The 136,879-nt window shown below is 62.9% G+C and overlaps 3 protein-coding genes across 13 annotated transcripts in view; 1 reads left to right on the plus strand and 2 right to left on the minus strand.

Annotated features, from left to right (window-relative positions):
• Positions 1 to 1,928: 1,928 nt before the first annotated feature.
• On the plus strand, positions 1,929 to 66,446 carry BRSK2 (BR serine/threonine kinase 2). 9 transcript variants are annotated; one of them, XR_013829569.1, is made up of 22 exons: positions 1,929 to 2,276; positions 42,836 to 42,930; positions 43,905 to 43,990; positions 46,465 to 46,605; positions 47,105 to 47,221; positions 47,976 to 48,009; positions 48,225 to 48,293; positions 48,378 to 48,524; positions 49,335 to 49,366; positions 49,692 to 49,856; positions 49,965 to 50,062; positions 50,138 to 50,288; positions 51,989 to 52,054; positions 54,001 to 54,061; positions 54,783 to 54,990; positions 55,718 to 55,766; positions 59,172 to 59,295; positions 60,608 to 60,788; positions 60,882 to 60,971; positions 61,141 to 61,235; positions 63,225 to 63,272; positions 64,969 to 66,446. XR_013829569.1 is itself a non-coding variant. In XM_079930516.1 (21 exons), exons 1-21 carry the CDS (start codon positions 2,183 to 2,185, stop codon positions 64,702 to 64,704), a joined length of 2,280 nt encoding a protein of 759 aa, XP_079786642.1. In that variant the 5' UTR covers positions 1,929 to 2,182; the 3' UTR covers positions 64,705 to 66,446. The 9 variants fall into 9 exon arrangements, 6 of the variants coding, with proteins under 6 accessions (XP_079786642.1, XP_079786638.1, XP_079786640.1 ...); XR_013829571.1 differs by lacking the exon at positions 64,969 to 66,446 and adding an exon at positions 64,529 to 64,590; XR_013829570.1 differs by lacking the exon at positions 51,989 to 52,054.
• Positions 66,447 to 67,855: 1,409 nt separating this feature from the next.
• On the minus strand, positions 67,856 to 120,694 carry MOB2 (MOB kinase activator 2). Of its 2 annotated transcripts, none has more exons than XM_079930522.1 (5): positions 120,566 to 120,694; positions 80,271 to 80,431; positions 79,432 to 79,525; positions 71,719 to 71,843; positions 67,856 to 71,245 (listed from the first exon to the last, which is right to left on the minus strand). In XM_079930522.1, the coding sequence occupies exons 1-5, from the start codon at positions 120,580 to 120,582 to the stop codon at positions 70,935 to 70,937; spliced, it is 708 nt and encodes a 235-aa protein (XP_079786648.1). In that variant the 5' UTR covers positions 120,583 to 120,694; the 3' UTR covers positions 67,856 to 70,934. The 2 variants fall into 2 exon arrangements, with proteins under 2 accessions (XP_079786648.1, XP_079786647.1); XM_079930521.1 differs by lacking the exon at positions 120,566 to 120,694 and adding an exon at positions 87,077 to 87,250.
• A 12,926-nt stretch (positions 120,695 to 133,620) lies between these two features.
• DUSP8 (dual specificity phosphatase 8) overlaps positions 133,621 to 136,879 on the minus strand; it is a 17,414-nt gene continuing 14,155 nt past the window's right edge. For both annotated transcript variants that reach the window (XM_079930518.1, XM_079930519.1), the window contains one exon: positions 133,621 to 136,879. This exon is cut by the window's right edge and continues 417 nt beyond it. In XM_079930518.1, coding sequence (XP_079786644.1) covers positions 136,252 to 136,879 — 628 coding nt within the window. In that variant the 3' untranslated portion in view covers positions 133,621 to 136,251.

Below are 136,879 nucleotides of genomic sequence, written 5' to 3' on the forward strand. Positions count from 1 at the left end.
CGTGAGCCACAACTACTGAAGCCCTCATGCTTAGAGCCCATACTCCACAACAAAGAGAAGCCACTGCAATGAGAAGCCTGAGCACCACAACAAAGAGTAGCCCCCGCTCGCCACAACTAAAGAAAGCCTGTGCGCAGCAATGAAGACCCAATGCAGCCAAAAATAAATAAATAAATAAATTTATTTAAAAAAAAAAAAAAAAAAGAATGGTCAGCTGGGCCAGTGCTGCTGAGGGCACAAGAATGATGCGTCTGGTAAGTCCTGCAGGCTGGGGAGGCCCAGGTGACTGTGGCAGGCACAGCTCCAGCAGAGGAAGATGAGGAGGCCAGGGGCATGTTCCTTCCCTGGCAGGTGCCCCTCCTCCAGGTACCGGGATGCCATCCCTCCTCTGCTTGCCCACGGCCCTAGCCCATCTCTTGCCCACCCTTGACCTGACGACTCCCAGTCTGCCTTTAGACCCTGGAAAATTTCTCTAGTCCAAGGTCCCAAACTCTTCTTATATCCAGTTTAAACTGCACCACCCCCCTGAAGCCTGGCGCTGTCTGCGGCAGTGTTCCCGACTTGCACTGCACACCTTTGGAGGCACCTAAAGACTCTTGATCTGCAACCTTTTAAGAAACGCGTGGGAAGCAAGGGGGGACCTGCAAGGGCCGCGTGGAGCAGACAGGTGTTCTGAGTTCAGACAGGGGAGAAAGAAATGCAAACAGGCCCTTCCAGGAGGGGTGCTGGGAAGACCTGCGAGTTTCCAGAGTTCTCTCAGCCCTCCCCCCAGGGCGGGCAGGAGCAGAGGATTAGCCTGACGGGAGTGAGGGCTAGCTGTGGAGCCCTGGGAGCCGCAGAAAAACTTCAGGTGAAACTCGGCCACCCAGGACTTGGTGGCAGATCCGAGCCAGGGCAGGGCACCCAGCGGCTCAAAGGGCGTGGGACCCTCACGTGCAGGGCTCGGGGCGCCCTGCTCCCGGCCCTCACATCTCTTCTCCCACCACCTCTGCGTCACTGGCTTAGGCAGCACGTGTTTTCCGCAAGGAACAGGGGCCCTCCAGGTCTGGCTCCGCTGCAGACGCCTCTCCCGAGCCCTCGAGGCGTCGAGCCCTCGAGGCGTCGGTGCCGGTGCACCCTCGGCCCAACCGAGGAAGAAGGTGGGCTGGCACAAAGGCCTGCTGTGTGGCCTGGGTTGAGTTCCTGACCCCGCTGTGCTGGTCACAGTGGTGTACCCGGGAAAACAGAGCGGAGGAGGGCAGCAACCCGGGCACGGCCTTGGGACGCACAAGGTCACGTCTGGGCCAAGAGCCACGCAGCGCCGCCGCCCCCGGATGGGGGTGGGGAGGGGCTCGTAACTCCTTTCCACCCCGGTGGTCGCGGACAAGAGGGACGGCGCCGGGAGCCGGGGCAGCTGACTGCCCACCCCCACGGCCCGCCGCCTGCACCATCCCGGGAGGCACTTTAAGAGAGGGCCGCCGCAGCTCGGCATCCGGGCGGGGTCGGGGGACTAAGGGCGGTGGGTGGCGGGCGAGGGGCTCGAGACGCCCAGGCCCCAGCCCAGCCCGGGCCTCGCCCGGACCCCACCCCGGCCTCGCCTCCCGGAGACCAGCTCCCAGGAGCGCTCTCCGCGGCGGGGCGGAGCGAGGCGGGGAGCGGGGCCTGCAGAAGGCGCCGGTGATTGGCCAGTGCCGCTGATTGGCAGGCGCGAGAGCCACTCGCTGCCGCCGCTGCATCCGGCTGCGCTCGTACGGGTTCGGCTCGGCAGCTCGGCTGGGCTCGGCGGATCAGCTCGGCTCGGCTCGGCTCGGCTCGGCAGCTCGGCTCAGCTCGGCGGCTCGGCTCAGCTCGGCTGCGCGACCGCTGACGGACTGACGGGCGTGCGCGGGGGGCGCGAGGCGCGGGGCGCGGGGCGCGGGGCGCGGGCCTCGGCGGCGGCGGCGGCGGCGGCGGCGGCGGAAGCCTTGTGTCCCCGCCCGCCCGGTCGTCTCGGAGAGGCGGAGGCAGCGCGGGCCGGCCGCAGCAGAGCGGGCGCAGGCGCGGGGGGCGGCGGCGCGGGGGAGGCGCGTGGGGCGCTGAGCGAGCGCGGCCCGCCGGGCGCCGCCGACCCGGCCCAGCGGACTGACGGACGCGCACGGACGCGGCCCCTCCCTGCCGCCGCCCGCCCGGGGCGCCCACCTCGCCGGCGCCGGGCCCGGGAGCGATGACATCGACGGGGAAGGACGGCAGCGGGGCGCAGCACGCGCAGTATGTGGGGCCCTACCGGCTGGAGAAGACGCTGGGCAAGGGGCAGACAGGTGCGTGCGGGCCGGCGGGGGCCGGGGCCGGGGAGACAGTGCACACGGAAGGCCCAGAGGGCCGGGAACACCGATGCGGGCCGGGGGCGCCGGGGGACCGGGAGGGCCGGGGGCGCACAGGCCCGCCGCCGGGGAGGCTGGCGCCGGCGCGCCGAGTTGGGGCCCGGGAAGGAGGCCGCCCGGAGCGGGGTGCTGCAGGCCCGGCCCACGTCTCCGGCCCGCGGCCGCGAACAATGGGAGGCCGGGCGCCCGGTCTCGCCGCGGAGCCCCGCAGGCCGCGCGGCTGCGGTCGGCCGGGCGCGGCCCAAGGACACTCGGCGCGGACGGCGGCGCACTGGCCCGGCCAGCGCCCCTCGGCCCGGCTGCAGGCTGCAGGTGCGCGGCCCCCGCCGCATTGTGCGCCCGAGCGACCGGGCCCATTGTGCCGCGGGAGGAGGGGGCCGAGCGGGCGCCCATCTGCCGTCTGCCGCGGCCGCGCTAATAGGCGTGCTGCCCGAGCAGCTGCGCCCCGGGCCGCGCGACCCCGGCCGCGACCCCCAACTCCCGCGGCCGGCGAGCAGCGAGGCCGCCATGCGCGTCCTGCAGGGACCGGGCCACTTTGGCCAGGCCGGGACCTCCCTCCACGGTGGGAGTGGGAGAGTGCCCGGGCCACTCAGAGGGCTGGACAGCGCCTCTCTTCTCCCAACCTGTCAGGATGTCTGCGACACTGCACTCCTCCAGGGGCGGGAGAGGGAGACCGGTACTGGGCCCGACCGCGGATCCTGGGCCACGGATCCCACACCGGCGGTGGAACAGACCCCAGCCTATGGGAGGAGGGGGCTGGTGCTGGGCAGCCGTCTTCTGGCGATTGGGTTAGATCGCAGCCCCAAGGCCAGTGCCCTCATCTGGCTGGCCGGGCGTTCGCAGAGTCGCTTTGTGGGACACTGGGCTCAGCCATTTTCTTTCTTCTCCCTGGATGGGCCTCTCCTGGTGGCCCAGAGGTCCGATGGGCACTGCCTCCTTCTCCCTGCCTCTCTGGGACGTTCCTTAGACCTAGGGCAGGCAGGCAAGCGGAGCAAGGGAGGAGGAGGGTGCGGCAGGGCTGGGCCCACCCCACTGGTGCAGGGCTGGGGCCCAGGAGGGAGCGCTCTAGCCAGGCTTGCTGCAGGCCCTCCCTGAGCCCCCCAGGGTGGCCCAGAGGCGGAGCCTGGAGGTGGAAGGAAAGTGGGCCAAGCCCCGGGCTGGGGTGGGGGGCAGGGGCTGTGATGTAACTAAGGCAGAACGCGTGAAGGCGTCTGGGCTAGAGGCAGTGGGAGCCCCCCCGCCCCCTGCTGGGCGGGCAGCCCTTGCACCGTGGGGCCCGGGGCAGTAGTGCAGTGCTGTTGGAAGTCGGGGTGGCAGGCCAGGTTCGAAGAGGAGGTGGCAGACAGCCCGTGATCAGCTGAGTTCAAAATGTGCATGTTTCCTGGGAGGAACAACTGTAGTTGGTGAAATTCTCAGTGGGGGAGGGGCTTGGGGCAGCAGAATGCAGGAGGCAGTGAAATAATCTAATTATCTTACCACTAGAATGTTATTATAAGGAAACATCGGCGCGCGAGCGATGACAGCCGTGAATTATACGCAGGTCTCCCAGGGTAGGGGCTGGTCTCCGTACTCTTCATTGAGCTATTCTGTCGTACAGTTAATTACAGGAGGGTTCCACTGTAATTAACAGTAACGAACACAAAAGGATGTACAGTGTGTGAACAGGCTGTGTGATGTTTAGAAGCAGCTCTGAGTGGCCCCTGCATCCAGCGGCCTCTCTCCTCAGGCCCTTCTCTCGTGAGTGGGATCAGGTCTCTAGCTGAGGCCCCCTCTCTGGGGGTCTGTCCGTCCTCTGTTCCTTCTGGCCTCCCTGAGTGCTTGGAGCTGCCACTCGGGGTCCTGACGGTTGGAGCACCTGCTTCCCAGGAAGGCTGGGGAGGAGGCTGTCCTGTTGGCGCCTGTCTCTCCGTCCTCTCTGGGGCAGGGTCGTCTGGAGTCTGGTGGACGTAGGGCCTCGCGGTGTGTGTGCCGGGCCCGGCTGCTCCGCTTGCTGGCTGCTCTTTGGCACCAAAAGCCAGGAAAGCTTGATTTCCCAGGCCTGTCCTTTCGCTCCCGAGATAAACCTGACCTTCTCTGGGGGCCAGGCTTCTTGCCAGGACAGCTCGGTGGAAGTGTGCCGCCTCCCTCGCCAGCCATCGGTGCTGCTGGGAGCTGCTTCCCGGAGCCGTGCAGCCCCCAGGCCCAGGGTGCGGTGGGGCCCGTGCTTTGTCCCTCGACTCCAGCCCAGCCCTTCTCGTCTCACGGACACCTCCGTTCTCCCTGCTCTTTGCCCGCCCTCTGCCCAAGTCCTGTAAAGGGGGAGCTGAGGAGGGTAGACGTCGGCGGCTGTGGGCCGCGTGGGGCAGCTGGGCCTCTCAACCCAGCTGATCCGGGCACTCTGGCTGCGTGTCCCGAGTGGGGGCCTGTTGGGAGGCGGGCCCGCTGCTCTCCCCCAAAACGCCGCCTCTGGGGAGTCAGATGCGGGATGGGGGTGCGCCAGGTGCAGAGTGCAGGTGTGGGCAGAGCCGCCTCTTCCGCCCGGCTGGGGCTGGCAGGGTCCAGCTCACACTTTGTTGCACCTTTTTAGCCCCTGGTTGGTTCCGTCTTGCTTGTTTGGCGTTGGGCTCAGGGAGCGGGTCCGTCACTCCTGCTGGGTTGGGCCTCCCCGTCAGGGCTGGCGAGGCCGTGGTTGAGAAGTCATCTGCTCTGCCCAGCTCTCCTTGACGGCCTGGCGCCACCTCTGCAAGCAGCCCGGGAAGGGTGCCTCCGCCTCGGCCGCGACTTGGTTTCTGGTCGAGCGACGGGGCCTTCCGGGCCTGCTGGGGTGGGTGTCGCTGTGCCCTGTGGCGTTCACTGAGGAGGCTCTGCCTGGCCCCTCCCTCATCCAGGAGAGGCTTCTTCAGCTGGGGGGTGGGGAGGACACCCCCAGAGGGTCCAGCGGGGACCAAGTAGGCCCAGAAGGTGAGTGGTGTGGGCTGTGCCGTCTTCACCCCTCCAGCCCCATCAGGCTCCCCATCAGGAGCCCTGCCCAAGCCAGGGCTCAGCAAGCCCAAGTGGGGCTCGGCGCCCATAGGCCGGGAGGACCCCGGGCTCGATGGGGAGGACGGTGGGCTCTGGGAGCCTTTCCTGGAGCCAAGGTCCACGGTAAGATGTGGAGCCCGCCCTCGGAAACCCTTCTCCAGTGGGCAGGAGATGGGGGCGGGGGGCAGCACTGAGACAGGGCTTTCAGGCAAGGGGTTGATCCAGCTAAAGAGAGAAAGGGGCGGTGAGGGGTCCCTGCTGTTCATCTGGCTGAGCTCACAGGTTGGTGGGTGGGCAGGGGGAGAGCCCCCTCCAGGCTCTCGAGGGACCCTCAGGAGAATTAATGTGGGTGCTGGTGGCAGGCAGGCTGGAGAGGACTCCTTGGGTGGGATGGGGCAGGTGAGCGAGGGAGACACAGGTGAGCTGGGAGGAGAGACAGGTGAGCTGGAGGGAGACAGGTGAGCTGGGAGGAGAGACAGGTGTGAGCAGGAGAGACGGGTGAGCTGGGAGGAGAGACAGGTGTGAGAGGGAGACAGGTGAGCTGGCGGGAGAGTCTGGCAGACCCTGCGGTGACCCATGGCCCAGAGATGGAGGGAGCCCAGCTCGGAGCCGGAGGCCGAGGCGGGCGGGGTGGCACCTGGGGCGCGGGGGCCGCATCAGCTTTACAAGGTGGAGCATAAAGAGGCAGCTTTTTTTTTTTTTTTTTAATTTTTAAAAATATTTATTTATTTTTGGCCGCATTGGGTCCTCGTTGCTGCACGCGGGCTTTTCTCTAGTTGTGGCGAGCGGGGGCTACTCTTTGTTGCGGTGTGTGGGCTTCTCATTGTGGTGGCTTCTCTTGTGGTGGACTGTGGGCTCTAGGTACGTGGGCTTCAGTAGTTGTGGCACGCAGGCTCAGTAGTTGTGGCTCGTGGGCTCTAGAGCAAAGGCTCAGTAGTTGTGGCGCGCAGGCTTAGTTGCTCCGCGGCATGTGGGATCTTCCCGGACCAGGGCTCGAACCCGTGTCCCCTGCATTGGCAGGCGGATTCTTAACCACTGCACCACCAGGGAAGTCCGGAGGCAGCTTTGAGCCTGCGAGAGGCTGCAGTGCGTCGGCTCTGGGGATGGGGCAGGCAGGGGCTGGCCCAGGATCCGGCCTGGGGTGCCATGGAGGGCTGAGGCTTGGAGAAGGAGTGGGCCTCCCCATGTGGCTGGAGGCACTGGACATGGGGTGCACAGTGAACGTGGTCAGAGCAGAGTGAGGGGATGGCCTCCAGTGGTCGCGTGTGGACCGCCTTTTGTGCCTCATGGTCCGAATGGTCGCAGGCCACATTGCCCTTTGCTGAGTCCAGAGCCCCCCGCTCTGTGCCTCAGGCTGGTCTCAGTCCATCTAACCTGTTTTATAAGTGAGGGAATGGGCTCAGAACCTGAACTGGGTCCAGGGCAGTGGCTCCCGGGGGACGGCAGGAAAGCCCACAGATGCTCACTGCACGAGCCTGGTTAAACGTTACGACCATATTCTCAAATAGTTGTGGGCAGACCTTGGGGGGCAGTGGGGATCCCCCACCTGTCTCCCTGCCCCACTGGAGTGGTTAGAAAGGCTCAGCAGCCCATCAGTGACTTTGGTGGGACAGAGGCTGCTCAGCCATCCTCCCGAGGCACAGACCCGCCCCCAGGGAAGCCCCTCCCCGAGCCGAGAGCTGGCCCTGGGTGGGCTGTCCTTGTTGATGGAGGGCAGCTCTGCACCGGGCTTCCTGGGGCGATGGGGGTCTCGCCTCAAAGGATAGGCATTTTCCTGAAGGTAGGGATGGGAGGGTCCTGGGGTGGACAGAGCCCTAGGACCCTGGTCCCAGAGTGTCCCCTACCCACCGTGGTCCCCTGTGGCTCTGAGCACCTCTGAGTTTTCACGTGTCCCGCCTGCCTCACCACTGGCTGTGGCTCTGCAGGGATGGGGGGGAGGGGTGTTCGTACCAGGAAGGGCGTGCGGGGCAGAGGGCACGGCCCGGGCGAGGGGGCAGAGGTGAGACAAGCTCTTTGCAGAGCCGGCTGCTGCCCAGTGCAGCTCTGGCCGTGGGTTCCTCCGTGCTGGGGGTTTTCCACAGGGGGCATCGAGGCCTGCAGTCCCCCGCCCGCAGGGCCCCCAGCATGATGCAGAAAGAGTGCGTCACCTGTGGCCACAGCCTCTGTCCACCACGTGCCGGCTGTTGTCCCCAGAGCCGTCTGTCCGGAGCGGGTTTGGGGGGCAAGGCCAGGCCTGGCTCTTTCTGGAAGAAGCCAGGCCGGTGCTGGCCACGGCTCCGAGGTCCAAGCAGAGCCTGTCTCCGCAGGTCCTCGTGCGGGACTCACGGGGGGACCCTGCTGGATATACAGCCATCTGCGCCGTGCTCGGGGCAGAGGAGCAGAGGGGTCTCAGCCTCCGGGGTCTGCTGGAGGGTGGCCAGGGGTGCCCGAGCCTTGCTGGTGACCGGCAGGCTTGGCTGTGCATGCTGGGGGCGCGTGTGGACTGGGGCCTCCAGGGCTTGCTCCCCCTGCCTCCTGGCCCGTCCCAACCAGCCTCGAGGGCGGTGTGGGGCCGCCGAGGGCTCTGCCACAGGAGGCAGGGTCCCCTGCTGCCCACGGCAGCGGCTGACCGGCACTGCCCTGGGCCTGCGCCTGGACGGGGGCCCAAGCGAGCGTGCGCTTCCTCTGCCCACACGCGCCTTTTTCTGGCTACTTCCTCCCCTGGTGTTCATCACCGGGGCTTATCTGTGGGGCGACCACTGGGCCTGAAAACGTCAGGGGAGGGAGAGGAGGCCGGCATCTGAGAGGCAGGTGGGCTTGGCAGCAGCACTGACTGCATCCTCTCTGCCTGCGCATGAGCCCTGCTCGGTGCCTGGCACCTTCCGTGTGCCCGGAGCAGACAGGTCCTGCCAGGTCAGAGGCCCGCGCTGAGGATGGCCCGCGTCAGCCGGGCTCCCGAGTCAGCGGTGCAGTGGGAGGGTGCGTGGCTGGTGCTACGAGGAGCGTTAGGGCGACTTCCTGGGCACCTAGCGCTCTGGTTTGGGGAGCACCTGTGCCTTTGAGGCCAGTGGACACAGAACCGGTGTCTGTGGGGGCCTGGCTGGGTGGCGGTGCCCACAGAGGAGGCTGTGTCCTCGATCTGCCCGCGCCCACAGGCTATGCCTGGAGCTCCCCGGGCCCGGGGCGCTTCCTGCCTGTGTCCCCCCGCACAGTCTGGGCTCCTTGGAGCGGGGCACGCTGGTGCTCCCCAGGGCCTGCTGCCACGCAGAGAGGGAGCACGGTGGCGGCCGCACGCGTGGCAGGGCGTTTGAGGTGGTTGAGAGGCCTTGCCGCCTGCCTGTGGCCCTGTGTGCTGCCCACGTGGCCTGGCTTCCCCAGCGGTACAGCCAGGGCCCCCAGGCCCCCGAGGCCACCTTGGACCCTCATGGGGTGGTTCTGTGCCTCTGGTCCCGGAGGTACAGCCAGGGACGGCCCCCGAGGCTCTGGTGCTCCGTAGCTGAGGGGCTTTGAGCCTCAGGCCCCCCGACGGCAGGGGTGCTTCTGTGAGGCCATGATGGACGGGAGCAACGTCGGGGGCACGTCTGCTGTGCTTGGTGTCCAGCAGGAGGCCAGCATCTGTCAGGGCCCAGCTAGGGTCTCAGGGGAGGGGAAGGATCCCCTTCCCTGTGGGTGGTACCTTGCATTGCCCTGGATTCTGCAGGAAGTCCTCTCAGACATGGGGCAAGCTGGTGCCTTCAGACAACTGCTCCAACGGAGCTCTCCCCGGTGCCAGGCCCGGCCAGCCCCACTGTCTCCTGTGGGCTGGCTGACGTGTCCACCACACACCACTGGGTGGTGGGCCCCGGGTGGGCCTCCATGAACCTGCCCAGAGCCCTGGGTCCTGGCCAGGGATGGCCGAGCTGCCCGCCCGCCTGCCCGAGGTTTCACCCCAGACAGGGGTGCCGGCTGCCAAGCGGGGCTGCCCCGAGCTAGCTGCCTCAGACTCCGGATGGGATGGAGGCTGGGTTGGGGCAGAGGCCGCAGGGACAAAGCAGGGATTGTGCGGGCTGGGCCCTGAGAGGCGGCCCAGGCCTTGTTCTGCAGCCTCTGAGGGCCCAGTGTTCTGGAGCTGGGCAGCTGGGAGCACCGCCCCCCAACCCCAGGAGGAGAAAACGGCCCTTCTCTTCTGGTGGTTTTCTTCCTGTTCGTTCTGCTTTCGTCCCTCAGGGCCCAGGGAGGCTGCTGCTGGGCCTTGGTTTCTTCCCTGTGCCCTGGGGTGACAGCGCCTCCGGGTGGATTTCAGGGGTCACCGAGGTCGATGCCTGTTGAGCGCTGCCACGGCATCCCGGGAACACACACCCTGGCTGGGGGCGCTGACCTGTGAGGACAGAGGCACTTCTGCAGGTGCTGTCACACCCTTGTCCACACAGGGCCCCAGGGCTGGCCGCCCCGACTTGGGCCTCCCGCAGACCGTGCCCACAGGCCTGGCCGAGGGTGGGTGGAAGATTCTGGGGCCTTGTGGTTCTGGGCTGGGGGGTGGGGGAGCACCGCGGGGCATTTCGCCATTGCTGCCCACTCTGGGCTCAGACTGGGTCCCAGGGCTGGCCTTCCTGGCCCCAGGGCGGAGGCGGGAGGGCAGCCTGCGTGGCCGCCTGCATGGCCCAAGTGGTGTAGCTGAGGCTGGGGGCGTGGCTGGGGACGTGGCGGGCTCCTGCTCCGTCTCAGGGCCGTGGGTGCTTTTCGGGGGCGGCAGGAGGCTGCCATGCCAGGAATGTGGCATCTGTGGGGGGCCTTGGCTGTGGTGCCCCGGGCGACTCTAGAGTTGCTGGTAGCCGCTGGCCTGGGTGGAGGAGCAGGGTAAGTGGGGGGCCTACGTGTTGGGGGGTGGCCGCCTGGGAACCTGACGGGTCCCTACCCGTGGCCGACTTCGGCCTGGATCACAGGCCACGAGGCCAGAGCAGCCCCAGGGAAGGGCAGGGCGGGGGCCCTGAGGCCGGGTGCTTCCTGAGTCGGGTCCAGCGTGTATGAGGCGCGCGGGTCCAGCTTCCTCAGGTGTTGACGCTGGGCCCGAGCTGGAGTCCGGGGCTCGGGCCGGCAGGGCGGTGGGGAGCCCGGGGCTGCAGAGGCTCGGCCGTCTGGCAGGGGCCTGCGGTGGAGCCCAGGCAGCCTCGTGGGCCGGTTTCTTCCCTGAAGGGTGAGGGGCAGGTGCTCGGCGGGCAGCTGCGGGGACGCGGGGATCCCTGATGCCTGTGGAGAGGGGTGCGCCTGGAGCGTGTGTGAGGGGCTCAGGGTCCTCCGAGACCATTCAGAGAAAGTCCCTTGGCTGGCCCATGGAGCCAGGAAGGAGCTGGATGGGCCGCTCCGTCCCGGGCTCACTCTGGCCGCCCCCAGGAGTCAGCCAGGGGGCGCAGAGCATTTGGGGTCATCCGGGGTCTCGGGGGTCAGCCTGCGTGCAGAGCCCCCGGGGCAGGGCCTCCAGCCCAGACTGGGTGGGAAAGCCAGCGTCTGCAGGCCTCCGCGTCCCTGTTGTGACTCAGGTGTGAGGGTGAGCGACACCGCGAGGGAATGTGTTTGCTTGGGACCAGGCAGGGGGCTGGCAGCCTGTGTCACCCTCGGGCCGTGGGCCTGAGAGTGGGCTCAGCCTTCACGTCCGGCCCAGGCCCAGGGGCCGAGGAGGAAACAGGACGAGGGAGGACAGATGGGCATCGTGTTTGCTTATCCCCGCGGATGTGGTATCTTCGTGCATCGCTTGTTCACGGGGCAGTGAGTGGGGAGAGTGGATGCGGACTGTGGCAGAGCTGGGCCGCCAGCTCTGCGCGGCTGAGGGACCCGGGGGTGGGGGCACAGTCTGGGCTGGGGAGGGGCTTGCCTCGTCCCTTCCCTCTGCCACATGGTGCCCTGCGACGCGGCCTGCCCTGCCTGTGGCCCCCCCCGCTGACCTCTTGTGCCCGACCTGCGGTGTTCTGGCTGGAAGATGCCTCTGTTCTGGGGGCCCACCTGGGGTGGAGGCCCCATGTTCCTGGGCCGCCGTGGGAGCCGGCTTCTCGTTTCCCTCTGCAAACGGGCATTTCCAGAGGCAGAGGTAGAGAAAAGAGCACCCTGGACCCCGCGAGCCCACCCCAGCCCAGCGACACAGACACGGGGTCAGTTTGCTTCACCCCCCACCCCCAGACTTCCCTGAAATGTAAAGATTTCGGGCTGGGTCTAAAAGACAGAGACTCTTTAAAAGAAGCACCATTAGTACCTTGAGAAGTTAACCCTGCTTTCCCAGCCTGGCAGAAATACAGTCAGACGCTGCATTTTTAGCGGGTAAGGGCTGTTTCCTGGAACCCGAGTCCCCGTGGCCCCCCGCGTGCGGCGTCTGGAGGCCTTGGGGCCTCGGCGCCGGGGCTGCCCCCAGGGGTCCTCAACCTCAGGATCTGCGCGTTTCTGACTTCCCAGGGGTGCTGATGCTGGCGGGGCCCCGCTTGGACAGGAAACCGTGTGTGCTTGTGGCCTGTCCCGCCCTCACTCCCGCCCCGACCCTGATGTGATGGTCATTGGTGCCGGCGTGCAGTGAGCAGCGAAATCCAGGCCTGGCCTTGCCTGGGAGCGGTGGGTCCACTGAGCCCAGAAGCTTCACTGCCGTCACGCACACAGAGGTTCAGGCCCAGTGGGGGTCACGGCATGTGAGGAGTGCCCCGTTTGGGTTCTGTCCTGCGGGGGTGGACGTAAGGCAGGTGAGGACGGCCGGCCGGTCACTCTCTGGTCCCTCGGTCCCAAGCCGCTGCAGCCCTGGGCGGGGCGTGTAGGTGAGGGAACAGGCTCGGTGGGGGAGGCCCTCCTGGGGAGCTTGGACCAGCTTCCGCCAGGCGCCTGGTCTCCTTACATCCCGCTGGGCCCCTCTCCGTGTGCAGCCTCACCCTCTTGGCTGCAGTGGCCCTGTCACGGAGGCCCACTTGGAGCACCCACTGCCTAGGGTGGACAGTCAGCCTGCCCACGCCCGGCCCACGCCTCCAGCTTTTGCCCCAGGCCCTCTGCCACCACGCCTGGCCTGTGGCTCCACGTGACCTCACACAGGAGCCGCTGAGCTCGAACCCCTTGTGCTCTCTGGGGTTTGTTTGGGGTTTTCCGCTTGGTGTCAAGGCTGCTTGAGGCTGGGGCACACGCTCCTGCAGCGGGGCTCACGCTGGGGGCACCGCGCCTTCCCCAAACGCGCCTGCTTCTGTGCGAAGCCGTGGGCCCTGGTGACCTGGGAGAATTGCTCTTCTAGGCCAGCGTGTTCGTACACGGCGTGGGCTGCCAGGAGACCCTGCGTCCAGGGGCCAGCTACCCGTGAGCAGTGTGCAGGCAGCCTAGGACCCCTGCACTGTGCAGGGTGGCCCCTGCCCTCCCCTCCATAAGTCTCCAAGGAGAGCAGCGGCAAGCCCTCAGGTGGTGCCCCATCTCTGCTGCGCTCTGCCAGGGCAGCTTGTGGGGACGAGGCTGGGGCCACTCACTGGCTGCCCCCTGTTCCTGAGGGGGCGCCGAGGGGCCTGGGTTGGCCCTGCAGCCTGGGGCCAGGCCCTCTCCCTGGGCCCGCCTGTGGGAGCTGTCCAGCGCGGCAGTGCTGAAGTCTGCAGCTTCCGCGGCCCAGGAGGGAGGCTGCGGTTAGCAGTTTGTCCTCAGCCCTCCTTTGCAGCTGGGCAGACCTGTGGGAGGGTCTGTAAGTCTTTGGTGAGCTCCTGCACCTGTCTCCCCGGTGTGGGACTTGGGCTCTGTGCTGAGGAGGTGGGAAGGGGGAAGCTGCCTGGTGTGCTCCCAGGGGAGACCCCGGCCTCCACTCCCCTCCTCAGTCAGGAGGAACTGGTGGTCAGTTCTCCTGGGGCTGCTGCTGACCTGCCAGGGCAGGGGGCAGGCCAGGACCCCACAGAGTGTGAACACGAGTACTGCTTGCCCTCCAAGGCTGCCGGCACCTTCTCTGGCCCTGGGGTTGATTCAAGGTGACTCTGCAGGGCAGTCCCTGGCGTCCCTGATGTGCGCTTGGTGTCTCCGAGGTGGCAGGAGCTGCTGCAGTGAACCCTCCCATCCAGAAGCCCTTGGAGACCCCCGTCGCCCGCGTGTGGGTGCCGTTGGGGGCACAGAGCAGCCAGGGAGGCCTTGGCCACCCGGCCCCGTGCTCTGTAGGCTGTGGGTGCCCCGCGTCGCCTGGGCTCCCCAGGGAGGGGCAGGCACACCGTGAGAGGCTCTGGTGCACACCAGCCAGTTGTATCTCCTGGCTCCCTCCTGCGTCCCCTTATTTCAAGGGTCTTGTGGCCCAAGGGTGGATGAAACGCAGGAGTTTCTGCAGCACGCTGGGACATCAGTGGTGGCCTTGGGGCAGCCGAGAGGGGAGACCTGCTGGGGCCCGGGCTGTGCACCGACCCTCTGAGTCAGGGGTCTGCCCACCTGAGCCCCTACCCATGGGGACAGAGATGTGGTGGGTGTGAAGGCACGGGTGTTGCCCTCCCGCTGGTTCTGCCGTGCGCTGATCTGTGGAGCTCCCCGTGCACACAAGGAGGGTCCTCTGACCTCAAAGTCCATGCCTGCAGCCCCCTCCCCAGGCCTGGGCACTGGGGGGAATTGAGCCCGGACTCAGGAAGGCAGGCCCCCAGCTCCAACCCCCACTAACCCCCCGCATCCAGACCAGCCTCCTGGGCTGGCTCGGCGGGGAGACCGGAGACAGGAGACGTTTGGGAAGGCCCGAGGCCTTGGAGGTGGAGGGACTGTTTCCTGTGGGGGGGGTGGGGCTGGACTGGGCAGATGGGAAGGGTTAGATGCTGGCTTAGCTCTAGGGGCAAGAGCTCGTCTCTGATTGGAGGTTTGCTGACTCTAAACCCCAAATCCCAAGGGATTTATAACTAATCATAAAGTGGCACAGATAGGGCACCCTCCAGCAGACGCTGCGGGGCGACTGAGGGCATCTGTGGGCGGCCGTGGGCTGCGTCGGCCTGGGCATCAGGGCAGCCGTGTCGGGGGCTTGGTGGGGGCTACAGGGGCCCCTCTGGGTGATGCCCAGTGGCCCAGGGTCTACGGGCCGGGTTCCCAGATTCACTTCCAGCTTCGCTGCCGGCCCTGGCAGGGCACACGGTGTCCTCGGCCTCCTCAGAGAGCTGGCTGCTGCCCTCAGTGCCACCCACGTCCGTACCTCCCCCTCCTGGGTCCCTCTGCCTGAGGGGTGCTCAGACCCCTGTCCCACAGCCCGTCTTTGGCGTCAGCTGGCCGTAGGGCCTCTGACCTCGGGGGCCCTGCTTCCCGCCACCCTGTGTGCAGTGCACACCCTCCTGTGGGCATCTGTGCGCGGCCCTGGTGTCTGCAGAAGGGGACATGGGAACCGGCTCTCTGTCGGTGGTGCTGGTGATGCCCCCGTCGGAATCCAGGCTCGTGGGGCAGGAGAGTTGGATCTGAGGGGGCCAGGCTGGGCTGGTCAGTGCTGTGGGCCTCCAGAGGTGCTCAGGGCCTGGCAGGGGCTGGGGGGCCAGCCAGGGCCTCTGACCTCACAGGCTTACTCTGCCCCTTCTGTCCAGGGGGCTGTGGCATCCCGAGTCACCCTGGGTGGGTGGCCTCTGGGTGCCAGTCCCACCATGCCAGGTGGTGTGCGTGGGGTCCCGCGCTGACCAGAGCCTGGTTGGCAGCCCTCTTGGTGCTGCTGGGAAGGTGCTGGTCTCTGGCCAGTGGACACCTGGGGGCACCTCTGGGAAGCTGGCCGGGCTCTGTGCTGGGGACAGTCCTGTCCTGGGCAGAGCGACTGGGCAGCCAGGGTTTGGGGGAGGCCGGCTCCTGGGCCTGTCCATGCCAGTCCATGCTGGGTCTGGGGCCCAGGCTGCCTCCCCCCGCCTGCTGCAGTGGGCCTTGGGGAGAAAAGATGGCCCCTGGGGAGCCTCTCTGGCTCTGCACAGGACCTCGGGCATGGTGGCCGTGGGCACGTGCCCCAGGCAGCGTCTTGGGGGCTCTGCGGTCCCTTGCTGGGCCTCAGGAGCTCACCACTTGGGTGAGTCCTGCTGAGCCTGGGGGGCTGCAGGCCAGCACCCATCCCCATGGGGGTGCCTCTTCTCTTGGACACCAAGTGGCCTGTACCCTGGGGGAGCGGCCCCCAGAAACAGCGTGGGCGTGCGGGGGGCCGTCAGCTCCGGGAGGCTCACAGTGGGTGTTGATGGAGTGATTGGCGGGGGGCGCCCGTGCTCCTCCGCTTCCCGTTGCTCAAGGAGCTGGGGCATGTGGGGACAGGTCAGTCAGCAGGGTCAGCAGAGTGAGAGCCTGGGGATCCTGTGCTGGCAGGACCATGTGGGGTTCTCTGGTGTGTGCACCTCAGGACAGGCGGTCTCCTGGAGGTGTTGGGTTGGGGACTTCATAAACCAGGCCTGCGCTCCGTGGCCAGCGCTGAGGCCAACCTCAAGTTTGCAGGTGCAAAGATGTACACGTAATGGAGCGCCTTGCCTGCCCGTCCCTGGGGGGATGTGCCAGGGGGAGGTGTGCGGGACAGTCTCTGCTGCCTGGGTCGGGGGGTCAGGGCAGAGGCCCAGGGGACCCTGAGCAGGGGCCTGTGGGTGGCGCACCAGGGCAGGGTTGCTCTGCACCCGCTCTGGGCTGGGCTCCTCTCCTGAGACCTCGTGCCCATTTGCGCCTTTGAGTGGCAGGTCCCACTGCCCGACCCTTCCGGCCGCTCCGCAGGTGCCAGCCCCGGGGGCGGGGAGGAGGTGGCAAAGGTGGGCGTCCTGCCCGGGCTCCGTGACCGTGGACAGCTCCGGGCAGGTGGGCCTCCTGGAAACAGTCAGAGGCGCTCAGGGACCGGGCTGATGTTTGGGAGGACGAGGGGGCAGCTGCGGGCAGGCGGGTCTCTGCCTCTCTCCTCCTCTCTGTCCTTCGGAGAAGCTGCCCGCTGACCGCCAAGCAGCTTCTATTATTACCCGCGCTGGAGGTTACATCTGCCGGCGCCCTTCTGGGGATGGGCAGACTCTCCTGGCACCTGATCCCGCTGGGCGGGGGCGGAGCTCGGGCCACAGGCGTGTTTCCCACTTCCTGCTGGTACCGCAGGCAGGGTGTGCGTCTGTCTGACCATCCTTCCGTCCATCCGTCCGTCCGTCCCAGGGACCTGGGCAGGGAACTTGTCTGGCTCAGGTGGGAGCAGTCTGCACACGGCCTGCCTGGCCCAGCGCCTTGGTGTCCATCTGGTGCCCAGCACTGGCCGGGCCCCTGGGCAGCCAGCAGCTGCCTCAGCCCCCGGCTCCCCCAGGTCAGGCACCCGCCATGAGCGGTCTTGAAGCTCCACGGTCGGGGCAGGTGCCGCGGTGCCAGCGCCTTCCCCTCCCGCCCGGGCGCCCTGACCCAGGGGCATCGGACGGCTGGCTTCTGAGACGAGTCTAGGGTGGGGCCTGCAGCTCCCCGACCCGCGAGCAGGGTGGGGGACACAGGCTTCTTGGCCCGGGGGAGGGTGGGACACCAGACCTACCTCGTGGCTGGGGAAACCAACTAACTCAGCAGATAGTTTGTAAAACGTGGATTGGGGTTTTTTTTTTAATGATAAATGCAGACTTGACACTGCAGAGTGGTGCTCTGGCCCCCAGCCCCTCCCAGGTGGGGACACGGGATCCCAGCCACAGACCGGAGAGGGCTTGTCTGCCCCGCCGCCGGCCCCCGCCCCACCCTCCTGTTCCTTCTTCCCCTGCCCGCTGCACCGCGGGTGCCCGTGTGGCTTCCGAGGCCAACCCTGGCAGCCCTCCCGGGTGTGCCAGGCCAGGGGGCTGCCGGGGGTGCCTGGTGGCCACAGGCCGGCCCGCAGATGAGGGGCACCTTCCCTGCACAGGGCTTCGCTGGGGCCTGTGTCGGGGCCTGGAGGCGCGACCAGGGGGCCGGTGGGAGCTGGGAAGCGGGCAGGGGCGGAGCGCGGCCAGCCTCTGGCGTCTGGTCACCTGCAGCTCCTGCCCCTCGGGGTGGGGGCTGAGGGGAGGCCCAGGGGCTTCTGGGAGGTATTTCCACACCTGGCTTAGCTGTGAGCGGCTCTGGGCCTGGCTCCACCCCGAGGGCCCCCCACGCCTGGCAGGTGTGAGTGGGGTTGTGTGGCGTTGCATCTGCTGCCAGAGAGGCTGTTGGTGTGTGTGCCTGGGCCTCCCGGGGCAGGCATCCCAGCCTCGTCACCAAGGCAACCCCATCGCCATCCCTGGGGCCTGGAGGGGGTGGAGCAGGAAGGAGGGAAGGCCTGGTGCGGGGGTGGGGGGGGCGGGGGCGGTCCGTGTCCGCTGCTGAAGCCCCCTGGGGCCTGGCCTGTAGGCAGCCTTCCTGTCCTGGCGACCCCTTCTCTTCCCCCCCGCCAGGCGCTGGGTCACTGACCTTGAAGCACTCCTGCCGGTCACCATGGCTCTGTGCCTCCACTGCCCCCCCACGTCCCTGGAGGGCTGGAGAGCTGCTGGTGGTGCATGCTCACGTCGCAGCATGGCGTCCACGCTGCACGTGTGACCTTGGTCCCCTGGAGTCCAGCCCCCTCGTGCAGCTGGCTGCTCGCGTGCGGGACCCGGCACCCTTGTCTTCACAGCAGCTGCGCCCCCTGCCACCTGCTCCCCACAAGCCTCCGACCCCTCCCCTTCCTGGGTCCCTTGGGCCAGTCACCCTCCTTCCTGCAGGCCCTTGGCAGGCGACCCCAGCATCAGTCCCCAGTCCTAAGGCTTCTGAAACTAGGGCACCAGCTTAAAACAACAACAACAATTTACCAGATTGAATTACTGAATAGTTACTGAATTCAATCAAAATGTTTCATTGGGCTAATTTTACAGCGTTGAACTGATAAAGCAGTTAATAAAAAGCTCACGTGGTCATCTGCCACCATGGGAAGCGGAGATGCGGGGCCCGCTCGCTGGCCTCTGGGAAGCCCTGCTCCTCCCAGAGGCTCTCAGAGCGAGAGCAGGCAGAAGTATGGGCAGGCAGGGCAGGAAGGGGGCCCGGCCGGCTGCTGGCTGGAGCTTCCCCCAGCGCACCCCAGAACTGATGGTTTCCCAGCACTCGTGCCCCCCAGACAAGGCCGCCGGGTCCCCCTGGCCATCCCGCCCCGAGGCTGCAGTCAGAGGGCCGAGGGGCCCAGGTGCTGGCCTCTCCCTCCACCTCTCCCCGCAGAGGGGGCTCGGGGCGCACAGGTCAGGCCTCCGAGTATCTGGGGCTCTCAGGACGTGCTGCTGAGTACACAGTAGGTGGACGCCCCTTGGGGACACTGGCTGCGTGGGTGGACTTTCCGTGGTGTGGCTGAGGGATGTCCTGGGGGACCCTGCTGCATCTGGGGGAGACCCGGCCTGGAGGTAGGGGCGATGATTTCCATGCTCTGGGTGTTGGCCAGGGTACCTCGGCTGAAGGAGAAGCGTCCACCCTTGTGCCCCGGCTTCTGCGGGTGGGACTGTGGAGGGGGTCCTGGCGGGGGTGGGGAGTTGGCACTGGGGTTGGGGGGGGAGGGGAGCCCTGTTGTGGTCACCATGGCAACCACCGGGCTGCTGAGGTTGGGGCAGTGACTCTGCGGAGAGGGTGCCCTGCTGGCTGGGCCCTTGGTCCAGGAAGGAAGCCATGGCCCCCCTGCCCTCTCCCACCAGCCCGGGGGTGTGGGGACCTGGGGTGGCCCTCAGCGCACGGCCGGGGCCTCCCTGGTTCTGTCCCTGCAGCCCTGTGTGCGGCCCACACCCCGCCCTCCTTGACCGCGTTCCTTCCACAGCCGCAAGCAAGTCCCCGCTGTGGTGGGAAGGAGCCCCGTCCTGGCCACACCACGGTGGGCGGGTGCCAGGGCAGCTGCCCTTGGAAGGAGCCGGGGTGTGCGTGGTATCACGGGGCAGGGGGGCTTCACACTGCAGCCTCGGGCTGTCCCCGCTCCCTCCCGCCCCCGCCTCCCAGGCCCACGGGGGCCGCTGGGCAGAAAGAGCAGGACGGACTGGGGAGGGCCGGGGCCCTCCTGCTCCTGTGGCCCCCGTGACTCTGCCTCGAGCCCGGCCTGGCTGCCCCGTTGCCGGGGCCTGTGCCTGAGCCTGGGGGCTGTGACTGCACTGGGAGCGTCTCAGCCCGCCCCGCGCCTGTTCAAGGGTGCGTCCGGCTCAGGCCTGGCCAGCCTGGCTGAAGCCCCTGTTCTGGTGTGTTGGGCGTTTGTGTTTCTCTTGGGAATCACCGGTCTCATCCTTGGCTCCTTTGAAGCAGCCGCGTTGGCGGGTTTCTGAAGGAGCTCTTCATATCCGAGGGCCGGGTTCACTGGGCCTTTCCCTCCGTCTGGGGGTGGGATGCTCTGAGTCACTCTGGCTGTGGCTGGACCAGTGGTTCCGTTGACACGAAATCCCAGGGAAGGTGGGCTGTGGACAGTGACCAGGCTGCTGCGGAGGGCGGGGTGACGGGGCACTGGGACGCCCTTTCGCAGGGCCCAGGGAGAAACACTCCGGCACTTTAAGTGTGCCCGTCGCTGACACCTCCATGGAGCTGCTGAGAAGGGGAGACTGCTGGGGAAGCAGGTTTTAAGGAGCAAACCAGGGCTCAACAAACACAAGGAAAAGGAAAACCCTGAACTCCGCCTGGTCTCGGGCTGGGTGCTTCCGGGAAAGTCACTGAACCTCTCTGAGCCTGGGGCCCTTGTGAGAGGGGCAGTCATGGTGTCCGCCTGGCAGAGGTGTGGTGTGACATGGCTGCAGCCGTGTGCCTTCTTGTCACCGCGATGGCCGTGCCCTGGCCGCAGAACGAGTGCGGTGCTTTCCTTCTCGGTGGTCTCCTTGGTCTACCTGGAGTTTATCTGGGCAGCATGTGTAGGCGGGGCTGCCTGCTGTACTTCCCTGGCTTGGTCATCTGCTGGGCACCGCCCGCTGGGCAGCCAGGACTCCCGGAGCCCACGCCTGTCTCATGATGGGGTGGGGGGAGGCTGGCCTCCTGGGGATGCTCCTTGGGTTGGGCCTGCAGCAGGCCAGGGCCCTGCTGGTGGGGGCGCAGCATGGGAGACGGGTCAGGGACCAGACAGGGCACCAGCCATTCCCTAGTGCGAGACAGGTCCTGCCCTGGGCAGGGCTGGCACCATGGCGGGGCAGGGGGCGGGGGTGGGGGTGGGGGGAGCTGGAGTGGGGGCCCTTCGCCTGGCCTTTTGTGCAGGAGGCGGCTGAGGCCATGCCCGGTAGCTGGGGGCAAGGGTCTCTGAGGCCGGTGAGGGCTGCAGCCAGTGGCTTGCTCTGAGTCCAGGGCCCAGCTGAAGGGAGCAGGAAGGAAGGGGGTGGGGGAGAGCGCTCGGTGCCCCTGCCTTTCCTGCTCCCGTTGTCATGGCAACAGATGGTGGTTTGGCAGGAGAGAGGAGGGGGAGGGCTTTGTATGAGGAGGGCGCAGGATTTGGAGACCAGCTGGGCTCCTTCAGGGACAGGGCGGGGCTCTGGCGACGCGGCTGAGCAAGCTCCTCCCCTGGGCCCCCAGCGCAGCCCCCGTTCACAGGGCAGGTTTTAGACAGAAACCCAAGTCTGAGCTTCCTTTCTCTGGAGTGCCGGCCCCGCCCCGGCTCCCAGTGGCCGCCTGGCCCCCCTTGCTCGCCCCTCCCTCTCTCTCTCCCCTGGCTCCTGGACCAGGGCTGCAAATCAGAAAGAGACCAGTGCCCCCACCTGGACACCCCGCGAGCCTGGGGATGGGGAGAAGACCCGGCGGGAGCACAGGAGCCTCAACCCTGTACTGCCACCGGCTGCAGGGACGACCGTCACGGGGCGCCATCCCAGGATGACCGAGTCCCAGCCAGCCCTGCGCTGCGACCCCTCTGCTTGGCCAGCCTCCCTCTGCCTGTGGAGAGGGGGGAGGGAAGGGGCCCAGGCTTTCCGGGGTGATCACCTGAGCAGGGCCCTTACCGCCACCCCTGCACCTGCCTCCCTCCCTGCCACTGCACCTGCCGCTTCTCCCCAAGGCCAGGCAGGCGCTTCCTGCAGACAGCCTCCCTGCAGACAGCCTCCCGACCTGCAGGCCCAGTCCGGGCTCGGCCCTGATTGTTCCCCAGGAGCGTGAGCGTGAGCCCGTGTGTGAGCGTGAGAGGGGGGAAGGGCCCTGTGCACGTCCATCAGGCCCAGCTGAGCCCCAGCTGCGGGTTCCCAGGGCAGAGTGCACGCCTGAGCTGAGTCTTTGGCCTGGTGCCGCCCACCCCGTGGGTGAGGAAGCTGCCGGTCACCTGCTGAGGTTTGGAGACCCCTGCCTGGGCCACTGCAGGGCGGGCTCCCCAACCCAGTCTGGCATCGGAGGCCCTGCATCGGCCCTGAGCCCCAGCACAGCACAGCTCGGGTGGAATGGGGGGCGGGGACAGGGCCCCTCCTCCTACCCCGCCCACCGGGCTCCGGCTGCTTTTGCAGGCTTGTGGCCCCGCCCAGGACCAGCCGCCGCACACAGCCTCCTCGCGAAGATTGGCCGGAGGGCTCTGGGGCCCCTTTCTCTGAGACCTCTCGTGGCTCCCGGGGCTCAGGCCTAGGCCAGGGTCTCCGGCCGAGCAGGTCGGCACGCCAGGTGTGCCCCAGCGCCCTGCGAGCACCCGTGGGGCCCCGACCCATCACCAGCATCCGGCCACGTCCCCCTGCAGTCTCAGCTCAGTGCCTCCACAGAGCTTGCCCTGGCTCTGCCCTGACCCCACCACCCACTCTCAACAGGCCGGGGGACCCCACCTCTGGAGCCCCAGGCCCCAGCGCTGATCCCCGGAGACCCTCCAGGGACCCTTTCTCAGGACTTGTCAAGGGCCTGGGTTGGCACTCGGGTGAGACTGACCACCACCACCCCCCACCCCCCACCACCCCCCACCCCGCCCCCCCCCCCGCCTTGGGAGGCCTGGGGCTCCTTCAGGGCCTGGACAGCAGGAGGCCTGGGGCCTGGGTCGAGGTCCCCTCACTGCAGAGGGTCGGGGGGCCCAGGCTGCAGGCTGGCTCCTGACCTTTCTGGGGGAATGAGGTGTGTGGTGATGGGTGGGGATGTCAAAGCCACACGTGTGTGTGTGTGTGTGTGTGTGTGTGTGTGTGTGTGTGTGTGTGTGTCTTTCCATGACGGTGGGCTCTCGGGCAGCTCCCGACTCCTGCCTGGCACTAGCCAGAAGGGGGAGGGGTGGAGGGTGGGCTGGGCAGGGGGGGAGGGGCAGTGTAGCCCAGGCAGCTTCCAGGGCAGACACAGTGACCTGTCCCCAGGGTGGGGAGTGGCTCAGAGAGCCGGCTGGTGGGGGCCCCTCTTCTCTCTGCCCTGTGCCCGCCCCCGCCCCCCGCCCCGGGGAGACTGTGCTGGAGTCCCAGGGCAGCAAGGCCTGGGGTGAGAGTGGTCGTGCTGCCCCTCTGTGCGGGGTAAGCTTGGCCCCTGGCACTGCCTCCTGCAGGCCCCTGGGGGGGAGGGGGGGAAAGGACCCCTGGGTCAGCCCAGGCCCCGGTGTGGGCGCAGCTCACCAGCCCTTTCCCCGGGGCTGTTTCCAGAGTCAGGGCAGCATCCGCACGCCCCCACCCTTGGGGAAGTGACTGGAGACCAAGGGCAGCTGCCTGCCAGCAGGGAAGCCAGAGAATTTTGTGGCTGGTTTGGTAAAATGCCCGCCTTTTCTGGGGGGACTTAATTGGACTGTTTTCAGTTTAAGAAAACTGTTCCTGGAAGGTGGGGGAGGGGCAGGCCAGAGCCAGCCCAAGTTTGGGGTGAGGCCGCTGAATGACGTGACGTGGGGCAGCCAGGCTGGGCGGGGTGCCCAGGCAGATGCCAGGGGACTGCGGTGCAGCTGCAGGAGGCGTGAGACACGGGGCCCTGTGGCCGTCCTGCCCCGCCAGCGGCACCCTCAGCCCCGTCCCTCACTTCCAGGTGTGCTGCTGTCTGCCCCCGGCCCAGCCCCCAGCTCCCCGACAGAGCCCCCCGTCAGGAAGGGAGTGGGCGCAGGGCGTCTGGGGCCTGCGGTGCGGAAGCTGAGCCCTGTCTTGGGGGATCCCCACACTGTTCCCCTGTCTGCCACGAGTCCAGGTGGTGCCTTCCTGGGTGGAGCTGGTGGGAGCCAGGAGGAGGGGTCCTGACCTGAGCCCCGGGGTGAGCGGAACCTGCCTTACCCCTTCCTCCACCTCACACTGTCTTTGGGGTGCTCGAGGGGCAGGGCAGCTGTGACTCCCGGGCAGGTGCCCTGGCCACTGGTCCCAGCTTTGGCTGCAGGCAGAGAGAAGGAGGTGACCCCCTGGGGTGGGCTTAGGGACACCAAGGCCAAGGGCAGCCCTAGCCAGTGGCCAGCACTGCAGGGCAGGGGACTAGGGCCGCCCTCGGGGGCCACAGGCTCATCCGCGGGGCCTGGATGTGAGTGGGGCTGCCCGTGCCCGTGGCACCTCCTGGTGACCTGTGGGGACACGTGGCAGCCTGCCCCAGCCCTGCCGGACCCCCGTGGAGAGCGGCCCCTCCCTGGGGGCTCGGTGCCCCCTCGCATCCTGACATCCAGAACAGGCCGTAGCTGAACGGTTCTTAGGACAAGTGTGTTTGGTGATAATCGGTGACAGTCGGTGATAACCGCTTTCCTGATTCGTTCTTTGGATCTAAAACTATCCTCATTAACTAATTTGATTCATTTAAAAAGAAGACTTTACTTTCAGACTCCAAGATACTAAAGTATTTCGCGTATGAACCAAGGTTTGCACCTTCCAAAGACATCACAGCCCGAGGTTCACCCTGTGTCATTGCTTTGAGCCGTGAGCGCAGGGGAGGCTCTGGGGCGGTGGGAGCCTCCGAGTGGCAGCCAGAACTTTCTTCCTGCAGAAGGTGGCGTGTGTCGGGATTCGAGGACTCGTCCTCCATGTAGATGCAGCATCTGTCGCCGCCTCCACACACGGGACAGAGACCCACCTGTGGGCAGCGACTGTCTGGAACTGGGAGGGTGACGGACTGCGTTTGGGGGAGATGGGTGTTTATTTTATCTCTGACGTTTGGCATCGGTGTGTGGTGGCAAAAAGTAGACCCGTGTCTTTCTTTTTTAAAAAGTTGAGGTGAAATTCACGTGACATAAAAGGGACCATTTTAAAACGTACAGCTCTGCAGCGCTCAGCGTGTTCCGTGTGGTGCGGTCACCGCCCCGCTTCCAGGACAGTCTCATCGCGCAGAGGAACCCGGAGCCCGTAGGGAGAGGCTCCTGATGCCCCTCCCCCAGCCCTGGCAGCCGCTAATCCGCTTCCTGTTTCTGTGGGTTTATGTATTATTGTAGATGCTTCACAGAAACGGAATCACGCATACGTGGCCTTTTGTGTCTCCCTGCTTTCCCGGAGCAGAAAATCCTCAAGGTTCGTCCAGGTTGTAGCTGTGTCAACCTGTGTCCCCCTTTAAGGCTGAACGATATTCCTTTGTGCGGATGGACCACATGGGCCAGGCCGCGCAGCTCGCGGGATCTTCGTTCCCTCACCAGGGATTGAACTCGGGCCCCGGCGGTGGAAGCGCCGAATCCTCACCCCCGGAGCACATTGTTTTATCCGTTCATCTGTCGATGGGCACTTGGGTTGTTTGCCCCTTTGGCTGCTGTGGGTGTTTGAGTCCCTGCTTTCGGTTCTTTTGGGGACACACCTGGGAATGGTGACCCTTAGGTTTAATTGTTTGAAGAACGGCCACGCTGCTTTCTGATGGACCCAATTTTAGTCAGTTTATTTTTGCCGTTAACGTCTCCACAGACAGGGCCCCCCCATTGCCTACCCCCACCCGTTGGGTGGCCCCCACTGCCCACCCTACCACCGTCCGCTCTTCCTTTGCAGAATGTATTGGCTCAGAGGGAGGGTGTGACTCGCCGACATCTGTGTGCTGCTCGCAGGTGGTCCTGGTCCTGGTGGGGGCTCCCTGGGCTGCTGCCTGCCTGTTGTCCTGGGCTCCCCTCGGCCACTGTCGCTTGGGAAGGCAGCTGTGGGAGCCCTGGGCGCCCAGCCTGGGGCTCTCAGCGCTTCTGTTCTGTGTCTCAGTTTTTATAGATTTGGACAAGTCGAGAGTTTGAAGTCTGTTGCCAGCGGGGACCCAGAACAACACGGTGGACAGAGTTTACCACTGGTTCCCGTGGTAGCCCTGGGCTTCGTCCAGTGCATGGGGCACCTCCCAGTAGACAGGGCAGTGTGGCCTCCGAGGGGCTGGGGAGGGGCCGCGGCTGGGAAGCCAGGCTGCAGGGGAGGGAGAGAGGCCACACTGTCGAGGGCTGTGTTCTGACTGGGGTGGGGCCCAGCGGTGCCTCGACGTGTCCGTGGGAGTGAAATGCAATAAAACAAAGTGAGGAAAAAACCCCAAACCTTGTGCAGCACAAGCCCGTATAATTTACCATTTACTAGGTTCACCAGACGTAAGATCATTTGGTCCAGTTGCTGCGACGTTGTGGCGGGAACGAGAGTGCACCCTGGTCCACTGGCCGCTCGGAGGGGCCGGGCGCAGATGGCTTGCTGAGCGCTGCCCCCAAGGCTACCTCTTTGAACCGTTTCCAGTTGCACTGCTTTGGGGGTGAACTCACACCTCAGGGTCTTGACGGGCCAAGTTAGGCAATCCCCAGTGACCCCTGCATCTCCCCCCAAGCCCCCGAGGTGGATACCTGTGGCTCTTCCCGGGGCGTCCTTGGGTTTGTCTGTACTTGCAGATACCGCAGTAAACGCCTGTCTTGTCCATTAGCTGCAGCAGATGAGCGTGCTGCCGTCCTCGCCTCTCTTTCCCTCCCATCCTCCTTTCTAGCAGCTACTTTTACCTGTTTTTTTAAGAACAGTATCTCTGTCCTTCAGCCCCACCCATGCCTTGTGGGATTGACTGTTGGTTGACTCTCAAAAGGGAAAAATCATAAAGAGGGTTTTCCTAGATGTCACTCGGGAATCGTTGGTCAGTGCTGGGCTAGGTAGTGTGCCGGGATCACCCGTCCTGGTCATGTGACGCGCTTGAAGGAAGCTGTGCCTGTGCGCCAGCCTGGTCTTTAAGGAGTTGGGAGAATCAGGGGTTTGGAGTCCATCAGCGGAATCTCTTTTCTGAGACCCCATGAATGTTTATGTTCTTGACACATTCCATTTGCATCACCATGACTTTCTTGAAGAGTCCTTTGATTTTCCTGGAGTTCCCAGTCGCCTTTCTTTTTCATTGCACTATTTGTTTTTTTTTTTTTTTTTTTTGCGGTACACGGGCCTCTCACTGTTGTGGCCTCTACCGTTGTGGAGCACAGACTCCGGACGTGCAGGTTCAGGGGCCATGGCTCACGGGCCCAGCCGCTCCGCGGCATGTGGGATCTTCCCGGACCGGGGCACGCACCCGTGTCCCCTGCATCGGCAGGTGGACTCTCAACCACTGCGCCACCAGGGAAGCCGCTTCATTGCACTATTATTATAAAACTCATTACACGTATTTATGGGCAGGCCATCCGATCTGTCAAGTTCCCTTTTTCTCGTGGTAGCCTCTTTCCCGGAGCCTTCCGTCCTGCTCTAGTCGGCCATGTTTCTCTAAGAGGCCTCCTTTGGGGAGTTCCCAGGACTCCTCTCCGGATGGGATCTTAACTTCCTTCTGGTCTACCACCTCCTTTTGTCAGGTGACTTCCCAGGAAAAGCGACACGGGAGGCACCTTCTCTGCGAACTCATGCTCCTCCCATTAGCTCCCGACCTCAAGTGCCGATGGGAGATTAGATGCCAGTCTGACCTACCTGCCTTTTTCTTTGCCCCCATTTACATCAGAGCTCCTCGAAAGTGTTATTCCCGTTGAACCCACATCTTTTCCCTCTACCTCTTGACCCGGCCACCCTGCTGCATGCATGACCCTTACAGTGCCAAGTCAGTGGTCACTTGGCAGTCCCTGCCCCGTCAGCAGCATCAGACGCAGTTGGACATCCTCCTTCACTTAACTTATGAAGCCCCACGTTTGCCCTTTTCTTCCCCCTCCTCCCCACTCCGCTTCTCTGGACCGTCCTCATCTTGCCAGCTTGCGAGCTGGGGTGCCCCCGGTCAGCTTGGCCTTCCTCTGCTGATGGTCACCCGGGTGACCTTGTCCATTCCTGCATCTTAGGGTTTGCATGGCCCATTTTTATCATCCTCTTACTTTCAACCTGTGTGTGTCCTTACAGTTGAAGTGTCACTTGTAAACCACACGTACTTGGGTTTGAGTTTCCTTTTTCCCCTGTCTGAGTCTCTTTTAGTTGGAGTGTTTAGATCCATTACATTTTGTGTAATTACTGACACGCTTTGGTTTAAGCCTGCTGTCTTTCTATTTGTTTTCTATTTGTCCGTCTGTTCTTTGTACATTTTCCTCCCTTTCCTGGCTTTTTTGGTGTCAACCAGGTATTGTTTTAGTCATTCCACTTTCTTTCCTCTTTTAGTGTTTTCGCTGCACCTCTTTTATTATTTCTTTAGCGGTTACTGTAGAGTAGTTGTTCGCAAAGTCTTAGACCAGGGACCCCTTGGGGAGATCCTTGTGGGGGGTGGTCCATGAGGCCCAGACCGTTTACATACGTTATAGGATATCATTATATGATGGTATTCGCCTCAACACAGGGAAATTTCCGGAGGTTCCCCACGTGTCTTCTTTGAAGGCAGATGTTAAAGAGATCTGCCAGGATGTAGAACAGTGCCGCTCTTCCCACTAGCTCTTTAGAGCTTTGAAAAAAATGGCTATTTTTGATAAAAATTATTTATGTTTGTGTATACTGGATTTATTATATATACATATTAAAAATATTTATTTGTTTGTTTATGTATTTGCCCCGGGTCTCAGTTGCGACAGGCGGGCTCCTTAGTTGTGGCATGCGAACTCTCAGTTGCAGCATGTGTGTGAGATCTAGTTCCCTGCGCAGGGATCGAACCCAGGCCCCCTGCACTGGGAGCGTGGAGTCGTAACCACTGCACCACCAGGGAAATCCTGGGTTTATTATATTTAACGAGTTAATAAATATTTGTAAAATTTCTCAGTTTTCATTTCTAATCCAATAAATATCAGTAGATATAGCCACATACATAAAAGCTCTTTGGTGTCCTCGGTAACTTTTATGAGTGTAAGGGGACCACGAGGCCACAGAGGCTGAGACCTTCTGACTTAGGGGCTGCAGCGTGCCTGCCTGCCACAGCCCCACAGTCCTCATGGAGTTGGCGCTGCCCCACGTTGCAGAGGGGAGGGGCCTCCTGACGCAGCCCTTCATTTCTGGGCCCCTGTTGTGTCTGGCTTCTGCCTGGTGGTAACCCCACAGTACTTTGCTGCTGCATCTGCAGAGTCGCTTCTTTAAAGAGATGCTCTTTCCGGGGAGGGTGTTCCCGTTTCGTCCTGTGTCCCCTCCTTGGGGCGCCCTTTCCTGCCTGTGGGTTGGGGCTCCCTCAACCTGAAGAGTTTCCTTTAGTGCTGTTACAGCGCTCACAGCACATCCGCTCAGCGTTTGCCTAGCTGCAGATGTCTTTATTTTGCCTTATTTTTGAAGGATATTTTTGCTGGTTATAGAACTTTAGGTTTTCTTTCAGCACCAAGGATGTGTTAAGCCATTGCCTCCTGGTCACACTGTTTCTGGGGAGAAGTCAGGCACCACTGGTGCTCCCGTGATGTGATGTGCGTTTTTTGTCTTGGCTGCTTTTAAGATTTTCTCTTCCTCTCAGTTTTATCGGTTTGGCAGTGATATGCCTTGGTGTGGTTTTCTGTGTTTCTGTCATACTTTTGGTTCAGTGGGCCTCATGGACCTGTGGGCTGAAATAGCTAATAATTTAGGGAAATGTGTGGCTGTTCTCTCTTAAAATATGTCCTCCACCCTGTCCCCCGACCCCCCCTTCTCTTTTTCTGGGACTCCAATTACAAGTATGTTGGACTGTCGGGTGCTGCCCCCAGGTCTCTCGTGCTGTTTGGTTTTCTGTTTGTTCTTTTCCTCCATACTTCAGCTTGGATGCTGTATATTGGCCTGTCTTAGAGTTCACTAGTCCTTTCTTCTGTTGTGTCCAGTCTGCTGTTAAGTCCATTCAGTGAATTCTTCTTGTGCATCTTTTCGTCTAATTAAAAAATATATAGATAGATAGATATAGATATATACATATCACTGCGAAATCCTTTCCGGAAACTTCTGCGTTTTGGGTCAGCTGCAGCCTGCTCCTGCTGTGGCTCCTTTTCCTCTTTTCCTGCTTCTTTGTGTATGTCGTCATCTTTATTGTGTGCCAGGCGTTCTTTATTGAAAAGAGCAGCGCAGTGGGTAAGGCTTCCCCAGAAAGGGCTTGCCTTTCCCTCTGCCAGGCCTGTAGGGTGGTAGGACTTTCTCTGGGTCAGGACTAAGTGGTACTTCAGCGAGTTTCTGTTCAGCTCTAGCCAGGTGTCTCAAGGGCGTAAGCGCCACGGTGTGGACCCTCTTTTCGTTGCTGTTGTTTTGAATCCCTGGAGAAGCCCAGTGAATACTTGTCAGCGAATGAAGGAATGAGGCAGGCTCCCGGGATCTCACCTTCGAGAGGCCGTGCCTGGGCGTGGGCCAGCTTGCAGCCAGGGCGTGGGCCGACCAAGGGCCTCTTGCTCTGGCACGCCCATCTGCTCCAGGGCATTGTTTCTGCTCACTCTTAGCTGCTCCCTTTGGACAAACATCGGGCATCCCGGACTGATCCTCTCTTACTGTTTCACCTTTGCTTTTTGCTTTTTGCTCCGCCTCATTGGGCGTTTTCTCAGCTTTTAGCCCTTATCTCAGCAGTTCCTTTCTCTAGCCATTACTATTATATCTTAGAGCTCTCTCTTGCTTTCTCATCCTTTCTGTAGATTTCTTGTTTTATAGGTGTAGCAGCTGATTAAATCCTGGCAAGTCAATGCAATAAACAGTAACATAATTTTAAAATGTCTGTTTCTACCGAGTCAGCGCTGTTTCTCTCTCGGGCTCCCTCGAGTGGCGTGGTTGGCTGTTTGCCTTCTGTGTGAGAAGCAGGAATATTTTCTTGCCTGGGTCTCTCCTCAGGGGGTCTCCTGCCTGGAGTTCAGAGCGTGGGGTGTCTGGTGGGGGCACGCTGATGGCAGGGGCTGAGCACTCAGCGTGTGACAACAGGGACGAGCAGGGCAGCCTCCTGGCCCCTGTGGTCCTGGGCTTTGTCCCTGGTTGTGTCTCAGTCTTGGCCTGGAGGGAGGGGATGCTGACCCGGGCTGTCCCCACATCTGTGCCCTTGATACGTGCCCATCTGTTTCTGCAGCCCCGTCCCAGGCCTGCCCTCTGCTCCTGGCTGACGCTGGCACCTGGAGTCTCTCTAGGGCACCCTGGAGGCCGGCAGGCCCGGCCCCTGCCCTGTCCCCCATCACCAGCCCCCTGTCTTCCTTCTTCAAGAGGTTTCTGGAATGTTTTGAGATCTCCTTTCCACCACCAGGCTCCCTCTTTTTTAATCCAGAGGGTGGGGTCAGAAGGAGGCAACTGCAAGGGACCTGGGTCTGTCTGGCCAGCAGGGCCCTGGCAGCTTCTCCAGGTACTGGCTCCCAGCCCAGACTCCTCCTAGGGTCTCCCTGCAAGCATCTCTCCTGGCCCCTCCTCCCCAGAACTCCACCCAGCTCTGCCGTCTCCTCCATCACCTGGGCCAGCAGAGTCCTCTGGGCTCAGCCCTCCTCCGTCCAGCTCCGTCTTCTGACTCCCAGTCTGTCTCCACTGGAGATGCTTCTGAGCACACGCCTCTGTGTGGCCTGCTTAGGAAGCGCCTCTGGGCACCTCCGGGCCACAGGGCATGTTCCCGTTCCTAGCTGCTTCCAGAGCCCCTTTACTGGGCCTAGAGGCCTCTATGTTTGGCATCCCCTTCACGACCAGCAGGTGCCCAGCATCTCGCCCCTTCTCAGCTTTGACCTTGGGAGCCTGGCCTGAGTGTCTCTTCGGGAAGGAGGGGCTGTGTCCCCAGGATCACTGCGGCACCCACCCGCAACCCTCCAACTGTGTCCTGGCCAATGAAGTTCTTCATCCCAGGGCTTCCATTGGTGGTTCCTATCAGCAGTTTCCCACCGGGCACAGAGCTGAGAGGGAGCTGCTTGGTGGTGGTGTTGGGGGGAGGGGGGTGTGGGCAGGCTTGGGTGATCATCTTTTTTCAGCGGTTCTGGGCCTGAAAGCATTCCAAGGCCCTGAGGGCTGCGTTGGGCTGTGGGGCGAGGGTGGCTGGCCCCACCCTGGAGACCCCCTGGCTGTGCTGAGGGTTAGAACCCTCAGCTGTACGTTTTCGTGGGTGCAATCCCAGATGCCTCTGGGAGGGGGAGGGAGGAAGTGTAGGATGCTTAGGACTGAGATGTGTGTGTGTGAGAGAGGGGGATGGGGTGTTTTCTCATTTAATCTTTACTGGCATCAGGAGAGGGTGTTAGTACACCCCTGTGGCTGGAGGGGCCACCCAAGTCCCCACCCCAGGCAGAGATGGGGAACCAGGCTTCAAAGCCTCGGCCCTGACCACGGCCATTGTGCCCACCGCTGTCCAAATATGGCTGGCTCAGCGGGGGAAGGGCCTTCAGGTACCAGAATAGCGCCCCGAGGCTTCGTCAGGGGCGCAGAATGGCCGTGCAGGTGGGAAGGGCTCTTGGGGATGGGTGGGGAGCGGCCCCCATGTCCCTTTCCTCCCGTGGGTCAAGGGCTGCCCTGGGGCTTCCGGCCTGTCCCACGGAGGGGGCAGCAGTCCCCTTGTGTTTGGGTGCTGTGGGCGGGGCAGGCAGGGAGCCCAGCGGAGGCGGCTGAGTGGCTTCAGTGCGTGTGAAATATGTCAGGGCTTAATTAATTTAATTTGAGAGGTTCCTTTTCGGAGCGTGAACAGTTGTCTCCCAAGAGACGCCGCCACCGCCTCCCCCTCCCTCCTGCCTGGCGCTGGTGGGCGAAGGAAATAGCGGAATCTATATTGAGAGCGCGCCCCCCCCGTCCCCCCGGGAGCGCGGTGAGGGGTGTCGGGGTGTCACCGGGAGCCCGGAAGCGTGGGCGCACCGGGGGCGGATGCAGCGCAAAGCTGGGGCGCACGATCGGGGCATCCCCGCCAACCGGAAGGGGGGAGGAGGAGGTTGGGGAGCTCCGACCCCAGGAGGAGAGGCTGAGAGAACCGGGGCGCCTTATCAGCCCACCGAGAGCTAGGGCTGAGTGCGCGCGGGCGGGCGGAGAAAGGAGGGAGGCGCGGGGTGGAGGGGCGCGGGATGAACCAGGCGGGACCACTAATGAGGGAACGCGCGCGCTTTGATGTCGGACGGCAACTTCAAAGAGGCCGCCCCCTCCCGCGCGGGTCTGAGTCCGCGGAGGCCCGCGGCGCGCAGGCAGCGCGTGTTTGAAGTGGACCCCCTGGGCGTGGGCGCCCCTGGGCAGGGACCCGGGGGGCCGGGGCAGGTCGTTGTGCTGTGCTCCCTCCCCGCGCTGCGCCTGGAGGAGCAGACGTGAGGGAGGAAGAGGGGGCGGCTGCGGAGAGCGCCCCCAGACGTCCTCCAAGGCCCGCTCTCCCGTCCAGTAGGAGGGATTACTGGGGCGCGGCCGCGGACGCAGGTGGAGCCCCGCCGCGCTGCTGGCCTCTCTGTGGCCATTCTTCGTTTATTCATCAGGCCCACTGTAGGCCGAGCCTGCAGTCCCCGAACTTCCCCAGCCCAGCCATGGGGCCCCTGGTCGTCGGGTGTGAACGGAAGTCAGGCAGGATGGAGAGGGCGCTGGCAGCTGGGTGCCCGGGCCGCTGGGGGGGCGGGGGGGCTGCAGGTGTGGGGGGGCTTCGCCTCAGCGCGATCCCCCCACCTCCCACCCTCGCTGGCCCAGAGCAACGTGAACCCTCTCCCAGCACGGTCTCCCCCTCGGGCCTTGGAGGTGGCGAAGGCAGTCCCCCCAGCCCCTGCTGGGGGGGGGGGCGCTTTGGACCTCCCTGAGCACCGGCTTCAGAGACTTGGAGGGGGCGAGGGTCCCTCCCCGGGTGGAGCCGCCTGGGCCCTGCCTCCGACTCTCCCAGGGCTCCACCTGGGTCCTGGGCCACCAAGCTCCATCCTCTGCCCGGCCCAACTCCGGGCCCTGCCTTGGTGCACTCCCTCCGAGGGGTGGGAGCTCCTGTAGCACCTCCCACCCCACGGTTGGAGGGGGGTGTTCTCCTGCACTCCGAGGGCCCTTCTGTGGGCCCGAGCCGTGGGAGACCCTGTGGGGGGCCTGGGTGGGGCTGCGCGTCCAGGCGCTGGAACCTGGGGGGGCCGGCGGCATCTCCTGAGGTGGGGGCTGATGCACGAGGGGCCGTGCAGAAGGGTGTGCGTGCCCCTGGTGTCCTGAGTTTACAGGCCAGAACAGTGCCACGTCCCCAGGGTGTGGCGCAGGCAGGCCTCCTGCTCCGCACAGGGAAGAGCCAGGGCTGTGGCCGGGGGAGGTGCCCCAGGATCGCCAACTGTCTTCCAAGGGCATCCTGGCTCTGGCGTCCACCAGCTGCAGTGTGGTCCGGAGTAAGTCGCCTGCTGTCCCTGGGCCGCGCCGGCTCCTGTCCGTGGTGCTGAAAGGGACTTCACGTGCCACCGCCTGCCCCTCCTGCAGCCCCGGGCAGCTGCAGGCATTCTTTCCAGCATCTGTTTTTCCTCCACCTCTTTGTCCAGCACACCTTCGACTCCCCAAGCCTGTAATGAGGGGGTGATGGGGATGGAACTTGTGTCTACACCAGCTGGGGAAGCCCCGGCTCCGGGGCTGTTTCACCCTGACTCCCTGGGCAGTGGCAGTGAATGGACCTTGGGGTCCTAAAGGCCTCACCTGGCCTTGTGTCCCCTTCGGAGAAAGGGAGGAGCCATTGCAAGGATCAGGGTTCAAGTGGAACATAGCCGGGAACCTTCGTCCTGACCAGACAGTGGCGTGGCTGGAGCAGGGGCCACATCCAGGCCTGACCACTGCCCAGAGCCCGCCCGCCCGAGGGTCTCAGCCATGGCGCCAGGCTGACCAGGTCTGCGGCCCCCAGGGCCTGTGCCCCAGATGTCGCCGGTGCAGGCAGGGCGAGGGGGGTGCCAGCCAGGCTTGCCGTGAGAGCTGCTCAGCGCTCACAGAGGCAGCGGAAGCCGACAGCCCACCCCAGTCCCGTCCTTAACCTCTCCAGGGCCCCTGGGTGCTCCAGCACTGTAGGCAGCCGCCCGTTGCGGCGGGCACAGAGGCCTTTGCCGCGTGTATGTGGGCCTGGGGAGGGGCTCCCGTTACACTGAGTGACGTGAAGGTCTGTGCTTACATAGAGGCCTCTGGAGTGAACGGAAACCCTTCTGAAACGTACCGGGAGGTTTGGGGTGAGAGGAGACTCAGCTAAATACCATGTGAGCTGAAGGGACCCTGCACAGTTCCCTGGGGCCCCACACGACTGCCACAACCCTGGTCCCTAGAACAACAGAATCTTACCTTCAACTCCAGGAGCCGGAAGTCTGCGGTGGTTCTCCTGAGGCTCTGAGGGAGGCTGGTTCCAGGCCCCTCCCCCGGCTTCCGGTGGCTTGCTGGCTCTTCTAGAAGCGTCCCCACGGCTTCTTCCTCCGTCTTCACGTGCGCCTGTGTCTAATCTCCCTCTGTCTTTCTCTTATAAGAACTTTGTCATTGGACTTAGGGCCCACCCGCCCTCCATGCAGGGTGATCTCCTCTTGAGATCTGTAACGTAAGTACCTCTGGAAAAGCCTTTTTCCCAGACAGGCTCACGCTCACGGGTTCTGGGCGTTAGGACGTGGACACATCTTCCTGGGGCCACCATTCAGCCCCTGCACACTGGGCTTGGGGCCCCAAGCGGATCCCCGTTTTGCACTGTCGCTCTTGCCCGTGGGCTCAAGAGCTGCTCCGCTGCGGCCGGGAGCCTTGGCCGTCGCCTGGCTGTCACCTAGCCGTCCCTGGTCCTGCAGGATGAGGGAGGGGGTGCTCTTCCTGGAAGCCTGGACCCGGGTGCCCCCAGGGCTCCTCCCCCACAGCTGGGTACCCCGAGTGGGGGGTGATGGCAGAAGAGCCAGGTGGGGTTAACCGTCACCCTAGTGGGGTGGCCTCCTGCCCCCCGTCAGGATCCCCCACCCACGCAGGCAGACAGTGGAGGGGGCTGTGCCGGGGAAGAGACGGGGTCAGTGTAGGAGACAGAGGACGGGCCGAGGAGTCCCCTTTTCTCAGCGGCCTCCCGGTGGCAGAAGTTTCCCCAAGGTTTAAAAGACAAGGATACAGCCCCCTCCACCCACCCCCCCGGGAGTGGGGAGGGCCGTGCGTCATCCTCAACCCACCACCAGCATCCGTGCGCCTTGCTGTCCGTAGGGCTCCCAACCTGGCCGGGCCTGGGAGGGTTTAGTCCCGGGAGCCGGGCAGGCCCTTGCTCTCCCCCAGCGATGGCGGGAGCCGGCCAGCTGGCTGGGGGTCGAGACAGACCAGGGTTGAGGCTCTGGCCCTGGGACGCCCTCTGGGTGGGCTGCCTAGGGGGAGAGGCCGCCCCTCTTCCGGTCCCAGGGTTTCACAGGCACCTCCTGCCGTCCTATGGGGCTGGGCCGGGCCGGCCAGGGGCCTGTTGGGGGATTAGTTTTCCTGCTTCCTCAGGTGAGGAAACTCAGGCCTGGGGCGGTTCGGGGTCTCATCTGAGAGCACTGGCTGGGACCACCAGGCTCGACTGCCGCTGAGGCCACGTGTCCTGTCTGTGAGGCTGTCCCCCACGTGTGTTCAGCTCACACTGGACACCGTCCCAGGCGTTCCTCTGAGGCCTGGCGGTTGTAGGGCTGAGTGTATTTCTTTGATCTCTGTTGCTGTGTAACAAGCTGCCCCCAAAACCTAGCGTCTTGAGACAGCAAACGTTCTCTCACCACCCCTGAGGGGCAGGCGTCCAGGGCAACCGAGCTGGGTGCGTGGGGCTCAGGGGTCTCACGAGGTTCCAGCTGTGGGCTGGACTGGAGGCTCCCCCTGCCCTTGCTGTCACCTGGAGGCCATGTGGCCGTCTCCAAGGGGCACTGCCTAGAGACAAGGCAGCCGTCTCCACCCGAGCAAGACCCCAGGGACCCCAAAGGAAGCTGTGCTCTTGTTAGCACCTGACCTTGGAGACAGGAAGCCGTCTGTTCTGCCACGTTCCGTTGGCCACACAGACCAGCTCTGGTGCAGCGTGGGGGCGACCACACTGCCCGGGGTCCGGTTTCCAGGAGGCACGAGTCACCGGGGGTCCTCGTGGGGCTGCAGTCCACCGAGGCGGGCGGAGCAGCCAGTGCCTAGGTGGCAGGAAGGACCTGCACCGGGAGGCCAGGCGCCACTGCACTGATGCCAGAAGACGCGTCCCCTCCCAGGCTGGGGACTCAGCCCCATTCCTTCTCTTGCCCCGTCTCAGTGAGGGCAGCCGAGCCCGTCTCGCCCCGATCGCTCTCTAAGCCTCCCCTGGTGCCAGCCGCGGGCAGCAGGGCCGGGCAGCAGGGCTGGGCAGCAGGCCGGGCAGCAGAGTGACCAGGTTTGCTGACTCTTCCCAAGAGCCGGTGTGGAGCCGCCTCCCCCATCGTCCAACGAAAGCCTGGGCGGGAGGGTGACAGGGCTGCTCCATCCTCTCCACCCCAGGAAAACAGCATCCCCCGACGCCCCTACAGTGGGCGGGAAGTGGGTCGCCGTTAGCTGTGCTTGTGGCCCTGGCACCACGTTAGCTGGCCACGTGGTCCAGAGGCACAGTGGGGAGTGATGCGCGAGGAGGGCCGGTCACCGCCCCGGGCGTTAGTGGTGCTCGGTGGTCCTGTGCTAGCGGCTGGATGCTGCTGCCTCCCGGGGTGCTCAGAGGGGCTCTGGGGGGCCCAGGCAGGCTGCCCTGCCCTCCTCCGGGCTCAGCAGAAGCCTGACGGGGGACTGGAGCTGCCAGGTGACCCGAGCTGGGCTGTGGCGCATCCTGCCCTCCACCCCGTCTGGTCACCCATGCCCGCGTCCCCAGCGCGAGGAGGCCGGTGTGGGCACACGGACGGGGGCTTCGCAGGAGCGAGTGTGTCCCGTGCCTTCCCCCCAGGGTCTGTTTCCTGTCCCCCGAAGGCCTGGCCTCGTCGGAGGCCGCGGCCCGGCTCTGTCAGCACCACGGACAGCAGCTGGCGCTGCGCTGCGGCAGAGCGGGCTCTGGTGTCCAGACCGCCTCCCGCTGGCTCCCGCGGAAGTAACAGAGAAACGTGCCGACTCCCCTCCCCCTCCGCCAGAGCCTCGGGGCCCGCTTCCGGGGAGACAGGCTGACCCCCACCCTTTATCTGAACCTTCGCCCTCTTCTGGGGGGCGCGAGGCAGAAGCCACAGGAGGGGGTCTCGGGGTTGGCCCCTGAGGCAGGGGACTCCCCCGTGGGGTCGGGCGGGCAGGAGGGACCCCGGAACCCGTGAAGCTGCGGCTCGGTGTGTCAGGCGGTATGGAGACGGCGGGGCGGCGGGGAGAAGGGCGTTTTAGGCAAAAACTCCAGGGCCCTGCAGAGCTGACGCCACCGAGGGAGGGGCCCACGCAGGGGACAGCCCGGCCCGGGGGTGGAGGGGCCTTCTCTCTTCCTTCAGCTGGGTCCATGCCCCAGGGATGGTGCTCACGGTGGCAGCATGGTCTAGATCCGGTGATTTAAACGAGAAATGGCAAAACCAGCCTTTACTCTCTTTGCTTTCCCATCTGTGTGGGCGCCGCATGCGCCCTGCACGTGTCACTTTGCAGGACTCTGCCAGCAGGGCCCGGGGCAGACCCGGCCGCTGTGCAGAGCCCGTGGGATTTGTGTCGCCGAGGTCACACGGCCAGTCGGCGGTGTGGAGGCGCGGGTGGGGGCAGCCACGCACGGGACCCACGTGCGTGTGTGTGCGCTAGCTTTGCGCGCACCCCTCTCGTGCCCTGGTTCCTGTGTGCAGAGGACTCCCAGGCTGGCACGTGGTGGATGTGCAGAGGACACGGCCGGTGAGCGCTGGCTGGCAGCGTGGAGCTCAAGCCAGGGTAGGCTCGAGGTCACACTCCTGTGTTGTCACGCGGTGTGTGAGACACAGGTCATCCGCGGGGGAGAAGGTCACGAAGCTCTCCTGCCACAGACCACGGCTGAGCGTGGCCCCCAGGCCCTGAGAACCTCCCTCCCGGCCTGTTAAAGAGGGTGCTGGGAAGGCCCTGGGTGATGGGAACCCACAGGCCATCTTCAGGGGCCATAAGTGTAGGAAAGGCACCCCAATCCTGGGAGGGAGGCTCCCACCCATGGGACGCCGCCCCTCCGGAAGGGTGGTCACAGTGCCGTGTGGTGGGGGCTGACAGACCGAGCCACGGTGCCCCCGTCGCCATCGGGCGTTCAGATGAGGTGGGCAGCGCGTGGGCTGGGTGGGTGGGGGGATGGTAATCAGAGGTGGAACCTGACAGAGGAATGTTGCTGACAGAAGTGGGACCTCCCTCTGGTCCTGACCCCCCTGCAGCTGCCACTTGGGGGTGGCCAGGAAAGCCATGGGTGCAGGACGCTCACTGGGCCCCCAAGGGGTGGGGTGGGGCCAGCTGGGGTCTCAGGACCTGGTGGCCACAGGCAGAGGAGCGAGGGGCCCTGGGGCGGGGAGAAGGGCCCTCCAGGAGGTGCTCCAAGCATGCCCTGAGGGAGGCCGTGCAGTGGCCTGGCACCTGGAGAGGAGACGGACAGGGACAGCCGAGAGCCTGGGGCGGCTCTGAGCTCAGGACGAAGGGCGGAGGGGCAGGCTCCTGGGAGCCGCACTGTCTGCCCACAGGGACTGCAGGACTGGGGGCTGCAGGGCTGGGGCAGCAGGGCTGGGGCCTGCGGGGCTGGGGCAGTGGGGCTGGGGGCTGTCGGGCTGGGGCTGCAGGGCTGGGGGCTGCGAGGCTGGGGCCTGCGGGGCTGGGGGCAGTGGGGCTGCAGGGCTGGAGCTGCAGGGCTGGGGCCTGCAGGGCTGCGGGGCTGGGGGCAGTGGGGCTGCAGGGCTGGGGGCAGCGGGGCTGGGGGCTGCGGGCAGCGGGGCTGGGGCTGCGGGGCTGGGGGCTGCAGGGCTGGGGCTACAGGGCTGGGGGCTGCAGGGTTGGGGCTGCTGGGCTGGTGGCTGCAGGGCTGGGGCTGCAGGGCTGGGGCTGCTGGGATGGGGGCTGCAGGGATGGGGCAGCAGGCCTTGGCCGGACCACCTTGAGAGGTCGAGAGGGGAGCCTGATGCCGACCGCACCAGACCAGGGCCTTCCCCTCCCAGGTGGGCCTGGGCACCCACAGAGGCTCATCACTTGGGGGTGGAAACAGCGCTGGAGGCTGGCGTGCAGTTAGAGGGAGTGACCCCCCTGTGTTTGTAGGGAGGGGAGTCTTCCGGCGGCCCCGCTGACACCCCCAGTGTTGACTGCCCTGTTGGGCTACAGGGCTGAGCCTGGGGTGCAGAGGGTCCTCTTCCCTGCCACCCCACCCCCCACAGCTGCAGCAGTGTCACCTGGCCTGGACCCCTGTCCAGCCCCAATGGCAGTCTCTGGGCAGTGGAGTCTGGGCCCCCCTCTGGGGGCTCCCCACTGGGCGGTGGTCCCTCGTGCTCTGTTCACTCCTACGAGCTGGCAGCCCCCTGGGTGCAGGGCTCTCCGGCAGGGTTCTTCCCTGAAGGTACCTGACCAAGAAGAAAAGGGAGGCCAAGGATGACCAGAGAGCCGTAGGGTGAGGCGTCTGCTCAGGACCACCCCTGCCTGACCTCTGACCCCACAGGCTTGTCCAGCCACCTCCCATGCTGGACCCCTGCAGGTCTGAGAACCCCGCGGGCTGCACCTTCTGCTCCCCACCACTCCTGGGCCGCCCGGGGCCCTGGCCTCCTTCCTCCGACCAGACTGGTGCCCTGGGTTTGACGGCTAACCAGGGGCCAGCGGGGGCTGCAGAGGGCGCTGAGCCAGGCCTGGAGAGCTCCCTGCCCCCAGCACTGTGGCCGCCTCTTGGCCCTCGAGCCATAGTAGATGAGTGGAGGGGCCGGGGTGCTCGAGAGGGCTGTCCTGCTGCCCCGTGCCCTTGGCCCAGGTGCGGGGAGGTCCCGCACACTTGGGCGCCCTGGGGCGGGGTCTGCTCTCAGTTGGCGGTTCCTGGATCCCCTTGACTCTCCCAGCCGTGCTCAGGAGCCCCGGGAGGTGGGGGCCCGTGTTCGTGCACACGCGTCCTTGTGCCTGAGCCTGGGGTGTGGTGGGGAGCTCGTGGGTGGGCCTGGGGTCCTCAGGACGCCCTTGAGGAGCCCCTTCCTGCAGACAGCGCAGCACCCTCAAGCACCCGCCGGGCGGGATTGCCTCTGTTCCTCCCGCAATTATCTGTGACGCCCTGTCCTTGCCTTCACTTGACATGCGCGGTATTTGCTGCAAAGGCAATAATTAGAGGTGAAATCACAATTGGAAAATGAGCCAGAGCTGTTGGAGGGTGGGGTAATTAGGGCGGTCTTGGGCTTCCCTAGCACGCCCTCCCGAGGGTGCACTCTGCTTCCCGCCTCCAGGGAAGTGGCAGGACTGCTTGGAACCCACACATCCCACCCCAGAGGACCCCGGGGCTGCAGGAGACCAGCACAGCCAGGGCGGCCTGGAAGCTTCACCCAGGAGGGGCACCTCCATGCTGGGCTTTGAGGGGTGTGTAGGAGTCTGTGGGCAGAGGACTTTCGGGGAAAGAGGCAGCAAGCGGAGGAAGGTGAAGGCAGGGAGATAGCCACCAGAGTTCTAGGACGCGGCCCAGGGCAGCCCCCTGCCCCCCAGCCACGCGTCCTGGCCGGGGGCCCAGCCCACAGGCCCGCTAGCGGCTGTGAGGGGTTGGCAGGCTCGCGCCCTGGCATGGGGCTCGTCCAGGGCACCTTGTCCACTGGGTCCTTTGTCCTCCTGGCCTTTCTGTGCACCAGCTGGTGATGGAGTTTCTCATCTGTGAAGTGAGGTCCCCGATGTCGCATGGCCCCAGCACTCTGTCAGCAGGCTGGCGGCTGTGATGGTCAGTGATGGGGGTGGTGTTAGAGGCCACTTAGTTTTCCACTTCCGGAGGGTCGCCTGCGTCCCTGTCCAGCTCCCTTTTGAGTTGAAGCTCACTTCCCTTTATTCCCCACGTGCCCCTGACCCCTGAGGACACGCGTGTAGGGGTGTGTGTGCACGGGTGTGAGGCTCATCTGAGGGGCGTTTCTGGGCCATCTGTCCTGGGCATTAGGGACTTGTGCCCCCGGGAAGCGGCCTGGCCGCCGTTGCTGCGGCTCCTTGAGGCCTGTGCACCTTGTCTGGGGGCCTTGCCAGGCAGAAGCCTGCTTCTCACTCAGGCCGGCTCCCCCTCCGTTTCTGTGTCTGGGCCCAGACCTGCCTGGAGTCGGGGTGGAGGGGTCAGTGCCAGGCCCGGTTCCCATCCTGGAGGCTGTGGAGAGCAGTCCTGGGCCACGGCTCTGAATTACAGATGCCGGTGGCGCTCTTCCTGCTGCCCGGGGCCTGTTCTCTGTGCTCGGCTCCTGACCTGCAATCCCAGGGCTCGGGCTCTGGATCAAAGGCAGCTGGGGAGAGCCCCCAGGAGCCCGCAGCCCTTCCCGGGTGGGAGCCGGGGCTCAGCGGGCCCCCCTGCGGGACCTCTGTCCTTCCCTGAGCCGAGGAGCTCCGGGCCCCCAGGCTCAGGGCTCAGGGGTTCCACCGGGCCTGGTCCCCCGCCCCTCGTCCAGCCCTGCCTGCTGCTGCTCCCGTGTCTGGGGGGCACAGGTCATCTCCCGGCCGCCAACGGGCTCACTGCCCACGGGGAGCAGGAAGGAGGAGGACGCGACACTGCTGGGAGGGTGTGACTGCTCGTGGCCCCGAAGGCTTGATAAAGAGATGTGCCCCTCAGGGGAACGTGTTTTCGATGCACATGGCAAAGAATTCATTTCCCGTACAAAGCAAAGGGCTTTGCAAATTGTTAGAGCCGCCCTTCAGCAGCGTAAAAAGGGGCAAGTGCAAACCCAAGTGGTTGGAACCGTGAGACTGTCAAGGTCGTAACTAAAGCAGCAGCAGCAGAGTCGGCAAAGTGTGAATGAAACCGAGGGGCGTCCAGCGCTCCACATCCCTCAAAACGCAGGCTGCAGTGCCGTGGGGAGCAGGTCGTCCTACGCTGCATCCAGGCGCCCGAATGCCAGGGGTGGCCCGAACTGTGGTGGTCACCTCCGTGCCCATCGGGGAACACAGGCCACCTGGGGGAACGTCCAGGTCGGGCCCGGGCTTGGGAGGGGAGAATGCAGGGCATCTCGGTCTGAGGCCACAGAAGGTCCAGCGGAGGCCAGGAGGCCAGGGGGCAGTGACCAGGACCGCGGCTCCCTGCAGCGTGGTGACGACAGCAGAGGTGAATCGGCAGTGTCCTGTCCAACGGGAGATGCAGGGAGGCGGGCTGCGGGGCCGCAGCTGCCGGGGGAGGGGCCTTGGGCCTGTGCTGGTGTCCTGGGGAGAGCAGGGAGCTGGACACAGGTGTCGGGGGCACCTTGTCCAGGGGTCCGAAGGCCAAGAGGAGGGTGACAGGTGGGGGAGGGGCCTGTGGGACCTGAGGGCACCCTGGCTCCCCTGCCGAGGGGCTGAGCTCCGGCTAAGGTCCGGGGGAGGGACTCCAGGTGTCGCTGGAGGGGCAGACGGCCCGTATGTGGCGTGGGTCAGAGTGACCACACTGGGGACAGCCTCTGGCCAGCGACCAGGGAGCGCGGGAGGGCAGATGTTGGTCTGGGGTTGGCCCAAGACAGGCTGGGGGGCAGGGGCACAGGATCCCGGCACTGAGTGAGGGGCCGGGCTTGGGTGCGGGAGGGGCCCTGCTGGTCGGGCCTGGGCGGTGGCCAGACGGGGTCTGAGGGCTCCCCTCGCCCCCAGGCCTCGTGAAGCTGGGGATTCACTGTGTCACGTGCCAGAAGGTGGCTGTCAAGATCGTCAACCGCGAGAAGCTCAGCGAGTCTGTACTGATGAAGGTGAGCTTGGGGGTGGCCAGGGGAGGTGGGGAGGCCCAGTGGGCGGGGTGGAGCCAGGCTGCAGGCGAGCTGCCTGGGAAGGGGGTTCCTGCTGGGTCCTGCTGCCCCATCTGTTGAGAGGGCTGGCTGGCCTCAGTTTCCCCCGTTAGAATCAGGAGGAGACCCCTGTCTCTGAGGGAGAAGAGGAAGTGCGGGGTCCCAGGAGGCCTCGCAGCCCCTCCTCCTCCCCGCTCCCCCCACCTCAGCATCCCCTCAGCCCTGGTGGAGTCCGGTCCCCTTAGGGACTGAAGCAGACCCCACGTGACTGGAGGACTCCTGGGTGGGACCAGACACTCAGCGGGGAGGGGCTGCCCAGGCTCTGTTCCCCGTCTGTCTGCTCATCTGTCCGAACGGCTGTCCTCTCAGCGGGCAGGGGTGAGGGGCAGAGGGGGGGCAGGAAAGCAGGTGGGCCGTGGTGGGCGCCGGCCAGTGACACAGTGAGGACCCCTCTGGCCGGTGGGGGCCGGGGGGACCGGGTGGGCCCAGCTGGGGAAGCCTGGGGGATGCGCCACGGGCTGGTTTTAAGGGGAGGTGGCGGTCGTTTGGATGGGGTGTGGGCGGTGCTGGTGGCGGCTTGACCGATTCCCATCCTGCCTTGGCCAGCGCCCGGCTTGGGGGCGGGTCTTACGTGTCAGTTTGGGGCGCTAAGGTCAAGATGCCACAAGATATCTGAGTGGGGAGACAGGAGCTATCTCAGTGGAAGTGGACCCGGGGGTGTAACCGGGCCCCCCCCGGAGGCCTGGCAGGGACCGAGTGCAGCTGGGGGAGGGCAGGGAGGCGGCCCACGGGGTAGAGATGCCAGTGCGAGGCTGGACCTGCCCCAGGAGCCCAGCATCCCGGGGGCTCTGTGACCCCACAACCTGGACGGGTGGGTGGGCAGCGCACGGGTGGGGGGATGAGCCCGGCCTGCCGTGACGGCGCCCCCTTCCCCGCAGGTGGAGCGGGAGATTGCCATCCTGAAGCTGATCGAGCACCCCCATGTCCTCAAGCTGCACGACGTCTATGAAAACAAAAAATATTTGTAGGTATTGCTGGGTCCGGAGAGCTGGGGGGCAGAGGGGGGCCGTCCCGGGAGGGGGTCTGCAGGACAGGCCATGGCGGTCACTGCTCCTTGACCAGGTCCAGGGCTGGCCAGCGGGGACTTGCAGAGCCACTGGCTTGAGGATGGGGCCTTGTGGGGAGCAGACTCGGGGGAGGGGGGCGTTGAGGGGCAGGAGCACCTCAGGCCCTTTCTCCCGGCCCCAGCGAGCCTCAGGACCCCGCCGCTCTGCTGGGGGCTCCCACGGACCCCGTGCCAAGCCCCTCGGAGCCCCCGCGTGCTCCCTCACGTGGGTGGGGACCCCAGGCCGGCCGACCGCACTGTCGCCACCCAGGCCCCTCCCCCAGCCTGCTGTTGGGATGCTCAGCGTGGCTGACCTGTCACCACCGAGGCCACTGAGGCTGGCGGATGTTTCCCCGCGTGGGCAGCCCCCCCCCGTCCCCCGCTGTGTGGCCTCCGCGAGCTTCCCTGGGGATGTGGGTGGCCGCTCACAGGGTCCCCTCGGGGGAGTCAGCTTTGCCGCTGCCCCGTGTGTGGCTGTAGGAAAGGCCTGGCTGCTGGGCCGCGTCCCTCGGGGAGGGGACGGGCAGCTGGGCGAGGGGGTGTGGGCAGGGGGCTGGCCTGGCACGGTCCCCGCAGGCCCCCTGCCCCAGGGGCCCTCAAGGCCTCGAGCCCAGCCCTGACTGGGCCCCTGATGCAGGCTGGCCTTAGCCGCTGCAGCGCTGTCTCGGGCAGGGGAGGTGGGGGCAGGAAGTGGCCCTGGGGGAGCAGGGGGCCCGGGTTCAGCCCCAGCCCCTCCGACAAGCAGCGCCTGCTCTCGGGCCTCCCTCTCTTCCTGTGCCAGCCGGGGACCCAGCGCTGCATGAGTGCCCAACTCTGAGTGTTTAACTGCAGATGGAATGACAAGAGCCACCCCCCATGGGGGCCCTGGGAAGAGCAGGGCCCCGGTTACCACAGGATTGGGGGTGTGAAGCAGGTGGTGGTCCTGGGCCCCCGACGCTGCTGAGCTGAAGCCGCCATCGGGACCCCGTGAGGGCCACAGGCCCACGTGGGGACCCACCTGGCAGTGTCTTGATGACATCCATGAGTTTGGGGTATGGGTGGGTGCTGGGCAGGCCTTGCCCACCTCTGCACACAGGAGACCGCTCACACTGCCTCCTTCTGTTCAGACACTTGTGGGGGTGCCAGGCAGGGGGAGAGGCCCCCAGGAGGGGCAGGAAGCAGGGAGGGGCCCAGACAGCAGGCCAGGCGGGGGCGCAGCTGAGCAGAGGCGGGGTGACAGGATGCCGGGAGCATGGTGGACAGCGGCCGGCCTTGGTGCTGGTGGGCCCAGCCCTCCCGGGGGTCCCAAGGCGGCCCAGGGAGCCTGGAGGCAGGGGAGCGGGCAGGGGACCTCTGCCACAGAGGTTGGGGCACCGCTGGGCCTGTGCTGTGGCTTCCCGCTCAGGAGCAGGGCAGGTCCCCTGGGACTGGCCCCGCCTCTGCTCGAACACCACCCAGTGTCCCCACCCTGTGTCTCCAGCCGTTTCCTCCCCCCAACCCCTCCTCTCTGCAGACAGGCTGCCCCCCCGCCCGCTCCAGCCCCTCCATTCCTGCAAGACCAGCTCCTGATACAGCCCCCCGAGGCCCACACCCTCATCCTCACCAGCCCTGGTCCCGCACGTCCCCTGTCACCCACCTCCCCTCCCCAAGCCACCGCAGCCCACCAGAACCACCCCTCCCTGGCTCCCACCAGGGGCTCCTCGGGGCCTGTGCTCAGCCCTCCAGGCCCAGCTCCCCTGAGGCCCGCAGGCATCCGTGTCCACGTGTCTTGGACCACCCCCCCGCCCACCCCTAGAAACCAGCCCCTCAGATTCCACTCCAGGGAGGCTCAGCTTGGACACAGCCCACTGCTCACCGCAGAGGGGCGTGGGGTCCCCATGGAACCCGGGGCGCCATGGGAAGCCCACGCCTCCAGCAGTTCACCCCTACCCTCCGGCATCACCCCAGCCGTGAGCCAAGCTGGGGGCGTTCACCACCTGCCTCCCGGCCACACCCACCCAGTCCCTCGTCCCACACCCGCCCCCTATCTTCCGAGACCAGCTGTGCTCTGTCCCCCACCCATGCCTTTTTGTGGTCTGCCCTGCTGGCCAGGGCTCCCTGAGGGCCTGAGTGTCTGTGTGTCCCCCCGCTCCTCTGGGAGCCCAGCCCGGGGTGGCCAGGGAGGGCCTGGAAGGGCCAAGCCTCAGGCTCGCAAGAAGGTCAGCAGCTGCAGTGCCCCTCTCGCCTTGGGGCCCAGTGTGGCCCTGCTCCTCTGGACCTGCTTCCCTGGAGGCGGGCGGGGACCCCACCCGCTGAGGGTGCCCAGTGCCGGGACGTGGTGGAGGATGGCGCCGGGATGGGGTGGTGGCCCACCGCCTCTGGGCAGCGGTGCCCTGGCTGGGTGCGCCCACCCGACGCCCACCCGTCCCCCGCAGATACCTGGTGCTAGAACACGTGTCTGGTGGGGAGCTCTTCGACTACCTTGTCAAGAAGGGGAGGCTGACCCCCAAAGAGGCTAGAAAGTTCTTCCGGCAGATCATCTCTGCGCTAGACTTCTGCCACAGTCACTCCATATGGTGCGTCCCCCGCCCCTCCAGGTGCCCTGTCCCCCACCCGCTAGCCCCCGTCCCTGCAGGTGTGCCTCCCCCCACTCTTGCACTCCCCCCGTTCCCCCTGGATCAGGCAGTGTATCCTCTACTGGCCCCCCAGCCCAGGGGCATCAGAAAGCTTTCTGCCAGGTGCCCACCCAAGTCTCCTTGGGTTTTTTCAGGGGTCCTGGGGTCAGGGCACCCTCGGTCTGGGGGCTCCAGGTTGGCCTCGGCCCAGAGTAGGTGTGGTGGTGGGAGCAGCGAAGGGGAACGCGACCTCAGGGAGCAAAGCAGAACTTGCCCCTTGCTGGCAGAGTCCCTGTCCTATCCTGCCACCTTGAAGCCGCCTGCCCCGTAGGAGACTTCCGATTGGCTGCTGGTGACATCACCAGGCAGCGCTGCCATTGGCCTCATGTTGTGAGGGCGGGGTTTCGGGAGGGGCGGCAGCTCCCACCCCTGTCAGCCTCAAGCCCGCCTTCCTTCCCAGCCACAGGGATCTGAAACCAGAAAACCTTCTGCTGGACGAGAAGAATAACATCCGGATCGCGGACTTCGGGATGGCGTCGCTGCAGGTTGGCGACAGCCTGCTGGAGACGAGCTGCGGGTGAGCTGAGCCCCGGACCGGCTGCCGCTTCTCCATAGGCCAGGGGCTGTTGCCCCGCCCACAGCCTGACCCCGCGGCTGCCCAGCCAGGTGGCCCCGCAGCCCCAGGGCCCCCCAGCACCCCACAGCCTGGGCTGGAGGCAGGGCCCCGGCTCTGCTCCTGGCACCGTCTCCCCGGTGCAGTGAGGGGCTGCAGGCGACCCGCTTGGCCCATTACATCCCTCGGCTCTGTGGCCAGGCTCGGAAAGGCCGGTCTTGCCCTGGGAGCTCCCTGTCGTGCTTGGGAGTGAGGCTGGCGTGCCAGCTTCCTGGCTGCAAGCACTCTCATGGGGGTGCCTCACGGTCCAGCCTCTGGTGACCGTCTCCTTGGGCAGGGCAGGTGGGCCCCTGGGTCCCAGGCCTGGGCCTCCCCCAGGAGCAGGCAGGGGGATTAGGTTGTGAGGGAATCGGCACCGAAGCCCTGGGGCCTCCTGGTGGGCCTGAGGGTCCCACAGTGGGGCATCCGTCCCAGGCAGAGCTTGCGGTGGGGGGGGGGGGGGAGCGGGGAGCGGGGAGGGCCCCTCCCCTCCCCCCTCCCCTCCCCCTCCCCTCCCCCTCCCCTCCCCCTCCCCCCCCCTCCCCTCCCCCTCCCCTCCCCCTCCCCTCCGTCTCCACCTGCTGCGGTCCTGGGGCCGGTCCAGAAGCGCAGGGGGCGGGACGGCTGGGTGCGCGGTGGGTACTGAGTCTCCTGCCCTGACTGCTGCCTTTGCCTCCAGGTCCCCCCACTATGCCTGCCCGGAGGTGATCCGGGTAAGTAGCCAACCCACCACGCGCCCCCACCCTGGTCCCTGTCCCGCCTAGGGGGCCTCCCTGCCCCGGAGATCGTGGACCCCCAGACCGGGGCCTGGCCTCCTGTCCTTGGCGCCGCCCACGGGGCCAGCTCCTCCCAGACGCTCCCCTTGGGCCCCTCGATCCCCGGAAAGACCCCGGCCCTGCGCCCGCACCAACCCCAGTGCTGTCCACAGGGAGAGAAGTACGATGGCCGCAAGGCAGACGTGTGGAGCTGCGGCGTGATTCTGTTCGCCCTGCTTGTGGTGAGGCTCCCCCCGCCCTCGCCCCCGCCCCCATCCCGCCCCCGCCGTCGGTCCGCCCCCGCGGTGACCCGGTCCCGCCGGCAGGGGGCGCTGCCCTTCGACGACGACAACCTGCGGCAGCTGCTGGAGAAGGTGAAGCGGGGCGTGTTCCACATGCCGCACTTCATCCCGCCCGACTGCCAGAGCCTGCTGCGCGGCATGATCGAGGTGGACGCCACGCGGCGCCTCACGGTGCGTCCCTCCTCCCCCCGAGCTCGCACCTGGGCGCACGGGCGCGGGGCGGAGGCCGCGGGCGCGCGCCCGGCGTGAACGTGCGCAGGGCCGTCCGCGCGCGAGCGCGGTCCAGGAGCGCGGAGCCACTCCGGCTGTCCGGGGCCTGCCCTGTATGCGCGAATAGTTCCTCATGACCGACGCCAGTGGCCAGGGGGTGGCCGGGGTCTGAGGGAAGCCCCAGCCAGCCGTCTCTGGCCTCCTCTGGGCTCGGTTCGTGCCAGGATGTCAGGTCCCTCGGGGAAGGGGCAGCAGGACTGCCCAAGAGGCCGCCCTCCCCAAGCAAGCCCCCCTAGTCAGGGTGGAGGGCGGGGCTAGCCCCAGCCTCCTGCTGACACCTGCACCCAGCGCCTCCCGCACGGGTGGGCTGAGCCCTGGCTGCTTCCCCCTGCTGTCCTCCCTCAGGCCTCCCGCCCTGAGCCCCGGGGGCTCCTGCTTCCCACCCCCCACCCACTCCCTCTGCCGTGCCTGCAGCCCCCACTCTCCCCAGCTCTCTGCTGTCTCTAGGGTGGCGTTTTCTCTTCCACTTGACATAGGCAGGGTCAGGGGTGCTGGCCTGGAGCCCCGTGCTCCCCCCACTCTCCATGGTCCCCCCACCCCTCCCCCGCCTCCAGGCTCTCCCTACCCCCGGGTCCTCCTCCCTCCCTCCTCCCCTCCCCCATTCTCCTGCTCTCTCCACACTCAGGCCCCCACCTCCTTGCTCCTTCATGGCCTCCTAACGTGGCCTCTGCTCCTTCCTCGTACTAACTCCCTGTTTCTCTTTCCTTGTAGCTAGAGCACATTCAGAAACACATCTGGTATATGTAAGTAGCTTTTCCTCTCCTCATCGCCTGCTTTGCCTGCGCTGTGGCCTGGAGGGCCTGCTAGGGAAGGCGGGGGGCGGGGGGGGGGCAGGGGGCCCGGGGCAGGGGGCCCAGCGCAGGCTTGCCTCCAGCCTCGGGCCACCCGGCCAGCTCTTGGGGGCCTCTGGGCCGGCCTGCGCTGGGCACATGCAGGATGCAGGAGTGTGCAGGGGCTGGGCACAGGGAAGGCAGCAGGATTCGGGGCCCCAGGAAGGGGGGGGGCGGAGGAGCCTCGGGCTGGGCCAGAGGTGAGTGACTGGTGGTGGCGGTGCCCTGTCACCCACAGAGGAGGCAAGAACGAGCCCGAGCCGGAGCAGCCCATCCCCCGCAAGGTGCAGATCCGCTCGCTGCCCAGCCTGGAGGACATCGACCCCGACGTGCTGGACAGCATGCACTCGCTGGGCTGCTTCCGGGACCGGAACAAGCTGCTGCAGGACCTGCTGTCCGAGGAGTGCGTCTGGGAGCCGCGCCGGGGCGGGGCCTGGTGGAGTCTGTGGGTGGGAACACCGCCCCCCAGGAACCCCCATCCACCCTTCCTGGCGCCTCTCGCCCGCTGCAGGGAGAACCAGGAGAAGATGATTTACTTCCTCCTCCTGGACCGGAAAGAAAGGTATCCGAGCCACGAGGACGAGGACCTGCCGCCCAGGAACGAGATAGGTATGAGGTCCCCGGGTGGCCCGGCCCACGCTGCCCCCTCCAGGCTGCCCGGCCCTGACCCCCATCTGCACGCAGACCCTCCCCGGAAGCGCGTGGACTCCCCAATGCTGAACCGGCACGGCAAGCGGCGGCCTGAGCGCAAGTCCATGGAGGTGCTGAGCGTGACGGATGGCGGCTCCCCGGTGCCTGCGCGGCGGGCCATCGAGATGGCCCAGCACGGCCAGAGGTGCGTGCCTTCTGGGAGGGCCCGGCGCTCTGCCTCCTGGAGCCCCGGCCCAGTCAGCGACGGGGCCCCTCACGGGCTGTGCTGGGCCTGGCCTGGCTCTTCTCTGCGCCCCCGGCCCTGGGGCGGGGCTGCATGGGCTGCACTGGCTGAGCTGAGCTGAGCTGGGCTAGACTGCCCCGGGCAGGGCAGATCTGGGCTGGGCTGGACTGAGCTGAAGTAGGTTGGTCTGGGCTGAACTCTGGGCTGGGCTGGGCTGGGCTGGACTGAGCTGGGCTGGGCTGGCTGAGCTGAGCTGGACTGGAGTACACTGGGCTGGGCTGGGCTGAGCTGGGCAGGGCTTTGCTTTGTTGGCCTGGGTTAAACTGGGCTGGGTCAGGCCATCCTGGACCGGACCGGGCCGGGCTGGGCTGGAGTGGATTAAACTGAGATCTAAGCTGAGCTTAGCTGAGCTGGACTTCAGGGGGCTGAGCCGGCTGCTCAGAGATGAAGCTGTGCTCAGAGCTGCAGCCCAGCAGGCATATCCCCGATGGACGCTGAGCCCACGTCTGGGTCACCTGTGGCAGTGCAGGGCCCAGGGACGTGGAATTCGGGGGCAGGGCGGTGGGTGAGGAGCAGGTCTGGGCTGTGCAAACAGAGTGCCCCCTGGAGGAAGGAAGGGCACCCAGGTCCTGCAGAGCCTCTGCCGACTTGGGGCTGGCTGGGTGAGACCAAGCTTTCCTGCCCAGGCAGGGGCTTCAGCCATCTGGGGACGGCCCCTTGGGCCAGGCCTTCGAGGACCCGCAGGGCTACTGGGCCCCACTGTCAGGATTCAACTGGCTGCCCAGCTCACAGGCCACAGCCCCGTGGTGGTGCCAGGCCCTCCCCGGGGAAGCAGGCTGGCTCGGCCTCTGACCTGGGCTCCTGGCCTCCGGGGCTTCCTTCCAGGCCTCCAGGCCGCGTGGCCCACCCGCCGCGGGCTCGTGCACTGGGTGGGGGGACGAGCAGCGGGAAGGTCTCTGCTGGCCGTGGTCCTGCCCTGATTGTGCCTTGTGTCCCGCTCGCTGGGGGTGCACCTCTCCCTCCAGCGGCCCGGGCGAGAGGTCACCTCTCCCCAGCCCACCTTTCCCGAGCCTTGTCCTGGCTTCCGGTCCAACACCTGCAGGGCAGCTTGAAGGCTCGCCAGCGCTCCCGGCACCAGCCACCCACACCCCGCACACCGCAGCCGCCTGGGCAGGCGCAGGCACAGGGGCAGGGGCTGGGCGTGGGAGGCCCCCCGTCGCGGCTTCTGCTTTGCCTTCCCGGCCTGGGCGCCTCGGGGGCTGGGGGTGCCCGGGGAGGGGTGGGGTGGGCTCAGCTGCGAGCCGTCCTTGCCCTGGCGCTTCCCCACCCGCTGCTGCTTCTCAGGCTCTGCCTCCTCTCTGGCTTGGCCACTTGTTACCACAACAGGCCACACCCGCTGGGGCTGGAGGGGTCCCGGGGCTGGCGGCAGTGCTAGGCATCCTCCAAGGCCCGGCCAGGCCACCCTGCCAGGCACGTCACCCGGGCCGGGTGTGCTGTGGCCCTGGTGCTCTCCTGCCTGACCCCGCCCCTCACGTCTGTGCGCCCTGGCCTGGGGCCAGGTGGGTGGTGCCCAGCTCGGAGCCGTGTGGAGGTCTGGCCTCCTGGACCGCCTGCTGGGGCTGCGTCAGTAACTCTCTTTTCTCGCTTTGTTCCCGCTGTAGTAAAGCAATGTTCAGTAAAAGCCTGGATATCGCTGAAGCCCACCCCCAATTCAGCAAAGAAGACAGGTATACACCCTGCCCACCCATCCCCCGCCCCCCAGTCCCAAAGACAGCGGCGGGCCTGGTGGCAGGGCTGGGCCTGAGGTGCATCTGGTCCTCTCCTCTTTGGCAAGGGAACCTTCCAGCGAGCCGGGGAAGGGCCCGGGTCAGGCTAGACTGAGGCCCAGAATGAGGAGCGGGGCTGCTGGGACGAGGCCCATGGCCGGCCCCGAGAGGGGCTGGGAGACCCAGAGACTCTGCCTGCCCTGGGCCCCTGGGCTGCAGGCTGTGAGGTCCCTTCCGGCCGGCCCTTGCCCTGTGGTCAGTGGGCCTCCGTGGCCCTCGTTAAGCTCCCCTCCCCCAGCCCACGCTGGCCCATATCCCGCAAGGGCCAGAGTAGACGTGGCAGCCCCAGGCGGCTGCAGGCTCCTTAGGAAGGGGCAGGAGGTGTGCCGGTCCCAGGGGTCTCAGCACAGGGTCTGGCCTTCCAGAGCCCCAGCCCCGCCCCTGCAGGGCCTCCTGCCCGGCGGTGACAGTGGCGGGACCTCGCTCGCCCCCGGGCCCCCTCTGCCTCCCCCTGCACCTGCCTGCGCCTCGCCCGCTCTGCTCCGCGCCCTGGCTGCTCTCGTGCTGGCGCCGTCCTTCCTCAGTTCAGTTTCCAGGGACCGCCTGGTTAGACAGGAGGGCGTGCACGCGGCTCCCGTCTCTCTCCTGCTGCTGCTGCTCCGCTCTCCTTGTGCCCAGCAGCAAGCTCACGGCTGGCTTGTGGCTGCTGGGGTGGGCACCAGCTGCCACCGACCAGCCCTCCGGCCCCGTTCTCGGCATCGGGAAGCTTCGGGCCCGGCTCTGAGTGCAGTCCTGGACTCGGGCAGGCTGGGTCGGGGGTGCTGAGAGGAGGGTCAGCGCTGCCCCCCGGCTCCGGGCTGTGTCAGCTCGCGGGGTGGGAGTCGGAGGGTCATCGCCATGGGGCCCCGGCCCACAGGTGCTGGGGGACCGGCCAGCGTGGGCTCAGCTCCGGCCCGAGGCCCAGGGGCCAGCTGCGGTGTGGGCAGTGTGGCCGGGCTGGCGGGTGGGCGGTGTGGACGCCCTTCACTCTTTTCTGTCCTCTTCTCTCCCGTGGCTGCCTCGACCCCTCCGGCTTCCTTGCTCTAAGGATGGCAGGTGCCGGCGCCCAGGGGTGAGCGGGCGTTTCCTTTCCCCCGAGGCCACGCGGGGTGGTGGAGCGAGGCCCCGCAGGCCTGGCCCTGCCCCGAGAGGTGTCCAGTTCCTGCCCTGAGGGGGCGGCGGCTACATGCGTGTCTCCGCTGGGCACGCTGGGCCGGTGGCCTCTCTCTGGCCAGGCCCAGGCCAGGTCTGCAGGCCAGATGGGGCCGGGGTGGACCGAGTCCGCGTCCCTGCTGACGCCCGTCCCAGGTGTTTGTGGTGTGAGCAAGGGGAGGGCCGTGGGCCTGGAGGGGCTGGGCTGGTGCCAGCTGGTGGCCCAAACGGCAGGGTGTGAGGCGCCGGGCGGAGTGCAGGACTCGGGGCCTGTGACAGCTCAGCCTTGGGGTTCAGCTGGGCTGCCTCAGGGCACCGGGGCTGGCATCGGCTCACGGGAAGCCCTGTGTCCTCTCACCCCGGGCCCGAGAGATCCTTGCCGAGGGCTCCTCCGTGCCATCCTGGACCTGGGGCCTCGGGCCTTGGACACAGGGCACCTTCTGCGTGGGGGAAAAGGAGTCCCACGGTCTCCAGCTGCACCACTGGGGCTCTGATGGGGCCCCCAAGGGGCGGGGGGCTCTCCTGGGCCTGGTGAGAGGCGGGGTGGGGACAGCAGGACAGCCCCAGGCACGGCCAGGTGTGCTGCAGACTGGGGCAGCCTCGGGGCTCTCAACCAGGGCTCCAGGCCTCCTGGAGGGTCCACCTGAGGGGAGAGAGAAGCCGAGAGCCGGAGGCCCCTTCCTGGTCTGAGCCGCCCTCTGCACCTGTGTCCCCAGGTCTAGGTCCATCAGCGGCGCTTCCTCAGGCCTCTCCACCAGCCCACTCAGCAGCCCCCGGGTAAGTGAACCCGCCCCAGCTCCGCCGCCAGCGTGCGCCCGGGTGGGGGGCGGCTCGGTGGGCCCCCAACCCCGCCTGCTGCTGGGGCCGCCCGCGTGGTGGCAGCTGCTGCTCTGTGGGCTCCGGCTGCCTTCGCTAACTGCACGTTTTTTGTTTTGTTTTGTTTGTTTTCTCGTGTGTTCTTTTCTTTCGTGGCGAACGCTCTCCCCCCCCGCCTGCCTGCCCCCGCTGGTCCTGCCTTGGGGTCCCCGGGTGCTGTGTGTGCATGCGGGGCGGGCGGGGCACGCGCTGGGGCCACTTGGCTCTCGGGGGCCCGTGCGCTCTCCCTCCCGCCCTCGGCGCTGCCCTGTAGCCTGTTAGAAAGTTTGTCTTGCCGCCCCCGCCCCCCGAGCTCCCCTTTGTGGCCTGCCCCCCGGCCACCTCCGTGGAGCCCGAAGCTGGCCGGAGCGCCGCGCGGCCCGGACACGTCCTCCCTCCACAGGCCGCCCCGCGGCCCAACCCCAAGACCCAGACCTTGCCGAGCAAGGCCAAGCTGACCGACAAGCCGCTGCAGGGCACCAAGTCCAACCCGCTCCCGGCGGGCACCCAGGCCCGGCCCCTTGTTGCGGGAGGCCTCAGCCCCCAGCTGGCCCTGACCCCGGGCTCACCCACCCTGCCGGCCCCTGCCCGGCTCCCCCCCACCGGGACTGAAGCCAACACCAAATCTGTCCCCACCATACAGGTGACCCCTCACCCCTCTCCGAGGGGCAGTCCCCTCCCTACCCCCAAGGGGACGCCTGTGCACACGCCCAAGGAGAGCCCGGCCGGCACGCCCAACCCCACGCCACCGTCCAGCCCCAGCGTGGGAGGGGTGCCCTGGAGGACACGGCTCAACTCCATCAAGAACAGCTTCCTGGGGTCACCCCGCTTCCACCGCCGGAAACTGCAAGGTGAGTGTGGCGGGACACGCGGGGTGGGCGGGGCTCGGGGGGGCTGGTGGCGGGGGCCCCGAGGAGCACTGCCCGTCCTGGCGAGCGGGGCAGGCAGGGGCCGGCTTCAGAGGGTCTTCCCCTCCCCCTCCTGAAGGCGCTGGCAAGAGGTACCCCCAGTGTCCACGTGTCCCCAAGCCTGCCCACTGTGTGTCAAGGACCCCACAGTGCAGGGATGCCTGCCCGGCGGGTGCGGCCTTGGGACTCCTCCTGCCTCCATTGTTACCCCTTGGCCCAGTGGCCTGTTCAGGCCGGGCTGCCTGAGCCCCACAGAGGAGAGCAGGCCAGTGGGCGGGCATGGGTGGGTGTGGTGAGGAAGCCCACGGGGCTGGGGCAGTGATAGGCAGCCTGCCCCTGTGTGCTGGGTTTCGAGGGTCAACTGGTACCTCCAGGCCACCAGGCCCCACCAGCCACCCTGCACGGTCGACGGGCGGTACCATCTATCCCGGGACAGCAGGGCTGGTTGGAGGCCAGAGGCGGTGAGGCCCGGTTTCAGCACCAGAAGGCAGGACAGCTCCCTGTGGCCCGAGGCTCCTGCGGCTGCGGCAGGCAGGAGCCGGGAGCTGACCTGTGCCTGTGGGCGCTGGAGACAGTGCCGTGGCTCCCGAGACCCCACCCGTGGCGCAGGTGCCCTGGTGGGGGAAGGGTGGAGTGGTCACCACACTCTCCCCGTCCTTCCCGTGTGCAGTTCCGACGCCCGAGGAGATGTCCAACCTGACCCCGGAGTCGTCCCCAGAGTAAGTGGCCCTGCCCGAGGTCAAGTGTGACCTGTCGCCGCCTTCTTAGTGCATGGGGGTCTGTGACGGACCCTCCCGTGTGTCAGGCCGGGGGATCCACTGAGGGCTTTGGGGCCCCTCAGCGCTGGGGTCTCTGTGTCTCCACCTCGAATGCCAGGCCAGGGGTCAGGGCCTGGGCGGTGAGGGAGCCGCTCTTCCCAGATGTGCTCAGAAGCCACAGCCTGGGGGTGCCTGGGACTGGGGGTGGCAGGGGAGAGCACAGCCACGCCTCAGGGTGAGTGTCCACACCTGCTGAGAGCCCCGGCCTCCACATGGGGGAGCGTGTCGGCCCCCAGCCCTTGGTGACCAGGGGTGCGGTGCCTGCGGGGGGGCCTCCACCAGGGAGGGGCGCTGGGCAGTGCTGACTGGGGCTTCCCAGGGTGAGCCCAGCCCGGAGTGTGGCCGGACACCTGGCGGCTCGTAGGGATGGAGGGTCTCAGGGAGGAGGTGAGGAGGGGCGGCCGGCGGGAACCGTGTTCAGGGCAGGGTGGCCTTGGCCAAGGTCAGGACACATCGAGCCCCCGGCTCACCGTCCTGCAAGGGCAGGAAGCAGGGCCTTGAGGCGGCAGCGGGGCAGTGCTGCAGCCCAGCCAGATGTCTGGACGGGAGTCCCGTGTGTCTGGGGTGAAGACCCCAGAGAGGCGCCAGCCTTCGCTCCCCACCACCTCGTGTGAACGTGAAGTGCGGAGTGGACACAGGGCAGTGCCCTGTCGTGACCTCACGGGCAGCCTTCGGCCCGGCAGGAGAAGCTGCCGTTACCCTGTCGCCGTGACCCCCCATGGGGCCTGTGGACACAGCAGGAGCGGGCGGGGGTGCAGCTGAAGGGCAGCCAGCCTGAAGTGTGGGGTTTCGGGATCTCCGTGATCCCACCGTTTGTCTCCCTTCGGTCACGGTTTCCTGTTGTCATCAGAAGCTCTCGCGACCACGTTTGTAACAGAATTGTTAGGTTTATCAGAAAACTCAAAAAAAAAAGCCACCCAGAGCAGCTGACACCACCGTGCAGGTGGCCTGCAGCCTCCCCTGCCCATTCTCGAGTCCTGGAGGCCTCGTCCCCCTCCTGAGGGCCCCGGCCGGCGTCGCCACCCGGTGCATGTGGCTGACGGGAAGGAGCAGACGGGTGGCCCTGGGGGGCCGCTGCACCCCCAGCACCCACTCCTCCCAAGGACGTGTTTGCCCGCCCTGAGACGTCCCCTCCACCAGCGGCCAGCAGCCTCGTGTCAGTGGAGCGTGTGCGTCCGCGTGTTCCAGAACCGGCCCGTGGGGCTGGCGAGCCTGGGGACTGTAGGCTTCGCAGGCGGGAATCAGGGCGGCTTCTCCGTCTCAGTGCTGAGAATCGCTTCCCCTCCAGGAGCCTCAGCCTTTGCTCTCAGGACCTTCCAAGGCCCGCCACGTCGAGTCTGCTCGTCACCACGTCTCAAAGTTGCTCTCGAGAAGCACACCCAACCTTTACCAGATGGGCCCAGTTGACGCCCATTAACCGTCACAGGCCTTCCCGGCTCATCCAGGCTGCTTGCGAACCAGACTCCAAAGTACAACACGGAGCCTTTCTGTTGCTCTGTCTCTTCATCGAGGGAGGAGGGGCAGAAGCGCTCGCCGCGGGCTTCAGAGCTGCCTCCCGGCCCACGTCCTGGGCTCAGGCCCCAGTGCGGTGCTGGGGTGAGCAGCGCGGGTGGCCTGCACCCCAGAGCTCTGAGCACGCCAGCAGCCACAGAGACGGCAGGATGTGGGGAAGGAGGCGAAGGTGGCCAAGTACGGCGTGGCGTCGGGAAGGATGTGTGTCCCCGCGGCTCTGCCTCCGTCAGGTCTCGGGCCGGCTCCAGCCGCAGGAGCGGACGGCCTCTGTTGGCAAGCTGCCTGCTGCCGCCACATCGCCACGGGCTGGAGAGCAGGCTCTGGAAACGGGCAGGAAAAGGGAAGGTGCACGGCAGGGAACAGCAGCCGCGCCTCAGACCCCGCGGCTCACGCTGCCAGCACCGCCGGGGCAAGACACCGGGCCCGAGCGGGCCGGCCCTGGCCCCCGCCCAGCCTGAGTTGGGCGCGTCTGCCAGCGGGGCCCTCGCCGTCTCCGCACTACAGCTGCCTGGGCGAGAGTGACAGTCAGCAGTCGCTCCCAACGGCACGTGGCTTGGGGTCAGGCCCCGTGCACGGCCCGGCCGGGCCCTGCTTCAGGGTGTTGGCCAGCGGTGTTCGTCTCAAGGCCCAGCTGGGGCAGAATCCTCCGCCGGGCTCGTGGGGTCACGGGCAGGATTCAGGTTCCTGGCCACGTGGGCCTCGCTGTCACATCCGTCCGTCCCCGCCGCGTCCGTCGGCTTCGTCAAAAAGAGGTGGAGACCCGCTCGCCAGACGGAAGTCCAGCCTTTTAGAGACTGAGGTCGCACGCGACCTTCCCCCACTCCCCGTTCTCATGGTCAGGAGCAAGTCCCGGGCCTCGTCCACACGAGGGAGGGGCCCGCACAGGCTGAACCCCGGAGGCAGGATGGTGGGGCCGGCAAGGGGTCTCCCCCACACTGGTGTGCGCCGTAGGGCAGGGCCCCGCCGCAGAGAAGGGGGGCCCCAGAAGCAGGGCAGAGTGACGAGACCGGAGCATGATGGCGTAGAGGGCAGGGAGGCGTACACGTGATGCCCGTGAGATGAGGGGTCTCGTGCGGGAGGGCACTGCCGGCCTCGGGACCCCTGGGGTGGGCCCTGCCCTGCCCCGTACAGCGGCTGGGCCCCCAGGGGTCGAAGCGACCACTGTGTTACAGAGTGACCTGGGCTGGGGCAGCGGGGCTGCAGATGGCCAGGGGGCTACCAGTCCCCAAGGACAGAGGGTGGTCTGCCACGGGGAGGGGCAGGTAGCACCTGGGGCCCCCAGCCCCGGCTCTCTGTGCCATGTCACCCCTGTACATACCTGTGCAGGGGTCCCTGGCCTGCCCCCCGCCCCCAACCCCTGCCCCCACATAGCCCTGGGCGGGGCACTTTTCTCCAGGAAGCTGCAGGATTGCGGCTTAGCGAGTTACCCCGAAACATGGTGGCTTCAACAGAGAGGAGCAAGGGTGGGGGTCAGGGTGGGCTCAAGGACAGGACACCCTACCCCCACCCTCCTTTCTTTCCTGGTGGGGTTCCGGTGGGCGCAGCCCAGGCCCGAGCAGGCAGGGGTGGTTGGGGTGAGGTGCGAGGCCGAGGGCTCTGTGACTAGCATCAGGGCTGTCGGGTGAGGGGCAGGGCAGGGCGGAGGGTGGTCAGGGTCAGGATGGCGGGTCAGGGCGGGGAGCTGGGGCCAGGGCAGGGTCTGGCTGGGACAGCAAGCTGGCCTGCAGCCCAGATGGGGGGCTCGGGGCTCAGCCGGCGTACCCTGACCTGCCCAGCCCTCCGCCCCGCCCCCAGGCTCGCCAAAAGGTCCTGGTTTGGGAACTTCATCAGCCTGGAGAAGGAGGAACAGGTCTTCGCGGTCATCAAGGACAAGCCGCTGAGCTCCATCAAAGCCGACATCGTCCACGCCTTCCTGTCGGTGAGCCTTGCGCCGCGCGGCCACTGCCCCTGGGGCCCCGCCTGGGCAGGGCCAGGGCAGCAGGCACGCTGTGGCCGGGAGACGGGCTGTGCACAGGCCCGGGGTGGGGCGGGCCTCGGGGGGGCACCTCGCTGAGACGGGGGTGAAGCGTGGGCGGCTGCGAGGCAGCTTTGAGGAGGGAACTTGAGGCCTCGACACGGGGGGGGGGGGGCTCTGCTGGGTCTGGTGGATGCTCCTACGGCCCCAAGAACGGTCCTGGAGGGCTGGCTCCGTGTCCTGTGTGCCCCTGCCCACTCCCATGTGCTGCCGGCCTCTTGCAGTCCCTCGCCTCCCACTGGTGGCTTTTGAGGTGGGCTGTGCTTGGGCCTTGGGTGGGTTTCCATCTGTCTTTGCTGAGATTTTTGGGCGCGTGGGACAGAAAGCCCTGAAGAGTGTCTTCCACAGTCACTCGTGTCAGGAGGCCTCACCCGCCCTGCCCTGCGTGGGGCCTGCCTTGTGCCGGGCCCCCCGGGATCACAGGTTAGGGGTCTCTCGGCATCCCCACAGCCCAAGCCCGGGACCCCACCTTGGTATGGGCGGGACCTGCCGGGGTGGCCACCCTGCCTCCCTGGGCGCAGCGAAGTTTCCCTTAGGGCTTGGGGGCCAGCTTGGCACTCCTCCCAGAGGTCTCCAGGAACAGGAGAGCTCAGCACCAGGTGGGGACTTCGGCCTTGTGCCGGGTGTGGGCACCCTGGCCCTGCTGAGTCCCCCAACCCCGCCACTGCAGCCTCTTCTCCTCCGGGCCCCGGGTCTGGGCCTTCCCTGGAGCCCCCCAGGCCTCTCCTGGGACACCAAGATTTCCCCCGTGATGTGAACTCAGCCCCTTCTAACCGGCGAGCCAGCACTGTGCTCTCCCAAGCAACAGAGCCCTGTCCTGGGGGCGACCCCTCTGAGGCAAGACCGCCTCCTGGGTTTGTTTTGCCGGACATTTCCCTGGCCGCTGTGCAGCCCAGTCACGCAGAGGCCCCTCGCCTGCGCCCAGGGCCGCAGACCCCGGAGCCAGCAGAGCGGCGGGCGCTGTTGTCAGCGGTGCCGGGGGCTCTGTCTCAATACGGGGCATGGGCTCTAGCCCCAGGCTTTGCTGCCGCTTGCGGGGCCTCCCCGCCCGCCCCTCAGAGCCCTGCTCTCTGCTGCCGTGTCGCGATCCATCTGCGACCCGTGCGCAGCTCCGTCTCGCTGAGGCTCCTGGGGAGCCAGTGCTGCTGGGGCCTCGGGCGGCGGCCGGCTCCCTGCCCTCTGGGGGTTCCTCGCTCACGCCACCCCCTGCCCGCAGATCCCCAGCCTCAGCCACAGCGTCATCTCCCAGACGAGCTTCCGGGCCGAGCACAAGGCGACGGGGGGCCCGGCGGTGTTCCAGAAGCCCGTCAAGTTCCAGGTGGACATCACCTACACCGAGGGCGGGGCGGCGCAGAAGGAGAACGGCGTCTACTCCGTCACGTTCACGCTCCTGTCAGGTGAGCTGCTGGCAGAGGCCGAGGGCGGGGCTCCCGGGGGCGGGGCTCCGGGCCAGCCCTGCCCCCGCCTCACCCACCCCCCACCTCCCCCAGGCCCCAGCCGCCGCTTCAAGAGGGTCGTGGAGACCATTCAGACCCAGCTGCTGAGCACACATGAGCAGCCTTCTGCCCAGCACTTGTCAGGTGAGGGGGGGGCTCAGCTCGGGCCGCCCTGAGGGCTGGCGATGGGGTGTGGCCCCTCCGCGTGCACCCCCGGGAGCAGGGCCCTCCCGGCACAGTGGCCGGCCGTCTCTGCACACCAGGGGGGTAGGCCCAGCACGCCACACTGAAAGGCGCCTCTTGTCCACTGTAGACCCCCCCCCGCCAGCTCCGGGACTAAGCTGGGGTGCTGGGCTTAAGGGCCAGAAGGTGGCCACCAGCTACGAGAGTAGCCTCTGACGCTGGCAGGTAAGGTGTCCAGCCCCGCCGCTGGGGCAGGGAGGGGCTGCGGGCAGGTCCTCTGCGAGAGCCAGACTGGCCCCGAGGAGGCACCCTGTGCCCACCCATGTGTCCAGCGGCCACCTCCCGGCCCTGGACAGGCCCCGCAGGCCCAGCACCCAGCCGAACGGCTGGACACAGGGGCAGCCCGGCCCCAGGCCAGCGAGAGCAGGCTCCGGCAGAGCAGTGACCAAGGTGCTGCCGGGAGCCCTGCCGCCCTCAAGGGCCCCCCACGTAGCACCCTCCAGGGCTGTGGGCCTGGTGCCCACACTGGCTGGCAGGACACGGGGGCCCTGAGGTCCAGCCAAAGCAGGGGCTCCCCAGCTGGGCCTAGAGGGGGCCACACAGGAATGGGGCTGCCCAGGCCTGCAGGCGCCAGGGGCCCGGGAGCCTGAGGGTCTGTGCCGCTCGGCACCTGGCGGGGAGTGGCTGCAGCCCTGTGGGTGCGGGTGAGCCCCGGGGGCACGTGCATGAGCTGTTAGGGAGGGCGAGCGGCGCGCGTGCGCTCAGCGGGAGCTGGCAGCTCACCACGAGGCCTGTGTCGGGGTGTGGGGTCTGGGGAGCACAGGGTCCAGCCCAGCCCCACCTCTCAGAGCCCCCTGTGGCCAGCCGTCTGTGCTTCTGTGTAGGGTCCTAGAGGCCAGACCTGCCCCACTGTCCACCCGCCCCTGCCATCCTCATTCCATCGTCTGTGTTTCACCTGCCCCCCTTTTCTCCCCCCAGCGTGTGCCTCACTGCCCTATTGGTGGGTTGGGGCTGGAGGAGCCCCGACACCCTGGCCCTGGGAGCCAGGCTGGCCCGGGGGCCGGTGCCTTTAAGGCTTCCACGTCGGAGCAGAGCAGTGCTCAGAGGGGGAAACCGAGGCTGGGGAAGGACAGAGCTTGTTCAGGGAGGCAAGCAAGGGGCCTGGTGTGCCGCCCAGGGGACAGCCGTGCCTGCACCCACCCCGCCCAGCGCCACGGTCCCTCTTTGCTCCTGGCCAGGCAGAGTCCCACCCTAAGGGATACCATTCTGTCTGTCGGCGAATGTGCCCTGCTCTAGGTCCCAGGCCCAGCAGTGAGCAGGGCGGACACGGCCCTTCTGCAGGGCCCCGTCCCCGTTTTAGCCCTGGGCCCAAGCCCACGTCCCTGGAGACTGTTGGGTGCCTGCCCTGGGCCAAGCCCATCTCCCCTGCCTTCCTTCAGGGAGCCCTGGGCCTGGGGAGCCCACTCCGGGACCCCAGCCCATCCCTTGGCCACGTCCCCAGGCCTCCCCGAGGGGTCAGCCTTTCCCAACACCCTCCCCCCATACTGGACACTCTTGCCCAGCAAGCTCAGTCCTAGAGCCACTGGAGGAGGGGGCAGAAGCGGGGGCCCCTCGGGCACCAGGCCAAGAGATCTGGTGGCCACTCCAATAGGGCCCCCACCCAGCCCAGGGAGGGGAGGCCCCAGTGAGGGCCGGGAGGCAGCCGCCCTCCACCCCAGGCTCTGCTGCCTTCCCTACCCCCAGCCCTAACACGGCCAAGCCCAGCAGAGAGCGGGAGAGGGTGTGCCACCGTGAGTCGAGGGGCGAATGGGAGCCTGCGGCCACGTGAGCCACAGAGAGCCAGGGTGAGGACACGGAGGTGGCAGCGTAGACCGCAGCCGGGGACCTGGCCCTCTCGGCTCCGAGGCGTGTGTCCTGGGCCCAGAGGGCAGAAGGGAGGGCGGGCCAGGCAGGACGCTCCACTGCCCAGGAGAGGGGCCCCACTCCAGGCTGGCCCTCTGCTGAGCCCCTCCTCTCTGAGCCGCCCACTCCAGGCTCTACCCACCTGAGCCCCACCCCTTGGCCACAGCCCCGCAACCCCACTCCAGGCTCCGCCCCCTCCCCCAGGGCCTGGCCCACTCCAGGCTCCGCCCCCTCCCCCAGGGCCTGGCCGAGGCTGCAGGCAGCACCCTTTTTCACACGTCTCCCTCCCCCTCTCTCCGTTCTGTGCTCCAGACACCACTAACTGTATGGAAATGATGACGGGGAGGCTTTCCAAATGTGGTAAGAACCCCTCACGCTCACCTGGGCCCCCCAGCCTGTCCCCCCCACCGCTCACCCTGCACCCCCTGCAGCCTGCTCCTGGCTGGGTGCTGCCCCGCCACCCCCCGGGGCTGTCCTGGGATCCCTGTGTACACGAGGGGCCCGGACATGCGCACGTGGCCTCGCTGGCCCCCATGGCGCCCAGCCGTGCCCAGCCCCCCAGCCCCTGCCCCAGGCAGCCTCGGTCACCCTCCAGGGCGGGCACAGGCCTGGCCCTAGGATCAGGGCAGGCCACGGAGGGACCCCAAGGCTCAGCAGGAAAGGGTGCCCAAGCCCCAAGGCCAGCAAGGGTCTCACGTCTGAGCCCTGGCCGGGGGTCAGGGTGGCCCCTAGTCCTTGGGCCGGAGGCTGGCGTCATGCCCTCTCTGCCCACTGGAGGGGGGCGGGGAGCGGCTCCTGCCCAGGCCCTGAGCTGCCTGGCCGCAGGTGCGCCGGCCGCTCGCCCTGCCGCAGCTGGCGGGGAGAGGGCCCTGCCCGCTCCTGCTCAGGTGGGGGCCAGGTTTAGGAGGTAGAACTGAGGTGACCCCAGTCGCGCACCTGGACCGTGAGCACAGGCCCCCGGGTGGGGCGGGGCCCCGCTTCTGCCCCGTCCTTCTTGCCCTCCAGACATGCCCTCTGGGACCAGGGCCCCCACTGTGGCTGCCTGCCCAGCCCCCCTACACCCCAGCTCCATGCCTGTCCACCCACCCATCCGTCCGTCTGTCCACTGCTGACCTCTGTGTCCACGCTGTGCCACCCGGGCTGGCTGGGGGCCGGGCTCCAGGCCTCCTGGGAGGAGTGTGGCAGGCCTGCTGGCTCCAGCCTCCCCGGCCGCCAACCCCAGGGTCCTGCTCGGCCCCGGCCTTTACGCGTCTGTCTCCAGAGCTGGGCCGGCCCGCTGGCCAGGCTGCGGGGCTGACTGGGAGGCCGAGGCTGAGGTGGAGGGAGGGCCGGTCCTTCGGGAGGCCTGGCGAGGGAGGAAGGTGCCCACTGGCCCCAGCTTCCGCCCCGCAGCCCAGAGGCCTCGAGCCCCCACCGGCCGCCTGCCCTGCTTGCTGCCGCGGCCCCGCTCACCCGCTCGGACCCCCTCACGGGCCTTTCGTTCATTCGTCTGTTGTTCTCTCTCTTCCCTCCCTCCCTCCTTTTCTCTCTTTTCTTTTTTTCTTTTGTCTTCTGTTCTGTGCACCCAGGCAGCCCATTGAGTAACTTCTTTGACGTAATTAAACAACTTTTTTCAGACGAGAAGAACGGGCAGGCGGCCCAGGCCCCCAGCACGCCCGCCAAGCGGAGTGCCCACGGCCCACTCGGGGACTCCGCGGCCGCTGGCCCCGGCCCTGGAGGGGACGCCGAGTACCCAGCGGGCAAGGACACGGCCAGGACGGGGCCGCCCGCCGCCCGCCGAGAGCAGCCTTAGACACATAGCCCCCTCCCCCTGCACGGCCCCGACAGTGGCCCCCAGGCCGCCTCGCCGCCCGCTCGCCCGCCCGCCGCCCGCCCGGTGTGGACCCGGGGCTGCGCCCGTCTGTCCGTCTAGACTGTTGTGAAGCCGGGGAGGAAAGGAAAGGGGGCACCGGGGGCCACAGCCGCGGCTGGGCCACCCGCGCCCGCTCTCTCTTTCTCTCGCTGTCTCTCTCCCTGCCTGTCTCTGACAACGCCACTGTTTCCGCTCTGATACCAGGAATTATCCCGAAAAGTTAACATGTCATCTCCACGAGGCCGTCCTCCGTGCTCTGCACCGGATACCGGCTGACCGAAGGCAGCTGCCGTGGACCTGCCCTCTCTCCTCTCCTGCTGCTGCCGCCCACTGGGCAGTGAGGCCCTGCCCGCCCGCCAGCTCTGCCCAGTTTCAGCTCCGCATGGCCACGGGGAGGAGGACCCGGCCCCGACGGGAGGCCGCCTCGGGCCCACCCGACTGGACGCGCGGTGACCAGTGCCCCCGGCGGGTCCGGCCAGCCTCCGGGGCAGGCCCAAGGGGGTGAAGCAGCCGTCTGGCCCGGCCGGCACGGCCTCTCCTCAGCACGTCCCCTCCCTGCTGCTCCCTCCTCGTCCACGTCCATGCACCTCAGCGCCGCCCACCTGCCTCGCCGCATCCCACCCCCCAGCTCCCCGGGGGCTGCAGGTGGAAAGAAACCCCGGGGGCCCCGCAGCACCTGCCCACCTGCCCACCCGCCCGCCCGAGGGCAGGCCGAGATCAGTATTATTTACTTGCTGTTTTAACTTATTGAGTTTCTTTACTTCTCCGTTCAGGGAAGGGGCAGCAGCAGCGCCGTCCTGCCGTCTGTCTGTGTGTGTGTCTTGGGCAGGGTGGGGTCTGGGCCAAGGTGCCCCGTGGACAGAGCGGTCGGGGTGCCGGGGCCGCGGGGGCAGCCGGCCGATGCAGCGCCGGCAAGCTACTGTAAACTTTAAAGAATTCCTGCAAGATATTTTTATAAACTTTTTTTCTTGGTTGTTTTTGGAGAAGGGTGTTGGCGGGGGGGACCACGGGGCAGGGCTAGGCTTTGAGTCCGGTTCTTACTATACACATGCATATAAATATATTTAGAGAATGGCACGGTTCGCTCCGTCCCCGGTTCTGTGCCGTTATCGTGGAGAAGCGACTCCAGTCCTATGGGGGCCGGGCACGGCCAGGGCCCCTCCGCCAGGCCCGGGCTGGGGGCCATCTTGGTTTTGTGTCCGAGTGCGGGGCGGGAGGAAGGCCCGAGCCGGCCGCCTATACACCACATGCAAGATGGCAGGGCCACTGCAGGGTTTTTTTTTTTTTACTAAAATGACAAAAAAAGTTAAAAACAAAACAAAACAAAAAGCAACAAAGGACAGAGAGAACGGTAGCGGCGTCCTCGGCAGCGTGCTCTCTGTTCCTGGAGGGGCCGCAAGGCACGTGTGGCTGCGCCCTCGCTGGGGCAAGTCCACTTCGCATCTGGCGTCTCTCCTGCCCGCCCTGCTGCCTCTCCTGTCGTGCATAGATTTTAATGCTTCTGTTCCATTGACCCCCTACCACAGGCTGGGATTTCAATACATAACAAAAAAATGAAACACCTCTAACAGCAAAAGCCGCGGCACAAGCGGAGGTCCAGAAAGCAATACCTCTCGTTAGCCTTCCTCTTTTGTACTCGGGACACACACAGACGTCACGGAAACGGACAAGCCCCACCCCGTGTATCCCCTGTCAAGTAACTGTGAGCAACGTTAGTTCCGAACAATAAATTCCTTCAGCAAAGACACCCACGCCGGTCTCCATGCGGGCGGGCGGGCGGGCAGGCGGGTGGGCAGGGATGTGGGACCACCTGGGACCGCCCCTGCCAGGTGTGCGTGTGCTACTTCCGCCCCAGCCAGAGGACGGGCCCTGTGCCGCGGGTCTGCGCGGGCATCACACGGGCTGGGCCAGGTGGGAAGCAGCACAGGGAAGCACCACCAGAGGCTGACACGGAGCTCTGCTGGGGATGGGGTGCCTGGCGAGTACGGCCCCCTGCCCGGCCACTGCAGCTCTGCTGCCACCCCGAGACCTCAGCCCGAGACCAGCACCTGGGCTTCTTCCTGGAGGGTGAACCTTCTCTCCACTCCTTCCATGGGAAGAGGCAGATGGGGAGCGTGGCCCAGCCCTGCAAGTGATGAGCCAAGGCTGGCGGGCAGGCCCTGGAGACGGCGGCTGGCAGGGCAGTGTGGTCCCAGCCGTGCCCACCATGCCCGCCAGCCAGGGACGGAGGCACCATGACCACGCACCAGGGAGCCACCCCCTCTGCCGCTGCGGCGTGAAGGACAGGTGCAGCCTCCCGAGTGCCACGGACCACCCAGCCGCACGTCTCGAGGGCAGCACCTGGCAGTCACCACGCAGCCCTGAGGAGGGACGAGCAGCAGCCCGACGGGGGGTCCCGGCAGAGACCACAACGCTCTCGGAAGCCTCCCCCAGCCTCTCACGTGTGGAGGGGGTCAGGTGTGGCCTGGCCACTCTGCACCCAGCCGTCTACACCACCGCAGCACTACTGACCTTGGGGCTGCGTGGTTCTCCGTGGTGGGGACCGTCCTGCCCGTGGCAGAATGTCAGCGTCATCCAGGGCCTCTGCCTACTAGATGCCGGTAGCAGCCTCCCAGCCCCACGTGACAAACTGTTTCCAACCTTGCCATCCAGCCCTGAGGGTGGACAGATCAGCCCTAAAGAGTTCGCGCTCTTGCCTCCTACACCCCCTTGCTGGAGAGCGCCAGGCGCGTGCCACGCTTCACTGGCTTAGTCGTGAGCTCGGGAGCTCTGCTGGAAGGGCACAAGGCCCAGGACACGGATGAGGGTCTGCTGACGTGGAGCTGCGGCCCTCTTTTGCCCAGCCCCTTTGAGGGAGGCCTCAGAAGGTACTCTGGGGCCAGGTCCTGTTGCTGTCTCTCTCTGGGCTGCATGGTGTCCCATTAACTTTAGCTTAAAAGCCAAGTTGGAGGAGGGGGTTCGGTTGCTACGTCTCGCCAGGGAACGTGGTTATGTGGCTCCTGGCCAAGCCACCAGGGTTCCCTGACCTGTGCTTCTGCATGTGCTTTACTGAGAGAGCCGCTGACACACACAGGCCTCCTCTTCTCCCACTTGGCCCTCTCAACGTTTGCAGTCTGATGTGTCAGCCTTAGCGGGCACACGATGGAGTCCCCAGAAGGAAATACCACAGAACACCCAGCAGACGGCCAGCTTTCCGTATGCCCACCACCGCACTCCTTTAGCGGGAAGGGGCCGCTTCCCTGCGATCCCACTTCTGAACCAAAGCAGGCTCAAAAACTGTTAGTGTCACATATTTACTAAAATAGAAAATAAAACCCAACACACGAGGACTCGCTACGTGCCAGATACCTCTGAGCACTTCACGCTGAGCATTAAGCCGAATGGTCCTCACGCCATTTTCTATGAAGTAGAAACGTAAATGGGTGCTTGTGAAAAACAAAAAGGATATGTGGTGGGTCCAGCAGCTGGTGAGAGGATGACTTCTCAGGCCCCACTCTCAGGTAGCCAGCCCGACTGGCCTGGGAGCTGGGTTCCTGGTGAACAAACAACGTGGTGTGCTCGCCAAAGCAGTCATGGATGGGGGTGGGGGAGACAGTCTGACCCGTGTCCCCACAGGGGCTCTGAGTGCTCCCGGGCAGCAGAGGCAGAGTGGGCGGGGGCACACACGAGGGAGGGGATGTGTGAGCAGCGGCCCAGCCTCATCCTGCTCTGCCAGGAGCCCGCCCTAGACTCTGTCCATGCTCTCAGTGGACAGGTGGGGCAGGGGCCCCAGGCTCCTCGGCCGTGAGATGGAGCGATTCCTGGCGTCACGAGGCTGCTCCAGGGAGCGCGCTGCTGGAGGTGGGCTGGCCTCATCCTGCCCTCCCCTCTCCCCGGGCTTCAGTGCCCACTCCTCCTGCCCTCACCCCCGGCCACCAAGTCCACTCCACTCCCCCGTCACACTTCGCCTTTCCTGGGCCCCCGCCGCTCCCCACCACCAGCCCAGGTCCTCGGTGTGACTCAGAGAGGGGTGGGGCTTCTGGCACGGAGCAGACAGTGGCCGGGACCAGGAGGAGAGAAAACCTGTGTGAGCTCCAGGCAGGGACGGACGTCTGCGGAGGAGGAGGGCAGCAGAGACGGACACACACGAGGGAGGGGAGCCAAGTGCCGGCCTCGGGGCCTCAGGTGGGATTGCGGGGTCTGTGCTGTTAGTCACAAGCCCAAGGACTGCCGTCTGTCACACTCATCCTTGGAGTCAGGCCCTGGGTGAAGTGGATCATCTCTGTGGGCCCTCAGAATGACCCTGTGAGAGTTCCATGGCCCGGCTCACAGATGTATGAGTCTCCTACTGCTGCTGTAACAAGTTACCAAAAACCAAGTGGCTTAAAACCACACAAATGTGCCATCTTAAGATCTGGATGCCGAGAACTGGGTCTCACTGGCTACAATCAAGGTGCTGGCAGGGCTGTGTTCCTTCTGGAGGCCCTGGGGAAATCCATTTCCTTGTCTTTTCCAGCTTCTTGAGGCCGCCTGCACCCCTGGCTCGCAGCCCCTTCCTCGGTCTTCAAAGCCAGCAACATCAGATGAGCCCTTCTCACCCTGCCATCTCTCTGCTTCTCCCTCTTCTGCCCCCTCCCAGTTTTGAGGAATCTTGTGATTACACTGGGCCCAGATAATCTCTCCATCTCAAGTTCAGCTCATTAGCAACCTTACTTCCACCTGCAGCTTTACTCCCCCTTCGCTATGGAAGGTAACATGTTGAGTTTCCAGGCATTAGGCTGTGGACTCTCTTTCTTTTGGCGGGGGGAGGTGCGCATTATTCTGCTTACCGCAGACTGCCCTCTAGCAAGTCCCACATCTACCTCACGTGTAAAACACCCCCCGTTCCTGAGGTCTCCAGAAGTCTCAACCCATTATGGTTTCAAGTCAAACCCCAAATCTCATCTAAATCATCTGAATCAGGTAAAAGTGAAACTTCGAGTATGATCCACCCTAGCACAAAATTCCTTTCCATGTTGAGCCTGTGGACCTAGGAAAGTTATCTACTTCCAAACTACGATGGTAGAACAGGCAGAAGATGCCAGGTGCAGGGTCGGGGGACAGGGCCCCACAGAAGCCCCTCACCTCTGCCCACAGGGGGCTGGACAAGCTCCAGGGTTGTTCGTGCCACGGCCACCCTGCCCAGCCTGCACTGCAGCACACACCCCTCTCTCAAGCTCTCCCTATGCCCACCCCTCAGGCAGTGCTGCCCTGTCCAGAGGTGGTCCCTGCAGCAGAGCCCCTGGGACGGGCGGGCTGCCTGGGAAGCACCCCCAGCCGATTCCAGCCCACCCTCTAGGGTCCCTGCCGCCTGCGTGGAGAGGGCACAGCACAGGGAGTGAGTGGTCAAGGGCCCCTGGAGACTCGAGACACAAAGCACAGCCCCCGTCCCCCGCAGACACGTTCAGCAGGGGGGCCTGTGGTCGGCCCCTGCAAGAAGGGTGGCACCTGCCCCTGGCCAGCACAGCCTTGGTCAGCGAGAGGGCTCCACTGCCCGGGCTGCAGGGGAGGGCGCTGCCCCAGGGGCGCAGAGGGGCGGGGGAGGGCAGAGGAGAGGGGCGTGTGGCCAGACCAGAGGGCACCGAGACGCTGAGGACACACGCAGGCGCTGACCTGAGAGAAGTCTTTTTATTACACCCGCACAGGGAAGCCAGGCTCTCCCCCTGCCCCCGACCGCGTCTCCGCACAAGCCGCCCGCCAGGGCACCGGGATCCGAGCCGGGCAGCCCAGGGGGCCCCTCCTGGGCAGCGGGGGCAGCGCAGGGAGACAGGGCCGCAGCTCGGTGCTCTGCGGCCTCCCCCTCCCCACCCGCCCTGAGCCACCAACAGCCGAGGTCCAGACCAAGCGGGAGAGAGGAGGAGAAGGCCACCCCCAGCCCTAACCAAGACGAAACACGGTGGAAGCGAAGCCTGCGGTCCCCACCTCGGGGGAAGGAGCCCCGCCTGTCGCGTGTCTCCCCGGAGGCCGAGCCAGGTGGCGGGGCAGGCGCAGAAGACCGGGAGAGACGGACCCACAGAAGGGGACTTGGACGGGGGCGGTCCCTAAGTGTCTGCTGAGCAGACGAGCGGAGTCCCAAAGTTCTCGGTGCCGGCGGCACAGAGCGCCCGCGCCCACACTCCGCGCGCCGCCTCTCCGCACGCGGGCGGCCGGGCTCACCTCTCCTTCACGTGGTTCTGTGCGCCCGCCGCCCCGCCCGCCCCGTCCCCGCCCCCGCGGCCCCCGCCGCCGCCGCTGCCGCACAGCACCTCCGTCAGGTCGTCCATGACCGCCGTCTCTTTGGGGTCGAGCAGGTTGAACTCGCGGGCAAAGAGGATGAAATGCACGTAGAGCGTGTTCAAGTGTCCGTGCAGCTCGAGCGCCAGGGTCTCCTTGAAGTGCGACGAGTAGATGTGCGCCAGCACGTGGAACAGGTACTTGCAGATCTTCTTCACCAGGGACTCGAAGGAGCTGGGGAACTCGCGGCCTGCGGGGAGGGGGCCGTCAGCCCGCCCTGGCCCCACGGCGCCGCCCCCCGACCCCGCAGCCCTCACGGAGCCGCCCACCGCAACACCTGAGTGACCCAGCACCCGGGGCGGGGCCGCGAGGGTGGCTGCTCGCCGAGCTGTACTGGGTGCCTCTGTGACGAGGGGCCCGCGACCCCGCCGCGCATGGCCTAAAGCCGGGACAGGCGCCCGGGGCGCTCTCTGTGGCCTGGGCCGCAGAGGAGGGGGGACCCGGGAGACGGGCACCTCCTGTCGGCCAGGTGCTGCCCTGGGCAGCTCAGGATGGGTCTGGGACCCCGCCGGGCCTGCTCAGGGCTGTACACAGCTGGGGGTGCTGCTCGACAGCTGCAAGCCCCCCCTCCCCGGCAAGGGGACCTCGAGGGCCTGGCCATGGGGGGAGGCGGGGTAGTGGAGGCCGCAGGTCCCAGAGCCTGGGGTGGGAGGGGCCACGCACCGTATTTTGTGGGGAACACGTCCTCGTCGGTCACCAGCTTCTGCACGGAGCTCATGACAAAGTCGACGTACTGGGGGGCCGTGCACTTCACCTTCTTGCCCCGCTCATCATACCAGTAGTACTGTCTGTGGGGACAGAGGGGGGCAGTGACGCCCGCGGCCAGGAGAGCTGGCTGTGCACAGCATCAGGAAACCAACGCGCACCTTCTGCTCTACACGTGGCCTCAGGCTTCGTTCTCTCAAAGGAACGCGTGTTGTTTTACGCATTATGTTAGATGTGTCCACGCTCTGTGCCTACCCCTTCCCGGAGGCCCTGCTGTGACTTGTCAGCTGGGCCTCGAGCCTCAGTAGCATCCCGGCTGCCACCAATAGAGGTCAAACCTTTGCCCTGGGCCGGGTGCTGAGGAGGCCTCTGTACATGGGAATCTGGCCCCTGGACGCCCCCCAAAGACCTCAGCCTGCCCCGTACACGGGGGTGGGTGTCGGGCAGACAGTCCTCAGGCTGCCCTGGGCCAGGGTGTTCGGGGTGTGGACACCTGGGTGTTCTTACTGCGTAAGCCCAGCCGTGAAACCAAGCGCGTTTCCTAGCTCATGTAAACATGACCTATCCTCCAGCAGAACAAACACAAACCCCTGGTGGGCTCCCCCTGCAGCCACCAGCATCCCTCCCACCAAGGGCTCCAGTCTTCCCAACAGCAGGCCCTGTACCTTAAGGCTGGCTCGCCAAGAGCTGCACCAGAGCCCACAGCGGGGGCTGGGGGAACACAGGCTGCATCTGTCAGTGAGCGAGCGAGTGACCAGAGCACCCCCTTCCGTGGCCTAGCCGCCACCCCTGCCACAACCCTGCCCCAGCCAGCAGGTCTTCATGGAGACCTCCGCCCAGCATCCCCGCCCCCATTTAGATGACGTTACTTGGCTTCAGAACTGGCTTAGACCAGGTTCCCCCAACACCTCACCATCCCACCTTATCCCAGGCCAGCACCCCAGGCTGGCTCTGAGCACCCTGCCCTGATTTCCTGAGCTCACTAAGCACCCCTGGGTGACAGCCACGTGGGCTCACCCACCTCCACCACCTTGCCAGGCCTGTCGTCAGGACAGCAGGTCCCCATCTCTCGTGGCCAGCCTGACTCCAGCCAAAATAAAAAGGCACAGCCTGCCCACGTGACCTCAAGGCAGCCCTGCTGCCCGCCGCGCCCCTGCCCCCCACTGCCTCTAGCAGGAACCGAGGCTCTTCCCCGCCCCCAGGACCGGTTAGCTTATTTGTGCCCCTGGCAGGGCTGGGTGGGGGTCAGGCTGCAAGACGGGGAAAACAGCCCACACACAAATGGACAGGCCACCAGGAAAAAGGCCAACCTTCAGTGGACAAGGGGACACAGCCCTGACTGCCACTGGGTATCAGGCCCCGCCCACTGCCACCCCTGCTCCTCCCACCCACTAGCAGGCAGACTACACTTCAGTGCCACCGCAGCAGAGCCCTCCCTGCCACGCCTGCTCCCAGGCTGCCCCTAGGCACTGCTGGCCCCGCAGGGAGACGAGGCTGCCCCACCAGGCCCCCGAGTTGGTCAGACAAAGCCCCAAGAAGCTTGCCAAGCTCCCTGCCGGTCCCCAGCAGGGATCCAGAGCCCTCCCCACCACAGGGTGGCCCTGCTGCCCGTCCTTCCCCGGCCCGGACATCGGCACCATCTGAGGACATGCTCAGTGAAAGGACAAATGAATCGTCCCTCTCCTCACAACAGCCCCTGGGGTCCCCGGACCAGCTCGGGAGGGGCCCCAGCCAGAGGTCAGACACCGGCCCCAGCGATTCCCCACCCTGCTTGGTGCTGGATGCGACTGGCCCCGGGTGCCACACTCAGAAAAAACCACTGGAGCTAGAAAATGGGAAACATTTTCATGATGTCAGGCCCAGAGAGACCAGCCCCTTCGGGGCACTGTGGTCGCCCCGCCTGCGTGACAGCTGGAACACTCTGCTTTCAACGTTCCTCTTCTTCGTTTTCATTTTATTTTTGAACTGTCACACAGTAAAGCTGACTGGTTTGGGCATGCAGTCTTATGCATTTTAACCCAAATAGAGGACCCACAACGGGGCACAGCTCCCACCCTGGCCCCCGGCCTGCTGGTCAGTCCCCAGCACACTAGTGACGTGTCCTCAGGAACGCCACGCGATGTCCTGGGCCGGGCTCTGCGATCCATGCCACTGAGATGGACACCTTGTGGACGCGCCAGTCTGTCCAGACATTCACCTGCCGAAGGACATGTGTGTGGCCTCCTGTTTGGGGCAATTACGGGTCAGGCTGTTAAAACCCTCCCGGGCAGGTGTTTGTATGAGCACTAGTTCTCGTTTCTCCAGGGTGGACGCCCAGGAGTGGGACAGCTGGGCCCACGGTAGCTGAACGCCTTGTTTCCTGAGAAACCATCAACACGTTCTCGGAGCGGCTATCCTGCCAGGACCCCCTCCATCCTCACCGGCACCCGGCGCGTTTTATCAGGCGCTCCTGCAGCGTGGTCTGAATTCATATTTCTCCACCTGCTCATGAGGCAGAGCCTCGCAGGTGCTCATCTGCCCTGCTTGGGTCCTCTTCCATGATCTGTCCAAGTCCTTTGTCCACTTGTGACCAGATTTTCTTACTGATGGGCCGTGAGGGCTCTTTATCCATTCCGTGCACTGGTCCTTTCTCGGATATGGGATTGTTCTGCAGTCTGTCTGCCCTCTCTCCTAACAGTGTCCTTCTCAGAGCAAAAGTTCTAAATTTTGATGAAGCCCAGTTTACGGAGTCTTTCTCGCCTGTGGACTGCGGCTCGTGTCAACGACCAAGAACGCTTCGCCTAACGCTATCACGAAGGTTTCCTCCTGTGTTTTCTTCTGGAAGTTTCATGTTTTATGTCTAGAATTCACTTCAAGTTAATTCTGGCAGAAGAGGACATGCAGCTGACTGGGTTTTCCAACAGCTCTGGTTGAAAAGTCTGTCCTTTCTCCATTGAATTCCTTTTGTATCTGTCAAACATCAAAGGGGCCATGTTTGTGGGGGTCCATTTCTGGACTCTATTCTGTTGCACTGATCTCTGTGTCTCTTCCTTCACCACCACCATGCTGTCCTGATTACCACAGTTTTATAGTAAATCTTCAAAATAGGCTGTGGGACTCTTCCAACTTGACTGTTCTTTTTTCAAAATCACTGTAGCTATTCCAGTGACTTTGCTATTCCATATAAATTTTAGAATCAGCTTGTTTCTATCAATAAAAACTCTGCTAGGATCTTAACTGAGATTGCAATAAATGAATTTACACTTCTGGTGCGTTGAGTCTTCCCATCCATGAACACAGTTTGCCTCTCATTCACGCCAGTCTTTGATTCCACTCATCAGCATTTTGTAGTTTCTAGCGTAAAGGTCCTGTGCATGTTTCCTTAAGTCTGTACCTAAGTATTTCATTCTGCTTGGAGCTACTGTAAATGATATAATCTTATCAATTTCGTGTTCCAATTGTACACTGCCAGTATACAAACTATGATTGATTTTTGTGTGCTGACCTTGCTAATGTATTCATTAGACTTTTTGCTAGAATCCTTGGGGGTTTTTTTTTTTTCCTACATAGACAATCATGTTGTATGAGAATACAGTTTTATTTTCTTCTTCTCCAATTTGAAGGACTGCTATTTCTTTTCTTGCCTCACTGCATGACCCATCTTGGGTAAATTGCGGTATTTTGTGCTTTCCAAGGAATTGGTCCATTTAGGCTAAACTGTCAAATTTAATGTACGCGGAGATTTTGGTGATGTTTCTCCATTATCTCCTGGGTTTATCATCATGTCCCCTTTCCATTCCTTATACGGATCATCTGAACCTTTTCTCTCTTTACCTTTGTTAGCTTTACTAAAGGTTCTCAACCTCACCAATCCTTTCAGGCGTCAGCTTACGGTCTCATGAACTTTTCCCACTGTTTGCAGAAATCAACGTCAGTGATTTCTGTTCTTATTTTACCATTTCTTTCCTTCTGCTCAATTTAGGGTTTTTTTTTGCTCTTCTTTTTTCTAGGTTCTTAATATGGAAGCTTAGATTGAATTGAGATCTTCTTCTAAAACAAGGGTTTAATCCTATGAACTTTCCTCTAACCCTTGCTTTAGCTGCGCCCCACAAGTTCAGATATGTTGCATTCTCATTTGCGTTCAGTTTAAAACATTTCCTAATTTCCCTTGAGACTTCCCCTCTGACCCATGGACTATTGAAAAGTATGTTAATTTCTAAACGTTTGGAGATTTGTCCTCTTATTGATTTCTAATGTAATTATGGTCAGAAAACTTGCTCTGTATCACTCCGATCCTTTAAAGTTTGCTAAGGTCTGTTTTGTGAGCCAGGATATGATCTACACTATTTTGATGAATAATCCCAGTGCACTTGAAAGGGACGTGCATTTTACTGCGGAGGGTGGAGTGTTGTGTAAACGTCAATTCAGTCCAGTTGGCTGATGGTGTTATTTAGTTCCAGATTCTTGCTGACTTTCTGCCTACTAGTTCCGTCTACTGCCAAGAGAGGAGTGTTGAAATCTCCAACCATAATGTGATTGTGTGTGTTTCTCCCTTTGGTTCTGTCCATCTGCTTTGTGTAGAAGCCCTGTTGTTTGGTACATACACATTCAAGGGCAGTACTTCTTGATGAATTGACTCTTTTGTAAATAACGCAATCTTCTTCTTTATCCCTAGTTACTTTTTGCTCTGAAGTTTACTTTGGTATTAACATAGCCACTTTAGTTTTCTTCTGATTTGGTATATCTTTGTTGGTATATATTTTCGCATTCTTTCACTTTTAACCTACCAATGTCATTGCATTTAAAGTGAATTTCTTGGGACTTCCCTGGCGGTCCAGTGGTTAAGACTCCATGCTTCCACTGTAGAGGGCGCAGGTTCGAACCCCTGGTCGGGGAACTAAGATCCCACATGCCACGTGGCACGGCAAAAAAAAAAAAAAAAAGTGAATTTCTTGTGTACACTGAAATCCATTCTTATGATCTGTCTTGTCACTGGCACGTTCACACCATTGACATTCACTGTAATTACTGATCTGTCTGAATTTAAGTTTACCATCATCTACTATTTGTTCCCTTTGTTTTCGCTCCTTGTATTTCCTGCCTTCTTTTGCGTTATTTTTAGTATTTCCTTTCATCTATTATGATTTTGACTGTGTCACTTATGTAACTTTTTTAAGAGATTGCTCAAAGGATTATAAAATGCATATGACCTTTCCATGCTGTACCTGGAGCCAAGAATCACCTCCACAAGTGGAATCACAGAGCCGACCAGCACACAGGGCTCTCTGCTGCCCCAGGACACTACTACTGTCTCAGTGTTCCATCCACACGTGCTGAAGACGATCAGACAGGGTGATGGGTTTTGCTCACCCACCAGACACGCTTTAAAGAGCTGAAGGAGAGTGGAGCGGCCCATCACATCTCCCGTCTCTTGCTCTCCCCGAAGCCTGCTGTCCCGCCTTCCCTTCTAGCGCCACTTCCTTGCTGTGTGAAGAGCTCCCTGCGCAGCTCTGCTGGCTGCGAGTTAACCCTCTTGTTCCCCCTTCCTCTGAGAAGCGTCTCTATTTTACCTTCATTCTTGAGGAGCATTACGTGGACTCCCGGGGGGCCGCTCTTTCCTTTGCGCACCTGAACGGTGTTCTGGAGCCTCCTCCTGGCCCAGCGGGGGAAGGAGAGCCGCAGCCGCCGGCACCGCATCCGCACGGGGCGGCGCTGCTGGCTCTGATGCTCTGAAGGTGCAGAGCCTCTTCAGCAGTCTGATTATGTGCTTGCGGTGGATTCACTGCGTTTATGCTGCTTGGAGTTCACTAAGCTTCCTGAACCTGCAGGTTTGTGTCTTGACCAACCCTGGTAAGTTTTCAGCCATATTTCTTCAAATATGTTTTGGGCATGGCCCTTTCTCCTCTTCTTTTGGGACTCCAACATTAGCCTTTGGTTTCTGTCCTTCAGGCACCAGCAGGGTGGAGAAGGGCCTCTGGCCTGGGCTCAGCCCCACGCCAGGCGCCGGGTGGACTGGATGGTCCCGGGAGAGCAAGTGGCTCTGTGGACCCTGACGGGCCTCCCTTTTCCTACTAAACTACTTCATGTGTTTCCATTCCTTGATCTCAAATGATTCCTAGGAAAGCATTTATATGCATATCAATTCATATAAATCTACAAAAACCCTACCAAGTAGGTTACAGATGAGAAGAATGAACAGTAGATTCTCCAGACCCCAGGTTTCCAAGCTTTACACGGCAGGGCCAGCATCTAGACACACATCCGCCTGCCACCAGATCCTATGCTCTTTCCAGGAGCCTCTCCTCAAACACATCGACACTGGGAGGGCAGTGGTGCCACGGAGGGGCCCCGGCTTCCCCACTCGCCAGCCCACAGGCCAGCTGTGATGCCGCCTGGTCAGGCACACAGCTGGCAAACGTCCTCCCAGGACGCCACACACATGGCTCTGCAGCGCTGCCCTTGCCCACTTCCAGCTGCTGTGGCCACGTCTGCTCTACAGAGGCCACTCTGTCCCATGCTCTTCTCCTGCCCAAGCTCACCTCAAGCCTGCTCCCAGCACTGCCCACCCAGCACTGCCCCATCCTCCCTGGGCCATGCCTGGCTGTGGCTCTCTGGGGACACACGTGACACCTGAGCATACCATCAATGGGTCTCGCTGGCTGAGTGAGGAGTGAAGAGCAGCTGTCTTCTGCACTTGTGCCCTCTGAAGGGCGGGGGAACTCTACCCTCTGCCTGTGCTGAGGCTTTGGGTGGGCTCTCAGCAAGAGGAGGGCCCACATGTCTGGGCCTGAGCTGGGTCTGCCCGCAGCCTACAGGCAGGGTGAACTCAGGACGGCAGCACTGACGTGTCCACTAGTGGAGGCCCGCTGTTCACATGTGCTCCTATCAGCCCCTGGCCTGCAGAGGAGACGTCAGAAAGGAGCTTCTGTGCCCCCGAGCCACACCCCGCCCGGGATGAGCCCCTGCAGACCTGGCCTCCTGCCTGTGGCCTCTTCTGTGGCTTCTGCTACTTGGGCCGGTGGCAAGCTCAGGGCCATGTGGTGGCTCTCCTATCCATGTGGCCTCCAAGAGCTGCCACAGAGGCAGTGGGGTACCCTGGAGCCCCTCAGGGATGCCTGCTTACTGAGGAAACGAATGGCACGTGCTTCCAGAAGAGAACAGCCTGCACCAGGCCTGCAGGACGTCACCTCACGGGAAGGTGCCAAGGCGGCCCAGCCCCACGGACCAGCTCCACGGACCAGCAGCGGGTGGGGTGTGGCAGGGCCGCCTCCACACAGAGCAGGAGCTCTGGGTTAGAGCCATCAGCCGGTAGGGCCAGGAGCCACAGCAGAGAAGCACGCCCTGCTGTCTCAGGAAGCCCAGTGGGCACGTCCTGGGGAAATGTCCTTGCCCCCAGGAATGCGTCCTGTCAGCCCCTGGCTGGCTCCCGGCACCCGTGCCCCGGAGGGACCCACACCACTGGGGTCCCAACCTCTGCAGGGCTCTGCTTCCCGTCGCCCTGCCAGGCCCCGGGCCCGTGAGGACAGGAGGTGCAGCCTGGCGAGGACCCTGCTGAGGAAGGCACTGAGCCACTGGGAGACCTCGAGCGGAGGCCGCGAGCGTGGGGTCTGAGAAGACGGAGTGCAGCGGCCGGGGGCACGGCCACAGCCTGCCCGAGCCCCCAGGACAGGGCCGCACCAGGCAGTGACTCACGTGTTGCACACGGCCATCGTCTGGCACGCCTCCCCCGTGCAGAACTCTGAGATGGTGCTGTACTGGAGGTTGACGTGGTGGAAGAACGTCGTGGCTGGAAGGGAAGAGAAAGGCCGGGCGTGAAAACGACACCGGGGCGCCACTCTGCGTCTGCAGCGTCCTGCAGGCCCGGGGGGACCAGAGCCCCTCTCCTCGGGCCCCTGCTGTGGGGGCTGTGCTTATCTCAGACCAGAGACCGAGGCCCCAGCGCAGCATCATCCTCGGGAGCGGGCGGCACGGACCAGACGGTGCTGAGCGGGGCAGGGTGCCCGAGGACTGAGACAGAGTCCCCTCCACGAGGGGTGGGGCAGCAAACCTCCCACCCCAGCCCCTTGACCACACCCTGCTCTGTGGTCACCGGCTGATCGGGGACACCGCTAAGGCAGGCGGCAGCGCCAGCTCACGGCCACAAAGCCTCCCGCTCTCAGGAGGAGAGCTGGCGCCTTGCCCCGCATGGGGCATCCCACGAACCCCGAGCCTGTCCGGCAGGCGGGGCTGAGTCCGCCACCCTTCCCATAGGCCATGGCCTTCCCGCCACCACAGCACTGCCGGCCTTGCAGCCATGCTCCTGTCCCACGGTGCCCCCCTGGCCCTGGTGTCCTGTCCCCCGGTGCGACCAGGACCTGCACTGAGTCCCCGCATCTGAGGGGACCCCGAGTGCCTGGCAGGGCTGGTCACCCCAGGCCTCGGCTTCCAGCTGACGCGGGTGGTTGGGGGGGCGGTGCTGAGCACCAGCTCCGGGGGGTCCTGCGGGAAACGGGGGGCTGCCCTCCTGGCCCTGCCAGCCCGCCCCCACGCACTGTTGCTGGCCAGCCACTCATTGAGGTCGATCTCCCGGGGCAGCACCACCAGCTCCTTGAACCCGAAGTCGGTGATCCTGGACTTGGTGTACTCCGGCTCCAGGTACACCTTCTTCTCCTCGGCGACGGGCTTCTTCCCGTTGGGCTTGGCTTTGGACTTCCTGCAGAGACAAGGGAGCGCGGGGTCACGGCAGATGCAGGCGTGGAGGCTGCGGGCCGGCCCGGGAGACGAGCAATGCCGGGGGACGCCTCGGGTGCTTCTGCTCCTGTGGGCCCAGGCGTGGGAGGAAGCTGCCCTGCGCCCGTGCCCTCCCTTGCCACCGTCAGGGGCCCAGGGCCCAAACCTGGAACCCAGGGCGGGCAGGGAGCTCCGGGACCATCGAAGGGTGTGGGGTGGTGGCCACACCAGCCGGCTCACCTGCCACACGTGACACCGCGGCCCTGCAGCCCCTCTTGGCCCCCACCTGGGCCTGGGGTCCCGCTGCAGGGACACAGGGATGAGCACCACTCGGCCAGGCCGTGAGCCTCTGTGCAGTCCCACCATGCGTCCTGCTGCGCAGATGATCCAGCAGCCCGCCCTTACTGAGCACCCACTGTATGCCGACGCCCCAGGCCACCCCACTGAGGCCTCCTGTCATCACGAGCTCATGGCTCACCCGCCTGACACCTGCCCGCTGGCCTGTGCTCTCTCCCAAGTAGTGCACGGTGCAGGTTCCAGGCAGAGACAGAAGTAGGCGTGAGCAGATGTTACAGAGATTTGATGAAATGGCCACTTTTCACTAAATCTTTCTTGGTCAGGAAAACAGTTCTTTTCCATTAAAAACATGCTGTCATAGAGCACAGGATGGGCCTGTTACGGCTATTTTTACATGCACGAATACGTATTTTTGCAACGTCTTTGTTCTCCTACAGCGAGTGTCAGTACCTAACCCGGGAAGCAAAGTCTTTGGGGCTGAGGGAGCCTCAGCCCCACCTCGGCGGAGAAGGCGGCGGCCCCAGAACCAGCCTCCCGCCAGCTGCCCCCAAGGCCGGAGCCGGGGCCACGGTGTGTGCGGCCCAGGCAGGCCAAGGAGATGGCGCATCCCCTAAGGAGGAAAACTGCCCAACAGAGTGGCCCAGAGCCTGCGGCCGGGACGCCAGCCCGAGTCACCGTGTCTGCCACAGGCTGGAGCCCGAGCTGGGCGAAGTGAGCGGTGTGCCGAGGGGCTGCCTTCCAGGCGCCGCCGCCCCACGTCAGCCAGGGTGGAGCAAGGCTGCTCTCTCCCGCGCCTGTAGGCCCACGACGTTTCAAGGTTAAGACTGGGTTCTTGGGCCGGCGTGGGTTGAAAAACTGAAGGAAAAAACCCCTAAGAGCGCGGATTAGTCTCTTGCTTCTTTTACTTGAATGACTGAAATCTTTAGTGGCAGACATCACAACTTCCAGAAAACAAACTGCAAATCAGTCAAACCGTCCTGAGTCTCACTGACCAGAAGAGGCCACTTCCGGCTGTAGACTCTCAAGGAGGGATCACCTGGGACAGAGGATGATCGAGGGAGACTGAGGGCGGGCACAAAGCCCAGTGCGGCCTCCCACCCCAAGGGGCAGCCACAGGCCGGAGGGACGCTGCCTTGCAGGGGAGGGTGGGCGGGCCGAGGACCTGGGCCCGGGGGCTGGGGCTCGCGGCTGAGTCCTACCAGCTCATACCCCCGTGGTCTCCAGTGCCCGCAGAAGGAGAGGCGCTCCCGTCGCTGCCTCCGGCGCCTGGGTGAAAACACCGCGGCCCCGCACAGGGCGCAAACTAGACACTGCCGTCCTCTGTCCCAAGGGCTCTGTGTCCCTCCCACCCCCGCCAGCCCCGCTGAGGCCCACATTTGGCGGCACGGGGGGTGTCACACGGGATGAAAGGTCTGCAGCTCCTGACCTTGCCGTTTTTTCCCTTCTGTTTTGAAAAGTTGCTAGTGGTTTATTTAAGAGAAACAGGAAGGAAAAATGCTCCCTGAATGCCAGGGAAATGTTTTCCCTTCAGCTTCTCACAGCAGATCTTTGCCTTAAAAGGCAATGTGTGCCTGGCCTCTGGGTGCAGCGCCGGCAGTGGCCAGTGCTGGGCAGGGGCCACAGTGTCCTGGGGACGGGCCCGGGGGGGCTGGAGCTGGAGCGCGGGTGTGAACACCGCACAAACACAACCACAAGCAGGGGGCACTCTGGGGGTCCCCACGGCGGGCAGGTGGGGCTGTTCACTGGGGACAAGTGTGGGCACGGGCTGTGGGGGCCCTGCAGCCGCTCCCAGTGTACACAGAGGGGGACAGGGCCCCAGAAGGGCTGAGGGCGCCCTGGGCTCCCCGGAGATGGGTGGGTGGGGTGCTTTCCTGACCCTGGGTCTGTGCTGAGCCACGTGCCACCCGTCAGAAAGCCTGCACTCGCTTGGAAGGCCCCCATGTCCACAGCCCCAAGCACACAGGATGCACCTCCAACCTCAAGCCAACTTCTGCTCTGGTCACCCCTGAGTGTCCATCCGCTGGGCAGATTCCCAGCTACAAGCCCGGCCAGGCTTAACCGACCCCCTCGCCTGTGCTCCAAGCGTGTACCTGCCCGTCCCCCGCCACAGTGCACACCTGGCCTGGGCCAGCCACCCACTCGGAGCCTCAGTGTCTGGGTGTAGAGGGTGGGATGAGCGGGGGCCTGGGCTGTGAAGCCACTGCCAGACACGCCTCCTCGCCCCGCGCTCAGGGAACACACGGCAGCGACCGCGGCCGGGTGGCCTTTACACGAGCGACCACGGGCAGAGCGGCAGCAGCAAGCGGCCGTCACGGAGGGGCGTCACGGGGCCTCGGGCACAGGCCTGCTCCAGGGTGCCATTGTGCTGAGGGTGTGGTGTCCTCGTGCCCACACGTCCCTTCCAGGGAGACCGAGAGCCCCTCCGGCTGAGGGCACCCTCCGTGTTTGGTTCTCAGAGGGGCGGTGGGGGCAGCCCCAGGAGGACCTGGGTTTCTGCTCCGTGCGACAGGCGTAGGGGGCTCTGGGCCATGATCTGTGTGGTCAGAGGCCTCCACCTCCTCGCCCCGCCTCACTCCTCCGTCCGCACCTGCCCTCCTACAACCAACGGGCAGGAGCGCCCCGGGGTCCCCAGGCCCCGCCTCATCACCCAGCGCTGGCCTAGGGCCCCCAGACCCAGCATGGCTGGGAACGGCTCTCCTGCCAGGTCGGCCAGCCCAGACCTCTCTGCCCTGTCCTCGAGTCTTCCTTCACACCCTCCCCCAGGAGACGATGGCCATTGACCAGGTGGTGGCAGGACTGAGTGACAAGCCGGCCTGGGGCGAGTCTGGGGACGTGGAAGGGCCTGCCACACCTGAGTGCCACCACCCCAAGTTCTGTCCTTTCTAGAGAGGTGAAGGCTCCTGGCCAAGAAGCTCGGCCCCTTAGAGCACAGAGTTTCAGACGACACATGGTGACCTTGGAAGTGGGACAGGCTGCTGTGTGACATAGCGGCGGCACCCATCCTCAGTCCCTGAGGCCGTGTCAGCAGAGAGGACGGAGGCACCAGGCTCCTAAACGGGCCCTGCCCAGCCTAGGGCCAGGCACCCTCTTACCAGCTGGGGCTCCCACAAATCCGCAAAAGGGAAGGCTGGGCATGGCCCCGGTGTGGAGGGACAACTGTGGAACCCCTGGGCCGCGGGCAGGAGGGTGGATGCCAGGCCTCAGCCCACCCAGGGTCCACCGCGCCCTCCTGGGAGAAAGAATACGGCTGTGGGCACACGCGGAGAACCCCCCACCCCCGTCTTACTGTGGGCTCCGAGGCCGAGTCCCACCCGGCCGACGCCAAACACCTGCGAGGGGGCGCGGCTCCGCAGGAAACACCTTCTGACGGTCTCCCCAGTGGACGCCCACACAGCCTCACCCCTCAGCCTCCCCTGCTCCTGAGGCCTTTACTGCGGCGGGGGGGCAGGGTCCCCACACCCGAGGCGTGGACCCAGCTGGGTCCCTCCGCCAGTGTGCCTGGCCTGGCACATTCCTGTCTACACGACCCCGCCCAAGGTCACTCCGCCCAGTCCCCTGGGATGGCCCCTCGGCTCAGTGTGGCTTGGGCCAGACACAGATGGCCATGCAGCCCAGCCCACCGGGTGAGACGGCTGGAGCGTGTGGGAGGGATCCAGCCCAAGGAACGTGGATGCACCGCGGGCCCCGCCTGCACACAGCCCCGAGTGCTGGGGTGGGCGGCGGCCGAGGGAACCCACCGAACGCCGAAGGCCCACGCCTCGAGCTCAGTTCACTGTCTCCATCCAAAGGCAACTCGGCTGGCCCAGACTCCAGACCCCAGGCACGGCCACCCCTGGGGGCCACCACAAGGACGCCTTGGTCGGCACGGTCCTGCCCTCCAGGGGGTAGCAAGCAGCTTCCGGGTTTTACAAACAAATGAATCCTCCAGGCATCGTTAGTGCTGGGCAAGGGGCCGGTGGTCTCCAGGCAGAGCCGGCTTGGCTGCAGCCAGTGAGGTGGCGCTGGATCAGGGGACGAGACGGGCAGGTGGGGGAGGCTCCCCTCTCTCCTCAGGGCCCCGCCCACACTGCTGTCCTCCCCCCCAGCCCCCCCAGCCAGTGCCTGGCTCGCAGTGCTCCCCAGATGCTGGCACTGATGCCAGAGCGGCCAAGGTTCTCACCAGGAGGGGGATGCAGGGCAGATTCAGCAGGGGGCACCTGCAGGAAGTCAAGGGAGCCTGGAGGCCTGAAGGAGGGTGGGCAAGTCTGGAGGTGGGGCGGCCTGGAGTCAGCCTTGTGGGACAGAGGGGGTCGAAGGTCTGGGGTGGGGAGTGGGGTTATGAGGCTCCTGCAGATGTGTGAATGTGGACTCAGAGTAAAACACAGATGCCGGGAAGGTCCCACAGGAAGGCCCCATGGAACACTGGGCGGTGCCACAGGTGGTCTTAGAAAGGAGGAGCCCACAAACAGGGATGCCCACCCTCCCAAGCCCCCAAGTTCTATGCAGTGGGACTGGGAAAACCGCACTCTGACACTTAGAGACACCCCCCCACCCCACCCCGCCGCCTGGACCATGTTCTCACCGGTCCTAACTGGCCCTGGTGACCAGCCCCTTCCCAGAGCAGAAACTCAGAGGCTGAGGGCTGGGAAGACCCCCACAGAACCCCTGTCAAATCCCCACGGGCTGCACGAGGCAGACGCTGTGGAGAGAGACACGCAGGTCACCTCTCGTTTAACAGCCTGGCAGTCAGCACCCAAACAAAGCGCACTTTCACAGTCGCGCGTCCCCTACAAAATAAGAGGCCAGTTGAGAGGGAAGCCACGTCCCCTACAAAATAAGAGGCCCGTTGAGAGGGAAGCCACCGGGGCAGACGAGCGAGGGCTGCAGACACCCGAGACCCACCGTCCATGCACACCAGGTGCTCGGGGCACTGCTCCGTCCAGAACCGCAGCCACGAGGCGGCCACGCTGCTCAGAGCCCGCATCCTCCCCTACCCATGAGCTAATAAGCTGCTCTTCTTCTAACACCTGGCTGGACCGCCACCTTCACTGGGAAGTCTTCTCGGATCCCCCAGGGGGATGGTCTTGGCCTCCTTCTCGCAGACAGCTCAGAGGGCTGGCCCTGCCTTCCTGTCCTCCGTGGAGCCTGTTTCGGCATCCGGGCCCCTCCCACCATGCCATGTGCACACAGGCACACACCGGCCCCCACTCGCTGTGGGGACGTCACCGTTCCTGATCTGAACCAACGACCTGGAGGGGGCACTGCCAGCTTGCCCCACACCTTTACATCGCAGGGCAGACTCCCCGTGAGTCCTCCCTGGGTGGCAGAGGGCGGCCCCCGTGGGAGAGGAGGGTGCAAACCATAGGAAGCCGGAGACACAGGTCATAGAGCTCACTGCTGGTCCCACCACCAGCCACACTTGGCCCTCACCCCAGACCCTGACCAAGAGGCCTGCTTAGCTTGGTTGCAATTAAAGACAAGATTAGAAAAGCAAAAGATACTTTCACTTAAAAGTTAGGACCCACCCAAATTATAGGCAAATACAAGATTATTACATTGAAGGAAACCTGATTTCAGTCTAAACTGTGACACATCCTGGGTGAGGAGGGACAGCGCTCCTGACCCCGCCAGGAGCCTACCCTGGGCCCCCTCCCCTCCCAGCTGGGCTGAGCAGGGCCCCCCAGTGCTCTCCCGAATGCCTGAAACAGACGCTTCCACCCTGAGACAGAAGAGGCGCTGGAGTTTCTCCAAACCCCTCGTGTGGGACACCGGAGGCTCTGCTGCAGCAGGTCAGAAAAAGAGGTGAGAAAAGAGGTCAGAACCTGCTTTTCTGGTAACGCCCCTACAGCAGACAAGGCCCAGGGCAGTTCTCTAGATAAGGCCGCTGGTGGACAGACTGGTCATCCTGCCCGGGGACCAGAGGCCAGACGCCGGGGGCAGCGAAGGCTCTGTCCAGCAGGCTCGGGAGGGCACGAGGCAGGTCTGCTGCGGTCTGAGACGTGGTTCATCAGAAAGACGGACATCGGTCATGGGCGCCCCCTGTTCTTACCCAGACCCTCTGGGCCAAACACTTCCCTTTCAGGCCCCCCCCCCCCACCAAACAGCAGGAAGCACAGGACTCTAGGGAGAACCTCACTCCAAACACAGTTCTGACCATGTCCAGCTGGTTCCCAGGCATCCACAGGTGGGGCCGTGCCTGCCCGGGGCCCACCAGCCCCCCAGTCCCACCGGAGGGGTCTGCACACCACGGCAACTTGACCCGGAGGACAACTACGGCCACTCCTCCCGAGATTGAACCCTGGGGCAGGGACTAGGGACAGTCACACAGCCCTGCCGTCCCTGCCACGTTCACCTGAGCACTTTGCCGACTGCTTGAAGCACCATCTTGCAGCTGAGCCCGGTCTTCGGGGGCTGGCTGAGCAGAGCCCGGTCTGTGGGGACACTGCTGTGGTCTCCCAGCATGATGGGCAGCGCGGAAGCAGGCTGGGAAAGTGGGAGCCCCGGCACCGGCGCTGCTCCCCGCCGCCCTGCCCTCCGAGCAGCCCTGACTCGCCCTGACTCGGAGCCAGCCACGCCAGCCAATGAGGACAGCGGGGGAGGAAGACGGGCTCTGGCCGGGCAGGGACAAACAGCTGCTCCTTTTACAGGCGGAGGCCGGCCAAGTCTGGTTACACGAGGGAGTGTCTCAATCGCCTTTTCAAAGTGGCGCCGTGCGGGCGCAGCGTGGGGCGAGGCCACTGCCGAGGGGACAGGCATAGCCCAGAGAGGACCCGTCAGTGAGGCCCCGCCGTGGCACGAGGGCCCTTCCGATGTGGCCGGGAAAGCTCTCTGAGCAGGCGGGGCTGGGCGGGCGCCCCAGCTGGGCTGCAGGGAACGGCTGACCATGCACCTGCAGAGTGCAGACGCGGGCGTGTGGTGTCTGCATCCACAGCCTTGGGAAGACAAGGCCGGGGCGCCCCAAGCAGGAGCCGAGCTGCCGTAGGCAGTGGGCGGTGGAGATCCCAACAGACACGGCCAGAGGCCTCCCGAGGGGGCACAAGAAGCTGTGTGGCCGAGGCCTCCTTTACAGCTGGGCCACACACAGGAGACCACCAGGGACTGCAGAAGCAAACGTGTGAAAGAGGACGACGCTCTCTGCAGCCCTCATCTCTGGCTGACCATGGGGACAGCTGCCAATGGGGGCAGCACGGCCACGCTTGTCCAGAAGCCCCGTCCAGCGGCAGCACAGCACCCCGGCCTCAGCCCAGGCTTCTGTCCCCGACGCTGTGTCCCACAGAGGGCCCGGCCAACCATCCGTCCAGGCTCAGGCCAGCTCTGTGCGGCGGCAACTCCAAAGCCACCGAGAGGACTACCTGATGTGTAGTGGGGCAGGCTGACTGCCCGGGCAAAGCTGGGGACGCCGAAAGAGTCCCGGCTGCACGTGAGGACCAGGGCAGGAACCCAGGCACCGCGCTCACCCAGTGAGCGAGTGAGACTTGGAGGCCCTGGGTTGGGAGGACACAGCCTCCAGGAAGTTGGAATAACTGAGCAGAAGGTGCCTCTAGGCTCATCTTGTTATATTCCCTGCCCTGGTCCCACAACCAGCCACTTCTTCAAGAAGCCCTGGGTCCCTCTATTGGAGAAAATTAAAGACCGAGACCTGGGACTTCCCTGGTGGTGCAGTGGTTAAGAGTCCACCTGCCAATGCAGGGGACCACGGGTTCGAGCCCTGGTCTGGGAAGATTCCACATGCCGCGGAGCAACTAAGCCCGTGTGCCACAACTACTGACCCTGCGCTCTAGAGCCCGCAAGCCACAACTACTGAGCCCATGTGCCACAACTATGGAAGCCTGCGTACCTAGAGCCCGTGCTCTGCAACAAAGAGAAGCCACTACAACGAGAAGCCGGTACACCGCAACAAGGAGTAGCCCCCACTCACCCCAACTACAGAAAGCCCATGCACAGCAATGAAGACCCAACACAGCCAAAAATAAATAAATTTTAAAAAATGAATAGATAAAAATAAAGACCGAGAACTGACCTGGTCATCCCACTGCTGCTGGGATGTCGTTTTCCTAGACCCTCTCAGCTGACAGAGCAAGGAGACGGGTGTGCATGCCAATCTGTATGTTTACATCCCCACTCACGTGGACACCGCAACCACATTAGGCTAGACGTGAGTTCATCCTGACGCCTCCATCTCTGATCCAACCCCCGGGGATCATTCCGACCTCCCCCACTGATGGTGATAAACCTGGAGGTTCTGAGTGGCTTTGTGAAACCACAGAAGAAGAGGCTCCCGTGCTGTGAAGGCAGCAAAGCCATCGGGCCCAGAACCCTAGTTGAAGGTGCAGGAAAATGTGGTGCACTTAAGAGCAAGCGGGAAAAGCTACAAGGTTGAGTCCAATGAAAATAGAAAAGAATAAGGAAGAGTAATAACTAAAACACTCCAAAAAGACACACACAAAACAGATGAAAACTGTACCTCGATGAACTGGAATTTGAAAACCTCAGAAATAAAGTGATTTAAAGAAAGATTTGAGGGCTTCCCTGGTGGCGCAGTGGTTGAGAGTCCGCCTGCCGATGCAGGGGACACGGGTTCGTGCCCCGGTCCGGGAAGATCCCACATGCCACGGAGCGGCGGGGCCCGTGAGCCATGGCCGCTGAGCCTGCGCGTCCGGAGCCTGTGCTCCGCAACGGGAGAGGCCACAGCGGTGAGAGGCCCGCGTACCGCAAAAAAAAAAAAAGAAAGATTTGAAAAGAGAGACAAAAGAACTCAAAGTAAGAACCACAAATGAAAGTTCCTGAAATGAAGTCTAGACTAGAAGAAACAGCAAGGCAGTGCCACGGGAAACAGAAGATGGAAGGGGATTTGGCCAGCCACTGAGCTGAGGGCCACAGGATGGAGAAGAGCAGCTACAGGAGCTGTGAGCCCAAACAGCTTGTATCCCGTATCCTGAGATGTTGCTAAATTCACCTTTTTTCTTTAGCTCTAGCAGACTTTTTGCAGTTTCCTATAATTTTATAAGTATATATGACCCTGTTATTTCCCAAACAAACTACCTCTTCCTTTCCAATACTTATACCTTTTATTTCTTTTTCTTCTTCTCTCTCTCTCTCTCTTTTTTTTTGCCTCATGGCACAGCTAAGACCATCAGCACAGTGCTGAACAGAAGTCGTGAGAGACAGCATCCTTGCCTGGTTCCTGATCGCAGGGCAAGATGTTCAGTCTAGTCTTTCAATTGAACATTTGATATGAGCTCTAGATTTTTTCCGGGTGCCCTTTACCACTTGAGAACATTCCCTTCTACTCCTGGTTTGCTGATTGCTTGCGTGAATATTTTGTCATGCGCTGTTTCTACATCTAATTGAGATTTTTTTCTCCTTCGTTCTGTTAATGTGGTGAATTATACTGACTGGTTTTCAAAGGTCAGCTAAGCTTAGACTTCTGGGAAAACACCCTCTCTGGGTTATGACCTGTTATTCTTTTTATGTATTTTTGCCGGATTCGCTTTGCTAATGCTTTCTTAGGGAGTTATACACCTGTGTTCACGGAGGACCGTGCTCTGCAATTGTCCTTTTCTTGTTAGGTTCTTGTCTTATTTTAGCCTCACTGAATTAGTTAGGTAGTATTTCCTCCTCTATGTTCTGAAAAGGCATGTGTAAGAATGTCTGCAGTTTCCCAGTGAGGGGTGCTCTTGGTGTCTTGTGGGTGGAGGCCCCACACAAAGACCCGTCCTGCCCCAGCATCGACAGTGCTGTGCGGGCGGCAGACACTCCGCGAGGGGCGTGCAGCTCACGTGCTCCCGCGCCCACGAGGCCTCCACACGGTTACACGGCTGCTTCTCCACCTGCTCCTGGGCCAGCATCACCAGCATCACCTGGGAGCCTGTCGGAAATGCCAGTTCTCAGGCTCACCAGCCCTGTTGACCGGAAACTCTGCAGAAAAGCCGGGATGTGGGTGAAGAAGCTCTCCAGGCGAACCTGACACGCGCGACGCTCTAAGGACACCTGCTGAGGGCGGTGTGAGAACCAAGCACATCCCACCTGGAGAGCCAACCCTGCATGACAGGAGCACCAGACACGACGCAACTCAGAAGATGCAAGAGGAAGGGGAGCGGCAGGGGTGTCCAGCTAATTTCAACACTGCTCCTGTGAGGGAACCAAGAGACAACAGCCAAAAGACGGCGGGACTGAGGGCTTCACAAAGGCAGCTGCTTGAAAAAACAAACATTTCTAAATACTCTTTTTATTGTAGCAAAATACACGACATAAAATTTACTATTGCAACCATTTTTAGGTGCACGGCTCAGGGGCATAAAGTATATTATTCACTGCTGTGCAACCATCACCCCCATCCGCCTCCAGAACTTCTCCATCCTCCCAAATGGACACTCTGTCCCCAATAAATACTCACTCCCCTCCCCTCCCCCAACCCTGGGCACCCACCGTCTACTTCCTGTCTCTATGGATGTGACTCCTCTAGGGACCTCACGTGAGTGGAATCAGACAGGATTTGTCCTTCTGTGTCTGGCTTATTTCACTGAGCATAATGTCCCCAAGGCTCATCCACGTCGTAGCCTGTGCACCTTTTAAACCAGAAAGCCCTAAAACTGCCAGTTGGGACGTCTACTCCCAGGCGAGAGGGAGTAATGAGGACTGGTTTTTACCTCCTGCTTCAAACAACAGGACACTGGACAAATGTATGACAGTTTTCAAGACACTGGACGTCAGGCAACAGAGCGCGGTGATCCCTGCAAGACGGGAACCGGCGAGGGGACGCTGCAGTGGCCTGCTCCCGCCTGGATGGATCGGCATGGTAGGAAGGGGACCCAGGAGGGCCCCGAGGGATCCCAGCTGAGGCGTCTCAGCGGGGAGTCTGAGAGGCCAAACAGCCAGAGGTCAGGGGGCAGCGCCCCAGGGGGACAGGACACTGAGCGGAAAGCGCTGCAGAGAGAACTCGGCAGACGTGCTGAGGGGCCCCGTGGGGTCCCTGGCTGAGCTCGGGACAGGGCACATGTACAAGGAACTGCTGCGGGAGGGACAAGCCACCCAGAAGGATCTGCAGGACCCTCCTCAAGGTTCGCATGGGCCCAAAAAGAGCTCCTTCCCCACCAGCCAGAGTGGCACCAGGTGGAGACCTCCAGAGGTCCTGTGTCAGTGGTGACAAAAACCAGCCTGAAATGAAACATCGCCATAATCCCACCAACACAGAACAAACACAAGAACTGAAAAGACTCAGTCGTTTCCAACTGAGTCCAAGGAACACAGACACACAAAAACAACCAGCACCGAACAAGGCAAAGACCCCAAGGCCTTGCATCCAACCTCAGGAAAGGAGGAGAACAATCCATTACTAGGAATCAAAGCAGTCGATCAAAAAGGACCCCAAAATGGCTCAATGACACAGTCAGAAGACAGTGGTGTTAAAACGTCACCATGACTGTATCCCATCTGTTCCAGAGACAAGAGAAACACTGGACACGTGATAAGGAGATTTTAAAAAAAAAGTGGTTTTTTTTTTTGAAGATCTAAATTGAACTTGTAGATATGGAAACTAAAATATCTGAGACAAAAGGTACCCTGGGGACGTCCCTGGGGGCGCAGTGGTTAAGAATCTGCCTGCCAACGCAGGGGACACGGGTTCGAGCCCTGGTCCAGGAAATCCCACATGCCGTGGAGCAGCTAAGCCTGTGAGCCACAACTGCTGAAGCCTACGCACCTAGAGCCCGTGCTCCGCAACGAGAAGCCACCGCAATGAGAAGCCCGTGCACCGCAACCAAGAGTAGCCTATGCTCGCCGCAACTAGAGGAAGCCCGCGCACAGCAACGAAGACCCAACTCAGCCAAAGATAGAATAAATAAATAAATTTATTAAAAAAAAACTGGGGGAAAAACTAGCGTTTTTAAAAACAAAATAAAGTGGTGTGTGTGTGTATCTGTATGTGTGTGAGTCATGTATACATGTGTGTACATGCGAATGGGTATGAATGCGTGATTGTGTGTGTGTCTATGCGAGCGTGTGTTGTGTGTGCTGTGAGTGGATGTGTGTACTTACAAGCATGTGTGTGAGGTATGTGCATCTATGTGGGTAAGTCTGTGTTGTGAGTGTATGTGCGTGTTTATGAGCACACGTGTGAGTTGCGAGTACAGCTGCCGGGCAATGGTGCCCTTTCTTCCCACCCTTCCTCCCCTGGCCACCCCCAGTGCCCCTGCCCCCCACCCCAGGTTTGCCCCGCCGGCCCCTGACGGAACCGTGAACAAGCTCATGCAGCCGGGGGCCACGGCCCTCCCACTCCTTCACAGGTACGTGGCTGGTGTCAGAATGCGTCTCTCCTCGCCCTCCCAGTTGCACCTCTTTTACACGCGTGAGCTCCAGTAAAGGAGGCAGACACAGACTCAGGTGCTCACGTCCACCCAGGCACCCTGCCTGCCTGCCCCTGACCCCTCCAGGAGGCCAGCCCCAGACACGCAGAAAGGGCCATGTGCCAAACTGGGAATTCTGTTCGGAAGCAGCGGGAACGAACGCTCAGTTCTTGCACGTAACAGAGCAAGTCGCCAAGGGCACAGTCCACGGAAGGTGACGGTGAGCTGGACAGCATCAACAGTAACAATGTTTGTACCCCAAGAGACACTAGTAAGAAAATGGAAAGACAAGCCACAGCCTGGGAGAGGAGGTCTGCAAATCACACACTGATACAGGACTTCTGTCCGCAACAGACGAAGCGCTCTCAAAATGCAACAACTGAAAAATGGACAAGAGACTGTAATAGACATTTCCCCAGAGAAGCTACACCCCACACCCACCAGGATGGCCGAAGTCCGACCACGGAGGCTAACAAGGGCTGAGCGGGACGTGCAGAAACCAGAGCCGCTGGAGGGGGTGGAGAGGACAGGGCGAAAGTCTTCCAGAGCCACACACGCCCTTCCCCAGCCACCCAGCAACTCTTCTCCTTTCTGCAGCAAGGACGAAGGCGTCGGGCACACGAAGACACCGTCAGTGCCCACAGCAGCGCGATTCATGATCTGCGAACACGTGGGGAACAGCGGAAATGGCCTCCGGCTGAGCCAACTGTCTTATTTGTGAAAGAGCCCACTTCTCAGCCACAAAAGGAAGAAAGTGCAGCTACGCACAGCACCTGGGTGAGCCTCAAAGCAGCAGGCTCAGAAGGGGCAGACCCCACACGCCAGACGCTCGGGGAGCCCTCTAGACGGATTTTAGCCAGAACAGAAGGCAGGAGGCAGGTCAGTGGTTGCCAAGGCCCAAGGGGGTGTTGAGGGGACGTCCAGTGTTCTATACTGTCCCTGTGGGTGGTCAGAGGCTACGCACCTCTGTTGAAATTCAACAAAGCTTACATTTTAGATTCAGTGGAATGTAAATTACACCTCGTAAAAGCTGACCAGAGGCAAACACACCAACAAGAGAGCAGGACTCCTGCTGGCGCACCAGCAGCGAGTCCCGCAGGCCTGCGGAGAGCGAAAGAAGCCACCGCCCCAGGGCCACTGGCACGGGATTCCATTCACAGAACACCCAAGGGCAACCAGGTGCCAGATGTCAGGCGAGGACAGGAGGGTCGCAGGGCCTCTGCGTGCTGCCTCCTTGCCGGTTCTGTGACATGGGCAGGGCGTGGTGCGCTAACCTGAAACCCGCGCACACACGTGCACTCGGAGTTGTGCTTTCTCTGCATGTGTTATGTTGCAATGAATGATTCACTTTAGAAACACAGGAAAGAAAAAGAAGACAACCGTGTTGGGATGTCTTATTTCTACACTGGACGGCACTTACCGGGCTGACTACCACTTTCTCAACTCCTTTTTGTAGGACTGATCCATTTCATGGTAACAAATAGCTTCGTCTATGTTTTCAAAAATGAAAAAGTAGGCAAAGGTTTTAGGGGACTGGAACGGCCACACAGAGGCTATCTTCTCACGGGCCTGCCCTGTCTCTCTCCTCAGCACCTGGAGCGCACCGGCCTGCAGACAGTGTCCGCCCCTCCCCCCGCAGGCTCCTGAGCCCATCCCCCACTGCCACCCACCCACGCTGGGGCCACATCCAGATGCCCCAAAGAGCCTAGCCAGCTCGTGCCCTGGAGTATGGGAAAACTGCTGGGGTAAAGTCACTGTTCTCATGAGTGGAAAGGTCCCGGGGAGTGACTGAAAAAGGTGCTTCTGTGACTTCAGTCAGAAGTGCTGGGACGTCTTGCCAATGTCGCAGCCAATGCTACCCCATGGCGTCGCCACTCCGCGGGGTCACCACTCCATGGGGTAACCACGCTGGATCTCAGAGGGGAAAACTAGAGTTCCACTCCAAGAAACCAGCTTGGGACCAACGGAAGAGCACTCAGGACACACGCGGCAGTGGTGGGAGAGGCAGGAGTGGAAGGGTTTCTGCAGCGACACCCTCTGGTGCAGGGACAGAGGTCTTCATCCCACACCACCCAGGGGACAGAGGAGGAAGGAGAAGCCCCTCCCACAGCGGGCTGAGGCCATCTCCTCACCTCCCCCTGCTTGCGAGTGGACCTGCTACATCCCGAGGCGGGTGGCAAGAGCCTCGCTCTGCTTCCCGAGACCGCGCTGGCCCGGGAGCCCCGTGCACGTGCACCAGCAACGACAGACAGGAAATGACCTCCCGGAATCCCAACTCCTGGGCCTCGGTGCCCCAACTCCATTCCTATGGCCTCCCCGAGGGCTCCGATGACTTCCCAGTGTTCACTCACTTGAACCCTGACGTCCCCATCCTGCAGTGGAGGAAACGGAGGCACAGCCGAGGCAAAGTCCAGATCTGACGCAGGCCACCTGCTCCAGACCCTCTGCTCTTAACACCAACCCCCTCCCCCGAGGGGACAGGCACCTCTGGAAGGGAAGGAAGCTTATTTCTATGCCTGGCTAAAGCTCAGCTGCCCCGGCAGAGCGCAGGGCCCTCAGCGGCTCGTCACAAACAGCCCAGGCAGCTGCTCAGGAGGCAGGTGGGTGAGTCCGACTTGCAAGGGCCGGATCCGCGCCTCCCTCTCAGCCCAGCTCGGCAGAGGAAGCAGCTGCAGTTAGAAGCCCCGAAACCACCACCGCTCCCAGGAAACTGCCACCACGCCTCATACCAGAGAGGAGAAAGGGCTGCTGTACCTTCTCCCCTCCGGTGTGAGAAAGCCCCTGCTGGGCTCGCCCCTTCCCAGCCTGAGTGCGGCTAGGTCTGCTGGCGCTGGGGGAGAACGGGGCCGGGCTCCGGCCCATCGCCCTCCAGGGCTAACCCTACATCCCTCACACACCTGTCCAACACCCCTGCACAGCACCCTGTGGGGTCAGGGTGGAGGTCAAGCGCCGGCCTGGAGCCCGGCTGCCAGGGTGAGCGTGGAAACGCCCAGATGCTGGAGCAGGGCGGAGGCCAGGCAGGAAGAGCGCCTGGAAAGGGAAGGGGGGAGGCAGGCTGCACCCCTGCAGGGCTCAGGGCCAGGAGAGCAGCACAAAGTTACAAGGCAGAGAAATGCCCCACACGTCATGGTGGCATTTCAGGTTCAAGTCCAGCCAAATGCCACCCAGTGGGAGTGGCTGGTGGAGCCTAGTCGGTCTGCTGGGCCCCTGGCCACCACCGACCACAGGGGCGCCCAGACTGCACAGTAGCCACGTCTGACCCCTGCAGCGCTGGCTGCCAGACGAGCAGACGCAGAGCCAGGTGGTGACCAGCGAGGGTCTGGGGGCACCAGGAGCAACGCTCCCCAGTGCGCTCCACGCCCACAGAGAGGCCAGCTCATGGCCAGGGACTGGGACACTGTTGCCCCCCCCCGCCCAGTCTTCACAAGCCAAGCTGGCACGGAGCCCAGGCCGCCTAAGTAAAGGGTGATAAAGGGTGATGTGGGTCCTGCCAAGTCGCCCCGCCCTCCCCGCTGGTATAAAAGGCTCGGAGGCAAGATTTAGCCCAGGCTCAGTCCACAGGAAGGAGGCTCAGAGTGCACGCAGAAGGGAGACGCCTGCGCCTGTCCCCGCACAGGCCTGTCCCCGCAGGCACTCCAGCACCAACACTGGGAATCTCCCCCACCCAAAACACTAAAATCCAATCAAGAAACAGTCTTTCCTGAGAAAAACGTCAGAGAGAGATGGAAGAGGTCCACTGCACATGGAAGGGCTGTAGGAAGTTTCCAGAGAGGGAAGAACCCCAAGAGAGGTCAGGCTAGGAGCCCAGTGGAGGCGGAGAATGAGTTCCTGCCCACAGCCCCCCACCCGTGGGCCCCAGGCTGTCCCCTCACCACCGCCAGGAACGCCATTCGTCAGGGGTCCGGGGAGAACTCGCGGCGACTGTCAGAGCTGCAGACCTGAAGACGTCCACACGCCCCACATGAGCATAAGATGCGCTGAGCCAGCTGAGCAGCTTCACGGCATGCTTACAAACCTGGCAGCGCCTGGGTCACGGCACTCAGAAGGCCGTGAGGGTCAACGATCATCAAAGAGCTCCAGCCACCCTGCCGGGCTGGTGTCCTCCATTGTCCACTTCCCACTGCGGCCATCAGGCCTGGTGAGGGCCTGGACCTGGGGGTTTTATATGGGAGAAACAAGGGGACGCAGTCGGTCACACAGGAGAAGGAGGAGACTCTTCCTCTGGACACCCGGCTCACCAAGGTCAAAGGGCAGCCGGCAGTCAAGCAGTCCCCATGGCATATTCGCCTCCGACTGGAGATCTGTTTTCTTCTCTAAATTAGAGGGAAGGCATCCGACGTGGGAGTGTCAGAAAGTCAGAGGAAAGCCGGAGCGAGATATGCTGCAGCCCAGACCTCAGATTCCTCCAGGGGAGGCCCGGCTGGCAGGAGGGCAGCGCTCAGGCCAGAGGAGCCGCAGGGAAGAGGCGCTCGCGGGACAGGGGTGCAGACGGCGCCGCCACACAACAGAGTCTGCCCTGCAATCGAGAGAAGGAGCTGCCGCATGGCTGCCGGTGACCACAGAGCAGAGGCAGAACCGGTGCAGAAAGCAGAGGAGCGGCAGGAGGGCACGGGGAGGCAGTGCCTCGAAGGGAACGCCATTGCCCACGAGAATCCATCCTCATCGAGGGGCGCACTTCAACTCGGAGGACGCCGTGGAACGTAAATTACACCTCAACACCACTCATATTACTCACACACGCACGCGCGTGCACGCACACACGCGCGCACACACACACGCTTTTCCAATGCAATCCCGTAACTTCGGAGACAAGAGCGGGGCTGATCGCTACCAAGACAGGCCTAGAGGATGTCCAGCCTGTGACCTGCGCCTGCCAGGTGAACACAAAGGTGTTCACAAAGGTGGTTGCCTGCGCCCAGGGTCCAGGTGACCGACGTCATCAGAACTCACTTCATGATGAAATACAGGATTATGGGTGAGCTTCCCTCCACTGGTCATGCCTTTTCCCAAAAAATGTCTTTAAAAAGTAAGCACTGCACGTAGGATGAGGAAGGACGGAAAGACGCTGGGGGAGCAACGTGGACACGCGTGTCTGCGCGCTGACAGCCACCCCAGGCACGGCACGCCGACCACACGGAGTTAGGTTTAATGTGGCGTGTCTAAAAACTGAAGCCAGGGATTATTAATTGGGAAAATTAAGAATACAGACATCCCTGACTTATGGTTCGAGTTGTGATTTTTTTGACTTGATGACAGTGCAAAGGGAAATCACGTTCAGTAGAAACTGTACTTGGAATTTGGCATTTTGACCTTTTCCCAGCAGTGAGACCGGGCAGCAGTGCAGCCCCCAGTCAGCCCGCAATCACAAGGGTGAACCTGACCCACAACCATTCTGGACCTACACAACCATCTGTTTTTCACTTTCAGTACAATATTCAATCAATTACACGAGACATTCAACACTTTATTATACGACAGGCTTTGTGTGAGATGATCTGGCCAACTGTAAGCTAATTTGTGTGTTCTGAGCACATTTAAGGTAGGCGAGGAGGTCAGGTGTATTGAATGCATTTTCAACTTTCAATATTTTCAACTTAGGATGGGTTTGTCAGGATGTAGTTCCCATGGTAAGTTGAGGAAGATCTGTATAAGGACAGGCCCCAAACAAGACATAGGATTGGATCCAACGCCTCGGAAGTAACCTGAACCACCCTCAGTATTTTCTGAGTGGGTTCCTGACAGGGAGCCCGGAATGAAAGTCTCAGCTGGGGCTCTTCAGCTGCAGCCCCTCCCTGCACCCCCGGAGGTGACCAGCTCTGACCAGGTAGCTCCCCAGCCCTCTGCAGGGCTGCTGTCCCTCCCAAGGCCGAAGACCCCCTTCCTCTCCCTTCGGCACTGGGTCTCCTCAGAAGTTTCCTGAAAGGGGGCTGATGAGATGCACTATTTTTTTCAGAATTTACATGCAAGTTTTATTCTATCCTCACGCAGGATTAACCGTTTGGCTGATGTGAAATTAAGTCCGTGTTGCAAGTCCTTTTCTGACAGTCTCTTGAAGATTATTTTTTAGTTTCCGGGTTGGAATTTTGTTCGGATTCCTGGTTTGTTTTGTTTTGTTCCTCTCTGTTCCTCTCTTCTGAAATCCTTTCTTTATCCCTTGTGCTCTGAAATGTCACAACCGTGTCCCCTGCTGTGGGAACAGGGAGCATTCACTGTGTGGGGCATGGGGTGAACTCACTTCCTGTGATTCTGGAAAATTTTTGAGTTGCTTAAAATTCCCTCTTTCTGTTTCCTGCTCTTTCTGGAATTCCCTTGTGGCCGCAGAGCCCCCTGCACTGATGCTCTAATGTCTTTACTCTTGCACTCCCGGTGTCCATACCTGACTTTTTGTTCTACTTGCTGGGAAATACACCCAAATTTTATCTCCTATCCCTTTACCAGGTTTTTCATTTGCTATCGCACCTCTAACCTGCAAGCGTTCTTTTTAATTCTCTGGATGTTCCTTCTTTGTACCAGTCAGTTCTTACCTGCCGGGGTTCTCCATGGTCTGTAAGTCTCTGAGGAAACTAACGACAGCCCCATTTTACTTGGTTGTTCAGAGTCTGCTCCCTCTTTTTCTTTAGGTTTTGGTCTCTGCCGTTCCTGTTCACACGTTCCACAAAACACCTGGTGGCCCTGGCCACCCACTCACACTTAAAGGTGGCACTGAAGTGCGCGGGCGGCACTCAGGGCATGTCACTGGGGGACCGTGTGCCTCCCTATAGCAGGTAGCACGGGTGCTGTCCGTCGGCTCCCCACTGTCAGTGTCTGCAGGTCTTTTCTCTTGGGCGGGTCAGACTCCAGGCACTCTTCTACCTGGAGAGTGGACTGCGGTTGCCAGGTCTTGGGGTCCAAGACTGGGCTGGGGAAGCTCATCACTGTGGTTGCGGGATGTCCTCAAGGCTTCACCTGCACGCTGGCGGCCCTGGTGCAGTGCTGGACTCGTGCTCTCCGGACAGTAACCCTCAGATTCAAGGTAGGTGGGAGGGAGCAGGGTGTCGAGCTGCTTCTCCTGCGCACCTCCAGACCTGCAACCGGCTCCTTCGGAGGCTCCGAGGTCCCACAGATCCGGAAGCCATCCTGAGGCTCCTCAGGAGAAACTTCCCAGCTCGCTCAGGTTCCAGCTTCCTCAAGCCTGCGTCCACTTGCTCACCAGCTTTCCAACTTCCTCCTCTGTCTGCTGTTTTCTCCCACCTCCGTTCCCGTGGGTCTCTGCCTTTCCAGAACCCTCAGCTCTCATTCCAGTGGGCCTGGGCAGGGGGTAGGTTCCACACACAAGTCCAGCCCAGCCTACTCAGGCATCAGGGCCAAGCGCCACACAGGATACTGGCAGGTGGCCCCCGGCTCCCCTTCTGTCAAGGGCCCCCTGGGCTCTCCCCTTCCTGACGGCCCCCACACTCAGCTACCAATTGATGCCCACACCTCCTGTGCCCGTCTGTGGGCAGGGCTTCCCACCCAGCTAAGGCAGATTCACAGAGGCAGGCCCTGCCCTGCCTGCGAGGCTGGCTGGCCTCATCTAGACAGTCTCCCGGCACAGCTCAGCCCCTGCCCAACCCCCCACCCCAGGCAGCACCTCAGGATAACCCCTCCCTTCATCCCCCACCTTCCGATGCCAGGGAGTCAGAAAACCCCTTGGGGGCTTCCCTGGTGGCGCAGTGGTTGAGAGTCTGCCTGCCAATGCAGGGGACACGGGTTCGAGCCTTGGTCTGGGAGGATCCCACATGCCGCGGAGCAACTGGGCCTGTGAGCCACAACTACTGAGCCTGTGCGTCTGGAGCTTGTGTTCCACAACAGGAGAGACCACGACAGTGAGAGGCCCACGTACCGCAGTGAGGAGTGGCCCCCGCTTACCGCAACTAGAGAAAGCCCACGCACAGAAACGAAGACCCAACACAGCCAAAAATAAATAAATAAATAAAATTTTAAAAAATTGAATCATATACTCACCTTTCTCTTTTAAAAAAATAAAATAAAATAAAGAAAACCCCTTGACCCAACACTGAGGGTGAGTTGCACCCTGTCCAAGGCCATGGGATATAACCCAAGTCCCAGCCCAAGGCTTCCAAACGGACACCACTGTCTCTGTGGAGAGGTGCCAGAGGTCAAGGACACAGGACATGTCTGTCGCCCACCGGACCCTCCACCCGGAGCCCGGCCAAGGCTGCTAACCCAGGCTCCTGCCTGCACAGGGAGGGCGCGGCACACGGGAGGCCTGCTCAAAAAGGGGGGCCCCCGGCGAGCCCCGGTGCACACGGCACCTCGCGTTTGTGGGACCGCACTGCCACCAGCCACACCCTATCCTCTCTCGAGATTCTGACACCCCTTGGAGAAGGCCTGTGTGTCTCAGAGAGGTCCCCACCCCCTCTGCTGGGGCCACAGGCAGAGTCCCTGGTCCTGGCAGTGCCCCTGTCCCAGGCCTCAGGCCATCATGGCAGAATGGCCAAGTAGAAAGTAAGCTCCGTGTGGGGTTGCTGTTTTCATGAGGACCCTGAGAAGTAAACACTTCACTCAAGGTCAGCGAGCAGCAAAATGCAGACCCTCCTCTTGGCGGCCCCTTAGAAAGGTGCTCAAACACAGCCAGACAGTGGCGGTGGGCCCAGAGCTGGGCCTCCCCAGAGCTCAGAGCTAAGCAAGGAACCAAACACGGGCACAAAATGGACACATTCCCCTGAGGTCCGTCACCCTGACGGGTGTCACCAGACGGAGTGGGCACAGGCTGTCTAGACTCCCTCAAACAAAATCCCAGCATGGGGCGGGGGAGCGGGAAGCAGGGTAAAATGAACAGGCCAGCGGCGGACCGCCTGAGACAACAAAACACCTGTTTCACCTTCCAGACACTCAGAGATTGAAACACTGAGGTCGCCCAGCATCGGAGGGGATGAGGCGGGGCGCCCCCCGCCCCCGCGCAGGTGGGAGTGGGAATCACGTGCAGGCCCGGCGTCCGCCCGCAGCTCCCACCTTCCCAGGCGATCGGGCGGTTCCAGCCAAGCCCACCGGCCGCTGCCGGTCCGCCGTATGATACGGGCCACCCAGCGGACCGGCAGCAGCCAGCAGCCTGCGCGGACGTGAGGGGCGGCCGGCAGTAGGAGGGACCACTCAGTGCCCGTGCGCTCCAGCTCGCGCCTCTCCTCTCTCCCGGTGGCCAGTGGCCGCAAGCCCCGCCCCGGGCCCCAGGCCCCGCTGGCGGCCTCCGGCGCGCCCGGCGCGCCCTCTGGTGGACGCAGGAGCCACACGCGGGGAGAAAAAGCGGCGCTTTCAACCTGCGGAGCCCCCCTCTCTCCTCCAGCAAGTCCGGCAAGGTGCTCCACGTGCCCCCCACCGCCCCCCACCCCCGGCCCAGAGCCTGTGTTGGAGAGAGAGCCCAGGGCCGAGAGGTGGGTCGGTCCTCCTCCTGGGGGCCCCTAGACACAGCCCAGAGGCCTCGAGAGCAGGCTCGGTGGGCTCCGAGTAGAGAGGGGGGCCGTCACTTCCCGGCCTCCGGACGGGGCAGCTGCCCGACTCTGTGCCTCCTTCCGTCTGTGAAATGGCAGCTGCCCACCAGTCCAGCGTGTCCCCACTCGCAGAGCGTGGGGCTCGGGCCGGAGGCCGACTGGCTCCTGGGCACCCTGGGCCTGGCCAGGAGAGCACGGGAGCCTCGGGCACACGATGGGAGGGAGCATTTTCCAAATGAACGGAACTGACGCGGTGAGAGAAAGAAGAGCCCCGGCAAGCGTGTCTGCGGGTAGAAAAGTGAAATCGCCCTGCTGTGCAAAGAGAAGACGCCAAGCCCAGCTGCTTCCAAGGTCTTACTACATCTGAGTGTGGCACCAGCTCCTGGCACCGGAGGGAAGTCCCTCTGCGCGAGAAGCACGGGAAGAAAAAGTCCCTTTCCCGGCAGTGAGCACAGCACGCACACCTGAACAGCATCCCGAGACTGTGCCGAGCAGTTCACAGAGGAAAGCTCATAAAAGGTAATAAAAGACATCAAAACAGGCTCAGCCCCACTAAGAAGAAACACGGTGAGAGTGGACTGACACGTCACCCATCAAATGGAGGACCATAAAGGACAGACAGCGCCAGCCAGGGCAGGGCCTGGGCCACCCAGCAGGCAGCCGGTAACAGAAAGCGTGTGACAAGATGTAGCATCAAGGGAGGGCCCCCAACGGGCTTCCTACAAAACAAGTAGCGGGCTTCCCTGGTGGCGCAGTGGTTGAGAGTCCGCCTGCCGAGGCAGGGGACACGGGTTCGTGCCCCGGTCCGGGAGGATCCCACATGCCGCGGAGCGGCTGGGCCCGTGAGCCATGGCCGCTGAGTCTGCGCGTCCGGAGCCTGTGCTCCGCAGCGGGAGAGGCCGCGACAGTGAGAGGCCCGCGTACCGCAAAAAAAAAAAAAAAAAAAAAAAAAGCTGCAGCTTCAGCTTTTCAAAAGACACAGAGAAAGGAAGCAAAAGACATGCACAGACTGGAATAAAATATTTGCAAACCACATATCTGATATAAACTGTGTCTTGACTTCTCATGGGTGGAACAGTTCTCAGAGCTTTCTGAGATACTCTTCCCAGGTTATAATCCTCAAATTTAGCTAAAATAAAAATTTCCAGTTCTTTCTTTAAAAAAAAAAAGAAAGGCAATTAGCGTGTCTGTTGGAACCTCTCAAAGAGCACCTCTCGGGGCTTCCCTGGTGGCGCAGTGGTTGAGAGTCCGCCTGCCGATGCAAGGGACACGGGTTCGTGCCCCGGTCCGGGAAGATCCCACATGCCGCGGAGCGGCTGGGCCCGTGAGCCATGGCCGCTGGGCCTGCGCATCCGGAGCCTGTGCTCCGCAACGGGAGAGGCCACAACAGTGAGAGGCCCGCGTACCGCAAAAAAAAAAAAAACAAGTAGCAAAGAGAGATGGACCCACAACGGTGTTTATGACCACCTCACAGGAAACAACCACCTCAGGTAAACTATGATACACTCACACGGGTTACACTGGCACGCAGCCTTCATCAGTGCGTCCACATCTCAGAAAGGTGAAGGCTCACACCTATTCTCTCCCTCTCACCCAATGAAGAGAAAATGAGACACAAAGTAAAGAAAAGTGAGTGCCCAGCTCTGACCTTGGAGGCGAGTGGGGACCACGCAAAGGCTGTGAGCTCTGAGAAGGGACGTTTCCTGGCTAGCACACAGAGAGGTCTGTGTCAGATGTCTCCTAGACCAAGCTCCCGGCCTGCCTATGGCCACTGTGAGAGCCTGGCATCACCTCTCTCCCATCACCTCTGTGGGCAGAGAATGGGCCATATGCGAGGATGGGCCCTCTGCGGGCCCAGAGGATGCTTGGAGCGCAAGAGGAAGTGGTCAGCTGTCCCACGGGGCCTTGCTCATCTGTCCGTCAGCTCTGATGGGGCTAAGGGTTTACTTCCCTCTCCCCAGAATCCCCAGTTACCCAGTGTGGGTAAGCGAGCGAGAGGGGGCAGGGTCGCAGTATCCTGAGCTGCCATGGTGCCCACTACATGCCACGGTCCCCTTTACAAAGTGGCTGCTTTCATGCCCTCAGACCCCACTGGCTCACAAGAAGCTCTGCAGTGCTGGGTCCTTACAGCCACACGGGATACACAAGAAGGCAGCCTGGGGATCCCCTCTAACACCTGACCCAGGAACCTTGCGCTGGGTGTCCAGCTACTCGCCTCACAAGGTGCCTCGCAGGGGCTCCTCCAAGGCAGATGGCCAGGCAGACCTGTCTTGCCGGGCACTCTGGCCACGGGCAGGCTGGCGTGCAGGAAGGGCCCCGCCGCCTCTCTGGGATGCTAGCAAGAGGCCAGGAGACGCCAGCAGAGGGGGCTGAGATGCACGGGGCACCGGGCACCACCCCCCCCCAGACCGGCCACAGGAGACCCTGGTTCACAGACCCAAGACCTCGCTGCCCTGCCTCCAAAGGGGTGGCCAGCAAGGGGAGCCGACAGAAGGAACAGAGGCTGGAGGGAGGCCAGAACACTGCGGTAGCACAGGAGACTGGGGACGGGGGGCCTTCCTGGGCGGCCTCCAGCCACCCCAGTGGAGGAGTGGATGAAGACAGACTGTGGCACGAAGACGACACTGGACATGGAACAGAGGGAGAAGCTACAAGTGGGCCCAGCACATTCTGGAAATCTGGGAGGGGCACGCCACGGGCACTAGTGTGGGCCCCACCATGACACAGAGCAGATTTCTATCGGGAGGGCCACCAGAGCCCAGGTGTTCACGCGAGGTCTGATGGAAAAGGACACTGACTGGAGCAAAGCCTGTCCAGAAATCCCAGCGGATGCTGGCATCCCCGACATCACAACCAGGCAGAGGGGCTCTGGCATGACCGGCCAGCGACACGGAGCAAGGGCAAAGCCTGCAGACAGCAGTGGGGAGAGTGGGCCTTCTTTTTAGGCAACTTCAACTAACTACTCCAGAATCAGCAGAGATGAAAAGGAAGGGTCTTGCTGATTTTCATTAACAAAGGCTGCTTTCAAAATCCTTCAGTAAGAGACGTGGGCCATGCCAGTCACTCAGCCGACGCTTATCTGGGGCCCCTCTCGTTTTGCAGCTTCTCTGCCTCTGGCCCCAGAGGCAGCGGCCGGGCTTCTCCTGGCACCGTGTTCTCCCCCTTCTGTCCACACCGCCTGGCGCCTCAGGAGCTGAAGGTGCACGTGTGCCTCAACGTGAGTGGGGCTTCGGCCCACAGCTCGGGAAGGATGGAACCTAAACGTGTGCACGCTAAGTGTAAAAGGGTTAAAAGGAAAGACTATCTACGTAGGTCTGGTTGTCCAGTTACGTGAAGTCAGCAGAGATAGGCGACCCTGAGCCCTGGGCTGCCCCTCGCCCATGGCGATGAGCAGCGTGGCCGGGCCCCTTCCTCTGACCAGGGCGAGACCTGGGAGCTGTACGTTCGCGGAGCCTCTTGCCCATTTCTCTGTGATCTGACAGGGTCTGGATGTGCCTTCTGTCAGTGACGTGTGCACTATGTGTCCCCGGGTGGCCAGCCTTTTCCCTCTTGAAGGATCTATATATACATACACACGTACCATGTTTTCTTTATCCATTCATCCATCGATGGACACTTAGGTTATTTCCATACCTTGCAATCGTGAATAGTGCTGCAATGCATGTAGAAGTACAGAAATCTCTTCAAGGTGATGATTTCCTTCAGATACACTCCCAGAAGTGAGGCTGCGCATCATACAGTAACTCCATTTGCAGTTTCTTGAGGCGCCTCCATGCTGTTTTCCGCAGTGGCTGCACCAATTTACACTCCCACCAGCAGTGCACGAGGCTTCCCCTCTCTCTACAAGCACGCCAACTCTTGATGCCTCTTCTCTTTCTGACGATGGCCATTCTGACGGCTGTGAGGTAGTATCACTTTGTGGTTTTGATTTGCGTTTTCCTGATGACTGGCGATGTTGAGCATCTTTTCATATACCTCTTGGCCATCTGTGTCTCTTCTTTGGAGAAATGTCTATTTAGGTCTTTTGTACATTTTAGCTCCTTGGATATTTTGGATATTAACTTCTTATCACGTGTGGTTTGCCAATATTTTCTCCCATTCCCTAGGCTGTCTTTTCATTTGTTGATGGTCTCCTTTGCCATGCAGATGGTTTTAGTTTAATGTAGTCCCACTAGTTTATTTTTGCTTTTGTTGCCTTTACTTTTGGTGTCAGATGCAAAAAAAATCATCACAAAGACCAATGTCAACATACTGCCTATGTTTTCTTCTATAAGTATTACGGTTTCAGGTCTTATGTTCAAATCTTTAATCCATTTTGAGTTCATTTTTGTGTGTGGCATAAGAAAGTGGTCCAGTTTAATTCTTTTCAATGTGGATGTCAAGTTTTCCCAGTACCATTTATTAAAGAGACTGTCCTCTCCCCACTGTATATTCTTGGCTCCTTTGTTGTAAATTAGTTGACCATATACACATGGGTTCATTTCTGGGCTCTGTCTTCTGTTCCATTGATCTTTATGTCTGTTCTTATGCTAATACCATACTGTTTTGATTACTGTAGCTTTATAATATAGTTTGAAATAACTGACGGTGATCCCTCCAATTTTGTTCTTCTCTCTCAAGATTGCTTTGGGGTCTTTTGTGGCTCCATACAAATTTTAGAATTATTTTTTATATTTCTGTGAAAAATGCCATTGGAATTTTGATAGTGATTACACTGAATCTGTAGCTTGTGCTTTGAGTAGTATGGACATTTTAACAATATTAATTCTTCCGATCCATGAACATAAAATATCTTTTATGTCTTCTTCAATTTCTTTCATCAATGTCTTACAGTTTTCAGCATACAGATCTTTCACCTGCTTAGTTTATTCATAAATATTTTACTCTTTTTGATGTTACTGCAAATGGGATCATTTTCTTAATTTCTCTTTCTAACAGACAGGCAAGCATCTTTAAGAAGATAGCTGGGAAGCTCCATCCTTGCCCCCATTTGTGACTGGGCCCTGAAGGTGGAGGTCAAATGTTCTAGGAGCCCATGGCCAGAAAGCCACACAGGAGTCAGGCAGGCAGACGGGAGGCTCTCCAGGCCGAGGAGGCAGCGTGAGCACAGGCCAGGGGTCTTGGCTGAAGAGAATACATCAGAGGCCTGAGCAGGCTGCAGTGCAACGGGCGCCCATGGGTTGGGGGTCAGGGATGGAAGGAAATGGGGACTTCATCCCTTAGGCAAGGAGGTCCAGAGGGTCTTTTAAGCAGGAGTACAACACGGTCAGTACTCTGGTGGTTTGCAGAAGATCTGAGCCAAAGACAAAGACACGCTCCCCAACTCCACCCATGGGTGCCCAGGTCTAGAAGAGCCTGTGGCCCTGGAGCTGGGTCAGCCCAGGGAACCATGGGCCTGCCTGGAGGGAGCCCAGTGAAGTTGTGACCCTCATGTGGTCACACCACCCACAACTGGCTTCTGAATCAGGCCCTGCAGCCAGGACCGTGGGGTGTGTGAGCAGTCAGGCTCTAGGACCAGGCGCACAGGCCAAACAGTGCAGTCTCCACCGCAGACCCTCCAAACGTCATTTTAGGGGACATTTTATTGTTTTTGTTAGAAACCAAGTGACCCAGACTTCTGGGAAAGAGATGAGAGATGGAAAAGCACAGTGCAGTGGTGCCTGTGAACTGCTCCTGGCAGGTACACCCAGCTCCCGGAGGCCAGCAGGGGCCCGTGATTACCACTGCTCTCCCATCTGCTGTGTGACCAGGAGGATCCTGTGACCCCCAACTACAGCGAATCAGCAGAAAGCTGGGGACATCTGCAGGTGCAGTGTCCTGATCCTACACCTGAACTATCAGAGCCGACTCAAAGACCAGTGACCTGTGGTCCCATAGTTCCCCGGGCTCTGGGAAGAGTCACAGGGTGGGGCAGCTCCCTCACTACACCCCCACCCCACCGTCCAGTCCCATGGCCTCCCTCCCCTGGGGACAGCCAGCCCAAGCCCAGCACCGTCATCGTCCCCCTGTAGCGCCACAGGCGCTGATTCCTGAAGGTCCACGTATGCTGTGGAAGCACAGCTGTGTGCCCAGCCCTGACATCCCCCCACCGTGGGTAAACGCAGGGCGAGGGCACCATGGAGACGCAGCCACCATGTCCCTCACAGCAGTGCCTGTTCCCACCACACAGTCACCGCGGCAGGCACGAGAGGAACAGACACCAGGACACCGCCACCCGCCAGCGAGGTGCCAAGGCCCCCACACACGGGGATCGCCTGAGGCTTGGAGACCTGACACAGCAGCCAAGGTCACACAGCTGGTGGTGGACGGGGGACCGGAGGCCAGTCTGTGAGATGGCAGAGGCAGTGTCTCTGACCACCACATGCACCGCCACCAACACCGGCCCTCGGCCAGCCCTGTCCCCACGGGTCCTGCCTGTGCTGATGGGAGCAGGGAGGACCCGCACGCAGGAGGAGGTGGACCCAAGGCAGGGCGGATACCGACAGCAGACCCCTCGGGCCCCTGCCACTCCAACCCCACGCCCCCGGCACACAGCAGAGCTGCTCCACCCAGAAAACGACCACGCAGGTCGCACAGAGCACACGTGCAGCCCAGGGAGGTCTCCAGCTGGGAGGTAAACTGGAATCGCCCCAGTCCCCGAGCGGAGCAGAGAAGGGAGGGCTTCCGGGGGGCACAGACCTGCTTCCAGGTCGGCGCCGTGCACGTCCCCCCAACCCCGTGCTGTGTGGACGGCCACGGGGGGCCCCGGTGGGGCGAGGCAGGGAGGGACTCCAGCTTGGTGTCTGGGCAGGCCCTGGATCTTGCGTGAATGGGACATGAGCTCCACTGACGCCCCCAGGGGCACAGGCTCCACCATCAGGGTGGCGGCACTGTGCCCTGGCGTGGAGCCATCTCAGGAGAGAGGGAACATCTGCCATGAACACCAGGCCCCACTGCTGTCCTGGTGACAGTTCAGACTTAGGGGCCGGCAAACCACCAACGCTCCCACCTACAACCACAGGTCCCATGAGGAGGTGACACACAAGAAAAAAACAAAGCACCCCAAGAGGAAGCACAGCTACCCCCCAACCCCGCCACGGCTTCACACGAGCAAGGATGTACGGATCGTTCCTGCCTCGTGGGGCTGACAATCACGCATCCTTAAAACCCAGCTGGCGCTTCCCTGGTGGCGCAGTGGTTAAAAGTCCGCCTGCCAATGCAGGGGATGCGGGTTCGTGCCCCAGTCCGGGAAGATCCCACATGCCGCAGAGCGGCTGGGCCCGTGAGCCATGGTCGCTGAGCCTGCGCGTCCGGAGCCTGTGCTCCGCAACGGAAGAGGCCACGGCGGTGAGAGGCCCGCGTACCGCAAAAAAAAAAAAAAAAAACCCCAGATGCACTAGGCTGGCCTGGGAGGAAGTGCATGAAAGCCAGCAAGGTCATGACAAGAGGACACATTTATTTTCACATGAATTATAAATGCCGGGAGCTCCTGACAGAACTCAGCTGAGCCCTGCACTTCTTCGGCCAAAAAGGTAGGAGGCCTTCCAGCAGGAACACGAGAATGTACTAGAAAACAAGGGTTTTTATCACAAGGCATTTCTCAGTCTCTGCTGCAGTGCCCACGTCCAGAGAAGCGCCGGGGTCTCACTCGGACAGCGCAGAGCAGATGTGGGGCGGTGCAGCGCTCTGCAAACAGCACCCCGAGACCCAGGGCCCGCTGCAGGTGGCAACCCAGACCCAATCCGACGCCCTGCTTCGGAGGCAGGGAGCAGACCGGGCAGGGAGGCAGCAAGGACAGCCTGCGTGATGACGGGCGCGACCCGCGAGACCACCAACGCATGCCCTCGGTGCTTTTAACGCTCTGTGGGGCACGAGCACGTCTGCGTCCCTGAAGCTAGTAAACCTGACCGCGGTCACAAGAACACCTGCCACACAGCAGGCATCTCCCAGAAAACACATCCCAGCCAAAACCAGTCTGCAGGGCAGGGGCTGGGAGCCCCCTCCCCTGATCCGGGTGCCCGGGCTCAGAAAGCAATCGTGACCCCAAGATCACCTGACCTGCAGACGGCACACAGAGTGGGTGCTCAGCCCTCCTCGCCGGCACCCCCTCCTGGGACCGGACCCTGCAGGGCTGATGCCCCGCGGCCAGCTGCCCACAGCCTGGCTCGGGGTGCCCTGGTGCCTGCCTGCCTGCTCCCGTGCCGAGGGAGCGAAGCTACCTGTGGGCCTGGGAGGGAAGACGAACACCCCAAAAGGGAAGCATCTGCCACATGTTTCGTCAGGCGAGCAGGGCACAGGACCCTCGGCCAACAGAAAACACTCCTCTCGTGGCAGGGAGTGAGCCCTGTCCTGCGAAAAAGCCGCGGCCCCAGCGGTCCCCAGTGCACACCCCGTGTCGGTGATTCTCAGGAAGATGGGCAGGCTCAGCCCTGCACGCCCGCTGAAGCCCCTCCGGCCCCTGGATGCCACGCAGCTCATCCAGGACACAGAAGGAGAGTCACCAAGCGTGACCCGCCCCAAACTCTCAGCAAGAAGTTCCTCTGAGAGGACGCCAGCCCTGCGGGGAGGAGTGAAAGGCAGGGCAGCCCAGGGGGGGGATCCAAGGCCTGGATTTTCTTCTTGTGACTCCTTTTCTGTTCATTCAACAGCTAAGAGAGAACAAGGGCAGTGGGACTGGGAAGAGGGTGGTGCGGGTGGGTGTTCCGCAGGGTCGGCGACGCCAGGCTGCAGCTGCTCGCTCGCTTGGGACGGCTCAGCCCTGAACTCCTGCCGTGCAGAGCTCCCGAGAGGGGCCTGGGGGCATCCCAAGCTCACCTGGGCTTCTTGGAGGACGACACTGCTCCAAGCTCTCCGTGTCACCCCTGCGCCCACCGCCTGCCATCTTCTCCACGGCCTCGGGAACCACACACGGCCCCGACCAGCAAGGGCCTCCTGAACACGTCGTGATGGCAGCACGGATGGAATGTCTTTCCCGACAGAATCAACTAAACGGCGCGCACAGTCCCCATGCTTGTGTGTGTGTGTGCACGTGTGTGGGCTCACACGCGGCCAGGAAGGAAAAGGGCAGGGCGCACAAGCTCCTGTCTGTGCCTACGGCCCTGCCCAGGCCGCAGCCCAGAGGCGCACACACAGGTCCCGGGGCTCTCCTGGCCCAGACACACGCACATGCAACTCGCTGTCCCACTGCTCACTCGGGCCTCCTGCTGCACAGACAGCGCCGACCCGTCTGGGTTCCCTGGTCAGGTTCCCAGCACAGCTGCACCTACCGTCCCCTCATCTGCCAGCAGAACGCATGCCCAAGGGAAGCACAGCTAGCCGGGAGGGGCCGGTGAGACAGCCCCCCCGACTGGGTTCTAGCAACTCCCAGTTCCTCTCTCTGCCCTTAGCTGTCTCTCTAAGAACAAGTTCTATCATCTTAATACTTGGGATTTAATACCGTTAAAGTAGAAAGAACTCACCCCAGTCATAAGAAGCTAGACCACTGAGCACTACGGAAGCACGCACGGCCCGCGCACACGAGCAGCTCCCGCCCCAGCCCTCCCGCGAGGAGACGCAGACTGACCGGCAGCCTTCCTCAACTGCACTGCAGGATGCCGGCAGCACCCCGGCCCCCACCCACTAGGGGCAGCAGCAATGCCCCACCACACCTCCAGGCCCTGCCCAGCGTCCCTGGAAGGTGAGACCACTCCAGGTGGAGACCCACTGGCAGGCAGCCCGCTCGTGGGGAGGGCAACGGGAGGGTCCCTCACCTGACGTAGGGACCAGGTCCCGAGCTGCCAACGCACCAGGCCCTGGAGCCAAAAGTGGGCACGAGTCAGCACTGGCCCTTCACGGGCACAGCCCGGTAGGCGAGGAAAGCAACTCAGTGCCGCCAGGCTCAGTGTCTCTGGGTCCCTTCGCGGCATCAACGCGGGGCCACAGGAAACAGTCTGAGAAGAGAACTCAACGCCTCAGGTCCCCCTCTCTGAGCAGCCAGAGACTCAGTTTCCAGCTGACGACACCCCGAAAGCGCCGTCTTCCCCCGCCCGCCGAGGCCAGCAGAGTGCAGGGGCCGAGTGCCCGCTACGCCCACCTCTCCTCCGGTCCCGACCAGCACTAATGCACATGGGGACATATGAAGAACGCCAACCTCGCCTGTCCTCACTGGCGGCCCCCCAGCCTGTGTCAGGGGCCTCTGGATCGTGTGGGACCGTGCCCTCCACCCGCCGCGGCAAGGAAACTGGCTCCCTCCCACTCCTACGGGGCATGGGTGGCAGGGTGAGGGACTTTGTGAAGGCCACGAGCTGGGTCCTCCTGTCCACCCCACTCAACACGCCTCCGCTTGCAGCCCCCCGCAGCTGTCAGGAAGGCCCCGCCGAGATAAAGCTGCGGCGGTGGGGGCGCCCGGCTGTCTCCCGTCCGCCTGCTGGGCTGGGGGGACCCCACTCAGTAAACATCACGTCCCGGCACCTCCGTCCCCCTCCCTGCCCGGGGGCCACTGGGCCAGCGTCTCCGTCCATTGAATCAGAAGAGTCCTTGTAAACCAGTCACGGGGCTGTTTTGATGAGCAGCCAAGGAAGCCAAGCCGGGTTAAGCGGCCACAGGGGTGCAGGGAAAGGGCCCGGCAGGGAGCGCTGCCCCGAAGCCAGGCCTGACCCAAACCACCGAAGAGCACGGAGGGCTCTGAGCGGGCCGTGAAGCCCCTGTCATAAGGGTTCCACGTTTTCCTTCCACTCAGAAGCCTTGGCTGAGGCGGTGAGGGCCAGGGTGGGGGCAGCCCCACGCCTCCAGACACTCTTCCTCCTCGAGGGTGTCCCCCGGGCCACGCTGAGGACCTGCTCGGGCCGTGACACCTGCCGAGCCAGCATGGAAGTAGGGGAGGAGGAGTCCACACTCAGCTGGAGAACCCAGCGTGGAGGCCTCCTCTGCAGCCCCCGGCGCGCCCTGAGAACGCCCTCCCCATGGGAGACAGGGCCCAGCATCACTTCTGAGAAGCCTGCAGGAAGAGTCTCTGCCCGGGGGTCTGCGGCTCCCATCAGCCTGCAGGCTGGCAGGAAGAGGCAGGCAGCCCCACCCCGTGGAATAAAAACGCCACCGCCCAGAGGCCTATTTGTTTTGGAAGCGTCTCACTAAGGAGCAGCTGGGACAGGTGATAACCGCTTCCTCTATGCCCCTCTGCAACCCTCAGTCCTGAGGAACCCGGGGAACAGGCCAGAGGGGCCTGTCACGACCAGAGCTGGACCGCACCAACAAGGGGATACGAGTGTGGGATCTGAGGACAGAGCTGCTGGAGAGCCAGCCTGGCAGGCCAGGCCTGCGCCCTCTGCACATGGCCCTCTAGCAGCCCGGGACAGACTCTCAGTGCAGAAGGCGTGGACCGACAGCGGTCGCCACAGCACCTTCCACCTTCCATACCGAGCTTCGCCATCTCGGCGGGAGGGGAGACGCGAGGGGTGGCCAGGGAGCTCCCGCAGCACCTGGGGGGCGGGAGAGCGGACCGGGTGAGCCAGTTCAGGCCGCGCCCTTCCCGCCACCCCGGGATCAGCCCCAGAGCGACACTCAGCACTGGCACCTGGCGGGGGAAGGGGTGTGTGGCACGACCAGGGGACCGGGAGCGGGCAGGTTACAGATGGAAGGCGCCATCGGCAGGGAACGGGGTCAAGCGGCCTCCAGGGCGCCAAGCCCCTGACCCCTCGACCCCCCGCCTTCCACACAAGTCACCCCGAGAGCCAGACCTACTGCATAAGCCTGGGCTGCGGGGCTAAGGGCAGCCATGCATCGGGACACAGGGCTGGGTCCTTGCCACAGCAGCACTCCAATGGCAGGGCAGAGGTGACAGTGACAAGGCGGCCTGGGGGCCGCAGGGTGCGGAGCCCTTGCACTCACTTTTCATGCAGGCACTGCCTTGCCAGGTAAGCCCCACCTCACTCTGAGGGGACAGAGGGCCTTCTCCACGGTGGACACCTCATAAAATCCCACCACGACCCGCTGGGAAGGTTACTGCTACGCCCATTTCACAGACAATGAAACTGAGGCTTGGGGAGGTAAAACAGGATGACTCGTGAAGCTGTAGTCGGGGTTCAAACCCAAACCATCCAGCCCCCGAGCCCTGTTCCCATCTCTCACCTCCCCAGGTCTCAGCTCAAACGGCACCTTTTCCAAGACGCTCCAGAAGCCCTACTAAAATGGCTCTCGAGCACCCACCCACCGGCTTCCACCCTGCTTCCCGGCATGGCCAGGATCCCTCCGTGGGAGCTCTGCGCCCCCGTGCGGCATCATCCCAGGACACACATGCCAACCACTGCAGGGAGGACGCACGCATATTCCACCGCAGGTGACCGTGCAAAGGAAACTTCTTCAAAGAGAAGAAAACCAGGTGACGAGGAGAACATGGCCACAGCCCAAAGCCACACGGCTCCGCTCAAACAGGACCACGGGTCACACGTGGCCCAGTCACCCACCAACGACCTCCTTGTCTTCTCCTTAAGTATCCGCATTCTATCCTCCGGTTCCAACTGTTCCTAGTCCCATGTCCCCAGGCTCCATCCCATAGAACAGCCCTGCACACCACCGGGGGTACCCGGGCCTGGAGAAATCCTGTGCAGAAAGAAAAACAAACACGAGGAAGACAAAGAACGGCAGGCCCTCCAGCCAAGTCAGCTGGGAACAGCCCGCGCCACCGCCTCTTCCGGACACGGCCACTGCTGGCGGGGGACACGCACAGAAGTCACCGTTGGGCACTGAGACCACCTCCCAGACCAGCCTGCGGGGCCGACGCGCCCAACACAGGCACGGAGGGTGCCCCGCCGAGCACACCTATGCCTGGGCTCGGCCTCCCTCCCAGGCCACGTAGGCCCGTCCCTGACAAAATCAAGAACGTGTGCTTGGGTGCGTCTAAGTTTCCAGGACCACAGCAAGGACAATGTGGGACAGGCTGGGACAGTGAGAACATCGACACAGAGGCAGCCTCCAGCGCCCACTCGAGCGAACCCCTCCCAGGCCACCATGAGCTCTGGACAACAAGTCCAGCAGCCAGCGCCCCAGTGCCGCCCGGCTTTCCCAGCATCCTGAGAAGAGGCCTCGGTGAGCCCAGTAGACAGTGACGCCTGGGGGTGAGAAGCCAGGACAGAGGCTGGAACAGGGCACTGCGGCTGCCCCGGGCCCTGCCCACCCCGCAGAGCCTCCCTGCGGTGCTCAGGTGGGTCCCCGGGGACACTTGTGCAGGGTTCCCTGCAGACACCCCAAGCAGGAGGACAAATGAGAAATGACGCGTTGCCAAGGGTGTTCAGGCACGTGGGGCTCATTCTGCAAGGGCTCCCTAGCCCCAGGCGAGCACTGCCACACACCCAGGCCACAGTGACTGCCTGCCTGGAAAGCAGCTGCTCCTGCGTGTGCCCTGCAACCACAGGTTCCGGGGCCCACTGGCCGCAGTTTTTCTCCTCGTGCCTCTATGCCTTTGCACGTGCCGTTCCTCCTTCCTGGGCCGCGACCTTTCCTCCTTTCTGCTTGGAAAACTCCTGTGCACCCTCCTGAGCCGCCCTCCCGGCCCGCCCTCTGCCGCCACATCATTTGCTCCTGCTGCCCAGCCTGACAGAGCGCGGACTGTCTTCTCCGGCGGCGACACTGATCCTGAGCTCGGGGTCTGGCCCAGGACAGACGGTGAACGCAGTCGGGACTGGAGGTCTCGCGGCAGGAAGTGGTCCGGCTCACGTCTGGAAGAGGCTGGGTCACAGCAGCATCTTTCAGGATCAGCAAAAAGCAGGAACAATCCAGGTGTCCGTGGAGAGGCAACACACGCCTATCTCCACACCACGGAATACCATTTGGCCACAGAAAGGACAGCTGACACCAGCAACACCACCGACGAACTTTCACAACATTAAGCTAAGTGAACTGGTCACAGAAGACCACGTGTTGTGATTCCGTTCCATTTCCACACGAAATGCCCAGAATAGGCAAATCTGTAGAGATGGAAAGTAAATCAGTGATTGCCTAGGGTCAGGGAGGGAACGGGGCATGCTGATTGCCTAGGGGCAGGGAGGGGACGGGGCACGCTGATTGCCTAGGGGCAGGGAGGGAACGGGGCACCCTGAACATGAGATTTCTTTCGGGGGTGAGGTGAACATTCTCAAACTAAACTGTGGTGATGGTCAACTCTGTAATTTTACTAAAAATTACTTAATTGTACGCTTAAAGCAAGTAAACTTTATGGTAGGTAAATTATACCTCAAGGAGACTGTTAAAAAAAACCCCAAACCCTAGAGAATCGAGCAAGCTCAGCCTGGGTGCCCTCATACGGGATTTGACTGCCAGCCACCGCAACACCCTCCCCAGAGGCCAAGTGCCAAGGGAAAGTCATCAACACCCGGTTCAAATGCCCGCAGAGGTGGCATCCACGGGGTTGGATCCCCTTCACCTGAGTGCAAGATTCCTGCCGGCAGACCCATCAGGCCCGAAAGCCCCCGACCGCATAGCACACCCTGGGCGCTGCCCGAGAGCGCCAACTCCACCGCCCTGTGGAGTGAATCGCCAGGCCGGGAGGCCTGTCTCCTCTGGCCAGAGCCAGGAAGCCCTACCCTGCGCCTCACCCCACCTCAATCTGCCGCCGGGGAGGAAAGGAGGTGCTGACGTCAAGGCCCAAGCGGCCCCAGCAAGGGGCTCGCAGGGTGCGGGCTGGGCTAGAGGGCGCGGGCGGGCAGGTCCCTGCAAACTTCACCCCGTAGGCCCCCACCAGTCAGGAGCAGAGGAAGTGTGTTTCCTCTTCTATATTCCCAGATGCTGGCTGGGAAGCTTCTGGACCCAGCTTTGTCGGGTAAAATGTAAACCACACGCCTATCGTCCACTCACAGATGGCTGCCGCTGCCAGCTGAGGACAGGACAAAAGTTCTCTCCACACTCCCACACTCTGCGCTGCCCCAGCTCATGCAGCTTCTGCTCTGGGCAAGGGTGCCACCCTGTCAGCTGCTGTCCAGAATGGGTAGAGCCAAGGACCCCAGAGGTGACCTACACAAGAAGTGCAACCCTTTTCAAGTTGGAAATTACTCTTGTAAAAAAAGAGGAAAAAAATTACCACACACCTTGGCGCTCAATGCCAAGCAGAGGAAACATACAGTAAGACGACGGATGCGAGCTGCTCGTCGCAAAACTCTCCTGCAGGTGAGCGCCAGCGAAGTCCAGCAGCAAGTCGTAACATGCTGGCTTTCTTTCTAGCTTCCCTGAGCAGGTTTCCTGCAGGCCTCCCTTTCCTCACACACGGCAGGGAGAGCTGAAGATAAGGCTGCCAGCATTACTCAGCAAGGCCCTTTCAGTGACAGGGAAGGTGTGGTCTCACTCGAACATCTGTAACCCACTCTTCTGGTCATACAGTGATCAGAAGGCGAGGAGGAGGACGCACCGTTTGCCTACAGCTGAGTCCATACTTTGTCCCCGTGATGGACAAATGCAGAGAAACTGCTTCTCAAAAGAACAAAAAACATTAAAAACATGAGAACTCTATTCCAAACAAACCGGTTGACACGGAATGATGTGAATTAATAAAAATATCAAGAAACAGTAAAAAAAAAAATCACACATCTCCTCAATTCTTCCAGGCTGAAACCTGGCTAAAGGATTAACTGAAGTCCTAGCATTAAGCATGTAAAGGGCGTCGGGCAGGAGCCAGGCCCTTCACGCGCCGCCGGGTGGCTCTCCTCACAAGAGGGGCCAGGTGGAGTGGCAGGTGGACCAGAGTGGGAGAGCTGGGGTCTCTGCCGCTCACTCCCTCTGCAGCTGTGAAGTCCAGGCCTCTGCATCCTCATACTTCACAGCAGATGCTCAGTAAACTTGTGGGAGGGACAGAGGGCCACCCGGGCCCTCCCAGCTCTAGCATACTCAGACACCACCCTGGAAACATGCTCTCGAGAAGATCAGAACTTGACTACTGAGATTGTTCCACTTTTTTTTTTTTAAGGGGGGTGGTTCATAGTTAAGGAAATGTTAAAGAATTCATGATTCACCAAGTCTGATATGCAATCCACCAAGTTTAAAAACACATGCACGAAGATAAGCAAACTCCATCCTAACCCCTTTCTGGAGATCTCTAGTTCCCTTTCAGAACTGCCTACTGCCTACTTTACATCCAGTCGGCTCCTTCCCTCCCCAGAGACCACAGAAGCAGCAGCTCCAAGCCTGTCCCTTTCAAAGCTGTCTTCCTCCAACACTGGGCCCGGCCTCCCCCCCACAGGGAGGTAAGTGCTCCGCTGATCTTACCCAGACAGTCCTGACAAGTGCCTGGAGAACCAGACCCTTCTAAGCCTAGCTGTGGTAAACTTCTGGTTGTTCACAATGATGACAATACAGTCCATAAAGCACAGACCTCAGGCAGTTAAAAAAACGGACTGCTGGTCAGTTTCCAGGCACAGAGTGCCTGCTTCTTACGGGCATGAGCACATAATAACCACACACAGACAAAATACAATCAGCTGCCCCCTCGGCAGCCCAGCTGATCGGGCTGGTCCCTCCGACCCTAAGCCCTGCTAACTCAACTCAGCCAATCAACAGCCTACTCCCCTGAAACCGGCTCACGGGAGGCCAGGCAGCCTCCAAAGCAGTCGCTCCTGATAAACATAGAAAGCAAGCATCTATGGCTCAAATTAAAGCAAACACAGCTGCCTGCCCTCGACTCTTGGTGCCCGTGGGTTACGAAGGCCTCCTACAAGCATCTCTCCTTACTCACAGTAACCAGCATCCACCAATGCCAGGCACTGTGGTAAAGGCTTTAGTGGACCCTTCCACAACACCATGCTGCAAGGACCATGACTTCCACCCTACAGATGACTTTTTAAAAGCAGGTCTGGAGAATTAGTAACCACCTAGAGTCACACTGCTAACAAGCAGTGGGGCTGCGACAGCAGTGCTGCCTCTGCAAGAAGCCAGGTGAGCGGCCCTGCCCCGCGGCTAGCCGCCTGCATCACCCACATGCCACGCTCAGCCCTGCACTCTGGCTCCACGTCTACCCCGTCACACTCAGCAACTCTTTGGCCTCTTTATTCACCCTTCACGCTGTCTGGTCTCCCCCTTCACTAAACTCCACCCAACCTGCCAGGAAGGGTGGGTCTCATTCATGTCCCTGACTACGCCGACAGCACCCTCCACTCTGCCTACACCCCGAAAGGGCCTGACAGACACTGACACGAAACGTACATCGGACCTTTCACCTCCCTTCCCGGACTTCAGTGTCTAGACAAGCCCTTCCACCGGCCGAGGCCAAGCACACAGCAACCGCTCCCTCACTCCCACCCCAAGCTCCCGGAGTAACTAACCTAACTCCAGAGGGGTGCTATACAAACCAGAGCTGGGCACAGATCGGATGGCGGACCACGTTACTGGGTGAAAAGTGCCAGCCCCTCTCGATCCTCAAAAAGTAAAAAATAAAAAGAGAAAGAACAGGAAAAAAATGATGTTTTTAGGGAGAATAACTTATTGAAGACGACGTGACGTTCTATACGTTTATCTAACTTCCAGCAAGCCCAACACACACGCCGACGAGAGGGAGAGCCCAGCCCAGGCTCCGGTGCTGATGCTTCCTTCCTACCCCGCCCTGCGGCAGCCGCCCGCGGAGACGCCGATCGCACCCCGGCCCCGCCGACCTCGCCCCGGCGGACGCTGGCAGAGTTGGGTTGTTTTGCTTCTTTTCCCTCGTTTTTCAAGGGGTTGTTCTCTGCCGGCGTCAAAGTTATCTCTTCCCAAAGCAAGTTCGCCGCGGCGACCGGCGAGAGCAGCCTCCGTCCGACCTCCCCCGCCGCCCGACAGCCAGAGGCGAGGTGTGGCCGCCTGCCCGGGGTCGGCTCCCGGGACGCGACACGCCGCGCGGGCGCCGACTGCAGGCCGGACGCGGCCCCGCTCCCGGCCCGGCCCCGACCCCGCTCCAGGGAGCCCCGGCCCCGCGCCCAACCCGGGGACGCCCCTCGCCGGCCCGGCCCGCGCCGCCCGGCCCGCCGCCCTTGACCGGTGCAGCCCGCGGCGCGCCCCGCGGCCCCTCCCGCGGCCCGGCCCGCCAGCCTCGCCACCCCGCCGCCCCGCCGCCCGACTCACCCCATGAGCCAGTCCATGGCTGCGCGGGGACCGCCGCGCCCGCCGCCCGACTCTCTCGGCCCTCAGCTCGCGGCGGCGGCGGCCGGAAGTAAACACTCGCTCGCTCACTCCCACACGCGCGCCGCGGGCGCCACCGGAAGTGACGTGCGCGCGCTGCCTGCTGGGAAACGTAGTCCGGGCCGCCCCTGTCGCCCCCCCCCCCCCCCCACAGCCCTGTCCCCCACCCACCTACTGGAGCCTGCGCGGGGATGTCCCCTGACACCCCGGTATGTCCCCTCACACCCCAGGATGTCCTCACACAAGCCGCTGTCCCCTCACACCCCGGGATGTCCCCTCACACCCCACTGTCCCCTCACACCCTGGATGTCCCCCCACGTCCGGGATGTCCCCTCCCATCTCGCTGTCTCCCTGCTCCCCATACTGCCCCCTACGCCCTGGCCGCCCCATGTCGCCAGAACGCCGCAGCCCCTCCCCCCTCCTCGGGTCGCCTCGGCCACTGGCTTCTCTCCAGGCTCAGTAAGCTTCGCATGTCAGGCTGAGCCGTCAGCTGGCAGCAGGGGAAGTTTTCGGGGACAGGACCGGCACGGTGTTGGGCGCTCCCGGCTCGGCCAAGGGAGCGAGACCCTCTGAGCCCCGCGCCCTCGCATCCCGGCGGCCTTTCCCGTGACCTGAGCCCCACTCTCTGCCCGTCCCGGCGGCGGAGACCAGCCCGCGACACCCCTCCATCCATCCTCCTGGCAGCCATGGGGCCCTGGACGCGGGGACAGTCAACGAGACAAACAGAGGTCTGTGGGGCGGCTCCTTCCCCAAGGAAGGAGAGAGCCTGGGGCAGGCGCTGGGCTTTGGCTGCCCTACAGGGCAGATGCCTGGAGGGACGGGTGCCTGTCCAGGGACCACATCGGTGGTGGAAGCCGCTGGCTGAGATCAAGAATGGAGGAGACGGTGCTTGGGACACATGGGACGCTTGGGACGGATGACACGCTGCGTCCCCACCCCACCCCCGCCCCCCGCCCAGTGCCGCTGCCCTCGGCCCTGGTCCCGCCCCACCCTACGGCCCCACCTGAGTCTCATCAGCTGCTGCCCCCTGTGCGGAGGTTGCCTCTCTCCCTCTGGTGCCTTGCTGATCATGAAACTTGTGGGGGAAAATTGCGCACTTGACCACCAGCCACCTGAGAAGAAATAATGAGGAATGACAGAGGGACGAGGGGAAGTCCTGTCGCATGTCCCATCTCAGGGAGGAAAAGCACGCAGATATGGGCCAGGGCCTTCGTCTCCACAGCTGGACAAGTGGCCAGGGTAGTTAGGACTTTGCCTGTGGCCGGCCATCTGCAGGTTGCATCTCTACCTAGGACAGCGACCCAGACCATTCTTCCCCGAGGAGTATGAGCCCCTGGGGACCCTGCCTGCATCCGGCTGCTGTAATCTTCCCTAAACTGTTACCCGAGCTTCGGGCCACCCCCCAGGTTGCATCCATCTTCCTGCCCCGCGACCCGCCCCCCCCAGCCCCCCATCCCACATCCCCGCGGTAGCCTGGGCCTCGGGTCCCTGCTCTTCCACTTACTGGCTGGGTGACTTGGAGAAATTGTTTAATGTCCCTGTGACTCAAGTTCTTTATTAGTGGAACGGCAATAATAGTGCCCTAAGAAACTTCATAAGGTCACAGGTGTAGGCTGAAGATGGGGAAGCAGGGAGTTATGACTCAGCGTATTGGGAGTGTGATCCCCGTGCGCAGGCTGCTTACCTGTGCTGAAGGTCCATCCCCCTTCCCCCGATGGTGGTTTACCGCTGGGTACACTCCACTTTATGGCTTTGTGTCACCCAGTCCATAATGGGCCATTCAGATCACACAGTCATGAGACGTCCCGTGGTCTTATGTACGGTCTGAAGTGGAGCCCAGTGGCAAGTCAAAACTCACATCTCAAAGAATCATGGTTTATTTTGTAAGAGGATGTGGCTTTGCTCCAAGACCCTGGGGCCCTCCTATCTCGTTCACCCGCTAGAGCTCCACGATCTCCACCGAGCACCACTGGATCCATTGAGTCGTAAGTGCCAACTGGTAGAACTGCATGTGCTGCAGCCTCAGCTAAATCTTCTCCTCAGTCTGGAGCACATTCAAAGCTGGCAAACCCTCAGGTCTCTTGCGAACGAGACGAGACTAGCACCCTCAGTGAGCACCGGTCAGAGATGATACGTCACCTGCCCAATGTTCATAGCTTTTCTTCTCCCTTCCTCCTCCCCCTCCTCCTGCTTTATCCCAGCTTCCCGTGTAGACAGGGTGGCCAATGAGATGGAAGTGGAAGTTGTTGAGTGGCTTCCAGGAAATTCTTTTTGTCTTTCCTCCCCACCCCAACCTGGCCCAGTCTCCTAGCTCCTGCCAAGAATAGGAAAATGACGGCTAGAGCTTCTGCAGCTATCTGGGACCATGAGGCATGCTAATGACGGCAGAGCAGAAAGATGGAAAGAATTTGAGTTCTTGCTGAAACTCTGGAACCTCCACAGCAATCCTGAACTTCTTACCTCTGGACTTCTTTATTTGAAAAAATCTCAAGTCGCTGTTCTTTCCAGTTTCTGTTACTTGAAGTTAAAGACAATTGCCTGATTGATATATCCATCAAAATGTGTGTGTTCTTCCCAGTGTTGAGGTGCTCAAGGTGTCCTTCACTTTGGAGGGGATGTCCAGATTACTGAACCTCTAAACTTTCACTTAGGTGTGGCAAGTTCCCAAATTTTCATGGGATCTATCCCTTTGGCAACCACGTATGTTATTTTAGTGTCTAGAATATCACTAAGTCCTGGGTTCTGCAGTCTATCAACGGGACATCGTCCATGTGATGGAACGGTGTGGCACCCTGACATAATCAGACTCTGCGTGGACTAAACCATGGTGGAGGGAGTAAGTGCTGATGTGACCCTGCAGTGAGATGGTGGAGGTGCACCCCTAACCCTGGCAAAGGACAGCTCACCATTCCTGGTGCTCTTGGTGTGGGGGTAGGGTGGGGACTGTTGTACTGACTGGCTCCAGGAAGGATACCACATCTGGAAGGCCAGCTGTAGCTGTCCACATAATCAGGGCCTTAAACTTGCAATAACCCACTGTCGGTCACCGACAGCCTCCATCTCCTGCACAGACAACACGTATGAGTGAAACTGGAACGTGACAGGCCCTCTGCGCCTTGCAGTTCTCTGGTGGCGGCACCAACCCCTGTGACTTCCCTGGAGGTTCAGTTCTGCTTGTGGTCTTACTACTTTGGCAGGGAGGTAGAACTGCAGGGGTTTCCACTCAGCCCTCTTTCCATTCATCCATCTACTTGGCAAATAAGTATTGTGTGCCAACCATGTGCCAGGCCCTCCATAGGTGCTCGGAAGGCAACGGCAGACAAGACGGACAAGAAGCAACCCCCACAGAGCTTACAGACTAATGGGAGCACACAGTCAACGAAAACATCAAGGCATATAATACTTTAGGCAGTGCTAAGCGCTCTGGAGAATGAGGACGCCAACGACGGGGACAAGGCGTTCTGGCTGTTACAGGTTGAATTGTGCCCCCCCAACCCCTCAAAAGAGGTGTGTTGAAGTCATAACCCCTCAGTACCTCAGAATGGGACCTTACTTGGAAACGGAGAAATTGCAGATTGAATTAGTTAAGATAAGGTCGTAATGCAAATAGCATGGGCACCTAGTCCAACAGTGTCCTTATAAGAAGGGGCGATTTGATCACAGAGGGAAGATGGTGTGAAGAGACACAGGCCAAGGAGAGGCGTGGGCCAGAGCCTTCCCTCAAAGCCCTCAGAAGGAACCAGCCCCGCTGACACCAAAGATTTTGGTTTCCGGCCTCCAGAACGGTGAGACAACAAATTTCTGTTGCCGTAGGCCACTCAGTTGTGGTCATTTGTTACAGCAGCCACAGGACACTGATGCAGACGCCAACCCTCAACCTTGTCCTTTCCACCAGCCACCCGCCTTCTGCCCAGATTCTGCCCAGAGGGGCGCCTGGAGCTGTGTGCCAGCAGGGAGTTCCTGGGCAGGGAAACGAGGGGCTTGGTTTTCCCAATTATGCTTTGCTGTAGACTGGGGACCTGCAGGAATCCTCCAGAAGGAGTTGTCTTCCATTGTGGGGCAGAGGATGAGGCTTCCAGGATAACAGTGACCACGTGGCAAGTCTTCGCGGAGAAAGCTGACTCTCAACAGTGACCCCGGGTGCGAGGCGCGCCCTGCTGGGTCCTCCTTCGCTTTCACTGTCTCCGGCCTGACCCTGTCTGTCCGTCCCATGGGCCCACTCACTGCCCATGCTGTGGGCAGAGGGCCCGCCTCTGGCTGCCTTCCCTTGTGTCCAACAGCCGATGGGGGACGTGGCCAGTCGGAGGTCCAGAGCATCCTTCCCAGTGCCGGGCTGCCTGGCCAGAAGGATACACTTTCTCCTACACCTCGGAGGCTGGAGAACAGTGGCTCCCTCTTGCCTCCTGAGCTGGTTCTCGTGTGGGACAGTCCCCAGTGAGGCTGAGGGTGAGTGACAGCAGCGCGAGGGCAGCAGAGAGGGCTGGCCTCACGGGGCAGAGGGTCAGCATTGCTTGTCTCAGACGAGCCTGGGGGTCTGCTTTGGGGAAGGCACCTCAGAAAGCCAAGCCCCTGGGAGCTGCAAGGTCCTCCCAAGGCATCGGTCCTTCCAAGCCTCCAGCCAATGCTGCAGAGAACGCCCTCCTGCAGACCCCGCTGCCGGGCTGGCTGCCCTACACACGCGCCTTCACTTCAGCCTCACGCCTTTCTGGGCGGTGACTGCAGGAAGGAGACCAGGGCTCCTAGCGGGACAGGAGCTTGTCCAAGGTCCCCCCGTGAGCAAGTGGAGAGCTGGGATTCCAGAACCCTCTGTTCCTAAGCCCGCCGTCTTCCCACTACCTTCTGCCTCACAGAGGGGCTCTCCTCCCTGGGACTTGAGAACGGTGGAGGACGTCACCCGTGGGAGCAGCCCGCTCAGCGGCCCTTCTGTCTGGCGGTGGCAGGAGGGCTGAGCTGCCTTCAGGCTCCAGCGCCCCTCCCCCTGCCCCCTCTGGGGGGCATTTGGCTTGGGCCCTGAGGGGGTGGGCACTGCTGCTCAGGGCCAGGTATCCATAGAGACAACAGGAATCACTGTCACCTGGGATTACTTCTGGGGCACTTACCACTGGCCAGGGGCCATGCTAATGCTTAACGCCGGTGGCCCCTGGCCTCTCCCCTCCCCCCCAGCCTCTGCCCTGTTCCATCCAGCCTTCCCCAGCTCGAGTCCCTGACTGGCTGGGGCAGGACAGGCTAAGCACCCCTAACCCATGGCCCCTGGCTGGTAGCCGTGAAACGAGCAGGCCCAGGAAAGAGCCAGGAGACTGGACCATCCTCCCAGCCCTGCCGCGAGCCTGCTTTGGCTCACCCTTCTCCATCCAATGGGAGGAGGCTACGAGATCGGGGGACTCCAGATGCTAGATCTCCTAGTCTGCAGGCGCCTAGTGGCTTTTTTTTTTTTTTTTTTTTGCGGTACGTGGGCCTCTCACTGCTGTGGCCTCTCCCGTTGCGGAGCACAGGCTCCGGACACACATGCTCAGCGGCCATGGCTCACGGGCCCAGCCGCTCCGCGGCATGTGGGATCCTCCCGGACCGGGGCACGAACCCGTGTCCCCTGCATCGGCAGGCGGACTCTCAACCACTGCGCCACCAGGGAAGCCCCACCTAGTGGCTTTTACTGATCAACCTGGTGCCTGCTCTGATCTGCGAAGACCCCATTTAGTCAGTGGGGGAGGCCGGCTCTGCAGCCATAAAGCCTTGTTCCCAGAGCAGGTTGCTGAGCAGTGCCATGAGCAAGGTCTGAGGGGCTTCCTGGTCATCCTGAAGTGTGCGCGTCTACCTGCTGACACCCGCCATGGGCTGCACTGTGTCCCGCCCAAAATGATATGCCAAAGTCCTGACCCCCAGTGCCCCAGAAGGTGACCTTACTTGGCAATAGGGTCTTTCCAAATGAAATTAGTTAAGATAAGGTCATGAGGGTGGGCACTAGTCCAATATGACCGGTGTCCTTATAAGCGGGATATTTGGACACAGACACACACACAGGAGAATGTCACGCGAACATGAAGGCAGAGATCAGGGACTCTCAGTGCCACGCCCTGCTGGGCAGTGGGGGCAGAGGCAGGCCCCCAACGGAGGGGGACAAGTGTCTATATCTGCTCAGCAATGGGGGGGATTTGAGTGAGGCCATGCACCTAAGACTGGGGGAGCCATGGACACACTTGCAGACCAGGGCAGGGGCACCTTCCAGGGAGAGAGAAGGACTTGCAGAAGGAGTGTGCTCCGCTCAGTGGAGGTGAGTGCGGGAGGCGGCTGCTGGAGGAGACCAGAGACTGGAGGCCTGGACGTGGGCGTCACCATCCCGATGAGGGGTGCAGGGAGTGGAACTGAAGCAACAGGCAAGAGCCACAGCCTGTGCTGCTCACTGGAGGGCCGTGGGGTGAGGGGGGGAAGGGAGGGGAGGGCGTGTGGGCAAGGGGCAGGGGAGGGAGACGGGATGCCAGCTAGACTGGAGGTGGCACCCAGCACCCGGGCCTTTCCGGGTCTGAAGGCCAAGGATGCGATCTGGCTGGAGAGACAGCTCTGGCTGTTGACTGCAGAGGTGTCTCTGAGGGTGTGGCGGTGGGGCTGGGAGGCCCGGAGCAGGTGAGGCTTCAGATGTCCAAGGGCGAGGCCTCAGAAGGAGGGTGGGGGCAAGGAGCCGTGGCGCTGGAGACCGCTGAAGACCCGAACTCCCAAGCCACGCTTTCCTCCCAGCCAGCAGGGCCCCCGGGATGTGTGGAGGCTGGGGGTCCCGGCCCGCGAACCGGCCGCCCCTCCCCGAGCGCGGGCAGCAGGTGGCGCTGCCGGGCTGCTCGCCCGGCTCCGGGAGCGCGGGGTGGGAGCCCGAGGCCAGAGAGGAGCTCACCGTGCGCCCCCTGAGCGGGCAGGCCTACTCTCGTGTGGCTCGGCCCGGGACGCAGGGAAGGGCGCTCGCCTCGTCCCCGCCCGGCAGGTGTTTGCCCACCTGGGGCCGGACCGGGGGCCGGGGCGCGATGCCCTCGGGCTTGGCGCGAAGCAGGTGCTCACCGCGCCCCCCTCCACTCGCGGCCCGGGGCGCGCGGAGGGGCGGGAGCCCAGGGGCAGCGGCGCTTTGAGGATGAAGGACGTCGCGGCGGGCCCGGCTGGCGGCGTCCGGGGGTGGGCGCGGCCTTCCGGCATGAGCTCAGTGCGAGCGCGCGGAGCACCCACCACACCCAGCCTCCCGGTCCCGGGAGCCCGGGGCTGGCCCGGCTGTGCGCGCCGGTAGGGTGGGGTCTGGGCTCCCAGGAGGGGGACCCCAGGGGCCGGAGTGTGATGGGGGCGCTTCCGGAGGGCCCAGAGGCCGGCTGCTCCCGCCCCAGCCAAGAGGCTCTGGGCGCCCCTACACCTGGGCTGACGTCGCCGCCCAGCGGGACAGCCCCGCACTGACCGGTGGGGCCGCGCCCACGGTCCCCCCACTGGCGGTGCAGCCGCATCCTTCCCCTCGGGGAGGAGCAGGGCAGCCAGCCACCGGCTGGGTGAGGTGAGGCCCCCGACCGTACCCTCCCCCAGCCCGTCCTTCGACCCCAAATCCTGCCCTTCCTGGAGTTTCCTGTTAGGGTTGCCTCACGGGGAAGGGCCTTATCAGCAGCTCCCGCGCCACCCTCTTGTTCCTGATCTGCCCTAACGCCTGCCGCCCAGCTCCCCAAGGCAGACCCCCAGCAGAGGCCAGGAGCGGAGGGACTGGCGCCTGGGTGGGGGAACCTCAGAGAGAGTGCGGTCTGAAACTAGGTGTGAAATCACTTGCAGGGGCGGGGGTGGGGGGGAGATACTCGGGGAAGGAGCCTGGGGTTCTCTCTTCCACCTCTGGGCCCACGTGGGGTCTTAGTCCTGCAGGCCTGTGGTTGCCCAGTATTGGCCTAGATGTCCAGAGCCCAAGATACGTGGGACCCCCATAAGCTGCAGCGTGTCCTGGGGCAGGTGGGCAATGCCGCTGAGCCAGGGAGGTTCTGGTGGACGGTTCAGGTAAAGGTGCAGGGGGCGGAGCCTCCTTCCTGCCAGGCCTAGTTTCCCTTGATGCCGGGTCCCTGCGGAGTGTGTGTGTGTGTGTGGGGCGGGGTGTTGGAGGGGTCTCCAGCGCCAGGGGCTTGACTGGGGAAGGGGCAGAGGAACGAAATCTCATTTCTGCCCGTCCTGGGAGGCATCGGGAGGAGGGGCCGCTCTGCCCTCAGGTCACCTGGGAGCCGAAGGCTGAGAGCCAGGCCGTGAGCTGTGGCCGGCACTGGTCACCACCCTGTCCCAGACCCCCACCCCCCACCCCGCCCTCCCCCGCCAATGTGGGCATTGGGCTGGCTGGGCTTCACCCTGCTTCCGCAAATGTTTCCGGGGGTGAACACCCACCGGACGGGCGCGCTCTAAAGTGGGGCTTTGTTTCCTCCCTTGGTGTCTGGCGCTCAGACCCTTTCTCCTCCCGCCGCTCTCCAGGACTCCGGCCCCTCACCACCCACCCTCTCCCTTCCCCCCACGTCTATTTCAAGCTCTCCTTCGCTATTTATAGCTACGTCCGCCAATTGCGTCAGGCTGAGTCTGGCTTCCGCCCGCCCGGATGCCCATGGTGCCCACACAGCCGTCCCGGACAGTCACCTGCCCTGCTGGGCCCCCGCGGAGGCCCCAGGTGTGCAAGCGGGGAGAGCGCCCTGGTTGGGGTTGAGGCGCCGGCGAGGAGTCCCGGGAGCGCACGTGCTGCGGCGGGTGGGCGGGGTACCCCGCTTAATTGACGGCGAAAGGGGCAGCTTCCCCTCTGTTCCCAGAGTTGCCCGGCTGGGCTGCCCTGAGGAAAGGCCTTCGCAGCTCTGGTCTCACATGTGGTGTTTGCACAGAGACTGAGAAACCGAGGTCCGCCTGCCGCAGCCTCCCGGAGGCCTCCCCCTCCCCAGCCCCTCCCCCCCGCAGTTCCCCAGGCCGGGAAGTTTGAAAGCCTGGAGGGAGCTCCCCCAGGGACCTGCCTAGAATTGGCCAAGCCTGGCCCTGGCATTACCCTGACCCGCAGCTTTTCTGTCTTTGGCGGGGTGGGGGGGGGGGGGGAGCAGGGTTTCACTTGTCCTCCCCGCCCCCCTCCCCAGCTCTTGCTCTGGGAACTGGTCGCCTACGGCAGCATCTTTCCCTCCCTTCTGCCCAAGGCCAACTTTGGTCCTGTCCTCAGGGGGAGCCGCTTCTTTCTTGCCCCCAACCCCTTCTCCCTTCTAAAACCATCACCACATAATCAGGGCCCCACCACTCTTTCAAAAAGACCCCATGTCTGGAGACCCCCAACCCCTGGGCCAGAAGCAGGTCCTGGGACTGCCTTTTACTAGTCTCGACACCCCTGCCCCCTGCCAAAAACGATGAGGTTTCTCTGGGGGCTCAGCCTCATGAGCCCCCACTGACTGGGTGGGCTAGGCACCCACAAGAAGCCCTGCTGGGAGTCAGCCCCACCCCCAATTGTCTGCCCAGCACCCAGCCCCCTCCCTTTCTGGGAGAATGGGACACCAACTCCCCATTTCCATTCTTCAGACCTCGAAGTCTCCATGGCTTCTCCTGGATGGCAGAGGGCCTCTCCCCTGCTCAGGATGGACCACTTTTCTGCAGAAGAGATGAACCCCACCCCTAGCCTACCTGCCGTCCAGAGCCACGCAGAGCCGTGCGTCCCTTCCCATCCCTTGGCCAGAGGTGGTCAGCTTCCCAGCAGGGCACAGTCCCACCTCTGCCCTCTCCCTACACATGCCCCAGCCTCTCCACATGCAGCTTGGCCTCCGGAGGCCAAGCCACCACCCACAGCCTTACTGAGAACTGACCCTCTTCGCTCTCGCCCTGCTCTGAACCCCAGCAGTTCTGTCTTGCCCTGCTCTGAGCCCCAGCAGTTCTGTCTTGCCCTGCTCTGAGCCCCAGCAGTTCTGTCTTGCCCTGCTCTGAGCCCCAGCAGTTCTGTCTTGCCCTGCTCTGAACCCCAGCAGTTCTGTCTTGCCCTGCTGTGAGCCCCAGCAGTTCTGTCTTGCCCTGCTCTGAGCCCCAGCAGTTCTGTCTTGCCCTGCTCTGAGCCCCAGCAGTTCTGTCTTGCCCTGCTCTGAGCCCCAGCAGTTCTGTCTTGCCCTGCTCTGAGCCCCAGCAGTTCTGAGCCTCAGGAGTGCCTCGACAGATCCATCCACAGAAGCAGGGTCTGAGCTAGACGGGGCCTCAGGGGCCACTGAGGCTGACCCTGACCCTCTGGGGGACATTGGAGAAGTTGGGCCTTGAAGAGGGTTGACTGGGTCTCTACAGTGGTGTGCAGCTCCGACACTGGTAGTTTATGGTTTATTCATTGAACGTTCACTGGACACCTTCTTTTTTTTTTTTTTCAGTACGCGGGCCTCTCACTGCTGTGGCCTCTCCCGTTGCGGAGCACAGGCTCCAGACACGCAGGCTCAGCGGCCATGGTTCACGGGCCCGGCCGCTCCGCGGCACGTGGGATCTTCCCAGACCGGGGCACGAACCCCTGTCCCCTGCATCGGCAGGCAGACTCTCAACCACTGCGCCACCAGAGAAGCCCCACTGGGCACCTTCTTTAGCAAGGACAGGATGCCTATGGTCCAGTGGGAGGATGGAGGTAAGCACACAGCTTTAATATAAGGCCGACTAATAGAGGTGCACTAGGTGTGATGGAAGGTTACTACTCACCCACCTTCTTCCCCTCCCTCCCTGCCTTCCTCCCATTTACCCATCCCTCTACCCCCTACCCAGCCATCCATATACCCCTATTCACCCATCCACTTCTTAATCACCCATCCATGCAACCAGTCACCCATCCATCCATCCATCCATCCACTCTCCCTCCCATCCACTCACCACTCATTTATCTACCCACTCACCCATCCACCCACCCCTGTAATGTAAATGCCTGATAATTAGCTTTTTTGATTGTAAAGTTAGTGCCTGACACTAAGCTTTTGATTGCTGAGGCATTCATTTCAACGACATCTATCTGGGGCTTCCCTGGTGGCTCAGTGGTTGGGAGTCCGACTGCCGATGCAGGGGACGCGGGTTTGCGCCCTGGTTCAGGAGGATCCCACATGCCGCGGAGCGGCTGGGCCCGTGAGCCATGGCCACTGAGCCTGCGCGTCTGGAGCCTGTGCTCCGCAACGGGAGAGGCCACAACAGTGGCCTGCGTGCCGCAAAAAAAAAAAAAAAAAAAAAGCATCTATCTGGAATAAACACAATGCCAACTACACGGCTAAAGAGCCAGGCCGCCCCACCCGTGAGGGTCCCCATGAAGAAAGCCCTGGGTGACCTAGATAACTGACCCCTTGTGTGACCCCGTGTTTCCCTTCCCTTATTCCCACTCCTATGTCTTAATTTACCAATAAAGAGTGAACCCGCGAAACCCTAGGCACCCCCCACTCGAACCCAATACAAGCAGAAGCCCAGGCCCACACTCTGTCTCTCTCTACCGGTGACCTCTCTGTGTGACCCCAGGCGTACTGTGTACCTTCAGGCCCGGTAGTTAACCTTGTTTTTTCAAAGTTCCCTGATGGTCGTTGCCGAGATGTGTGTGTCCTACTTATGGGGGCGTCCACAAGTAAGACAGGCCCAGGCAGGGGCCGTGGGCATCCCTAGCCCATGGCATCGCTGTCTATAGGCTGAGACCAGCCGCAGACAATCCCATGCCACCCATCTACCCCCACCCCCGCATCCCAAAGCCATCAAGTGCCTAAAGCCCTTGGCCTAGGGGGGAGACACAGAGGCAGAAGCAGGGGTGCCTAGCATCTAGGAGACCTGGTGTGGTGGGGACCAGACTGTGGTGGTCGAGAGCAGGGGGGAGGCCAGCCCCCAGGGTTCAGATCTAGCCTCACTACCTGGCTTGTTCAGCGCTTGGGCAAGTTGACCCCTGGGAGCCTGGGGGATTCGGAGTCTTCCACTGGCCCCAGGGCCCCTGCTGGGTACCCCACCTCCCTCAGGGTTAGGTGCTGCTCCAAACGGCCTCAGCTTTTTCCAGTCCTCCTTTCATTGACTCCAGGGGGCTGCCAGAGTTATAAATAGATGTTCTCGGGCTAAAAATAGCCTTGCCAGAGAGGCAGTCAGTGTTTCTAGCTTTCGGCCTCTTTGAGGACTCCTGCGGGTGCAAGCTTCAAGGACCCAACTCCTCGGCAGCCCTGGCCCTCCCGGCCTGGCCCTTGCACGTTGTCTTGCTTCTTGAGACCACACGTTTACTACACACGCGTGTGTGTGCTCATATAACACGTGTGTGTGGCCACACACACATGCACAGACACAGGTCTGGCCGGTGGCCCTGGTTTGGGCTACCTGCCTGCTTGCAGAGGGGGAGGGTCCCCAGGATAAGCAGGCCAAACCTCCGCAAGGGTCAGACCCCCTGCGGGGAGGTTGCACTGCGTTAGCCAGAGGACGCTGGGGCTGAGGGCACAGACCTGCTGGGGAGGCTGCCCAGAGACTTGGGAGGTGAGGGTCCCCGGAAATGCTGAGAGTGGCACCTGGCACAGAGCTAGCGCTCAGCGTGTCAGAGCCGTCGTTGCAGTAACGGCCGGGCACACTTTGGAATGGCCCAGAGGAGTCAGGTCTACAATGTGTCCCATGAGAGCACGGCACGGACGCTCAGAGCTGCAGCTGTAAACACACGTGGGCCGGGGAGCCTCAGCCCCGCCGCACTGACACTGCAGTCTCTGCAGCCCTGGCAGTGAGGGAGGGAGGCCTGCAGGGGGGCGCTGGTGCCAGGGAGAGGAAGCCGGTGGCTGGGGACACACACCAGTACTTCCCACCAGGTACCCTTGTGTGCCTTTGGGCCTTGAACCTTCAACGAGTAATTTAAACAACAGCGTAAAAGCCAGTTGTAGACACTCTGTATAGCTAGACCCCCATTTCTGTTGGGAAGGCAAGCTGTGGTGTGGTACGTACGTGCGTGTACCCACACGCTGCTCACGCGTGCACACACACGGAGGTGTGCAGGGAGCTGTGGTTATTTCTGGAGAGTGGGGTGGGGGCAGCTGAGGGGAAAACTGAGCCTCCATTTTATACGGTTCTAAGTTACTTAAATTGTCAGTAGCCTGAAACAGCAAAAAAGGCTGCGCTACATCGTACACCTGCCCCTCCGCCACAGCAGGCCCACTGGGTTCTGGGTTCGGGGCTCTGAGCAGTGAGTCGGGGGCAGTCTGACTCTCCAGGCCCCACACCCCAGCCTCCTGGCCCCAGGAAGCCCCTCTACACCACCGCCCACCAGCCCAAAGAAGGAGGCAGCCGGAGGCGTGGAGAAAACATCCATCTCGGGATTTATTACAACACGTCGTTTCCAAATACAAAAGAAGGGGACAGGACAGGGGTGAGAGAGCGGCCGCGCTGGGAAGGGGTTCTGAGGTGGGGCAGCCCCGTCCAGAGGGACCGGGAGCCATGCGGGGGGACCTGCCACCTCTCCTCCGCTGGACTTTCCAGCAAATAATAGGAGGGGGCCGGGTCCATTCTGGGGGACCCCTGATGCCGGGGCACTGGGCCGGCAGGAGGGGTGGGAGGGCCAAGAGAGACTTGGAGAGAGCTGGGGCCCTGCCCCCTCCCCTCCCTGCCTGGGACAGTGGGTGGAAGTGACCAGGAAGGGGCTCTTGCCCGGTGCCCGGTGCCGCCAGCATGGGGGGCAGGGGGCAGCCGAGACGGGACCTTCTCTCATCACAGCTGCTCACTTCGACCAGCGTCTCATGAGCAACAGCCCCCACGCGCCCCAGGACAGAAGCCACAGCGGCTCCAGCCCTGGACAAGGACGGAGGGCGGGGAGAACGGGCCGTGGGACCCGCTCCCAGGGTGGTGGGGCCCAACCAGCGGCCCTGAGCACTGTCTCCTGGACAGCTTAGGGGTAGGGCGCGGAGTGGGGACCAGTGCATCCTCCACACCCGGGGTCACCTCAGGAACACAACGCGATAGACAGACAGGAGGCAAATTTACATAATCAATAATAATAATAATAATTAACCAATAGTAATAAATAGTTAAACCTCTAGTCCATAGATTGCAAATACAACAATGATAGCTTATGCTCTTGGGGGACGGGGTGGGGACACAGGGAACAGGAACAGAAATTTTGTTCAAAGGGGGGATGACGGGACATAAGGCGGGGGTCAAAAGAAGAACAAGTAGAAGAAACAGCTAGAGGGCAGCTGGGGGCAGGCACGCCCCCCCCCCCCCCCGCAAGGCCTGCCTGAGGACTCAGTCCTGCCCAGGCCACCCCTTCTGCCAAGCCCCTGGCCTCTCCCCAAGGTGACCAGCCCCCACTCCTGGACACTCTAGGACATCTGAAGGTTGGGGGACACCCACTCCTGCCTCCCAAAGCCTTGGGACCCACTGACCGAGGAGGGGTAGCTGGGGCTTTGCTCCTGCCCTCACCCCCAGGCTGGCCCACCTGGGCCAAAAAGCCACCTGGGAGTAGGGACTGGCATGTCACCTGGAAGATACCGGGGAGGCTTCAGAGGAGAGGAGAGGGGTGTACAGGGGTCTCTCTCCTCCGAGGCCCCTATGGAGGTTGGGCAGACGTGGGGGACACCTCCTGCATCTGCTCACATCAGGGATATTTACGTGGAGGCGGCCCTCCCAAGCTAAGGCCCCCACCCCCGGAGGCATAAGGGGCTGCCAGGCGCTGACTGCCCCCTCCCTCTGCAAGGCAGCCACTCCTCCTGGAGGGACCTCCACCTGCAGAACAAGCCCCTAAATCTATCTGCCCCCTCTGACCAGCCGAGCCAGCGCTGGCGGCCCAGCTCCTCCAGCCTGCCACCCCCCAGGGGCCAAGCTCCCCCTCCTGCTGGCTCTCCCACTGGCAGCTGGCGCTAGGGGGCACCCCCAAAGCGGAGGAGAGGGCAGCAGCCTCCCCTCGGGCAGGGGTGGGGGCATTCCACCTGCATCCCTGCCCTGTGGACCCATGTCATCTGACACTCGGGAGCCCCCTTCACTGTGCTCTTCCCCTCTTCCAGACCCCAGTCCTCTGAACACCCTGGGCCCCCAACACCTGCCAGGCAACGGGCCCGGGGGCATGGGCGGTGGGGGTGCCCTCTAGGGCACCGAGACCTGGCGCCTGGAGGTGGCCGGGGGGCTGGCGGTGCCTCCTCCGCTCCCGGGACACCTCCTCCCACCTATGGCTTTGGTGAAGTGCCCAGAAAGGAGCAGAGAAGGAAGAGGGAGGAGAGGAGGTCGTGGGGCGGGGGAGGGGCAGGGAGGTTCTGCGGCTCAGTTTGTGGCAAAGGTTTTTTCATCTTTTTTTCCCCTTATGTAAAAAGTGCACGAAAGCTCAGCAGCCTCTTTGCAACGGTCAGCAGTGTTTCCTGGGGGAGGGGGGAGGGGGGAACCCCAGGCCTGGCACCCCAGCTTGCAACTGAAGGTGGCCTCATATTGCTTAGAAACGTGGGCTTCAGTTTAAATACCAGACAGTAAAAATAGAGCTCCGAGGACCGCCCGCACTGTTGCCAAGTCATTGCCAGAATGAACAGCTTAAATAAATAAAAAATGGAAATATTTACTTCTCGATAAAAATCGCAGTAAAACCATTTACCTTTCATTGCATTATATATAATACGTATTTATAGCGGGCCCAGCCGAGGGAGGGCAGCGGAGGGGCTGGGGGCGCCGGGTCCCCGCGGAGGGGCCGCTCCCGGCCGCGGTCAGGACACCTCGATGACCTCCGCGCTGCCCGAGAAGCTGGCCTGCTTGCCCAGGGCGGCCCGTTCCTCGCCGCGCGCGCGCCCCTCCACCATGCCCTCCTCAAACTCCATCTGGCAGCTGCGGCGCTTGAACTGTGTCTCCGGGGCCGGCTCGTCGGGCCAGCCGGTCCTCGCGTCCCGGGCCTCGGGCCTCGCCGTCTCCCGCCGCCGCAGGTCGCCGCCTCCCGCGCCCGGCCCGCTGGCCCGGCCGAAGGGTGCGAACCGCGCACCGCCCGCGCCCTGCGCGCCCTCGGGGCTGCAGCACCAGGGCCCGTCGGGGGACGGTGTGCCCGGGGAGTCGAGCGGTGGCGCCCAGCCGCCAGGGCCGGCCGGCTGGCTAGGGCCGGGCAGCCCGGGCGCCGACAGGGCCGAGAGGCCGAGCCGCGGAGTCTGCCGGGCGGCGTCACCGAAGTTCAGGCCGAGGCCGGGCGCCGGGGAGCCGGCCAGGGGCCGGGGCCGCCGGCGGAGCCTGGGGCGTGGCTCAGGCGGCGCGTCCGGGCTGTCGGGGCTGGGGGAGGGCAGGCTCAGCACGCCCCCCGATGGGCTGTCCAGTTTGCAGAGTTTGGAGGCCTCCCCGGGGTCGGGGGGC

The sequence above is a fragment of the Stenella coeruleoalba genome (assembly GCF_951394435.1).
Source record: "Stenella coeruleoalba genome assembly, chromosome: 8".
Taxonomy (NCBI): Eukaryota; Metazoa; Chordata; class Mammalia; order Artiodactyla; family Delphinidae; genus Stenella; species Stenella coeruleoalba.

Coding starts and splice junctions, on each gene's coding strand:
- BRSK2 (XM_079930516.1), top strand. CDS start 2,183: ATGACATCGACGGGGAAGGACGGCAGCGGGGCGCAGCACGCGCAGTAT. Junction 48,010..48,224: donor CCTGCCCGGAGGTGATCCGG/GTAAGTAGCCAA, acceptor TGCTGTCCACAG/GGAGAGAAGTACGATGGCCG. Junction 50,289..51,988: donor ATGGCCCAGCACGGCCAGAG/GTGCGTGCCTTC, acceptor TTCCCGCTGTAG/TAAAGCAATGTTCAGTAAAA.
- MOB2 (XM_079930521.1), bottom strand. CDS start 87,186: ATGCTGGGAGACCACAGCAGTGTCCCCACAGACCGGGCTCTGCTCAGC. Junction 80,432..87,076: donor GCAGTCGGCAAAGTGCTCAG/GTGAACGTGGCA, acceptor TTGTCTCTGCAG/GAAGTCCAAAGCCAAGCCCA. Junction 79,526..80,270: donor TGAGTGGCTGGCCAGCAACA/GTGCGTGGGGGC, acceptor CTTCCCTTCCAG/CCACGACGTTCTTCCACCAC.